Source organism: Sphaerodactylus townsendi, linkage group LG14 (genome assembly GCF_021028975.2).
Source record: "Sphaerodactylus townsendi isolate TG3544 linkage group LG14, MPM_Stown_v2.3, whole genome shotgun sequence".
In the NCBI taxonomy this organism is placed as follows: domain Eukaryota; kingdom Metazoa; phylum Chordata; class Lepidosauria; order Squamata; family Sphaerodactylidae; genus Sphaerodactylus; species Sphaerodactylus townsendi.
This window is the reverse complement of record NC_059438.1, coordinates 26,813,724-26,916,058: the sequence shown is the minus strand read 5'-3', so window position 1 is coordinate 26,916,058 and position 102,335 is coordinate 26,813,724. Positions and strand designations below refer to the sequence as shown.

At 46.4% G+C, this 102,335-nt stretch overlaps 2 protein-coding genes across 3 annotated transcripts; both read left to right on the top strand.

Annotated features, from left to right (window-relative positions):
• Positions 1–2,109: 2,109 nt before the first annotated feature.
• On the top strand, positions 2,110–20,078 carry UBA2 (ubiquitin like modifier activating enzyme 2). Its single transcript, XM_048515930.1, has 17 exons — positions 2,110–2,346; positions 8,097–8,180; positions 8,473–8,543; positions 9,720–9,784; positions 10,334–10,434; positions 10,533–10,654; positions 12,389–12,456; positions 12,979–13,100; positions 13,464–13,563; positions 14,274–14,434; positions 14,890–14,983; positions 15,077–15,189; positions 15,277–15,432; positions 15,859–15,955; positions 16,985–17,090; positions 17,689–17,819; positions 18,702–20,078. Exons 1-17 carry the CDS (start codon positions 2,218–2,220, stop codon positions 18,881–18,883), a joined length of 1,902 nt encoding a protein of 633 aa, XP_048371887.1. The 5' UTR covers positions 2,110–2,217; the 3' UTR covers positions 18,884–20,078.
• Positions 20,079–35,034: 14,956 nt separating this feature from the next.
• Positions 35,035–99,223, top strand: LOC125443562 (WT1 interacting protein). Of its 2 annotated transcripts, XM_048515774.1 has the most exons (9): positions 35,035–36,267; positions 40,123–40,127; positions 60,669–60,770; positions 77,172–77,239; positions 91,505–91,567; positions 93,328–93,458; positions 94,775–94,826; positions 95,697–95,765; positions 97,046–99,223. In XM_048515774.1, the coding sequence occupies exons 1-9, from the start codon at positions 35,168–35,170 to the stop codon at positions 97,196–97,198; spliced, it is 1,743 nt and encodes a 580-aa protein (XP_048371731.1). In that variant the 5' UTR covers positions 35,035–35,167; the 3' UTR covers positions 97,199–99,223. The 2 variants fall into 2 exon arrangements, with proteins under 2 accessions (XP_048371731.1, XP_048371730.1); XM_048515773.1 differs by lacking the exon at positions 40,123–40,127 and having other exon boundaries at positions 36,140–36,276.
• Positions 99,224–102,335: the final 3,112 nt, after the last annotated feature.

Genomic DNA, 102,335 nt, shown 5'->3' with positions numbered 1-102,335 from the left:
ACAAGTGCATGTAATTTTAGTCACACACTCTTCATGTGCCTGCATAGACAGCATGAAGGGTAGTCAAATAGGAGACTGGAGGGAAAAGTAGTGAATGGCTGAGCTTGGAGAGCATACAGATTTTTTATCAAAATTTACAAAGTCTGTGTAGTCGTACCCACGAGATCCCAGGGAAGAGACGACACGCGGAGATTTCATCTGGTGGAGAGAGCCAGCGAGCAGGAAGTGCGGGATCCCGTGATCCTGGCAACTCTGCCAGGCGCCAGCCCCATCACCACCTTTTTTTTATTAGGGTTTCAATGGGGGCGGTGCTGGGCTGGCAGGCGGGAGAACGGGAGGTCGGGAGAGCGTGTGAGATCATCATGTGATGCATGATCTCATCGGCCGCTGGCTACGCATGGGAGGAAGCATCCATGTCTGGGCCTAATCTTCACCTGAGGGCAGGAGCCTTTGTGTCCCTTTGTGTGGGACACCTGGTGACCACGGGTCAGGCAGTTCCTCACGCACTCTGCGTGACTCCATGGGGAGCAGGGGTTGGGGAGCCGGGGCGCCCGAAGGCCGTGAGCCGGCACCGCATACCTTAGCGCCCTTCTCTAATGGCGGTTCTGCCAGGTTCACGGGCTCACCCCTACAGGAAGGATATGCAGTGGTATGGCGTGTGCGTGCCATGTTTCCTGTCTCTGTCTTCAGACGGAGAAGATGATCAGAATGGCAAGTATTTAAGTGAGTTGGTGGTGAACAGGATTCCTTCATTGCTCTGATCCATGGCTTATTTCTTGCTATAGTAGTCTGGCAATGCTCAGCTTTCTTGGGCCCCAGCTCTTGATTGGCTGCTTATGACCCAGTTTTAACAACAGAGAGCCAGTTTGGTGTTGGGTTAAAAGTGTCACACTTTTATGGCCTTGAGCAGCTGGGATCTTTGTATCTTCAAAACTGCATCGCCCTATACTGCCCACAGAGGACTCTGTTTCTTCAGTAGTCATCTGGTGGTCCTGGCCCCAAAGACATTTGGCTGGCCTCAACCAGAACCAGGCTGGCCTGGTGGAATTCCTTGCCATCTGATAATAGGGCTCTGCAGGATTTTAATCAGCTCTGTAGGGCCTGCAAAATGGAAATGTTCCGCCGGGCCTTTGGTTGAGAAAGTCATGAGTCCATCCCATCTTGCTGGCCTTTATTCCCCCTCCTCCCGCCCCCATCCAAATAGTGATTTGATTTATGACAGGACTGGGTTGGATAGTTTTTAGGTTGTTTTAGGGTCTGCTGTGATTACCTAATTAGTCACTATCTGAAGGGTTCATATTAATATTTTAATGGTTAATTGTTATTGAACTGGTGTTATGATGATTGCCACTGGGCTTTTGTTTTGCAACTGATTCAGGCAACCCTAAAGCATCAACATTTTAAAGCATTGATAGTCCACCTAACACAGTGGTGGCGAACCTATGGCACGGGTGCCAGAGGTGGAACTCAGAGCCCTCTCTGTGGGCACGCACAGAGTCACCCCCCCCCACACATCTAGGCTGGCCTGGGCTGCTGGCTCAATTATTAGCGTTAATCCTAAAACCTATTTATGGGGAAGCAGTGTAGGTAACTCTGTTAAGCGCTGTTAAACCCCACTGATTTTCATGCAAAGAACTAAAGCATGATCCTTTACCTGGGATTAAGCTCAGTTGCTGGCAATGGGGCTTGTTCTGAGTGAACCCTCCTAGGGTCATGATTCACCCGTTGGAAGAGTTGCATGGTTGCTTCAAAACCGACTACCACCAAGCTTACTCCCGAGTAACGCACTCCTCGGACCCAACCTTTTTTTTTCTAAACGAAAACCTCAGTATTCTGGTTAAATTGCCATGTTGGCACTTTGCGATAAATAAGTGGGTTTTGGGTTGCAATTTGGGCACTCGGTCTCAAAAAGGTTCGCCATCACTGACCTAACATATTAATAAGTCTCAGACTTAAGGTCGGAATCCTGACAGTTATAACTGCCCCCATGCAGTAGATTTCTTCGCATGCAGATCCCTTCCGCGCCGCGAGATGGCGCGCCACTTGAACCACGAGGCCACGCTGGGCCGCCTCTATGGCCCCGCGCGATGGAGGAGCGCATGCGCGGCGCCTCGCCCCACCTCTCCGCTCCTCATTCTCTTTCTGTCTCTCCGGCCCCCCTTTTTCCCCCTTTTCCCGCCCGCTTCGCTGTTCCTGCAGGCGGCCTCCGTGCTGGCGATGGCGCCTGTACAAGCGGAGCTGGCCGAGGCCGTAGCCGGCGCGCGGCTCCTGGTGGTGGGTGCCGGAGGCATCGGCTGCGAGCTCCTCAAGGACTTGGTGCTCACCGGCTTCGTCAACATCGACGTGGTGAGCGAGGGGGGGGGGGGGCTCGCGCGTTCGTTTTCCCTCCCCTCGCCCCGACTCGGGGGTGTGGGCGTGACCGGTGACGTCGCTTCGGGAAAAGGCGCGAATTCGGGGCCGGCATGGTGGAGCTTCCACGTGCAGGGGAAGTCTACCTGGGAACTTAGGCTGCCTGTTGAGAGTCGCCTCCTTCTTCAAGTCCTGTTTAAGGCTTCTCAGAGGTCCTGTTGAGTGTAGGTGGGCAAAGGTTTATCTGTGATGCTAAATGAAGACAGGAGCAGTATACCTGAAAGCCAGTACGGGGAAATGTGCTCCCTGAATCTGCCCTCTTGCTTGGGAGCTTCTGGCTGGTCACCGTTGGAGGAAGGATAGTGGGCCAGGTGGATGCTCTCTCGCCCTTATGTGGGCAGAATGCTCCTCTCATCTTTCAGAGAGTGGCTCCATCTCTTTCTGTTTACGTCACTGGTCGTTTTTTATAAAGCTTCTGCTTGTTTTTATTTGGGGAGCTTGCCTTTGGAAAGGCGTCCAATTGGAGCTTTCTGCACAAAGTAATAATAAACAATATTTTTACCTCTTATTTGAGATGGAGCCTCTGCGTGCAGGGGACGACTTGATCAGCAGAAGCTTGTTCTGAGCCAGCAAGGCAGCACCTTTAGCACCATATGTATTACAGAGAAATTTTCTTAGAGTGGAACCTACCTGTGCAAAGGCAGAATGTCAGATTGTTGGGGAACTGTAACAGGGTGACACAGTAATTAGAGGGACAGACTAGATCTGAGGGACTCAGGTTTGAATCCCCACTCTGAGATGTGACCTTGTGCCACACCAGTCACACACTGCTTAACTAACACTCATAGGATTGTTGCAAGGATGAAGTGGATGAAATGTACATTACTTTGTGTCCCCATGAGGAGAAATCTGGGGCATAAATGAAGTCAGCACATAGTCCTTTTGAATCTCAGGTGCTGGTTACAATCTGCAGAAGATACCCATCACTTTAATTGTGAGGTACTCAAGAGCATCTCATCAGGTAATTTAAACATTTCCCACCAGACTGGGTGGTCTGACTAGCAAGGCAATTTTCTGGTATATTTGGGGTTAACTGTCCCCTATTGGTATGGGACTGGGTTTAATCTATTTTAATTGCTCGACATGTTGGCTATCACCTGGATGAGGGAGGTCAAGACGGTTGACCTAAGGCCCTAAAAGAACTTGCTCCCTGTCAGGGATGCACCTGGGGAGACATCCCCAGCCAATCGCAATTGTTACAGAATGTATTACTGGGGATTGTATCTAGTTGATTGAAATGCATTCCTGGCTCACAATGATTGCATTTGATATATGTAATCTGCTTGCTATCTGTTACTATTCCTGTAAAGGAGCATTCTTTCCTTGATCTTTCACGGCTTCAACCATTGAGTAGATAACTAGACGTACCCTGACACTTTAGATCCCGTTACACGGAGGGCAGGTGGCTGTATCTATCGCTGACCTGACCTTGGAGCGCCTGGGCTCCGCGATACTTCTTTATTTCTCACATTCTTTGGGGGAAAGGGAGGGGGGATGATTTGCAGATAAAGAGGATGGCAAAAACCAGGTCCTGCAGAACTGGCTTTTTCCAGGCTGGGTGCTACGTTGCCTGTCAATAAACACTACTGATCAAGAAGACAGAGTCCGTTTATTGTTTTAAGGTTTGAGACTCCGCTAGGATTCTCAGTCCTTCATCAGTCATGGATTGCGAAGGAGTGGTGGCAAAGGTCATGCAGGAGGCTTTCTCCCTCAGGGCAGGTATTGAATGTGGGGGCCTGGTGTGGCATGCTGAGGAAAGTGGCAATGTGGCTCATGTACCATCTGCCTAATGCAGAAGTGTCCAACTCTGGCTTAATGCACTGGTGGATTCCCTGTTGAAACTGCTGGAAGCTGTGTCAGGCTGGGCCTTGCAGTTCCCCAGGGTTATAGTTTGGGGGGACTTCAACAGCCATGTCGATGACGCCTCCTCCAGACAGGCTTCAGACCTGGTGTTATCCATGGCTGCCCTGGGACTCTCCCAGTTTGTTTCAAGTTCCATGCATGGAGCTGGCTCACCCTGGATTTAATTTTGGGGGTAGGGGTGGACCCAGTTTTTCAGATTCAAGTGTTGTGGTTGTACCCTGAAGACTTGCATGACCATACCACACCATCCTCGTCTAGGGGGCGAGCTGATTTATGCTCGCCCGTGGAGGCAACAGTCCCTTGTCAATTTCCTCCTGCAAAAGTAGCTTCTCTTGTCAATTTCATACACAATGTATCTTCTGCTTAGTGTGACATCACTGTTTGGGATGAAATTGACAAAGCTGATCCAATCAACCTTGCATCTTTGCCCTTATGTTACATAACTAATAGAGAATTTTTTAAAAAAAAATTCCTTTCAAAAACAGAGGACGAGGGGAAAGAAAAATTATGGGGGAAATTGAGGTCTGCGGAATAATTTCATAGAAAATGTTTGACCCCTGGGGAAATGTGTGGAAAGCCTTAAATGCCCTTTAGTCATCAGAACTGTGAGCTTGAAAAGAAGCTAACATATTCTTCTTTGCTTACATTCTGCTTCAAGTTATTGAATCCAGTGGGATTCCACAATGTCCTGCAGGATATGCTGATAAGAGGACTGGGGTGACCAGCTCTGATATCATCAATGAGGTCGCACCCAAATGCCCTCTGTGCCCTCGCTCCAGAAGCTCCATGGTATTCGTGAGAGAACAAGTGAGAACTCAGACAGCTAGAGTGGATGCGGTGGAAGACTTGTGACCAAGCAGTAAGAACATCTTATAGGATGCTTATGAAAGCCTATGAGATGGTGGGGAAGGCCGTGGAAAAAGATTATTTTGCAACCAACATCGCTTCCACTAGCTCATGTCCAGTTCATTTGTTTAGGGTGGTTTTGCAGTTAACAGCCGTATAAGATAGGCCCCAAAATAATAGTGAAATGGCTCTCAGTTGTGACAATTTTGTTACCTATGTTGCGGACAAAATATGATTTGCTCCGCCAGGACCTTCCAGCCAGACTTGATTGCAGATAGTGAATTAGAGGCCCCTCGCCCGCCTTCTGGTCACATTTTGGACCATTTTAGACGATTCTCCCAGAATGATGCGGACAAAATGCTTGGAGCCACAACACCCACCTCTTGGATCCGTGTCCATCCTGGTTGGTGGAGACCAGTAGGGAGGCAGTACGAATTCCCTTAGGGAACATAATCAATCTGTCCCTAAGTTTAGGGACTTTCCCCGTGAGACTGAAAGAGGCTGTAGTGAGACCGCTCTTAAAAAAGCCATCTTTGGATCCTTGGTAGCCATCCAATCACCGCCCAGTCTTGAACCTTCTGTTCCTGGATAAGGTAATTGAGAGAGCGGTTGCAAAGCAACTCCAACTTTTCTGGATGAAACAGCCCTGAATCTGTTCCTATTCATCTTCCATACTGGCCATAGGGTGGAGATGGCTCTGGCCACCTTCACAGACGACCTCTGGAGATACCTGGACTGAGGCAGGTCAGTGTTGTTGATCTTTTAGCAGTGTAAGGCTTCTATCAGTTATGACATCTTGACCAACTACCTTGTTGGCATGGGGGTACAGGTGACTCCCTTGCAACGGCTGTGCTCCTTTCTCCAAAGCTGCAGGCAAAGGGTACCAATCAGCAGGAGAACTTCCACACACCATTCTTTGGTCTGTGGCATCCTGCAAGGGAAAGCTCTCTTGCTGATATTAACTATATGCAACCTCTCGCTGGCTTAATCCAGAGGTTTGGACTGGGTTGCCGTCAGTCATTGATGACACCCAGTTGTTTCTCGGATGGCCACCTGAAAGCTGCCCTGGAAGTTCTGGCCAGTTGTTTTGGGGGCCGTGATGGAATGAATGACGGGAGCTGGTTGAAGCTGAATCCAGCAAAGACAGAGGTCATGTGGCTGGATTGGAGGGGATTGATTGGTCAGTGCTGGTTCTCGACCCTGGACAGCCTGCAGCTGACAGCTGCATAAACTGTCAAGAACTTGGGTGTGCTGCTGGACGCCTCCTTGTCTGTGGAGGCCCAGGTAGAGCATACCACTCAAGTGGCATTTTTCCATCTTTGCCAGGCAAAGCAGCTGGCACCCTGTCTTTCCCAGACTGATCTAGCCACTGTGATCCATGCGACGATCACCTCTAGGCTAGACTGCTGCAATTTGCTCTACACAGAGCTGCCCTTGGGTCTGCTCTGGCAACTCCAGTTTGTCCAGAATACAGCAGTGAGGGTCTTTGTGGGGTCCTCGTGGCAGATGCATATGCAACCTGGGCTCTGTCAGCTGCACTGGTGACTTCGGAGGCTCCAGGTAGTTCAGGGTTTTATACTTCAGATTCAGCAACTTGAGCAGAGCATGGGTGGTATATATGAAGTCAGTGCCAATTCTTATGCCCTGGTGATTTGTGAATCTGATTACTGTCCCCATGAGCTATGATATGTACCATTGGAGGCTTCCAATACATCTTTCAAGATATCCTCATAATATAGGGCATCTAGCTTGGACTTTATAAAGGCATGAACTGGGGCAGGCAATCAAAATGGTAGAGTGGCCAATATTTCTCTGAGTACATATGGACAGTACATGTTAAAGCACTCCTCTTTAGAGAAATCAAAGTCTGAAACTCATCATTTCCCGATGCCTGTGCGTTTTTCAAAACTTTGTCAAGATCAAAGAATTCTTTCTGCAGTTGTTTTAGATGCACATTTCAATGCAGCAGGTGTGAAACATTTTCTTTTTGTCATGTTTTTATTTGAGCTAGCATGATTCTGTAATTGAACTAGCTTAGGACGCACTAATTCAGCACTGCCACCTACCTCTGATTATCATGTCAACACATGACTCATTTATTTTTAAATATGCAAATAAAACCAGTTAGATTGCCATCTGCTTCTTGTGAGATAAAGGCTAGAAAATCATAGTTCATTGGAAAAGTAGGATAGTAGTTGAGCATAAATATCAGATTTCTTGGAGCTGTTTTTGAATTGTCGCTGCTGTTATGTCTTAACTTTCTGTGTATGCAGAATGTCTCATTTTCAGATAGTTCTAAAACTGCTAAAGCCAGAACTCTGTTGGCAATGTGACTTCCTGGGTTATACCTCAGTATAATATAATCAGAATTAGGTTGACTGGGTACTTCAGTATACTTTACACTGAAAAGATGTGTAGTTATAGAAGCAATAATCCAGCTGTTCTCAGCTGGATCAGAATGTGGTCCTGATGTTGCATCATGTCTCTTTGGATTAAATGCATAGTGGTTTGGGTAAGTTAGTTTAGGCCTGCATTTGTAGGTTTGGCTCAAATGCAGGCAGATGAAAGCCTATTCTGAATTTGACATACAAGATACTCTTCTAAATCGTATAACTATATGCTGCCTTTTCCCATATGAAGTTGTAGAGACATAAGCTTGATTCAGAACAATTGGAAACATTTGCTTTACCATTTCAGAATTCAAGGAAAGAATCGTGTAAATGGTATTTCACGTCAAAACTCCCGCAGGCTTCTTCAGTGCAGTGGGTTTAGCTTTGCACCTGCAAGGAATATTTTAACTGGAAGAGTACTTTAGCATACCGTTCTCCTCTTGTTCTCTTAACTGGGACAGTTTCAGGAGAACTTGGTATGAAAGCTATTTCTGAAAACTACTTCTGAATGGTGGTGGCAGCTGATAACAGTGTCCTTGTGCATTAAATTTAACAAATCTGAAATATTTGCCATGTGTGTATTTCTAGATTGATCTGGATACCATTGATGTCAGTAATCTCAACCGGCAGTTTTTGTTTCAAAAGAAACATGTTGGAAGATCGAAAGCGCAGGTGAGAGGAATCCAGAATTTCATCCTCGTCCAACAAGTTCTCAAGATAATTTTCTGTATAGTCTTAGAAAAAAGTGCACCGGTTAGACGCCAGCTGAAAGAACATTCCAGATTACTTCTACAAATAGTTCAGCTTCTAATATAGCTTATAAAATTATTGAAACAGCCTAAATGTTGACAGATGGTCACAGATTCTTAAAATCTGTGGGCCTGTCTCTGTATGAAATGTAAAGATATGTGTTACTTGAATGAAATAAGTGGAAAACTAGGCCTGTGTTCTTGCTCTTTTACAGGTTGCCAAGGAAAGTGTTTTACGATTCCATCCAGAAGCAAATATTACAGCTTATCATGACAGCGTTATGAAGTATGTCCAGTTATTTTCTGAAACACTTGCAGATAAGTCCATAAAAGTTACATATTCATGAGCATTTTCCCTAGCTGTGTGTGCCCATGATACCTTTGTTGGTAACTGGTGGTATGATGTGGTTTGAAGTAGCAAGAATAAACTGTCCCCACTAATAAAAGCTTTACTGCCTGAGTGTTATTATTTCTGCAGGCAGCAAAGCAATTGACTACTGTTACTCTAAATTATTTTTTAAAAGAACAGCTGTTGATTAAGTAGGTTACACATGCTTAATTTGGGAAATTATGTCCTGTTTGGTATGAAATTGTATAATCTGAATATGCAGGAATTGTAAGAAGGTTTATGTAGGATCATTATGTATAAATTACTGGGTGTTTTTTTTTCTGTAATGTTCAGAGGTGGTTTGCCATTGCCCGCCTTCCTCATCGTGCCGCTGCATCTCCCATCCAAGGGAAAGGATGAGACTAAGTGACTGGCCAAGATCACCCAGCATGTTTCTATGGCAGAGTACAGATTCAAACCTGGGTTTCCCAGATCCCAGTGCAACACCTTAACAACGGCACTGTGTTGGTTCCCATATAAATTACTGTACATGCATGAAATTTCATATGCTAGGCTACATGCTGTGTATAGTAGATGCTTAAGGCTTTTGAAAGGGTGAGTGTATCCATCAACCATTAGTACTCAAAGGAAAACACACACACACACACACCCAGCTAGACGTTCTGCCTGGAAATGTAGCAAACAGATCAGAGTTGAAAACAACAAGTAGTTTGGGGAAATGGCCAAAAAAGTAGTAGAAATAGTCTTTTTTTTTTGCATCAACTTCTCAGCTGTGGAAGGAGCATACAAGACAGATGTTTTTAACTAGTTGTGGTGGGTTTTCCGGGCTGTGTGGCCGTGGTCTGGTGGGTCTTGTTCCTACCGTTTCGCCTACATCTGTGGCTGGCATCTTCTGAGGATGCCAGCCATAGATGCAGGCAAAACGTTAGGAACAAGATCCACCAGACCACAGCCCGGAAAACCCACCACAACTAGTTTAATCCGACTGTGAAAGCCTTCGACAATAAAATGTTTTTAAATTAACTGAGTCTGCAGCTCTTCTCTTCTTTATGGTGAGCTGTAAACCAGTACCCCTACAAAACATTCAGCATGGGTATATGTTCTTTTTTGCAGCCCTGACTATAATGTGGAGTTTTTCCGACAGTTTACTCTGGTTATGAATGCCTTGGATAACAGAGGTGAGAATTTTGCATTCTAGTATGAGACACGTGAGATCCAAAACTTTGAAATGAGAAGTGCTGATTTCTTCTGACCCGTGTACTTGCTGCCTCATTCAAGTTTTTCAATCACAACAATAATCGTTGCATTGGAGAAGCAGATTTTTTAGACCCGACCTCGAGCGAGACAGCAGGACTGCATCATCAGTGTAGAGAAGAGTTGGATAGAGACACCATTCAGATAAGGACAGCGTGAGTTAGTGCTGTCCAAGGTGGAAGCAAAATCATGCAAAAAAAGATTGAACAGCACAGGTGCCAACATACAGCCCTGTAAGTTTTTCAATCTTTGTCAGCCTTCCCATTTCAAAAATCATCTAGTACTCCAGGAGAGCTATCAAGAACAATGGTTGTTTCTCCTGCATGTCTGGATTGCTTGGAAAAAGTTGAACTGTCAACATTATCCTTTCTTTCTAAGCAGTTAACCACTGTTGAAATGGGTGGCGGGCCAGGTTTTATGCCAAAAGACTGTATTGGAAAGCACCGACTGTTCTCTAATTCTTCTACATCCAGCTGCACGAAATCATGTCAACCGAATGTGTCTGGCTGCTGATGTGCCCCTTATAGAGAGCGGAACTGCCGGCTACCTTGGGCAAGTGACTGTTATAAAAAAGGTGAGATCAATATCATTCTCTTTGTCAGTTGCTGGGGCACGATGGTCTCGGGTTACTGCTTCCCACTAACTTCATGGGAAAAAACATGTGTCTTTTAGGGAGTGACTGAGTGCTACGAATGCCATCCTAAACCAACCCAGAAAACCTTTCCAGGCTGTACAATCCGCAACACTCCGTCTGAACCCATCCATTGTATTGTGTGGGCAAAGTATTTATTCAAGTAAGCCTTGCTTTCTTTGGAAAAAATGCCATCTTTCAGCTTTCTCTTTCCAACTTTCTATCTAAAAGCACTGCTGTCCCATTCTGTCTTGCTTTCTGTGCTTGGTGTACCTAAGCCCTTCTCTGGGTGGAGCTTCCATTTATTGGCTTTTATTGGTCCATTATCACTCGCGGGCACCACTTTAAGGCATCCGTGCCTCCCTTCTTCAGTTGAAAAGGAGAGATCTGGTTAAGTATCATCCAAATCAGTGATCCCTTAGTCCAGTACTCCAGATTACTCTGCCAGCAGTAACACGGGGAACACCACAGCGCTCTGCAGGACCATATTTTAAGTACTATAGGAGTGAGCAGGTTTTTCCCAGCAGCTATTTTGGCACTCAGTCCACCATGTCGTAGCCAAATCCACCAGAGCGTGGTGCCTGTAATACCTGCCTGATCTAACTGGACCAGAGGGGGATACCATAGGGGGATGATAGTAAAAACCTCTGAGAGAGGTTCAGGAAAACCAACAGGGTCACCCTGCCCGTATCTTATCTTCTAGCAGTGATCATCAGTCAAGGCAAGCATGATAGTTTGTCTCAGAAGCCAGCCTGAAAAGGGCCCAGTAATCCTTTTTTTGTCCATGAATGTCTTGAGTTGTGTGGCCACTGCTCATTGCAGCATCTGTCCAATTAAGAGAATATTTTGTACTAGCTGATAGTTTGGGATCTAAGAAATGGGGTCTCACAGTCACCCTTTTCAGGGCAGCTGGAGTGATGACCTTTTCTGGAAAACCACCCCAGCTAGTTACAATGGCCAAAGATTGGCATGGGTCAAGCTAGAAGTGTGGCTCAGAGCGCCCGCTTTGCATGCAGAAGTTCCCAGATTGAATTCCCAATATCGCCAGTTTAAAATGATTAGGCAGTAGTGAAGTGAAAAACATCTGCCTGTGCAGATGGAAAACCTCTGGAAAACCTCTGCCAGTCCAGACCTAAGTAGACTGAGACTGATTCAAAACAGTTTTGCCTGATCTAGCCTGTAGAGTTTAAGATTCATTTGTTAAGATTGTGTGCAGAATCTGGCTATAAGGCAGATTTTTGTTCTGTCTCTTAACATGTCTCACATTAGCCTGCTTCTAGAAAAGTTACTTCACTTTTCTGTTTTACTTGGAGGAAGTGTGCAAGTATGTACCAGAGAGCCTGTCAAAAATAAGCAAAAGGAGCACAGACTTCAGAGCTAGCAAACTGATGCCTAGTAAGTGCTCCCATTCAGGCACTGCTTAGACCAGAACTAGCTTAATTTCAGCAGAGTTATTGTAATCGTGTACCTGCCAACCATCCCTCAGGAATGTGTTCCTTACAGACAGAACACTTAGTACATCGATCTCTTGCTTTTAACAATATCTGTGTTGCTAGCCAGGAAATAAATAAATAGACACACACACACACACTCTCTCTCTAGTAGTAAAGCCCGCTGTAGAGTAAGAAATGTAGTGGGCCTAGATGGGGCCGGAGGGGGGGGAGGGCAGGTAGGGGCTGGGAGGATGTGGTGGTGGGGAGGGCGAGGGGGCTTTTGGAGCTCCAGAGCAGTGGCAGCAAGGCACCGCTGCTCCACGACAGGAACGGAATGTCCAGAAAACTCTCCACCAATAAGGCTTCATGAGTCCTGCTCTCTTATTGGTGGAGGGTTTATCGTCGAACATTGCATCCCTTAGTGCTGTATTATTGGTAAGATACCTTGTGTTTTTCATGTGCAGTCAGTTATTTGGAGAAGAAGATGCTGATCAGGAGGTGTCCCCTGACAGAGCTGATCCTGAAGCTGCTTGTAAGTGTAACATTATCTGTTCATTTCCAACTGTGGAGCCATTTCATGCATCTGATGAAGGAAGTTCTAGTTCATAGAAACTGATGCCTGAATAAAAATGTGTTCTCCTTTATGATACCACAAGACTCCTGCTTGTTCATTTCAAGCTTGTGTCAGAGTCTCTCTCAGAAATTACTGCTGGAGTCCATTCAGCTGGGGACTTGCTTCTCCAGTTGGGGAAATCATCTTGTTCCTAGAAGACTGGCTGCCACTCAAAAATGCTTTCTTTGTCCCCACAGTTTTTTTGTGGAAGTTCCTCTGAACTTTAGTTCTTGCTGTTTGGGAATATGGCTTTGAATTCCCAGCTTCAGTCACTGAAATGTAACATTTGAAATAGAATTCTGAATTTTTAGTAGGCAAATTTTTACAGAAGGGCCAGAAATCATGTAAAGGTTTTTGTGGCAAAATGCCAATACAGTGTGCTCCAGATGCAATGAGTGTCAGGTGAGTGACCTTAATAGTAAATAAACTGTTATTTGATAGGGGAACCGGCGGAAGCAGAGGCCAGGGCAAGAGCGTCTAATGAAGATGGTGATATTAAACGTGTCTCAACCAAGGAATGGGCAAAATCAACAGGATATGATCCAGTAAAACTCTTCACAAAGGTACTGGCCAAAAAGCATTAGCAATGAAATAGAGAGGAACTGCACAGTGTCATGTTCGCAAGGAAATAATGTTGTGTGTTCTGAATTCAAAATCTGATTCCATACCCAAGTTGGTCCTTCGGGATAAATTGGTGGTTATATTTCAAGGACCTGTGGCTGTATGTAGATACTTCACTGGTTGACAGGTATTATTTATGGTGCTTCTAGAAGAGGTTTAGTGACAGAAGCAAAGCAAGAAATTCAGTTGTTCTTAGCCTAATGCTGCATTTTCCTATGCTATTGTAGTAACTTGGCAAGTTTGAGAAATAAAAAAATACATAGATCATGTCTTATTAGATTTGCTTTCCAAATCTTGTTTTTAAGCTTTTCAAAGACGACATACGGTATCTACTAACGATGGATAAACTCTGGAGGAAACGAAAACCCCCGCTGCCTCTGGACTGGAATGAAATACAAAAACAGGGTAAGTGTTTCTTGTACTTAAGTGATTTTTTTTTTAAGCCAGGCTGTCAGGTGAGGAAGGGGTTGGCCTTGTGAGAGTTTGCCAAGGTTGGGGTGTCTCCTCCAAGGAGTACTCTCTGATCCCCAGCAGCCCTGCTGCAGTCAAGGGCCTTCTCTGCCACCTATGTTTTAGACTAGAGGGAGCCCAGCTAGGGTGGGCCCAGAACAATCCCTCCCCTCATCCTTTCAAGCCGCACTCCTCTACCAGCGGGGCATTGCCAGGCATCAAACTGAGCTTGAAGCATGAGGTCCCAGTCAACTGTTTTATTGCTTAATAAGTAAAATGAGGAAATATGACAGGTGAAGAAAAGTAGGTGTGAAATGAGCAGCAAGTTTTACACTAGATATGTTCCCAGCCAGTGTAGTGATTAAGGGTGGCGGACTCTAATCTAGTGAATGGAGTTTGATTCCCCACTCCTCTACATGAATTGGGTGATTTTTCCACCACCAACGTGTTCCCCGCAAGTTGAGCAAAGTATGACAGTTAAAAGAATTAGCAAACAATATTGAAGCCTCCCTAACATGACTACCTCACTGGTTCCAAACCATACTTCCACACCTGGCCTTTCCAGGGTCAGTCCTATACTTCCACACCTGGCCTATGGTTTTAAAAACCAATTTTCTCCATTACCTGCCAACTTAATGTTTGTCTTTGTTTTTTTCTCCGTGAAGAGAACAATGCATCCAACCAACAGAACGAGCCATCTTCAGGCCTGAAAGATCAACAGGTTCTAGATGTCAAGAGCTATGCACGGCTTTTTTCCAAAAGTGTTGAGACCTTGAGAACTCAACTGGCAGGCAAAGGCGATGGAGCAGAACTAACATGGGATAAGGTTAGTTTGGCAAATGTTTATGGGCTTGTTGTGTGCAAAGGAGAGGTTGTGGCTGGGTTATGAACTGGGCCTTGAGCTTTTAATACATGACAATGATACATACTAGCCTGTATTGCAGGGTTTTGTAAGTAAAGTTTCCCCTTCAGTCGTGTCCGACCTTGAGGTATCACTGTGAGCAGTGATTTTATAGGCAAGCCGTTTTTGTGGGGTAGTTTGCCATTGCTTTCCCCAGCTATTCTTTACCCCCTAGCTATGAGCTAGGTATTCATTTACCGACCAAGAAAGGGATGGATGGCTGAGTTGACCATGAGCCAGCTGCCAGGATATCTGACTCACAGGGGGCTCGAACTCCTGACGGTGTGAGTGGCAGTGCAAGCACTTAACCACTAGACCACATGGCTCCTATTGTAAGTAGTACTGTCTGAAACCATTTAAATGGGTCTCTGTGTTGACAGGATGACCCTCCGGCGCTGGACTTCGTCACTTCTGCTGCAAACCTCAGGATGCATATTTTTAGTATGAATATGAAGAGCCGGTTTGATATCAAATGTAAGAACAAAACATTTCCCTTGACCTCTTCCAGTATTTTTCTCTCTCCTTTTTCATGTGCAAGAGAAACCTCTCTTTCTGCTTTTTCTGCAGCGATGGCAGGAAACATCATCCCTGCCATAGCTACCACTAATGCTATCATAGCTGGCCTGATAGTCCTGGAGGGTTTAAAGATTCTCTCAGGAAAGATAGATCAGTGCAGAGCGGTAAGTCTGGTTATTTCTCTTTCCCTTTCTCTTTTCTGTGCTTGTACATGCTGGATCTTTATTGTTCCTTTTCCCTCCTCTTTGAAGATATTTCTTAATAAGCAGCCAAACCCCAGAAAAAAACTGCTGGTCCCTTGTGCTTTGGATCCCCCAAATCCTAACTGCTATGTGTGTGCAAGCAAGCCAGAAGTGACAGTGAAACTGAATGTCCACAAAGTGACGGTGTTGACGCTGCAAGATAAGGCAAGTCAGCTTCTTCCATTACCAGGCTCCTGCATTTTCAACTTTACCTCGTGTTCATAAATTTCTCATCGACAACATCTGAGCCTACCATAGGCAGCAGCCTTTTCAGCAGTCTTTCGTTTTGGAGTAAGCCTTCAGCAGCAGCCTTGCAGAGAACACATGGTTGTCATCTAAGGTGGAGGTGATCAAAGCCTTGATGGTGGCAAGGGTTTTATATCAAAACACATTTTATACTTGAGGGCTTGATTTTTGAAATCACTCTTCAAGATATAATTGTTTCCAGCAATAGCAATGTACAGATATCTCGTAAAACAGCTGGGGCTGGTGCAAATGTTTTCTAAGTTTCCATCACATGTTCTAGGTAGTGAGTCTGTCTCTTGGGGGTGCTTGTAATGCTTTTCCAGTTAACTTTTTTTGCCCTTCCAGATAGTGAAAGAAAAGTTTAATATGGTAGCCCCAGATGTTCAGATAGAAGATGGCAAAGGAACTATTCTCATCTCTTCAGAAGAAGGAGAGACTGAAGGTATGGAATGAAAATACCTGACCCACCCTGAACTGAGTATCCGAAGCCAGCCTGGCACTTGGAGAAGTTTTGACCTTGAGGACTTGTGTTGCCCAGGCACTGGGGACTCCAACATCAGACACACAAGTGACAACTGCCGTATGTCATGTGTGTATATGAGAGACTCCCTGGTCACGTAGACATGTGTTGGCCAAGCTGCAGGTAGAATCTCCCCATATTACCTGCTGTGGGGGGATGTGTGTGTGTCAGTTTATATTATTGACACTGGGAAGCATTTAGGGTGCTGAATGTAATAGTGGAATCCCAAAAGTACACGATTCTACCAACTGCTTGTGTCAGTCAAAGGACCTTGTGGTCCAGCCCTTCTGTGTTTGCTTAATTTGACCAAGCCTGTGGACCCCTTTGGCCAAGCACATGCTGTTCTTTGACACTAGCAGAAAAGCCCCACTTCTGGCATCTGACATAGCCAGATAGAGAAAGGAGTCGCTAGGTGTCATGTTCCTTGCATCGCTGTAAGAAGAAGAGCCTGGCCAAATCAGACCTGTGGCCCATCTCATCTAGTCTCATCCTGTCTCACCCAGCAGCCAACCAGTTACTCTGGAGGCTCAACAACCAGGTGTAGTGGTTAAGAGCAGGTGCACTGTAATCTGGAGAACCGGGTTGGATTCCCCGCTCTGCCACTTGAGCTGTGGAGGCTTATCCGGGGAACCAGATTAGCTTGGGCACTCCAACACATGCCAGCTGGGTGACCTTGGGCTAGTGACAGCTCTGCGGAGCTCTCTGAGCCCTACCCACCTCACAGGGTATTTGTTGGGGGAGGGGGGAAAGGAGACTGTAAGCCCCTTTGAGTCTCCTACAGGAGAGAAAGGGGGATATAAATCCAAATTCTTCTTCTTAGTCACCATGGCTAGTAGCCACTGATACACCTGTCCTCCATGAATCTGAGTCCTCTTTTAAAGCTATCTGTGCTTGTGACTGTATAATTGTTAGCATGACAGGGTTCACTTGCTTTTTTATTATTATTCCCAGCCAATAACCATAGAAAGTTATCAGACTTTGGGATCAGAAATGGCACCCGGTTGCAAGCAGATGACTTTCTTCAGGACTACACCCTGCTGATCAACATCCTCCACAGGTGAGATCCTTGGGGGTTCAGGTAGTACCAGGAGACAGTGGGAGAGCTTCCCATGGAAGAGTGCATTCTTCTCACCTGGAGACCAGCTCTGTGAGAAACACAGAATGAAGCTGAGAAACTAGGGGCCCTTCTGCACAATGCGTTTTCAAACCACTTTCACAACTGTTTGCAAGTGGATTTTGCTATTCCACATAGCTTCAAAGAGCATTGAAAGCAGTTTGAAAGTGCATTATTCTGCATGTGCGGAAAGAGCTTAGGATTTCTCTTCCTTCGTGGAGGGAGAATTTCCCAGGTCAGCAGCTAGAGCAGTGTCCGCGTTGGGGCACAGCAGGCAGCTTGGGTAAGTGATGGGGGAAAAAATCATGTAAAGTATTGGAAACTCCGCTGGTGAATCTCTACCCCTTTCCTGCCTCTCCACTGAGCAAAATTAGTTTTATTCATTAAAATAGTAATGTGTTGACTCAAGTTTCAAGTTTTCCTCCAGTCTGAGGAGGCTTCCTGCAGCTTCAATGGTTCTTCTGTTGGAGGCGGGCTTTTTAGAGGATGTTTGACCAAGATTGGGTGTGTACTCAAGTGTGTGTGCTTTTATTTTTTTCAGTGAAGAGCTTGGGAAAGATGTGGAGTTTGAAGTTGTTGGAGATGAAGTGGTTGGTCCCAAATCGTCAGAACAGCCTGCTAAGAACATCACCAATGGGAGTGACGATGGGGCACAGCCGTCAACATCCACAGGTAAGTACCTGCTGTGTGGTGGGGAAAGGGTGGCTAGAGGTGACCATTTAGACCATAGATATCAAACTCAGGCCTTCCAGATGTCATGGACTACAATTCCCAGCAGCCCCTGCTAGCATGGCCAATTGGCCCTGCTGGCATGGGCTGATGGGAATCGTAGTCCATGAACACCTGGAGGACCTGAGTTTGACACCTATGATTTAGAGACTCACTGCCTTCTGGCGATACTGGCAGCCTCAGCATTGGGTGACAGGGAAGAAGTTAAAGGGATACAGCATTACGGTTCATAGCGCAACAATCCAACTATTCTCCTGGGAGCCAGCATGGTGTAGTGGTTAAGAGCAGGTGTGCTCTAATCTGGAGAACTGGGTTTGATTCCCTTCTCTGCCACTTGAGCTGGTGGACTAGATTAGCTTGGGCACTCCAACACATGCCAGCTGGGTGACCTTGGGCTAGTCACAGTGCTTTGGAGCTCTCTCAGCCCCACCTACCTCTTAGGGTGTTGTGAGGGGGGGAGGGAAAGGAGTTTGTAAGCCCCTTTGAGTCTCCTTACAGGAGAGAAAGGGGGGATATAAATCTTCTGAGTCCTTTCAAAGTTTAAATTTTTCAGTCTTCTCTTCAACTTGTAATTGTTAAACTTTAGACATGCTGACAGATACTTGTTTAGTTTAAAAAAACAACTTCAGCTGATTTTTGCAAAATGGCCATTTACTTCCTGAACAAATCAGTGCCAGTCACTTCATAGAGTAGTCTTGAAGTGCCTAATCCTGTGGCGTAAGCGCACAGTTCATTATCTGCACCTTTGCGTTAAGCTGGTATCCGCTCCCTTACCAGTGGGGAGGAAAATCTGGCTGCCTACTCCAGCAAGTCTGTCTTTTCCAGCTCAAGATGAAGATGATGATGTCTTGATTGTTGAAACTGAAGAAGGTCCTTCTGACAGTTCCGACAATATGGAGAATAAAGGCCAGAAGAGGAAGCTGGATGATAAGGAGCAGGCCAGCACCAAAAGGATGCGCTCGGATACGCCAGCCGAAGAGCATGATGATGTGATTGCAATAGATTGAGCGCTGCAGCGTTCCCAGCCGGAGGGATGTGCCAAGAGAACAGAGGATGGGGTGTGGGAAATGTCCAGAACTAGAGTCTGCCAAGGACCTTTGCTCCAAAAGGTGGAATTCACAGTGGCGTATTTGCCTAGGGACAGGGGGTACCCTGTGTTCCTGGGCGCAACTGATCTGATCACTTGGGGGCGCAAAATCATCCCCCCACGTGACCAGGAAGACCGCAACTTCTGGTGCCCTTGGCCCTGCCCATGTTGTCATTGACATGGGCAGGGCCAAGGAAGCCAGAGGACCCCCCCCCCAGCCTCGCCCCTATCCCAGCTGCTGGCTTCCCCCCCAAGCCCTGCCCCCCTCCCGACTGCTAGCTCCCAGCCAGCAGCTGGCAGTCCCTTCTGCCCTCCCTTCTGGAGTTGGCAGCTGTGGGGGGGGGGCGCCTGGAAAATGGATGTCTCTGGGCCCCATTTTCCCCTAGTACGCCTCTGGAAATTCACCAACAATGCTTCTGGCTTGCAGATTCTTTACCCATTCAGTAGCGTTTAGAACTCCTCAAGTATGATATACTAAATATAGTAGATCTTTCTAGTTTCTTTAAAAAGAAAACCTTGAACAGTCACAAAAACGTAGCATGTTTTGTGTATATAATGTTTTGAAGGATCAATCAGGATCAAGAAGTCAAGGCAAATTCTGGTTCAGTGAAATTGCTTTATCCCTAGAAAAATCGAGAGGTTTTCATTCTGACTACAGAAAAAAAAACACCCTAGCTCTAGCCATTTTTCACACCCTCAAAGCAAAAAACAAACTTGAAAATAAACATTTATCATGTTTCAAAGGTTCAGCTGGCACAAATGTACATTACTGTAAAACAATGTTAATTTGCTCTTTCAGCTCATACTGCCAGGATGTTCTATGTCAGGAGCAGACTTTGGTGTACTGTTACAGTTTCAGGTTATTTATATGGGGTGTTTTGTAAAACTCAGATACCGCTACTTTACCAGTCATCCGATGGACCAAATAAACATCTGAATGACTTGCTATTCATTTGTCTGCTCAGCCCACCTCTTGTGCTGATCTGAGGATTGGTGCAGTGTCTTCAAGCTTAATACTTATACTGGTTTGCCTTTAAATGCCTTGCAAGCGTAAGACAGGACATCCTTTCGAGTTGAAAAGGGAGTGGTTTTTTTAAATAAAATTTTGTTGCTGATTTGGTTGGATCTTTCTTGATCGTTGCACGTGTCTGCGGCTCACCTTCCTTTATTAAGCTCTTCAGAATGTCTCATTGCTTTACAGCTGCACAGCTAGGTCAGAGGTGACGGAAGTATACAAGGAATTGAATTTGTACACTCTGATATTTTGCTATAGCAGTTGTTTGCAACTGGATTTGTGTGTGTGGACAAAGCATTCCCATTGGGAATTATTGCTACCTTAATAATGTGTGGGAGCAACCAGAGGGAGAGACCCCAGGTCACAGCTGGTAGTTCCTGTCTCCCACTGACTGCTTCCTTGCTCAGCCCTGGAACAGTTCCAGGACTCCCCCAAAGTCTGGTGGCGAAGGGAAGCATATAATATTACATCTTCCTAGAGTGGTAATATAATTGCATAGGAGCAGCAGTGGTGTAGTGGGTTTAGAGCAGGTGTACTCTAATCTGGAGGGACCGAGTTTGATTCCCCGCTCTGTGGCCTGAGCTGTGGAGGCTTATCTGAGAGATTCAGATTAGCCTGTACGCTCCCAACACACGCCAGCTGGGTGACCTTGGGCTAGTCACATTCTTCAGAGCTCTCTCAGCCCCACCTACCTCACAGGGTGTTTGCTGTGAGGGGGGAAGGGTAAGGAGTTTGTAAGCCCCTTTGAGTCTCCTATAGGAGAGAAAAGGGGATATAAATCCAACTCTTCTTCTAATTTGTGTTTGTTTTCAAAGGAGTTATTCTGGATAGCACTATGGTTGGTCAAGGTGGCATGTGAACTGCTTTCCCTTCTAGACCCTAAGGATTCTCTCATGGATCTCTTCAAGCAACTGGTGCAGGCTGGGTACTGTTTTTTTCTGGAGATGCTCCAGTTTCCATGAGTCTCTCTTGCACAGTCCAGCTCATTCCAGACCAACCAGAACATACCTTAATTGCCTTAAACCTTAAGAATTTGTAGTACAAGAAATATGCAGTGTGCTTGTTTTTGAGATGAAAGGAATACCGACTAAAGAACCTTATTACATTGGGGTAGTATTTAAAGAGTGTCAGACTAGGAACTGGAAAGCCCTAGTTCAAATTTCACACATTCTCACCCTAATGTTGTGAGGATGGAAATGGAGAAGTGTGTAAGTTCTTTTGAGAAATACAGTCCTCTGTATACTACAGTACAAAGGTGGCGAACCTATGGCATCCAGATGTTCATGGACTACCATTCCCATCAGCCCCTGCCAGCATGGCCTCTTGTCTTCAACCTGCCTTGTATAATGGAATGAAGACAAAATCTTTTTGTTTGGCCCATTCCGGGCCAGGACAACTGAAGACAGCCTGGAAGGAATTAGACTCCAGTTTGTTTAAAATGCTTCCCACCGAGAGAGAACTTTTATCCCTGTCATTCCATCGTCCATTAGCAACATTTGGTCATGTTCTCATGAGTCCAAGTAACAAAATGGCGATGGGATCAAAACAAGATGTAATTTGCAGCGTGGCCTTTGGTCGCTCCATGTCTCAGGAGCTCCCTCCTCACAGCTAGTCTTTGGGTACCAAGTCTATTGAGCATTGAAGACTGAGTGAAACCTTTTTTTTGGCTTCTCAGCTTTGATGGATTGTGAATTCTGCTATCAGTTCTTAAGCTTGATCCTCGCTGTGCTGCCACATTTGATTTTAATTGCTCTGGTGGCATTTTATTACTTTCCTGAATCTGAAACATGTGGTAGCGTTTCACTGTTAGCTTCTGCTGTTATTTTTCTATCTTTCCTCCCTCCTTTTACTGTTGAAATGTCTGCTTACTGTAAAAGAAATTATACCTATTATTACATATAAAATTATGGGAAGAAAGGTGATTGGATATTAGGAATTCATATTTTTCCATTAAGAGTTGTGCAACAGTGGAATTAGCGGCTTAGGGAGGTGATGAGCTCCCCTTGCTGGCAGTCATTAAGCAGCGGCTGGACAAATGCTTGTCTGGGATGCTCTATGGCATTGGTGGCGAACCTATGGCACGGGTGCCAGAGGTGGCATTCAGAGCCCTCTTTGGACACGTGCTCCATCGCCCCAGTTTGGGCACTCGACAGTGGCAAAGTGTCAAGGGGGCGAGGGGTGCGCAACGCACTGGGGGCATGACCCTGCGGGGGCGTGGCAAGGGCATTCCAGGGGTGTTTTGGGGCATTGCAGGGCAGGGGCGCGGGGCGCACACATGCCCAGGATGCAGTTTTCCCTTGCTCCGCCCCTGGCATTGTCTCTAAAAGGTTTGCCATCACTGCTCTATGCTGATCCTGCATTGAGCAGGCAGTTGGACTAGATCAGGGGTCTGCAACCTGCGGCTCTACAATGGGATTTGTAGTCTATGAACATCTGGAGAGCCGCAGGTTGCAGACCCCTGGACTAGATGGTCCCTTCCAACACTATGATCCTATGGATTCTTTTATATACATAAATTCTGAACTGGTGGCAGAGCAACGATTTTGCAATAGGCTCCCTGCTGACGCGTGGAAATCATAATATAGCTTTGTAGGTTTGTAATTCCAATAGTATTTTTGTATGTTCTATCACATTTTGTAATTTTGAATTTTACATGCGTGCCTTTTGATATTTGGATGTCTCTATAATCATTTTTCAGACCACTGGTACTTTGTATCCCTTGTTCTCGTCCTTCAGCTGTTTCCGCCCCTCTTTTTCATTTCCCATCTCCATGCAGCCAGATGCCTCCTCGAACAGTCTGGAGGGATTTTCTTTTAGGATCCTGGAATGCGGAGCTGCATTTCTGTATTTGTTTTCCTACATAAGCAGCGCTGAAAGCCCCCAATCCCCAGGGAAGCTTTTGTCTATGTATCTAATCTGAGGAATTTATGAAGCGTCAATCTTGGCTGTATCATTTACCAATTTGTGGGGCTGAGGGCTTTGCCATATCGTTGTTCAAATACTGAAAGAATTGTAGGAATGTAAATTGTATCAATGGTTGGCGGTTAATGGAAAAAATGGATTCAATTTATCACTGTGTGCTCAGCAGAAAATGTGTTTTAAGTGGTTTTGGGACCAGTGACAATTTTAGATCTATCTTGAGGATGAAAAGTTGGGTGATAGTTAAGCACCTTCCTGGGTCCTTGGTTTGGCACACTGTAGTGTGGGAGACCCTCTTGGCAAAAAGGGGTTGTGCAGGACATGCTTGCATGGAGACATAAAGCCAGCCATGGCTGCATGGCAGTGCAGGTCCCCGCACTGGTTCCAGTATGATGTACAAACTGGGAGAAGCTGTGTGAGCAGAAATACCTGGCCCTAAGCTGTGTGGGTTCAGATGAACCTCGCATGCATGCGGAACACCTTTCAAAGTTCTCCTTCTGTATGTACCCAGGATATAGATGTCAGCCACTGTCTGAGAAAAAAAAGGTAGCTGTTCAAACAGTAGGCTGGCACAATCTGCAGCAGCCATGCCGAACAAAAAGCTCGACAGATCACCTGCTTGTGCTGCCTGGAACTGCTAACACATGAGCTGGGCAACTACCATCGTTGGCAGGATCTTCCCATATGGCCAGTGGGCTGTATCTGGCTAGTTAGTTGTGGGTTCGGCAAGACTGCCAATAAGCTGGCATGGAAAGCGCTGGTGCAGATGGTGTTCCTGGTATACCGGCTTGCTCCTTTAAATGGATCCAAGAGTTTTGCAATTGCTTTCTGAGCTTTTAAACAGAGGGGGATTTAAAATGTGCTTTTTAAAATCAACGCCTTTGTGCGGCATAAGAGGCACAAGGCTATTCTGAAACTTGCCTTGTGGAAGTGGTTGACTATGTGGGGGAAATACAAGATGAGCCGTAGCTGGTTGCATGATTACCTCCACATGGCCCCATTCATTCTTGGTCACTGATTCCCAGGGTTACTATCTTTGCCTCTTGTTCCTCAGTCTGAGCTGAGTTGGTTGCTAGGCGTGCCAAAAGGTATGAGAAGAGGGTGGAATTGCTTTAACAGCTGCCGGGGTCACGTAGAAATTAATGGAGAAAACTGGTATTCTGCGGTGATATTGTGGAGAAAATCGCCCAAACTCAGTCTTTCCCCCCTTTCAGAATATTCCCCACTTTAGCAAACTAGGAAGAGAAATCTTTCTAGTTGCAGTCATACCCTGCCAAGAGAAGTTCAGGAGATGTAATGCGCCCAACTTTCCAGAAGAGGGCTGTCTAGAATGGGCCCAGTAATCATGCAGATTTAACAGCAACAGCCGCTGCAGACAAATTTAGATTTCCAAATCTTTTTAATAACTATTTTTCCTCTTGAGTCACAGAATGACTAAGTGCAGCACTGGTGACACTTGAATTTCGAACAGCTTGATCCTTCCTAAGCCACTGTGGTACTACCAGGTGAAACACGTCAGTATCTTACTCTTCCTCTAGAAAAGAACCCACCACTCAAACATCCAGCTCCAAGGAACTGAGCACACAGCAGCTTTGTCCTCGAGTCCATCTAAGAAGAAGTCCTTGCATGTACACCTGCAGGTTGATGCTTTGTGCTTTGGGTGGAGGAGATAAGCGCGGAAGTTCTAAGCAGAGCAATGTTAGTCTGCAACCCGGTTTACTGTCTGCCGTGGCTGCTTGTATAAAATGATGGAAAAAATTGTTTCTTTAAGTACTTTGAGCAGGCCATTGGACCTTTCTTAGCACAGCAGTAGCACAGTGGACCATTCTTAGCACAGCAATAGCCCCCCGACACACACACACACACACACACACCATTTAGGCTTTCAGAAAATCCAGGCTGCAATCCTACGCCAAATTTCAGGACGCCTCCTTGCTCTTAAATTCCTTCTAGTTAAACTTAATAATTCAATTATTTTGCTAAGCATATATATAATAGGCATATTTAGGGTGCTTTGGGAAATCCTTACTATTGCTGTTCCTCAGTATTGAGCAAAGGGATGGGGGATCGTCTTACCCTCAATATTACCCTCAATAGGGTTGTATATCGTACAGATGGTAGCCGTAAATGTACATTTAAAACATGGCTTATTTTTTCTCCCCTTAGGAAAGCCCAGCTTTGCCCCAACCTTTGTAGTGCCTCTTACATACTTACTAGTGATTCTGCTGCTAATTTTGTAGTCCAGCGTCTCGTGTCTCTCCCTTATGTCAGACAGTGAGTCAATCTGTGAACACATACAATTTTAACAAGAAACAAGGAGTCTTTTTTTAATGCAGTGCAGGGATGCTGTGGCTCTTTTTGATGGCATGGGCACTGGCCAGTCAGCCCTATGACCAGGTAGCTTCAGCTACAAAAACACAAAAACTATTTTTTCACTCACTGGGATCCCAACAAGAAAGTGGTGTCTTCCTGACGCTCTGGGAGTGCAGCAACTCATCATCTGACAGATATTTTCCAGTGTCAGGAAGTTAAGCAGTAGTTAGGCCAGATTTCCTTGTCTTTAAATATTTCTCTCCTTGTCTTTCTCTACACTTTCTAGAAAATTTAAGTCCAGCTGAAATTGGTTCCAAGTGGACATGCTTTGAATTGAGCTGCTGGTCAGCCAATGATCATAACATTAACTAAAAAGTTACCAATTCAAAGTTACACGCCCAGCTTCACTTCTCTATAGTTCATCTTGGAGAACCGACAGCAGAAAGGCAGGCCATTAATATTTTAAATTAATAAAATACATTTGGACCCAAATGTTGCTGACTCAAATTATTCTGACTTTTATGTTCTTTATTCTTTTGCTGCTGGTGTGTGTGTGATAATCGGGATCTATGAGAATAGCTGGGGAGGGGGGAAACTCCACAGCATTCTTTCATGCTTGCTTGATTGCTGGGGCCCCCAACTTGTTCCCATGGGACAGGAGGAATCTTGAACCCTTCAACTTCACCTGCCTGCCCCCCCCCCCCCTTCGCAACACCTTTATATTGTATGAATGAGTGCAGACAACATTCTTCTTTTTAAAAAAATCTTTTAAAATATGTTTTTAACTTTTTTCTGTAAAACCTGGCCGGGGGTGGGGGGGAGCGTCTGTAGAAAAATGCTTTCTATTTGTACTTGATGTATTCACTTTTTAGTCCACCTTACCTACTGGGTTTGAGAGGCAGATTATATACAGTGTCACTCAACGTAATCAGGATCAGATATCTAATAAGCATTGTAATGGAAGTGTGATAATACACGACCCCAGTCTCTGGATTTTGTGGTCCGCAACCGAGGTCTTGTTGAGAGTTAGATATAATAAAATTATAAGGTCTACCTATGTTTGCTTTTTCAGAAGTGTTTCACCTCTCTCTCTCTCTCTCTCTCTCTCTCCCGCCCCCTCCCAGTTAATGATACTCATGGCATTTGATTTGTTCATCTTCCAGTGGTGAAGGGACCTGTTGGGGTCACTCTAAATGTCCATCTGAGAAGGAGGAGCAATTTCTCCCTTCTGTAATTGTTCTATTTGCTTCTTCCCTCCCTACTGGGCCAGTCTGTAAGCTCCTCAGGGTAAGGACCACAGCAGATGCATTTGGCTCCTAGATCCACACAAATAGCCTTTCCTCCTTTGCAATATGTGTTGAAAGCCATTGGGCGCACTGGCATCCCTGGGTAACTCCTGTGATTGTTCGAGGCCAGAGATGGACTGTGCCTTTTCTAGCACACCCTAGGGAATGCTGGCATTGCCCCTTCAATAGTCTGCCTCACAAGTTTGGATGGGAACATGGGCATAGAACCCAGAAGAGGGCAAAGGCAGCTGAACCATTTGGTAAAACTGCTGCTACTGCTTGCCAACTCCCCCTGTGTTTATCACACACCCCAAGCAGCTGGTTTCCAGCTAGAAATTAAAGAGTATTGTTAATAAACTGAAGATCAAATTATTATAAAACATGTGTACAGATAGATCAATAAATAGAAGAAGAGGAAGAAGAAGAGGAGGAGGAGGAGAGGGGGGAGGGGGTTGGGGTGTTTGTTGTTGCTGCTTGGATTTATACCCCCACTTTGGCTTACAAACTCCTTTTCCTTCCTCTCCCCACAACAGACACCTTGTGAGGCTGAGAGAGTTCCGAAGAACTGTGACCAGCCCAAGGTCACCCAGCAGGAATGTCGGAGTGCGGAAACACACCTGGTTCACCAGATAAGCCTCTGTCACTCAGGTGGAGCAGTGGGTATTAAACCTGGTTCTCCAGATTAGAATCCATCTGTGCCACACTGGATAGGATGTTTTGGAGGACATTGATTCACTAGGTCATCAGGAGTTGAAAGGGCCTTGATGGCACTTAACACATCCAATACAGCCAATAAAAAAGAACTCTGATCCTGGAATCTTGGAGAAGCAGCCCTGGCCTTGGGTTCAGACTGAAGCAGCAAAAACCATTGCGAGTCCTGCAGACAGACGGGTGTTTTGCTTGTCAGATGTTGTCAAATGCCCCCTTTGCCTTCAAGGGAAGCTATGCCAGTTCTGCCATTCTGCTGCCGGAGGTTCAGTTGCTTGCTATCAGGAGCAACCATAGCATGCCAGGGCCTCATGCGATGCCAAGAACATGTTATCATTCTTAATTAAACATTGAAGGCCGTTGCGCTTTTGAAGTGCGTAGGATCATCCCTCCCCCTTCCCAAAGGACATGGACAAATGTCAAAAGCCGAGTTCAGAAAGAGGCAAAGGCATCTGACCTTCCAGGGACTTAGGCAGGGGAACAGTTTCAAAACAGTAAAAAAAAAAATAGGATGCCCCAATTCAAGAGCACTTTTGGGAAGACAATGTGGTATGGCCTGATCTCGTCAGATCTTGGAAGCTAAGCAGGGTCGGTCCTTGGAAGGGAGACCACCGAGGGAGAATCTGCAGAGGAAGGCAATGGCAAACCATCTCAGCTTAATATTAGCCTTGACAACCCCTTGAAGGGATCCTATCCCAGCCAGTGGTTATAACTCATGGAAAAGTTTTGCTTTGCTGGAAAACATGGGTGTGAAACGGAAACCCAGGCCGGAAACCTCCCTTCAGAAAAGGAAACTGTAATGTGTTGGAATCTTTGGGGAATTCCTCGAAGAGACGGAAATGGTTCTCTTGGGGAGGGTACTCTAAAAATGAGCTATTCGTGAATAAAGCCACCCCTGCTCCTGGTCATGACTACTACCTCTTCTGGAAGTGATTTCTACTCATTGAGCAAAGGGGTATTTCCTTTTGACTGTCCTGAATATATTGCCCATCAATGTCGTACAGGTGCCTGCAAGTTCTAGTATTATGGAAGAGGGGGGAAAATTCTCTTTATCTACTTTCTCCACCTGGTGCACAGTTTTATCAACATGTAAAACCCTCCTTTTTAGCAATTTTTTAAAGCAAAAAACTCATAGAATCTTCAGCCTGTCCTCGGAGGGAAAATACCTCCACCACTTGATCGTTTGGGCCCTCCTTTGCATTTTCCCCAGCTCCGCAATATCCTTTTTCAGATACAGCAACCAGAACCACACATGGTATTCCAGGAGAAGGCCATGCTATGGCTTCCTAGAAGAGCATTTGCAAATATTTGCTGGTTTATTTCCATTCCTTTCCATAATAATTCCAAAATGTGCACTCAACTGTTGCATCGGAAGGTAAAGGAAAAGCGAGGAAGACTTTTACGGTTTCAGACGGCACAGCCTGGCCTGAATCTGGTCCAATATTTTGCTACACCAGGGGCCCACATTGTGCAATCTGAGTGCTATGCCACAGGCTGTCTTGCGATGTCACGGGAGAACCTGTGGCACAACTTTGTCCCGGGCCGTGTGCTGTTTTTCTGGTGCCCCTACATTGCTAGCATTGCTTGTGCACCTGGGCCATCTTGACCTGACTTGCAGTATACACAAAGGCATGTGCAGATTTGATGGATTGAAATATTTATATCACATTTTTCTCCCCATTGGAGAGGGTTCTGAGGAGGTTCCGGATGCCTTGTAGGGACTCTTCACTCCCAGGCACTGGCAGCATGCCAAAGACCAGCATTCCTTAAGAACATACAAAAGAGCCTGCTGGATCAGACCAGAGTCCATCTAGTCCAGCACTCAGCTACTCGCAGTGGCCCACCAGGTGCCTTTGGGAGCTCACAGGCAGGATGTGAAAGCAATGGCCTGCTGCTGCTGCTGCTGCTGCTGCTGCTGCTCCCGAGCACCTGGTCTGCTGAGGCATTTGCAATCTCAGATCAAGGAGGATCAAGGATGGTAGCCATAGATCGACTTCTCCTCCATAAATCTGTCCAAGTCCCTTTTAAAGCTATCCAGGTTAGGGGTCATGACCACATCCTGTGCTGATATTCCAAACATATTCCAAACACCAATCACGCTTGGGTGAAGAAATGTTTCCTTTTATTAGTCCTAATTCTTCCCCCCAGCACTTTCAATGTATGCCCCCTGGTTTTAGTATTGCGTGAGAGAGAAATTTCTCTCTGCCCACATTTTCTACCCCATGCACAATTTTATAGACTACAATCATATGCTCCCTCAGACGTCTCCTCTCCAAACTAAAGAGTTCCTTCCCGGTCCTGAGCTTCCACCAGCTGGGTACTGGAGAGAATGGCTGTATCCCTTGCTCGGGTGACAAAATACTTTTAAGCCAGTCCTTGGGAGACAGTTCCCCTCCTCCTCTGCTACTCATCCAAGTATGTACAACTGATCACGAAGTGACACAGGAACTGCTATAGCATGTCAGGTTTTGTCATGATTTAGATCTGGGGACTTTCCCCAGAGCCAGAGCAGTTGCAGGGAGCAGCATTTTAAAAGTCCGCAGGGGCCTTTGGACACTTTGGCGTGGGCGACGAAGAGGCCACTGTCTTCCTTCTGTGCTGTTTTCCTGAGCCAAAACAGCCTGGGAGAATGGAGTTATTTTTCCTCGTTTTGGAACTGCATATTCACAGAGTACAAAACTTCATGTGCAGTTTGGCCCTAAGAGAAGATTTGTGGGTTCAAACCATATTTTTACTCCAATTCCCTTGGTGGTTTTATCGCACAAGGTTGGTTGGAGCCTTACAGTGCAATCTTGGCAGGGGGCGGGTAGTTATGGTGTGGCCAGGGGCAGCACAGCTATGCCTTCTCCTAAGAGGCTTGCTGTGCTTTGGCCAGTAAGTGAAAAATGCAGCACAATGGGATGCACCACTGAGTTTGCTGGGGTAAGTGTGCACTGGCTAAAGCTGGCTCTGCCTCCAGAAACGCCCCTTTGGAGTGGACACCTGCACTGGAGCAGCACTGGCGCTGCAGCTGTGATAGAGCCCAGGTGTCACACTGATGCATGGCTCCCCAGAAACACCATTAAGTGCCCTGTGCTGGTGTAAATGCCCCTTAGTGCCCCATTAGTGACCTTTATGCTGGCACAGGGTCACACTCCTTAGTGTTTTCTCCCTTTGGATTGCACTGTTATTCTCCCAGTACTGGTCTACCTTCCAAGAGCAGCAGTGGTGTAGTAGTTAAGAGCAGATGCACTCTAATCTGGAGAACCGGGTTTGATTCCCTGCTCTGCCACTTAAGCTGTGGAGGCTTATCTGGGGAACTAGATTAGTCTAGACATGCCAGCTGGGTGCCCTTGGACTAGTCACAGCTCTACGGAGCTCTCTCAGCCCCACCTACCTCACAGGGTGTTTGTTGTGGGAGGAGAGAAGGGAAAGGAGATGGTAAGCCCCTTTGAATCTCCTATAGGAGAGAAAGGGAGGTATAAATTCAAACCTCCTTCTTCTTAATATGCATAAATTATGCATATTAAGCAAAATTATGGATCTGGATTTCCACAACGAATTAATGCAGGGGACCTCCGTGGCCCTGTGAACACATCTGGAATTCTGACACAGCATGGCGGTGCAGCAACAAAATGGCTGCTGCAGCAGGTGAAGCCAGGCACAAAATGATGGCTGTAGCTTAACTTCAGTAACACAGTGTGGCTCCTGGTAAGCCGGCATGGTGTAGTGGTTAAGAGCAGGTGGATTCTAATCTGGAGAACCGGGTTTGATTCCCCACTCCTCCACCTGAGTGGCAGAGGCTTAACTGGTGAACCAGATGTGCACTCCTGCATTCCTGCTGGGTGACCTTGGGCCAGTCACAGTTCTCTCAGAACTCTCTCAGCCCCACCAACCTCACAAGGTGTTTGTTGTGGGGAGGGGAAGGGGAAGGAGCTTGTAGGTCACAAGATAGGAGAGAAAGGTGGGGTATAAATCCAAATTCTTCTTCTTCTTCTAGGTTTGCTTTGGACACGAAAGGTGCCAAACACACGCTAGGTAAGGCTACCTGCAAACCCTTCCCCTTGGAGAGGCCGCAGGTCTCACAACAAGGATGCCACCTGAGCTCAGCAGCTACACAAGAACATTCCAGCGTAAGGGTTGGCGTCGGGATCATCGAGGCCTGACTTCTAATTGGGGAGCAGCAGTTCCAAGCAGCCGTTTAATTTGTAGTCTCCTCTGCTAGACAATTAAGTATACGTCCTATGGAGACAAAAAGTCCCACTGCAGCTCCACTGGTGTGCATTTGTTTAGTGCAATTTTGTCGTACAGTGCACACTGTTCCCCCATTTTTCCCCACTCAATCCTATGAGGTAGGTTACGGGGAGAATGTGTGACTGACTGGTCCCAAACCACCCAACAAGTTTTCATGGTAGATTTGGGATTCCAACTTGGCTCTCCACTATATTAGGGGTGTCCAAATGTACCCCTCCAGATGTTCATGGACTATGATTCCCCTGCTGGCAGGGGCTGATGGGAATTGTAGTCCATGAACATCTGGAGGGCAGTCTCAGACACCCCTGCACTACACCATGCTTTGTCAGCTGTTATCTTGCTACTTTTTCATTTCCTCTTGGATTGATTGAGCTTTCAGGCTCCACAGAGCAGGCCCCAAATCTCAAGGAAATGGGGACTGATAAGGGCTGGCTTATTCCGGATCCTGGGCAGAGGAGGTTGTGTGGTTGCGCAATCTTGCCTCTCTTCTTTGTTTTGACTGTGCTTCGCAGGGACTAGGGGGAGATGCTCCAGGAAAGCACAACCCACCATAAAGGATGCCCCCGGAATATCCGTCTTGCCTCTGGGGTTCAATCTGTCCTTTGCTTCTCAGGAGTCCCTTGACCAGAGATGAAAATCAGCTTTTCAGTCACTGAAGATGTGACCCTACAAAGTGCAATTGAGGCAAGCAACGGGGCCAGTCCCAGGGAAATCTCTGTAGGGGACAACAGCTAGCCCTCCAAGGCCGTACCTGTGCCTGACCAAGCGTCCCCCCCATAGTGACGAGTGACTACAGTGGAATTCACTGCCAGAGAATGTAGTGAGAGCCGCAAGCATAATACAGCTTTAAGAAGGGAATAGACAGATTAATGGAGGACTGTTCTGTCAGTGGCTACTACCCATGGGGATTAAAGAAAGCCTCCATCTCCAGAGGCAGTTAACCTCAGTGAAATGCAGTAGCCAATTTCCAGGTTTAAGTTGGCAGCTCCAGATTGGGAAACAGCTGGATATCTTGGATATGGAGCCTGAGGTGGGCAGAGTTTGGAGAGAAACGCCAGAGAATCCACCTTCCAAAGCAGCCTGGAGATCAGTTATAATAGCAGGAGATCTCCAGCCATCACCTGGAGGTTGGCAGGCCTGCTCCAAGCAGTGCATGGCGATCTCCTGGAATTACAACTGGTTAGTAGCCAATGAAGAAGAGGAGTTTGGATTCATATCCCCCTTTCTCTCCTGTAAGGAGACTCAAAGGGGCTGACAAGCTCCTTCCCCTTCCCCCCCCCCCAAACAAACACCCTGTCAGCAGCCATGCTGATGACGCCTCCTCCAGACAGGCTTCGGACCTGGTGTTATCCATGGCTGTCCTGGGGCATAGTTTGTTTCAGGTTCCATGCATGGAGCTGGCACATCCTGGATTTAATTTTGGGGGTAGGGGTGGACCCAGTTATTCAGATCCAAGTGTCGTGGTGGGGCCACCGTACCCTGAAGACTTGCATGACCATACCACACCATCCTCCTCTAGGGGGTGAACTGATTTATGCTCGCCCATGGAGGAAGTCCTTTGTCAATGTCATCCTGCATAAGTAGCTTCTCTTGTCAATTTCCTACACAATGTATCTTCGGTTTAATGTGACAACACTGTTTGCGATGAAATCGACAAAGTTCCCCAGATCAGCCTCCACAGCTCAAGTGGCAGAGCAGGGAATCAAGCCCGGTTCTCCAGATTAGTGACCCTGCTCTTAACCACTACGCCACTGCTGTATCCCTGGAGAAAGTGGTTACTTTGGAAGGGGGACTGTATGGGGTTATAACAGTGACGGTGAACCTTTTCGAGACCGAGTGCCCAAATTGCAACCCAAAACCCACTTATTTATCGCAAAGTGCCAACCTGGCAATTTAACCTGAATACTAAGGTTTTAGTTTAGAAAAAACGGTTGGCTCCAAGGCACGCATTACTCAGGAGTAAGCTTGGTGAAGCGACGTGCAATGCTTCGAATGGGTGAATCACGACCCTAGGAGGGTTTATTCAGAAGCAAGCCCCATTGCCAGCAACCGGGCTTACTCCCAGGTAAAGGATCGTGCCCAGGCCAGCCTAGATGTGTGTGCTGGGGGGTGATTTTCCGCCCTCCCCCATGACGAACTCTGTGCTCACCTGCCCACCGAAAGGGCTCTGAGTGCCACCTCTGGCACCCGCGCTATAGGTTCGCCACCACTGGGTTATAACCTGCTGAGGCCTCTCCTCTCTCCAAACCCCTCCGTCCCTCCACAGGATCCTCCCCCCCAAAAAATCTCCAGGTAGTTCCCAACCCAGACCTGACAACCCTGGGGAAGGCCCTCGTCCTCTAATCTCTGTTGTTGACCCTCCATAGTGGTATAAAACAGGATGCTGGACTAGAAGGAACAGAGCGGATCCTCCACCCAGCAGAGCTCTTCTGTCACCGGGGCTGGGTGGGTTCTGTGGCAGGTCCTGGGGCAGAGGAGTGCCACCAGAACCCCTGTGGCCCAGCAAGGAAACCACTCTTCTTGGTCTCTAGGGCCGAGGGGGGTCCAATTATGACAATTGTCCATGCCAGCAGGGGCTGATGGGAATTGTAGTCCACGAACAGCTGAAGCCCCAGAGTTGGACACCCCCTAGTCTAGAAGACCCTGCACTGCCCCGTTCCTCCAGGCAGCCAAGTCAAAAGGCACCGCCTGACATCGCACGCCTTGGCTTGCCCTTCTGCAGCCCTCTTGACGGGGCACCCGTCCCAGGCAGTGCAAGGGTCATCGCGTCCTGGTCTCCGGGAGGCACCCCAGAGGGGAGACCAGCACCTTCCTGAAGGGGCAGAGACTCTGCTCCCTCCCGTCACCTTCCTGGAAGGGCAGTGTGGGACTTACGCTAATAAAGGATCAGTAACTCTTCCTGGTCGCTGCTTTTATGCGACCCCCCGGATGCATGCAGAAAAGAGAAACTGAAGCAAAAAGTCACGCAGAGCGAGTGCGGCTCCGGAGCCGTCCCTGCACCCGGGCGCGGGCGACAAGGCACAAAGGGACCGCACCTCCGGGAGCCGCTGCTTTAAGTGACCCCCCCGGATGCAGAAAAGAGGAACCGAAGCAAAGTCACATGCAGAGAAGGGGGAGTTTGCCGCCGCGGTTCCAGCTGCCCTCTGCCTCGCTTGCTGGTTAAAAGTCAGTTCGCCGTTTGGCTTCAGCATTAACCACATTCCAGAGGGACGCAGCGCCCCGTCTCCTTCCTCCTCGCATTCCTGCCCCACACAAAGAAGTCCCTCCCCGTCCCGCGCCTCTCCCCGGCCGCACAAAGGCTCCCTCCCTCGCTCCAGGCCGGGCTTCCTCCTGGCCGTGCCTTTCCTGCTCCACTCCTCCGCCCCCCGGATGCGCATTGCATTGCCAGGCATCGCCCCCTTGCAGAGGGTCTCGGTGCCAGACCGGTGGGGGGTGGGAAGGAGGAGAGGGGGGGAGAGAGAGAAGGAGGCAGGGAAAGCTCGAAGTGCAAATTCCTCCGCGCAGCGCGCCATTGACTGGCCCGCACAAGTTAGTTGGGAGGGCTGCTGCGGCGGGAGGGGGGGAGCGCTCCCCGCGGCAACCCCCGGGTCTCGCTGCTCCTCCCGGGCCGGGCGGGATGCCTCGGGGGTGAGCGGTCCGTCCAGGCCAGCGTGCGCCGGCTCCCCCGGGCTGCAAACTTGGCCGGCTGCAAGACAGGCAGGCAGGCAGGCAGGCAGGCACCGAGGCCGGCATGGAGAAGTCCGACGAGAGCGTCCTGAGAGCCGGCAAGCTGCTGGCCGAGCTGGCTCTGTCCGAGGACGGGCTCGGCCGGCGGCGTCGGGGCGAGCAGGCGGCGTCGGGCCTGGAGCAGGACACTCGGGCCAAGAGGCAGCTCAACGGCGGCGGCGGCGGCGGCGGCTCGCTAGGTCCCCCGCCGCCTTACCCGGCGCTGCCGTCGGGGGAGGCTGCCGCGCTGGCGCTGCGCTCGCTGAACGGCGGCGGCGGCTGCGAGGACGGCCCGTGCCCGCGCTCCGAGGTGGCGCTGCCCTGCTACAAGCGCTACTCGGCCGAGGGCTACCCGCGGGGCTCGACGTGCGTCGGCGGCGCCGAGGCGGGCGGCCGCTTCCCGGGCCCTCTGGCCAGCCCTCGGGGCAGCCTGGTGGCACCGGGCGGCGTCGAGGCGGCGCTGAGCCCGCGCTCCAGCTACGCCAGCACGGCCAGCGACACCAGCAAGCACTCCAGCCCCCGCGCCAGCCTCACCGGCTCGTCCGACGGCGGCGGCGGCGGCGGCGGCAGCAAGCCCAGCAGCAACCGCACCAGCGGCATCAGCATGGGCTACGACCAGCGCCACAGCAGCCCGCGCTCCTCGTCGTCCGGCACCGGCGAGCTGGAGGCGGCGGCGGCGGCGGGGACCTCTCGGCACGGGCCCGCGGTGTCGTCGGGGGGCGGCGGCGGCGGCGGCGCGTCCCTGGCCAGCCCCCGCTCCAGCATCTCCAGCCACAGCTCGCGCTCCTCGCGCAGCTCCCGCGGCTCGACGGGCGCCTACCCGGAGCTGCAGCTGCCCTCGCCCAGGGCGTCGATGCTGCCCGAGGAGAGCCTGATGCTGCTCTTGCCGCCCCCCGAGCAAGCGCCCCCGGACGCCTACCCGCGGTTGCACGCCCAGACGCCGGCGGCCCCCGGCCCCGAGCCCGTCGCCGTGCCCTACGGCTCCAAGGGGGCGGCCGCCAAGTTCCTGATCCCGTACCAGGTCACGCCGTCGAGGGTGAGCGGGCCCAGCCCGGCGGAGAGGCGGCTGGAGGCGCTCACCTTGGAGCTGGAGAAAGAGCTGGAGATGCACATTGCAAAAAAGGAGTACCCTCGGTGAGTAATATTGGGGGCTGGTGGGGAAGACCCTCTTTGGACTTACAAAAGGATCCAAGTGTGGGCTTTGGCTAGGAAAGAGGGGGAGCGGGGAAGAAGGTGCCCCGGGGTTTTGACGGATGGTCAGGTGGTGTTAACAAAACACCAAGGTGGTGAATCTAAAGATAGGGAGGTATTTTCATTTCTGGTTCCTGGAGATCCCATCTAGGACAAACCAAAGATGAATAAGTTCAATGATGCTATAACAACAGCAGAAAAGAGAAAGTCTGCCTTGAGGTGGGAGAAAAGGGGCAGGAGGTTTTGGGGGGGGGGGGGGCGGGGTGAGGCAGGCAGGCAAGTTCTGAAATCCAGACACGTTTGTCCTAGGTTGCTGGAAGCCAGGGCCCCCAAATCGCCTCCCTCCACCTTGCGTTAACCTTAGGCTCTGCCCTTAGGGTGGCCATGAGAAATTATTGTTCAGTTTTCAGGTGTGTCTGTGGCCGTGGAACATTAGGAACAAGATCTACCAGACCACGGCCACGCAGCCAGGAAAACCCACAACAACCAGTTGAATCCGGCAGAGGAAGCCTTTGCCAATACATTGAGCAGTCTTCTTTGCAAGGCAGCCATAAGCAGCTAAATTTTAAGTGCTTCTGGTCACCTGCTCAGGCAGAGAAGGCCTTGCTGAGGCCTGGACAGATTTTGGGCCTTGAGATGCAAGGCAGAGCGAGCGGAAGGGACGCTCCCCTCCTTGAGGGACGGTGCCTTTGTCCGTTTCGCACATGAGTGCTGTTCGCCTCAGTTTGAGGCACCTTCTGATGTGGTGAGTCTCAGTGCTTGCTAAGCACCGAAAGGGCTTAATGTCTAGACAGGGAGAACAGCTTCATCTGAGAGAGAGAGAGAGAGAGAGAGAGAGAGAGAGAGGAGCAGCTCGCGCAAGAGACGGCAGGATGGGAGGTCCGGCTGTGTGGCTGGGCTCCCGCTGCTGCTGCTCTGGTCAAGCCAACATGGCCTAGACACCAATACAAAATATCACCCTGCAGGGCCTTTAGGAGGGACTTACAGTATATCAGGGCCCCATGTGGAGAGCTCCTCTGTTTCAGCAGAAGCACCTGTGAGCAGATGGTCCCGCCTTGGGCGTTCAACGGTTGGCAGCCTTTGTTAGCTTCCATGTTCAACGGCAGCTTGTGTACCTGACTCCCAGCTCCTTGGTCGGGGTTTGCTTGGAAGCGTGTCGCCCAGCTGTCGTTGGAGTCTGGAGTAGGCGGGCCGTTTGGCCTGATGCAGCCGGACCGTTGTGGTGTTCACAGAGTTTGCACTGGGAGCCTGGTGCAGGATACCTGGGGAAATGCTCCGTCTGCAGCCACCTTGAGAATTTAAGGCCTCAATGGCTGCCTTTGTCTCTGCCGCTTAAGGCGCAAGACCTACGGCAGCCGTAGTCCAAGCAGGGATGCTCAGGTGGACAAAGTGAGTAAAGAAGAAGAAGAGTTGGATTTATGTCCTCCCTTTCTCTCCTGTAAGGAGACTCAAAGGGGCTTAAAATCTCCTTCCCCCCCCCCCACAACAAACACCCTTTGAGGTGGGTAGAGCTGAGAGAGCTCCGAAGAACTGTGACTAGCCCAAGGTCACCCAGTTCAGTTGGCATGTGTTGGAGTGCACAAGCTAATCTGGTTCACCAGAAAAGCCTCCACAGTTCAAGTGGCAGCCTGGGGAATCAAACCCGGTTCTCCTGATTAGAGTGCACCTGCTCTTTACCACTATAGCACGCTGGAGCTTTTTTCTCCTTGTCCCATAACACTACAACTCTGGGACACCCAGTGCTGTTGATGGACAATGGATTCTGGACAGACAGAAAGGAAATACTTGTTTACTCAACAAGTAATTAAATGGTGGAATTTACTGTGGTAATGATGGCCACAGGCGTAGCTTGCTTTGAAGGGGTGACAGATCCATGAAGGGGAGATCCAACCATGGCTTCTCAGTGTGGCGAGTGAAGGGAACCTCCACATTCTGTGGCAGTAAACCTCTGAAACCCAGTGCTAGAAGGCAATATTTGGGGAGGGCCTTGGCTCTTGTGGTCTGTTGACCTCCAGGTCAATTGGCTGGGCACTGTCTGAAACAGGATGCTGGATTTATGTTTCTGTAGCCATCCACACTGTAAATGGTACAGGCCTGTTCTCTACGCTGTCACAAGTATTTGTCTATGGGAGCATGAAAGATGTTCAAAAAGCTGAATGGAGAGGATGGAAGTCCCCCCCCCCCCCCAATAGCTGGGGTGTTCTGTGAAACTGGTTGAGGGGAGGTTTGAAGGCCAAGAAAAGGAACTTTACACAGCACATGGCCAGATTTTTTTAGCCCTGTCCTTCTTTCAGAAAGGCACCCAAGCAGTTCACAGAATTAAAGCAATTTGTCATAATTGATCACACAAATAATAGTAGTAATGAGAAGCTACAAAAGGAGTACGCAGAAGCCAAACATATTATAAATATTAGAAAGCGGCGAAAATAGTCAACAGCTGAGAATATTTTTTTAATTGCTACTATTAAAAACTTCCCCAATCCCTTTTGAACCTAAATCTAGCTGTTCCCAGTATAAAACAGGGATAGGAGAAGGCATACACTAGCAGGGCAAAACCTTGAAAACAGTTTTCAGCAACTTTCTATTAAAAGCCCGCTGGAGCCTGAATTTTATCAAAGTATGTGTAGCTGGCCTGGATCCACTGCAGTGGGAAGATAGGCACTAACTGGAAAAGAAAGGCTCATTCCGCACACGCAGAATAATGCACTTTCAAACTGCTTTCAGTGCTCTTTGAAGCTGTGCAGAATGGCAAAATCCACCTGCAAACAGTTGTGAAAGTGGTTTGAAAATGCATTATTTTGCGTGTGCGGAAGGGGCCAAAAAAACCCCTCTGATGCTTTTGTTGCGATTTCTCAAGCCAGTATAGTTGTGTTCTCTGTGTTCTGTTGACAGGGATTTCATGTAGATTGGTTGTCAGCCAGTGCGATGTAGTGGTTAGAGTCAGCCTAGAATCTGGAATATCTAGATTTAGATGCCTCCTATGACATGAAGCACTCTTAAGTGATCTTGGGCCTGCTACACGTTTTCAACCTAATCTGATTCACAAGCTGTTGGAGAAAACGGGTAAGACAGAACCATATACTCTGCCCTGGGAAGAAGGGCATGAAACAGTGGACTGGGTAGCAAGATGTTAAAAGGCTTGGAAGCAGGTGGTACCAAGAGGCTAGTGGCAGAAACAGTAACTTCTTAGCACCACTTTCTGGGATTATCTTCCAGAGAACGACAGTGTTGTGGTGTAGCTGGAGAGTGCCCGTCAAGTTGCAGCAGATTTATAGTGACCCTGTAGGGTTTTCAAGGCAAGAAACTAAAAGAGGTGATTTGCCAATGCCTACCTCTAAGTAGCAAGTGGATTTCCTTGGTGGTCTCCCATCCAAGTATGCACCGCCAACTTTGCTTAGCTTCCAAGATCTGACAAGATTAGGCTAGCCTGGGCTGTAAAATAGTGTCCTCTAAGCCTATCCTAGTCAGACAGCCTGGAATGGCACCATGGCTAATAATTCTGAAAGCTACTGAGACCTGTCAGAGGAGTACATTCCTGTACTGCCCAGTGAAGGTCACCTAGCGAGGTGTCCAAGGCAGTTTCTGCCCCATAGACAGACTGAAAACAGTCCAGATGATCAGTTTTATTCAGAAACTCGTTCAGATGTTTTTTTCACAAGATTAGACAGAATCATGAAGGACAGATTTTATTAGCCACTGTATCCAGATAGAGTATCTAGGTAATAGAGAAAGGCAGACCTAAGATGAGCCCCTTGGGCACTTGTGTCTCCCAGCTGTTCGGTCTCAGAGTTTTGGTTAGAGTAAAATGGGAACTATAAATGTTAGATGCCATGTGCTCTTTGGAGAAGCATGGGATACTGCCACAAAGAATCCCAAATGAATTGTCAGTGGCTTCCATAACTGGAATCGACTGGCTGTTGTGGGTTTTCTAGGCTATGTGGCCAAGGTGTGGTAGTTTTTGCCCCTAGCATCTTCAGATGCAAGCCATAGATGTGGACAAAACGTTAGGAACAAAAAACTACCAGACCATGGCCACACAGTCCAGAAAACCCACAACAGCCAATCCCAAATGTGTTTTTTTTAATTTGATAAATTGAGATGTATAAAGCAATCATAGGTGACAGGCATTTCCAAGGTATTACCCATATGATCTTCCAGGGCATGTGTTACATCCAGACATATCTTTAGTAAATTATGCTACGCTTAATTAGTGTAGAACTTAGGTGCCATTTACATCTCAGCAGCCACCAAGAGAGATGTTGGTGCCCAAATTGATCTAGTTCAGGGGTCTGCAACCTGCTGTTCTCCAGATGTTCATGGACTACAATTCCCATCAGCACCTGCCACCATTGGCCATGGTGGCAGGGGCTGATGGGAATTGTAGTCCATGAACACCTGGAGAGCCGCAGGTTGCCGCCCCTGACTAGTTGCTTCACTTGTAGTCTGTCTTTCTTGCTGAGACTCAAGGCCAAGTACAGCTTAAAATAGTTCAGTAAGGACAGTACAATGCATGTGTTTTGTGATGCCGAGTCACTTCTGACTTTGGACGATCCTATGAATGAATGACCTTCAGAATGTCCTATCAGAGTGAAGGCTGTGACTTCCTTGATGGGATCAATCCACCTCATGTTGAGTCTTCCTCTTTTTCTGCTACCCTTGACCTTTCCAAAAATTGTCTTTCTCCGTGAGTCTTATGATGTGACCCAAGCGCCTCAGTTTAATAATTTTTAATATGGCTTATAAAGCCCCCAAATTGGAGAACACGCTGCTAATGCAAAGCAGCATTATGGAAAATAAAGTAGCATTGCAAGATTGGGAGTGTCAGTCTTTTAGGTGTGTGGGTACTAGGCCTTGAAGAATGATCATCAGGACTTTGGAACGTGCCCAGAAACTTAATCAGTAGCCAGTATAGTGACTGCAGAACTGACATAATAGGAATACTCTGCCTGGCTCTGAGTAGTAATGGAGCTACAGCATTCTAGGCAACCTGGAGTCTCTGAACAGTCTTCAAGGGCAGTCCCATGCATAACAGTAAGGGAATAAGCAATAACATAGAACTTTTATAGCAGGTTGAAAGGTGTTCGTTACAGAGGCCCCGTTACCAAATATGAGTACTGTATGAACCTGAGTGGTGAGAGTTTTCGCTTCCAGCACATGGTTGTTTTGGCAAACGAATCTCCCGTGTTATTGAGGAACACCATTTTCTGGAAAAACTGTGAAGTCCTCCATTTTCAGGCATAAGGGTATATTTTTAGAGACCTCTGGCTATGGCTTAATACTAGTGAGGATTTGTATGTATCACATTTATAGGCAAGGTGTACTGTTAGCACAGAGGTCCTATACACTTGGAAATTGTGGTATGTCCAGACGTCCTGTTGTGACCTCCTCATTCGGTTACATAGCATCCCATTACCTCTTCAGTTCACGATGTGTTCAGGACATCCATTTCTTTTCTGCAGAAGTGACCTCAGATTCAGTGACTGTGTGAATCGAGCATGGGACGAACACTTCATGCTTCATGCTGAGTCAGTTGTATTAAGGCAGAATTGCCTACTCTGGTTGTCAGCAGCTGTCAGGCAGAGGACTTTTACATTATCTTTTACCTGAACCTTTTAAGAAGAGATGCCAAGGCATGGCGCCTTTCTGCATGCAAAATACATACTGTGCCACTGAGCTGCAGTGGCATTTTATAAATTGTGGATTAAAAATCATGGGTTTAGTCCAGGGGTCTGCAACCTGCGGCTCTCCATATGTTCATGGACTACAAATCCCATCAGCCCCTGCCAGCACTGCCAATTTGCTGTGCTGGCAGGGGCTGATGGGAACTGTAGTCCACGAACATCTGGAGAGCCGCAGGTTGCAGACCCCTGGTTTAGTCACTGCTCTTAGGCCCGCACACGCAAAATAATGCGTTTTCAAACCACTTTCACAACTGTTTGCAAGTGGATTTTGCCATTCCACACAGCTTAAAAGAGCACTGAAAGCAGGTTGAAAGTGCATTATTTTGCATGTGCGGAATGAGCCTTAGCAAGTTTTCTACCCTTGCCAAATGAGGTTTTTCTTTGATTTGTATTTCAAAAATGTCTGGAAATGCTCTAGAATCTATTTTTAAATGCCAAATAAAGGTTGTTGTTGTTGTTGTTAAGTTTTCTTTCAACCCCATAAAGTGATTACCCAGAGATGAATAAGGAGGTCAGCCCAGAAGGCTGCTTTGGACATCACAGAAGCAGGAAAGAGACAGTTACTAGTATGTGTGTGTTCCTGCATCTACTATAATTTTGGAAGTGATCTGATAGGGTTTGAGGATTCCAGAAGTCTCAGATCCCCCCAAGCTGCACTCTGCGTGCCCAAGAGAAGTAGCAGTGGCAGTATTTCATGCTTCTGCTGTCCTCTTCAGACTGTTTGTACCAATCTTGGAATGCCTTGTTCATTTGGAACGGGTGTGTGCGCCCTCTGTAATTTGGCAGGAATGAGAGAGAGAGAGGGAGAGAGAGCAAGCACAGGATGTGGCGTTGGGTGCCAAATCCAGCTTCCTTTTGAATCTCTGCTTTTGGTTAAAAATAGCAAGTTGCCAGCCCTTATGGTTGCAAAGATGTCATTTGGAAACGTATGGGTGGGCGCCTGATTGAATCTCGCAAATGCTGCTCCTCTCCAGGACTAAAGCCAAGATAAATTATGCAGAATAGGAGGCTGTGCAGATTTTATCCCTTTTCATAATTTGTACAAGGTTCAGAACCGGGAGACTCTGTGTGCATTTTCCCCTCTTTTCTTTTTTGCACACACAGCCTTGGGCATAGGTTGGGTGACTAACTGGTGTCTGATAGCAGCTCTTCTGATGGAGGCTTGACAGTTATGACTTGTAGAGAACTGAAAATGGGAATGCTCTGATGCTGTGCAACGCAGCCTGAAACACGCTCACAACTTCTGAAGCTTGCAATGCCATCCAAAGCCGAGTTACACCCGTCTAAGCCTGTTGAAGTCAATGGGATTTAGAGGGTGTGATTTTGCTCAGGATTGTCTTGTTGGGTACTTAAACCCCCTTAACTGTGAATATCTCATCTGCTGTATCCCGTCCTGCATACCATCCTTCAAGATGGTTGTTGGCAAGCTGGATTCAAAGGAGAGCTACAGAGACGATAAACCCCTTCGAAAAACAACAAACCCAAGACTTCTGGCACACTTAAAATTCTCAGCAGATTTGTCTGTTACTTGGGAGCTCCCCATGGAATGTGTGCTCCACACCTTCCAAGGCAATCCTTTCATGTTGTTCATTCCCCTCCCCTTCTCTCCTCAAAGTCCTGTGTATTCATTAGATTTTGCTCTGTTTGTTTCCAGGCATGCCCTGGCAATTTAAGAAGGTGCTATCAAAGGGTGTTTGATCGATGCTGGATTTCCCCAGTCTTTGCCGCTGTCCAGAGTTAACGCTGTGCTTTGTTTGCAGTCCTTAGCATGGCTTAACTTGTGTTGTTGAAGATGGACTCGATCCAGCCCATTTGTGGGCACAGCATCTGCTTGTGTTAGAGTGTTGGTCTAGGATCTAGGACAGTGATGGCGAACCTATGGCACGGGTGCCAGAGGTGGCACTCAGAGCCCTCTCTGTGGGCACGCACAAACAGAGTTCATCATGTGGGGGGTGGAAAATCACTCCCCCACACACACACACATCTAGGCTGGCCTCGGCTGCTGGGCTCAATTGTTAGCATTAAACCTAAGACCTAGTTTTGGGGAAGCAGTGTAGGTAACCCTGTTAAGCGCTGTTAAACCCCACTGATTTTCATGCAAAGAACTAAAGCGCGATCCTTTACCTGGGAGTAATCTTGGTTGCTGGCAATGGGGCTTGCTCCTGAGTAAACCCTCCTAGGGTTGGGCGGTATAGGGGATGGGGCGGTATAAAAGTTTAAAAAATAAATAAATAAATAAAATAAATTCACCCGTTTGAAGAGTTGCATGGTTGCTTCAAAGCAAAGCCAACAACTACCACCAAGCTTACTCCCGAGTAACGCACGCCTCAGAGCCAACCATTTTTTCTTAACGAAAACCTCAGTATTCAGGTTAAATTGCTGTGTTGGCACTTTGCAATAAATAAGTGGGCTTTGGGTTGCAGTTTGGGCACTCGGTCTCAAAAAGGTTCGCCATCACTGATCTAGGAGATCCAGGTTCGAATCCTTGCTTTGCTGTAGAAGCTTGCTGGGTGACCAAACTGGATGGATCCCATCCTGCATACACGATGCTTCATCCCATTGAAACCTCATCCTACTGAAGGCACATTCTGTCCTGCTTCGGAATGGTTTTATTTTATGTTTAATGATGAGACAGGGAGGGAGACCAAGACCGTGGCGTTTTAAAGACCAACAAAGTTTAAGAGTCAGAGCTTGCTTCTTTAGGTACAATAGGAGAAAGAAACTCCTTTACCTCCGTTTTGCAGGAAATATCACAAATGGGAGGATGGAAGCGGCAGGAATTGAACAGAGACTTCTAGTAAAATAAACCTTGCGACATCCTTAGTGTGGGGAGCTGCAAACTCTAGGAAAAGCTGCTATCATTCATGAGGACATTTAATTGGGGGGAGAGAAACACCCTCTTACCCCAAATATCATTTGGTTTCAAATTAGCAGTTGGCTTAAAGCTATTATGTTTTCTTTGTGATCAGCATTACTTGGGATATTTCAGGCATTTGGATGTTCTGCCATAAAACAGGAGCATCTCTCAGTTGGGGCTTTGTTTATTTTATTTTTTAAAAGCAGTTTGTTTTTCTTGACCAGAACCCGGACATATTTCTGTCTCTTGGGAACAAGAAATGGAGAAAATATCTCTCAGTTGGAACCCTGTTTCAGGAAACAGGATCGCTGCCAAAAAAAGGATTTTAGAACGGCAGAATTTATGTGGGAACTGAGGCACGATCGTGCAGATAGAGTTGAACCGAGGACCTTGAAGCTCAAATCCCAGCCTGCTTGCAGAGCTGGGAGCATTCTTAAGCTGTGAACTGGGAAATGGTGCCTGGTTTCCTGCTCTGTGGTTGTTTGAAGTTTCTGGAAGATTTCTTTATTCCAGATCATGCGTGAGGCTGGAAGGGCCAGGCTGCAGTGGCTGGTGGGACATCTTGTTGGCCTGTCTGGTGTTAGAATGAAAAACCTTTGTGTGTTTTTTAATGAAGCCTCATCTCCTGGTGTGTTCTGAAGGTGTTACTAAATGCTACACTTTGAAGGCAAAACCTGCTTGGATTAGTGAGTTCTGGAGTCTGACTATTACCTTGTCTGTGTTCCTTCCAACTTCCAGTGCCAGTAGTAGAATGTCAGATTGGCTTCTGGGAGACCCAGGTTCGACTCGATCCTGTGCTGTGGAAGCTTGCTGAGTAACCTTGGGCCTGACCTACCTCACAGGGCTGTTGTTGTGAGGATAAAATGGAAAAGGGAGAATGTTTTAAGTGATTTAAATGCAGTAAATAAAATTTCCCAACCCCGCAATACCAAAATGCTGTGACTTATAGACAGTCCTATGCAGAGTTATTCCAATCTAAGCCCATTGAATGAAGAAGAGGAGGAATTTGGATTTATACCCCGCCTTTGTCTCTTGTGAGAGAATCAAAGGGGCTTACAAGCTCCTTTCCCTTCCTCTCCCCACAACAGGCACCTTGTGAGGTAGGTGAGGCTGAGAGAGTTATGAGAGAACTATGACTCGCTAGCCCAAGGTCACCCAGCAGACTTCACGTATAGGAGTGAGGATCCAAATCTAGTTCACTAGCTAAGAGGAGTGGAGAATCCGGTTCTCCAGATTAGAATTTACTGCTCTTGACCACATTGGCGTTCTTTATGTGAAAGACCACCCATGAGAGTATATTAAAACCTCCATGTTTATAGGCAATCTATCTTAGTATATTTTTTCTGGGGCAAACAGGGGCGTTGTTTTGCAGGATCTTTTATTTGTGGTCTTCCTATAGGCATCTGCTTGACCTCTGTCGGAAGTAGAATGCTGAATTAGTAGGGTTGTAAGCCTCCAGGTGGGGTTTGAATTTCTGCCAGAATTACAGCTGCTCTCCAGTCCAGATACAGAGATTTGTCCCCTTGAAGAAATAGCAGCTCTGGGGGTTGGAATTTATAGCATCACATCCCTGAGTCCTTTCTTAGACTCCTCTCTCTCTCTCTCTAGATTCCACTCCCAAATCTCCAGGAATTTTCCAACTTGAAGTTGGCAACCCAATTCATCAGATCCATTTTGTCTGATGTAGCAAGGCCACTCTGATGTCCTTTCGTTGGAGTTGGTACTGGGTGGCTGACTGACATAAGGGAGTTGGAAATTAAGCCGACAGTTTTCATCTTGCTCAATTGGTCTGCGTGGTGTTCTTTTAAAATGCTTGCAGTATCTGCAGTTTCCTCTTCTCTCAGTGTGCGAGCAAGCGGCTTTCAGAAAAACCTCTGTGTTCTCGCAACCAAGACAGCCACCAGTTCAGCACGGGGGAAACAATGACTCGCTATATGCTCTGCACAAATGTTATCCAAAAGCACGAACCCTAAGCGTCATCTTTTCTCCACAAGGCTGGCAAACAGCGTAGCAGAATGTTCTTCTGTTGACTCAGCAAATGCTTGTTCGGTGGCTTTATGTATTGAGGAGTCCCTTCGTGCTGCCTGCTAAAAGTTTCCAGATTCAGGGCTCGAAAAGTTAAGGCAGCTTCCTTCTTCTTTAGTCATCTCTCTCCCAGAATCTGGTTGTTCCCCCTATGGAACCTGGAAGCATGTTTTCACTCTGCTTCTGCCAGACTGGCAGGGCTGATTCTGAAAGGCTTGACTGGGGACTGGGGACTGACTCTTTGGTGAAGGCTGTGGAGCTGTGGGAAAGAGGCCAGGGATCAGCTGCACTGTCCTTCAGCCCCCTTCTGAGGTCCTTGCTGGGACTTAAAGGTCTGCTTGAGTCATGTGGATTGGTGCCTTCTCACAGAAACTCGGCTGTGGATTTTATTTATTTAAAACGCTTGGAAGTTCAGAATGTGGGGCAGCAAATCTGAGAAAAATATTTCTACATTCTGTGAAAAGGCAGTCCTTGACAGTGGATGTTCCCTAAGAGATTTAGACAACTTAAGAGTTGCAAATGCCCCTTCCAAGTGCTTGGTTTTGCATTCTGGTCTGAATGTTCAAAGGGAGGAAGGGGAGTCCTTCCTGCGTTCGAGGCAGTCCCTTGAACATGTAGGCTCTCCAGTAGAAAAGAATGAGAGTGTTCCGCCGCTGGCCTCAGCTTTCTGCAAGAAGAGGTAAAAAAAGAGAGGTGAAAATAGCTGCTATTCAGAAGAATAGAGATATGGCACAGGTTTATGTTGGCAGAGGCAGTCCTTGACATGTGTTGAATGTGAAGGGCTTCGAAGGTCGTCATCCTCACCTTGAACTGAAGTCGGAAATGGAGAGGCACCACTGCAAAGATCTTAATATTAGCAAAAGATGCGTGCCATGATGGATGATTAAGGTGGTCTTGTCCAAAGAGGCAGGTGGATGGACTTACAGTAGCCCTGGACTTTTTAGCTGGTGGCTTCCAACTTATGGTAACCCTATGAATCACTGTCCTACAAAATGTCCTTTCATTGACATTCTTCCTCAGGTCTTGCAGACTGAGGGTGTAGCTTCCTTGATTGAGTCAATCCATCTCATACTTAGGTCTTCCTCTTATCCTACTGCCTTCAACTTTTCCTATGTTATTGTCTTTTCCAGTAACTCTTCTCTTCTCATAGTGTGATCGATTTAGTCATTTTAGCTTCTAAGGAGAATTCAGGCTTTATTATTATTATTATTATTATTATTATTTATTATATTTATAAACCGCCCTCCCCCGAAGGGCTCTAGAATCCACTGATTGTCTTTTTGAAGGTTCATGAAACTCTCACCCAATACCACATTTTGACTGGTGCTCCTCACAAAGCCCTATATGTTTTTGGAGGTACCTTGTAGGTTGACACAGTGACTCTTAGGTATCTTTAGTAATTCCCTCAAGCCTGTTTTTGTTGGTTGAGTTGCCAAAGAGTTGGGCATTTGTGACACTTGTGGGGAGCTTTGGTCAGAATGCCAGCTGTAACTCCTTTCACAAGGTGTGTGATTTGGCCATTGTTATCAATGCTGTGGCTCAGTGATTCTCAACCAGGGTTCCGTGGTACCCTGGGGTACCATGAGCACATCCCATGGGTACCATGACAATGCTACCGCCTGCCCCCCCAATGGAATCAAATGGATTTTGAAGGGGGGGGGGGTTGGAAGCCTCATGGGCTCCCTTTAAACAACACTGAAAAACAGCATTGTTTTATTTGTCTAAATTCGGTGTGGATTGGGAGGGTAGATTTAAAGGGAGCTCTCCCTTTAAATCCCCCTAATCCAGTGATGACGAACCTATGGCACAGGTGCCAGAGGTGGCACTCAGAGCCCTATCTGTGGGCACACACAAACAGAGTCACCCCCACACATACATCTAGGCTGGCCTGGGCCGCTGGGCTCGGTTAGCATTAAACCCAAGGCCTAGTTTTGGGGAAGCAGTGTAGGTAACCTTGTTAGGCGCTGCTAAATCCCACTGATTTTCATGCGAAGAACTAAAGTGCAATCCTTTACCTGGGAGTAAGCTCGGTTGCTGGCAATGGGGCTTGCTTCTGAGTAAACCCTCCTAGGGTCGTGATTCACCCGTTGGAAGAGTTGCACGGTTGCTTCAAAGCAAAGTCACCAACTACCACCAAGCTTACTCCTGAGTAATGCATGCCTCGGAGCCAACCGTTTTTTCTCAACTTAAACCTCAGTATCCACGTTAAATTGCTGTGTTGGCACTTTGCGATAAATAAGAGGGTTTTGGGTTGCAATCTGGGCACTCAGTCTTGAAAAGGTTCGCCATCACTGCCCTAATCCATGCTGAATTTAGGCAAACAGACAACGCAGCTGTCAACGCTGCTTTCCCTCCCCCTGCTTGCCACTCCCCCCACCTACAGGCCAAAAACGAAAAAACCCTAAAAAATGCAATAAAAAAAATTCAAACGAACCTCAAGGGTACCCTGAGATATGAGGAGCAAGGTCAAGGGTACCGCGACGTTGAAAAGGTTGGGAAACACTGCTGAGGCTAAATCCACACTAGACTACTGCTTTGTGCATATGCAGGAGGCTGCAGACTCTCCAGAACCTTCAGTGATACAAAATGCAGCCTCAACATGATTTGGTGTAAGTGTTGGGGTGTAAGTGTTGGGGATTGCATCTTGCTGGTTTTACAAGGTTGGTGCCAACCACCAGTTATCTTTTAGGCAGGATTCAAAGTGCCAGCCGTCACTTGCCAATAACCTTAATGGTCTATGATGGGGGCATTTGAAGAACTACCTTCTTTTCCATGAACTCGCCTGAGGTCACGCTCAGAAGCCTGCTCTGTATGCTATCAAAAGGGAGGTGCCCGAGCCCAGGCACAGGACTTTCTTTGTTGCCATGCCAAGACTTTGGAACGCTTCCCCCACGGACGTTCTCCTGGCACCCACTTCGTTGTCTTGCTGGCATTCAGGGAAAAGAATGTTTTTTTTTTTAAAAAAAAAATTTCTCAAGCCTTTTGTTAAGTGATTCTCTCTCTTTTGGTATTTCCGTCTTTGCTGTTCCTTCCGTCGTTGGGGGTTGTTGAACTTAATCTCAAGTTTTGCCCTAGTAATTGTTGCTGGTTTCAAAATCAGAGTATTGTCACTTCTGTTTATTTTAACCTGTCTTTTCTCACCCTTCTGCCCTGCTGCCTGTTTTCTTTCTTTTTATCAATGATCTCCGTGCTGCGCTTACTAAGTTGTATCTTGTCACGATTTTGTTGTCTTTAGTGCCATTGGCCATCCCAGAAGCATTTTTTTACTGAGAATGCTGGGAATAAATAAGTGCTATTCCTAGAGGGGCTGCTGGCAGAAATAAGGGGTGGGCAGGAGGCTTCCCCCTGGTGAAGTGGCACAAACAGTTGCTTGCTCTGCACTATAGCTGCCGAATTCTTTGGGTTGCCTTTGTCGTAGATACCACTGCCCTGGAGTTCCAAGAGGGACAGTGGCCCTTCAGTGGGCCCTCTAAGCTTGGTGCAGCCTACTCAAAAATTTCAGTAAAGCTGAACTTCCCATACCCAGGATCCCACGATTGTCTTGCCTGAGCAAGCGGCAACTGCAACAACTTCGAAGAATGGTTGTTTGTTTTTGCACCTGTGACGTTTCTGATGTAGTAGAATATAAACTCTCTCCTAGGGTTGCCAACTCCAGGTCGAAAAATACCTGGAGATTTGGGGAACAGTGGAATTTGGGTGAGGAGGGACCTCAGCAGGGTATAATGCTCAGCTGGAATGTGATGCCATAAAGTTTACTGCCAAAAGCAGCCATCTTCTCCAAGTTGTAATTCTGGGAGATCTCCAGGCCCTACCTGGAGGCTGGCAACCATACTCTCTCTGCAGACCTCCAACAACATTGATCAATGATTGAAGTTATAATATCATGATCCAATATCATCACCCAGCTGCACTCACTTAATTAATTAAAGGGTTTCGTTGGTATAGCAATACCACCCTTGCAGGGATTTTAGAAGCTACCGTGTTTCCCCGAATATAAGACAGTGTCTTATATTAATTTTTGCTCCCAAAGATGCGCTATGTCTTATTTTCAGGGGAAGTCATATTTTTCTGTGTTCTGTTCGTCGGGCATGCTTCCAAACAAAAACTTTGCTATGTCTTACTTTCGGGGGATGCCTTATATTTCGCGCTTCAGCAAAACCTCTACTATGTCTTATTTTTAGGGGATGTCTTATATTCGGGGAAACAGGGTATTATAGCCTTGAGGATAGAGCACTTCCACTCAGTAGATATTTATTTATTTTTTTTATTTATTTATTAGATTTTTATACCGCCCCATCCCCGAAGGGCTCTGGGCGGTGTACAACATTTAAAACACAATATAATTAAATAAACATTTAAAAGCAGCGATAAAATTTCCCAATATAATTGGCTACTGGAAATATGTTCTCAAGTTCAGATTTGGAAGTTTTTAAATTCAAGATGTAGGTGGCGGTCCAGCCGCTCCAAAATATAAAGTCCCCTCCCTCCCACGGTAAAGGGAGGCATGGCGAAGTCTCATTAGGGTGGTTAGCGCCCAGATGTTAAGGGCGCAAGCCGAAGGGCACCTATTAGCGCTGGTTCCTCCAGTCCGTGGGAACAGCTCCATCTTTGGCAGGCTTTCCCGCGGAACTCCCCTGGGTATCCCGCAGAGGCCCGGACAGCTGGTGGAAGCAGCTGCTCCACCAGGCCGGGCCAGGGCTGCAAAGGTCCTGGCCCGTAAGGTGTGAGCCAGCCGCGCATTTCGCCGAGGGGCCAGGGACCACCAGGTAGATTGGCCTCCGCCGATCGGGAGAATACACGCCAGGGACGCATGGGGTGATGCGGTCTCAAGGTACGATGGCCCCAGGCCGCCAATGGCCTTTAAAGGTCAGCACCAAACACCTTTGAAGAAGATGATCCGAACTCTACTGGAAGCCAATGCAGCTGCCGCAGCATTGCAGGCTGAATGGTGTTCTCAAAGCCGCTGCTGCTGTAAGCAGATCGGAAGACGCTGCTGCATGGTTCGAACCAGTTTTAATCGGCGGGTCAAAAGCGCCAAGGGAAGGTGCTACCCGCGTAGAGCGAAGCGGTTAAGCAATATTAGTCTAATCTGGAGATGAATCGCCGCAAGTGGATCACAGGAGGCTAGATCCGCTTTGAGAGGAAAGGGGCCAGTCTGCCGCCTGGACGAAGGTGGAAAAAAAGTAAGCGGTTCGGGTTGTATGGGCCACCTGGGTCAATCGCATTGAGAGAGCATTAAATCCAGGTGGGACCCCCCGCCAGGCGGACGGAGGGGTCGGGCGCCAATGTGACCCCTCCCACACCGGGCGTTGGAAAGTCCCTCCCCCACGCCAGCCAGATGACCGTCAGCGATGAATCGGCTCTTAACCGCTCTTGCCGCAGTCCAACCCGCTGCACCGCCACCAAACAGTGCTGTAGGAGCCGCGAGGGAGCGCAAGCGGCTGCTCCCTCCATCAAATAACAGAATGAGCTGTGCGTGTCATCAGCGCACTGATGGCAAATCAGCCCAAAACTCCTGCACTCCAGCTGAGCAAGAGGTCGCATGGACAAAGAACAACAGCGGGACAGTAATGTTCCCCTGGGTACACCGTGATTGGAGCCGGCACTCCGGGAGGCCTGGTCCCCGCGACTTCACTCTTGTTGATTCCCGCCCCGGAGAAACGTAGGTTATCCACTGAAGGACAGTGCCCAGACCGGAGGGCGCTGCCAGGCGGTGGCCAAAGCATCGTGGTTTCGACTCACATCAAACGCCATGTGAGATCTAATAACACCAGCAGCCGATCCGCCTTTGGTCAAGCTGAATATCGGAGGTGGTCTGTGGACGGGCGACGAGAACAGTCTCCGTCCCATGCCCAGCACGGAAGCCGGACTGGAAGGGGTCAAATATTGGGACACATCCTAGCTTATAATGAAAGGCTGATTGTAAGTAAAGGAATAATCGTGATAAAATGTTTTTATATGTTGCCACTTAATTGTTATACATATATTTGTACAATATGCTTGTAAAATATTTTTATGTAAAATACTTTTATGCATAGTAGCACATATATGTATTTTTCTAATTATATTTATAGTTTGAAAGTAACATATTTACTGAAATCTCTAGACTTTTTAGTACTGTTTTTAGTTGAGCATGACAGACTAAACACAAGACAGGAATCCCTAATTACCAGTGAGCAAAGACCACCACATTGCCGAATAAGTGGGTATTACCCCATGAAATAGGAGAACACCGGGAAACCTGTCTGGCAAGATATTTACCTGTCCGTGGACTGATTTGTCTTCAGTGAGGACTATGAAAGTGCAGTTGCAATTTGGACTTTAAATTTGCATTGTTTAAGAATTTCTGCAAATGAGTTTTATGCTTCATTGGCATTTGGTGTTTAAGGATTGTAGGTTGCACTTAGCATTAAACTGTGCACGTGGCTTATGCTAATATACAATTTAGGCTAATATACAACTTGTGCTTTTGTGTTATGTTTTAGTAGCCTGGATATAGTTCTTTGGGATTTGTCTCTCTATTTTGTGTGTCTAGCAAGCTATACCTACCTGTTATTTGTGTCCCATTTCTGACTGTCATGTTTGTATATGATATGGAGCCTCTACAAATGCACAAAGAGAAACCTGTAGCCAGAATGTGTGCATCCACAGGGCTTCAGGTGACATGACTTAGGAAGAGGCTGTGGCTCAGTGGAGGAGCGTCTAGTTGGGGCGCAGAACCTGGGCATAGCGAGGGGGCATGGTGGTGGTGGGGCTAAGAGCACATGTGACTGGCCCAAGGTCATCCAGTGAACTTCCATGGCAGAACGGGGATTCAAACCTGGGTCTCCCAGATCCTAATCTGACATTTTACTCACTATAGAAGAAGAAGAGTTGGATTTATATCCCCCCTTTCTCTCCTATAGGAGAGGCTTGGAGCATACAGGCTAATCTGAATTCCCCAGATAAGCCTCCACAGGTCAGGCGGCAGAGCAGGGAATCAAACCCGGTTCCTCCAGATTAGAGTACACCTGCTCTTAACCACGTCGCCACTGCTGCTCCTCACCACACTGACTGTAAATCCAGAGCTGAGGACTGACATACAGAGGGGTTCCAAGGCTGTAAATGGGGTCTTTTGTAATGTATAACCAAACAGGGTTAAGTGACATTGTCTCTGTGTCTGGCTGTCTCAAGATTTTATGTAACTCCAGATAGGGACTTTTTTTTTTTTGGTGGGAAGGCAAAACCTGGGTCACTTCTAGGATAAGGTTGTCTGTTTAAACAGCAATCTGTTTAAAATACCTCACGAAGGGCAGCTGCCACAGCTGACCTTTTCCCTGTCATATGGTAAAATGTTGACTTGGATATGAGATGAGGAAGGAATGCAACGCAGATCCCGGCCAAGGTGCTGAAGGAAAATGCTGCACTTGTCTGGTGGTGCTTAACGCAAAAGGTATTTGGGAGCTTGCTAATGAATGCCTGACTCTGTTCACCGGAGGTTTTGCTTTGGAAAAAATTCTGATAGTTCAGAAGGAGGGGAACAAGTTAAAGAAACATACGGCTCTCCTGGGCGCCTTGAAGAGTTTGTGCCCCTCTTACGAAATGGATTGTTGACATGGGCTCGTGTCCAGTGTGGGGAACTTTCCTGTGTTTGTGTCTGTTCCTGCTGATTCTCTGACCCACAGAAAGCGTATCCCTGGGGTTGTGGAACCTTTGTGGAAGGAACATCTGCTTTGGTCCGGGCGGGAGGGGACTGCAGTAAAAAGGAGGAAAGGGTAAAATCACCCCTCAGAGGGGGCAATCTCGTCACACACAGCCCACACAATTGCTACCCCAGGAATGACTTTCCCAGATGCTGAAAAAGCCTATGGGGTTGAGAATGAGGGGAAAATAATCCTTCAGTTGAAGCTTTGTCACATACAAAACCTGCAAAATTAAACTTTGATCTTTTCCCCTGAAGAACCCAATCTCTGGGTTTCCATTTTGTCATGGGAGTAGGAGGCAACCGCTCTTTTTATTGTTGATCAAATTAAGTGATGTACCCAGCCCTGGTTTATATGTGCTGGAGAATGCGCTGGTGAAAAGGAGAGTTGGTTTTTATACCCCACTTTTTTCTATTGTAAGGAGTCTCAAGGTGGCTTTCAGTCACCTTCTTTTTCCCTCCCCACAACAAGACACTTTGTGAGGTAGGTGGGGCTGGGAGAGCTCAGAGAGAACTGTGACTAGCCCAAGGTCACCCAGCAGGCTTCATGTTGAAGAGTAGGGAATCAAACCTGGTATGAAGTAAATAAATGAGATGTTTACTTTGCTGTTTCTCAATCTGTGATTTGCTGCTACCCCAACAATTTTGATAATGCCAGGAAGTGAACATGCAAACCACATATGCAGTTTTTACTGTGCTTCCTCCCGCTGCTGTTTGCCACCTGGGCAGGCTGGCCTTGGAAGAAAGAAACCAGAGGGCATCTGCGCCAAGATTATGCTTGAAAGCTTGATTCACACCTGCATTGGTGAGGTGGTACAGTCCTTACAGGTAGGAAACAGTACCTCTTCTGTTTCCAGAATTTCCACTTGAAGCAAATCTCCCACGCTTGCCATGCTAGAGACAAGAATGTCATCACATGCTTGAGTGGAGGGGAAATATATTTCACTTGAGAGGAGATGTCTGAGAATCTCAACAATTTTCATTATCTTTTTAATATTATCAACATTGAACAGCCCTCCCTCCAAATATCAAGGTTCCTTTCTAATGGGAAAAGATGCTTCTAAAAACACAGGCTCCCCACAGTGTCCTGGCTAAGAACATGGACTTGGGAATTAGATGGGGCAATGATCAACATTCTTCCATTGAAAAAGTTCCCATGGGAGGGCTGTGCCCGCCGCACATGCATTCTATCAGTTAATCTTCAGTTTTAATAAAGAATGTCCAAGGCATTCTCAAAATCCTTTTCATAGAAGAAGAGAAGAGTTTGAATTTATATTTCCCCTTTCTCTCCTGCAAGGAGACTCAAAATCTTAAAATCTCCTTTCCCTTGACCTCCCCCCCCCTCTCCACAACAAACACCCGAGGTGGGTGGGACTGAGAGAACTCCAAAGAACTGTGACTAGCCCAAGGTCACCCAACTGGCATGTGTTGGAGTGCACAAGCTAATCGGGTTCCTCAGATAACCTTCCACAGCTCAAGTGGCAGAGTGGGGAATCAAACCCGCTTCTCCAGATTAGAGTGCACCTGCTCTTAACCACTACACCACTCTGGCTCTCAGTCTCAGTCATTCTGTCTGACATTTATGATTTATATTTAAATATTGACTACTGAAGTTCTCCATTCTTTCCCCTTGTGTCATTAAGAGGAAACTTCTCCATTCCGAAGTCCTTTCCTGGTTTATCAGCTGACTTTTACCATATCAGTGATAGGAATGTGATATTGGTCCTCGGTCTAGGATGAAAGGTTTTCCTTTGAGTACTTGTGCAGTGAAGTTGTTTCCATTTATTGCGTGTGCTGGATCATATTCCTCAGGACATGCCAAGAATTAGACTTTTACACACTAGCAATAAAATGATTATTTATGTAGTGTTATTCTTCTCTTGTGTCTTACAGAATAACACAGATAACAGAGTCAAGCTGAGGTTGCAAAACGCTTTCTGTTAAAATGTTGCCAGTGGGGGAGATAGTAGTGCACTGTGGACATTTGTGAAATGGACAGAGGAAGTCATGGGAGTCACTACAGATTGGCTGCCATATTGCTTACTGTGGGAATTGGGCTGCTCACAGAATGGTTGGGACAAAATTGGCTATGTTTTAGAGAAGAGATGTGGTTTGGTTTCAGTTTCCGAAGAAAGGAGATTTACTCCCTGTACGATCGCCGAGAGAGGTTGCTAACAGAGCGACTCAGTAACCCTGGATGATTTGGTTTGCAAGTTGTCAAATGTTTGATGAACTGCTTGCACATGTTCACAGTGGTGCAAAAAAAGCTGTCCGCACATGTGCTGTCTCGTACTGGTTGTCTGAAGGTTTCCCCTTTCCCTGTCTGCTGTAGGGCACATTCTTCTTCTTTTGAAGGTTTATGAAACATTTACACTTCGCACAGAACCATTTACAGATGTGAGGAGTTTCCCTTGTCCTGCCAAAGCTGGCAGTCATAATAGAAGAGCCAGGCAAACTAGAATAATGTGGGTATGCTCCTGGTTGCAATACTTCACCTCTGTTATTCCTTCCTCAGAGCTATTTTCTTCTCAGCCCATCCAGTTTACAAAACAGGTTGTCTTTCTGTTAAGGATAAGCTCTCCACCTGCAAAGTTTGAAAGAAAGCCTTTTGCCAATATTGGATGTTGGTGGTGATTTTTGCAAAATTCTTGGCATCCCTGATTACTAAGCCCAGAGATGTAAATGTCTGTGTATCTGGCCAAACCGAAGGTGCCTGAGGTATCTTCATCGCTTCAGTCAGCGGGTATAGATAGATGTGCAACTAATTGCTTTTTCTGTTCAAGACCCTTTTCACTTTATCCCCAAGATTCAGAAGGTAAGTTCACTGCTGGAAACACATCAGTAAGCACAGTTATTTGGGGGGTGGGGAGAGACGGGGCGGGCGGAGGGGCTGTCGCTGCTATACAGGCTTTTGAATTTGCAGATCAGAAATCAAATCTCCTACATAGAACAAAGCAATCCAGACTGGTTTCCATATAGATACAGTGTAGTTTTCTATTGTTTATGTGGCTGTTGATATAATGCAGCGGCTACAAGGCTTCCATATAGCTGTTTCCCCATAGTTTATTGCTCCAGATCTCCAGCAGCAGCCAATACCCCATGCCCCCAGAGCTTTTTAAAAAGAGGCAGATGAATATCATTATACTATAACGTTATAACAATCTGTGTACCATTTTCTATTAAATCTAATTTTTTAAATAAAGTAAGTCTGTAACCTCTTTCCTTATGGAGATATAATGGGAAAGGCATAGCTCTGCAGTGAAAGGGGCTGTGGAAGCTGGGAATTCAAATACCAGATGGTTCTAACAGTGTGTTGGTATAATAGCACTTATTTGCCAATTTTAAAAAGTCCAAAAAGTCCCCTGGTGGCAGGGGGAGAAATAGCTGTCATTGGGAAGAGACAGGAAAAATGGCTATTATGTGGGCCAGAAAATGCAAATAGCAATGTTAACTTATGAATATGAAGAGCTGTTCTTTTTGCAGAGTAGGTGCGAACAGGCCTTAAAATCATGGCTTGAAACATCCTCTCTTCCCCTGTGTCTTTTATTTTGTAACCTCTGACCTGGTGAAGAGTTCTGGTGAGCTCGAAGACTTGCGTGCTGCCTGGTGCTTTTTGAGTTGGCCATAATAAAAAAGGTATTATACGGTTTGTACTTTGTTTTGGGATTTTGTATCTGGACCAGCAAGGCGACTAACAGCTTTTGCCTACTTTGGGGATGGTCTAACCAGCGGTCTGTTTTTGTTGGCCTGATGGCTCAGGAGCAGAGAAAACAGCGGCAGATGCCTCTGTGTTTCCCAGGAGAGTCCACGGCAGGAGAGGCAGCATCTAGTTGTGTTTGTGAATGAGATCTCAAAAGATAGGACGTTTCATCAGGAAATGGACTTTTGCCATCCTTGGAATGGAAATGGGGCAAGTGAAAAGAGGCTGCTGCTACTGGCTTGAAATATCAGCGGCAGCTAGCCAGGGGCTGATGCACTTGGCTTCTGGAGGAAGGCAGATGGTTTCGTGAGTGCCAGAGGACTCTGAAAGAATTGTTTGCATTTCCCAAAATAAACTCGGTGAATGGGGCAAAAGCTTTAACCGAGGCAGGGCTGAGCAGAAACTTTAGCATGGAAGGATCTTGACATCTTGACAAAGATGTGGCAACGTTTCCTCGGCGGTTTGAGTGGAGGGAAGGCATCTGCTTTCCTAAGGACATGTTCTTGGGAGTAAGTGCCACTATATAAAATGGGACTTGCTTCTGAGTAGACCTGCTTAGGGTCGCTCGGTTCCACGATCACATATTCACCCTTGAGAACGAAGCACACATTTGAGAAGTCTGCTTTTGTAAGGGTGATCTGTGGAAACCACCTGCTCTCTCTCTCTCTCTCTGCCAGTTTCTCCTTGTGATACTTTCATCCAAAGCCTTTAGTTATCTCCTTCCAGGTGTCTCACATCTGTACCCCCCCCCATATTTTTCTGCCTTGTTTCCCTGCCTCTGCTGAAATGCCCGCAAAGGTCTCCCTTTTGGGCTCTTGTCTCTTACCGCCTCTCTCTACTCAGGACTTGTTGTTAAAACAAGTGACTCCAATGTTAGGGGAGAGGCTGTGGCTCAGGGGTAGAATATTCACTTGGCATGCAGAAGGTTCCTGGTTCAATCCCTGGCATCTCCAGGTAACGACCAGGTAGCAGCTGATGTAAAGACTACTTGGGACCCTGAAGAGCTGTTGTCAGACTGACTTGTAGATGAAATTGACCATGAATGGTTCAACAGAAGACAGCGTTATACATTCAGTGTGGCTTCATGCTCTCCTCAACTCCCTCCTGAAAACCACCAGGAAATCTGTGGTATCATCCATTGCTTTGATTGAAATGAAGACTGAGTACATGTTTGTGCGCTTCCGCAGTTTCACCCTGTCCCACTTGCCTCCCCTCCCCTCAATCCACCCCTCTGCTGCTTTACCTGCTATTGAAACATAAGCTCTTCCTATGTGGACTTTCCCCCATCTTGGCTTCAAGCTGGACTACCATTTTTGGGAGCATCTGCATAATAACATTCCACTTTACAGGTTTTCCCTATCCCAGACATGCTCGTTCTCAAACCTGATTTTCCTGTGGTGGTTCCTGAAGGAACTCAGTCTTTACTATACTGTGTGGAATGGCAGCTGGGTGATTTCAGAGGTGCATCCCATACTGCTGCCGTTCGTCTTCTGTTAGTCCTTCTCAGCCATGACACCTCTACCACTGTGCCACCACAGAGCTTTTTGAGAGGTTTTGAAAAAACAGCAGTAATTCCTATGATTATTACCAATGGGAGCTCCCGCAAAACAGGGAAAACGGCAGCTGATGGAGGAAAGTGTGTAGAAAACTCTCATAGGAAAAAGTTTGATTTCAGGGGCTCTTTTAAGACCAACAAAGTGGTCTCTGGGTCTGTTTTCACTTGGGTTAGATAGGCGCAAGAAGGACCCAAAGGACTCACACAGACTGCAATTTAAGAAATTCTGCTTTAGCTTAAACTAGGGGTCTGAAACCTTTTTGAGCCTGTGAGCACCTTTGGACTTGTGACACGGGGTGGTGGTGGTGGTGGTGGTGGTGGTGAAACTACAAAATGGCTGCTGTAGGAGATGTAGCAAACCACAGGAAGTGGAGCCACACACACACAAGATATCCAGGTGTAAGGGAGAAGAGGGTAATTTTAAAAATACATTGGGAAAGAGAGAGAAAAAAACCAACACTGTGGTGGCAGTTTTAACTGGAACATTATTTTCACATGTACAGTCAGTCAAATCACGAGTGGCCAGTCGGCAGCTCTGCTGGGCAAGTACCCCACAGCACCCCACCTGCTTCTAAAAACATTTTCTGGGCACCGTTGTGCCCATAGGCACTGCCATATTGGCAACTCTAAACTCTAATGCTAACCTTTCTTTTCTGTGATTTGCAAGTTACATTTTGAGTAGATATACAGATGCAGAAGTGATTCTTTTTTTTAATGTCTGCTAAAGTAAGGAACTGAATTATTGGCCACTATGTGTGCCTGCAGGTTAGGACTTGATAGCTGCTTGGTGAAACACTGGGAGGCTCTAACGTTCCTTCTCTCTCTCTTCCCTGTAGGCATTTGTATCAAGTGTGGAAAGGGGGTCTATGGGGCCAGCCAAGCTTGCCAAGCAATGGGGAACCTTTATCACACCAACTGCTTTACATGCTGCTCTTGTGGTAAGTTGCAAGCCATTACAGCCCTGCGTTTTTGTGGGGCGGGGACCTGCCTTTTAGAAGAACTTGCTGGGTAGAGAACAAGGGTTACTTGGTTTGTTATCTGCCTCTCTTTGCATTCATACTGTTTGTTAAAGCCGGACAGTGGAGGTAAGGGGTCTACATAGTGGCCCCAGGGTTGAAGGCCACTGTTCTGTTGAGGGAGCAGCAGTGGCGTAGTGGTTAAGAGCAGGTGTACTCTAATCTGGAGGAACCGGGTTTGATTCCTTGCTCTGCCACTTGAACTGTGGAGGCTTATCTGGGGAATTCAGATTAGCCTGTGCGCTCCACCATACGCCAGCTTGGTGACCTTGGTTTAGTCACAGTTCTTCTGAGCTGTCTCAGCCTCACCTACCTCACAGGGTGTTTGTTGTGAGGGGGGGAGGGAAAGGAGTTTGTAAGCCCCTTTGAGTCTCCTATAGGAGAGATGGGTCATATAAATCCAACGTTTCTTCCTTCCTCTTCTTCAAAGACAACATAGAGGAGGCAGCTCCCAGGCCTCTTCCGCATGTGCAGAATAATGCACTCTCAATCCACTTTCACAATTGTTTGCAAGTGGATTTTGCTATTCCGCACAGTAAAATCCATCAGCAAAGTGCATTGAAAGTGCATTATTCTGTATGTGCAGAAGCGGCCCCAGACTTTAAAAGTCCTGTATCTTCCGTTACAAGTCCTGTATCTTCCATCCCAACTACCTGCTGCTTTATTACAAGACTGTATCTCCAGAGTTTGCCACGGTGGAGTAGCAAAAGGTCTTGGGTGAGATGGGAAAAGAGCTGGACAGGACAGCAATTGACTGCCTAATGTCTGAGGACCCAGGTTTCATTCTAGTTGAAGGGCTGCAGGCTCCAGGGCTGGGAAAACAATCACTATAAGGGTAGCTTTGTGTATTTTTATGTAATTATTCTCTGCTGGTTAGATACCATAAGGGAAGAGAGCATAAGAGTAAAGGGGGGATGGTGGTGATGCTTGCATGGATCTTGGTTGTGGTGGTCTCAGCAGGCAGCAGATTTGGGCACATTTAGTGGCAGTCTAGAATGAAGTAGACCAGGAGTCTGCAACCTGCAGCTCTCCAGAAGTTGATGGACTACAAATCTCATCAGCCCCTGCCAGCATGGGATTTGTAGTCCATGAACATCTGGAGAGCCGCAGGTTGCAGACCCCTGAAGTAGACACACTGGGCTCAAGCCCCTCCTCTCCTGTGACCTAAAATGAACAACTGTGTGTTTGAACAGCTCTGATTTGTTTCACCAAGGCTTGTGCAAGAGAGCTGCTAGGTCCATGATCTGCTACGTCCATGCTATGTCCACAGGGCCGGGGGGTGCAGTTTGGGTCCTTGGCATCTGGTACCAAAAGTGACTTGGGCCAATCTTAGTTGCTCAGTTGAGACAAAACTTGCTCCCACTGCTAGGGTTGTCCAGTCTGGCATTTCTGGAGCTGTGAAGGAGAGAGGTGCCGGGGGAGGCAGAGTTTTGGGGGCGGGGGGTGGGGATGGGGGGTGGAATTCAGCAGGGATGTGATGCTATAGAGTCCACCCTTCAAAGATGCCATTTCCTCCAGGGGAATTGATCTCTGTAGTCTGGAGAATCCTGAGCCCTACCTGCAAGTTGGCAACCTGAATCACTGCCCTGCTGCTTCTGGCTCCAAGCGAAACCCAGACAGATCTCTCTGACACCCACTCTGTACCAACAGTGGGCAGGTGTTTCATCACTGCATGATGTGAAGAAGAAACACCAGGAGTTTGACAGCATGTAGGTCGCAGCCGAGAGAGATGGACTGCGTGAAGCTGAATTCTTTGCACGTCCCTGATCAGGAGCACAGTCTCAGGGTGCGACAGTGTCTGGGGCGTGCCTCCTCGGCCCCCAAGCAACCCCAAAAGTTCTGCCACAGGTTCAACCCAGCCTCTTCTTTTTCTTCAGCCTTTTGAGGAAGCTCTTATCACCAGGCTGTGTGCCGGAGAGATCAGCTAACCAACAAATTTCTTTGTCTGAAGTGGTCAGAAGCCTCCTTGAAATCTTGTATTTATGAAAAACCACCTGAGGTTTGGGTTTAGTCCATTAGGGACCTTGCGTCAGGGTTTTGCACAAGTTTGTTGGCAGGAGAATCTCCAAACTGCTTGGTTTCTGCCCTTCCCATTGTAAACTGTCCCTCCTGAGTATACACACATTCTTTATTGGTGGGGACTGGGGGACAGATTTTCCCTCACTCCCTTCCCTCACTCCCTTGGCAGTTCAGGCACACTGGTTGGTGAGCCATGCCCTCCAGGACATTTGCTTTCATCACACGGGGAGCTCTGAACTCTTGTTCTGTACACATTTTCTGACTGATTTTGCTCTGGCCAAGGCACACACGGAGAGAGGGAGACCCTTGTACTGTCCCTCGTATTGTTACAAACCCTACAGTTTTCCTTGCAAAAACTAAAACCTGTTGCAAAAAAAGAAAGGTATGAACAGTGCATGTGCCCCCTTCTATGTCCTTATGGTTGTCCTTATGTCCTTATGATTGAGGATGCTGGGAAAGGCCTGGCAGACCAATGAGGTAGATCCTGGCTGCTCTCTGGGCATGAAAAGAAGGTGGGATTCTGCAGATTGAATGCCTCTGTTCTGTGATATATACTTCTTTCAGAGTTGGTGCTTGACAAACTATTTCCCTTCTTCCAGCAAGGAGCCCATCCCACTGCCTACCAGCCTGCATTGTTTCTTCCTCACTCTCTGCATCATGCCATGGCTGTTGTCTTTCTCCCCTGTCTTAGCTCCAGTGGGGTCTTTGAGGCTGGTTGGCTGGCATGCATCTTCACAGAAGTCTGGCCTGGCAACTCTGGAGGTTCCCTAGACTCCTTTCCGCCTGGCTTCCTAAATAGTGTAGTGGTAGTTTTGCCGCTAGCTGTGCAACTCTGTTGGCTCCAGTAATAATATTAGACGTGTGTTTGGGGTTCCCAACATTCTCTTGGCAAATGTTGGGAAATAGGGGAGCAGTGCCTGGATAGGGTGGAATGTGGAGAGAATGTAATATTACTTCAAACGACACTCTTAAGCTGCCTATCTTAGTCTCTGTGGTTTTACCGTAGAGACAAGGAGACCTCCCAAGAGCAGCATCACTAAATGGAGGCCAATTCTTTTTCTCCTGCTCCTCAGTTCCTCTGGCATGGGAAATTGGTGCTTGGAGCAGGTAAACAGGAGACTTTACCCTGGCTTTTGTGTGCTCAGCTGCCTTGATGAAGACTCCTTTGCTTCCAGTGGTTGCAGCCCATGGGAGCAGGCCAGCCCAAAGAAGGCACTCGGCAATATCAGTGTTTCTAAGATCTTTACTGATCCCACTTACATTATCTACCCAGTATCCTGCCATGGATGATAACGTGGTGTGTTGCACTGTTGGGTCTTTTCCCTATGTGCTTCCAGGATGTCGAGGGGTCATTGCCTTCCTGTTTATGGCTATGGTGTGAGGCTTCATATCTGCCTTCCCAGTTCCCCTTGGTTTCTCAGTATGCTTCTGGAATATGAATTGGGCAGAGCTGTTGTTTCTTGCCCAGTTTCATCTCATGAGTTGTGCAGTAAAAAAAGTTACAAAATTGAAACCCAACCCTTGGATCCCTAACTCAGCCATCCACTGTGGTTTTGGAGACTCAGGAAACATTGATTGCTCATCCAATTCCAAGCATATCTTCGCCTCTGTGAGGACTAGACGTGTTGAAATGAACCTTGCACGAATCTGTACTTTGCGCCCAGTGGAATGTGACATGCACAAATCCTGCTTAGTCGTGTTTGTGAGAACTTGGAGCAAGACAGGCCTTCTTTCAAGAGAAATCCGTAAATACTCAGTTCTGCTGGGACCATGTTCTGTGAATACAGCTCAGATAGTATTTGAAATACTCGATATGCAGATGCATGCACATTTCTACACTCTTCATCAATTTTAATTTGAAAACCTCCTTTCTTTCTCTTGTTCAGTGGTATTGCTGCGCAAGGCTCAAGAGCTATGATTATTTTCATAACCTATTTATGACCAAATCCTGCATCCTGTCTTCCTAGGATACCACTTTAGTTTTGTTTTTTTAAAAAAAACACCTTTTCAAATAGGATTTAATTTCAAATAAAAATTCTGTGCATTCTTTGGTGTGTGGCGTGGGGGTGGCGAGGGCTGTTCTCCTGTGCTTAAATGGTCAAATCCCAGACTGGGGTGAAACAGAACAGAAGCAAGTCAGTGACCTCAGCTCCGAAGAATGTTGCTTATTTTACTGATGAGAGAGCTCCAGCTATTTTAGTGAAAGCAAGTTTCCTTTTTTATTCAACGGGGACAAATGTTCTGCTTCGGTTTTGTATTACGCTATGACCCACAGCAGAAGGGCTGGTACATTTTAGGTAGATGTTTCCGCATCCCTAATAGGTTCCAGGTAACAAAAGTACATGCAACCACCTCCAAAAAAAAGAAGAAGAAAAAAGCCCTGGGAATTTTTTTTGTTTTGATTCAATTAACTTTGTGCACCTCTACTTTTAAAAGATCTATTGCAAATTTGAAGTGTATTATTCAGCAGGAGGAACTTCAGGGGAATTGTGTGTACTTCTTTCCTGCGATGCCTTTTCACGTAGGGAGAATAAAAACCTTGGTGGATTGTGCCCAACAATTGTAAAATTATTCCTGGGATTCAGCTGCTCGGGGGCTTTTCTTTGTCTTTGGTTTTAAACAGACTCTTTGCCTTCAGTTCTGTCTTTATTGGACAGCAACGGAGGCTTCTAAAATGCTCTTGCATCTTTTGATGCGCTGAGCGACTGGAATGTGGACAATTTTAGCCCAGAAAATGCGAGTGTGTTTGTATAACTTATACGCCAGAAGTTCTTGCCCTCTATAACAAAAGATCTTTTCAGACTCCCCAGCCTATCAGATGAGTCTGCAGCCAAAGGGGGGGGGGTGTTATGTTTTTAAATAGCGTGTGTGCGCGCTCTCACTGGAGTGCAACCTCAGGAGTCTTTGCATAAAGCGAAGTGCATGTTTGGGGTCTGATCCTGCATCCCTGCAAGTTGGGGGGAGAATCCAGCTGTGGAAGGAATGCAGCATTTGGGATCCCAGGGTTGGGCATAGAACTTAAAAAAAAAAAGACAGAGCTCTGCGTATCCACAGTAGTCAGTTTGCTGTGATTTTGGATTTCGAACAACTGCTGCGGCTTGTGAATAGCATCTCCTGCCAAGATGCAGGATCTTCTTTTCAGTGGAATTTTGGCACCAATTTTTCCCCTCTCTCTTTCCCTCTCCCCCTCCCCTTCTAAAACTGTCCCTCTCTGTTCAATGCCCAAACCGCCAACCTTTGTCTCTGTGGAAGGAGATTAGCAGAAGTGTTGGCAAATGGGGAATGCTAAGGGGGTGTTGGTTTGCTGCAGACGCCTCATTTTGTGGGGCAGCTCTACCCTCTGGCTTTTCTTTCAGTGGAAAGTGGTGGAACCCCCCCCCCCCCTTTCTGTCTTCTGCCACAGGATCCCATGTGGTGTACAGGATTCTGGGTCCTATTGAAAGATACTTAGTTGGGGGTGGCTTCAGGGCTGCATATGTTCTGCACTTCTGCAGGATTGTAGTAAACTACCAGATGTGATAGTCCGTGCAGAATTAAGCTGTCATTTTCAGAAATTGAGCAAATGTCTGGATCTCCCCCACCCCCCCGCCCCCCCAAAAAGTGGTTACAAGACAGGCATAAAGGGTTGTTCAGTGATTCCAGCCAAAAAACCTCATAAGCAAAGTTGGCTGAATAAGATCTCCAGGTGCTGGTGGCAGAATTACAGCACTGCTCTTTACCCTCCTGCTAGCGAAATCAGAATAATATGTGTGTGCCAAAACAATGCAAATTTATCAATTTGCATAATTTATGCGGATAGCAGCATTCCACTCTGCTTGGCACAGAGTTGAGACTGTCTGGGCCCAGATGCTCCCCCCATCTTCTTCAAGTACACCCCATTGTTAACTTATGTGAACTGAGAATGTATCCAGAACACACCCACCCTACAGCCATGAATGGCAAGGAAAGACACATCAGTCAGAGGCAAACTATTTTTCAGGGAAACGTAGTCTAATGGATTGTCTAATGGAGAGACTCTGTTTAAATTCCTTGGGAAGCCTCGGATTTGCTGATATCCTGTTTGCAAACCACCAGAAACCACCAGAATGGCAAATTCTACTTTGTGGCTTTCCTTTGCTAAAATCTGTGGGCCCATCTAATTCCCTCCTCCCCAGTCTGATGGCTCATGGCCATTAATCTTTTTCATCAAAGTCCTGGCTTTAAACCTCAGGCTTAATCCAGGCTTAAATAGCTAGTCTCAAAGAGTGAGAACTGAGGGAGCTGGAAAGGCATATTGCTCAGCTTTACATCTGCCACAGGGTAGATCTGGGCAAGAGGCTGTTCTCTGCAGTGTGACTGCCGATGTAGGTGACACATTGTCATAGCCTTGAGCTATGTCAGTCGCTGTTTTCAAGTTCTTGGGGAGACCGAGAAATGGCTGGGGGGGGGGGCATCTGAAAAAATGTGCACCTTCCTGTCCCACGGTATCAATACATGCTCTGATGGCTGTCTTTATCAAAATATGATACCAAACTAGGTTTACAAAAGATCACAGAGAAGCAGGGAGTGCGCAAACAGAAAACAATTGATGGGGGTGGGCGACATGTGGATGACACAAAACTTCTGTGTACTGGCAGTCCTTGAGGATGCTCACATTGAGGATGCCTACAGGACGGCTCTTCAGATAACTGGGATGTTGATACTATACAAAGCACACTGGGTACTCTTAGATGGTACTGTGCAAGTTCTGAGTCTTCCTAGCAAACGGTGGTGGTTGGTGGAAAGTGCCATCAGGTCACAGCTGATATTTATAGTGACCCTGTAGTGTTATCCAGGATGGAGACACAGTCTCTCAAAAATGTGGGGAAAATTAGCTCAGATCAGACTGCTTATTAATATTACAAGAGGCTGAGTAGGGAATCTTTAATACCAACGTATACGAAGATCAACTCTTGGAAGACAATTCACAGACAGAATATAATGCAAATTTGACAGTCTTTATTGCAGGGATAAATGGTTCGCAAGCACTTGATTCAATGCAACACACACACACACACACACACACACACACACACAGAGAGAGAGAGAGAGAGAGAGAGTTCCTAAGATATAAGTTGGAAAATAGGTTTGGAATAGAAAGGGGTATAGGAGCATGAGAACAGAAAGAAAAAAATGTCCTGGAGGTTCCTTGTAGGTAGACCTGGCTATTGCCAGAGAATGGGATCCCCATCTCTGCAACACCAGCATTACCCTTTAGGCTGGCATGCAAGCAGGGATACCTGTGAATAAGCACCCACCCCTCTATGCCAGGGCGGTATGGTAACAGTAGGGTTAAGGGTTTACAAGGTAAGAGATGTTCAGAGATGGTTTGCTATTCCCTACTTTTGCTTGGCTTTCATTGGTAGTCTCCTATCCAGATACTAACCAGGGCTGACTTTGCTTAGTGTCCAAGATCTGATTAAATTAGGCAGATGAGATTAGCAGATAGTGTCCGGAAAACTTCTTGCCCCCTTTCAATCCTTTCCCTCTGTGTTTCCTTGTGAGTAGCACTGAAAGATTGCTGTCCAGTAGCACTTCCTGATGGTGGTTCTCTGGTACATCTTTTTGTCTGCCAACCCCTGAGCAATATAAAGCACAAGCAGGCAGGAAAGATTCTTGGGACAACTGCAAAAATGATCAAATAAGTGTACGAAGTGCCATCACTTCTGCAAAAACTGTAACACAAGAGACCCTGACAGAGGATCTGGAGATCCGTACAGTTGAGGTCTTGCACAATTTAGAACACGTTTTTTTACATGTGAAAAATGAAGAACAACTTCCTAGATACCCATCCTGTATTCCTCCCCCTGGACTGCAGGTGAGATTGGTTTGGTTTTAATTAACACCGCCCACCCACTCACCCAACTAGCCAGCTGTAACAAGCCTGGGAGGAGAATCTTGGTTTAATATTCTCTGCTTGCTCATCTTATAAAGTCTGTTTCCTGTGTGAGGTCACCTTGGAAGATCAGACAAAAGAATCTGCTTACATTTTTCCCACAGGCCCAAAAAAAAAAGTTACTGCCTTGTCTGGAGGTTGCAATCTGGGAATAGTTGTCTTTTTATAAGGCATTTTCTAAATGCTCCAAATTCTGACATTCTGAAAGGCTGACTCAGACCAGCTGAAGGAAGTTTAAAAATGTATGATACATTAAATATACAATATATAATATTGGAAGGGGAGCAAAATTTGCTTGGTTCCTTCTGCCATTTTTGAACCTAAACCACAGGGATGTGGAGAGAAGGAAGAGATAGGCAATGACTCGAGATCCAAATTCAGAACATATTTCTAAAAATCCAGTTTAGTGTTCATGGAAACATGACTCTTCACAGGATATGTCTTCCTATGAACTCGAGAGAGGGTCTGTGTGACTTTTAGGCTTAGTTCTCACTACAGGTGAGATGATGCCAACCTGTGTGGCGTACTGGTTAAAGTGTAGGACTGGAATTTGGGAGACACAAGTTCTAATCCCCACTCCCCACAACTGAATCTTGCTGGGTGACCAGTCCCTCACTCTCAATCTTGCCTGTCTCACACAGTTGTCATGGAAGAGGAGAGAACAATGCTGGAAACCGTTGTGGAACAAACTGGAGTGTGTGTGTGTGTGTGTGTGTGTGTGTGTGTGTGTGTGTGTGTGTTCAGAGATGGTTTGCTGTTCCCTACTGTTCCCTACTTTTGCATATATACACATACATTTCTTGTTTGTGTTACTTCAGACAGCTCTGCATGGCAGAATCTTTTTTTCATATGTAAAATAATATTTGTTCGTGGAAAGCTAGCATGTCATGGGAGAAGGGCTCTGCACTAGTTTTCTCTGTGCAGGGAGTGTTTCCAATGAGAGAGCATTCCACCAGCAACCCAAAAATAAGCTGACATTGTTGTTGTTTATTCCTCAATCTCCTCCCTTGAGCTCCTTCGGTTTCATCGACTAGCCTCCTTCCACTTCTCCCTATCCATTGCCAGAGCTGACCTTTGTTTGGTGTGCCACGCATTCAGCCAGCAAATCTCCAGACGTCGGCGAGTACAGGTGTGGGGATGAGCGGCTGAGACCATCCCAGGGGAAGCGGTAACCGTAGCCCAGTATCTAATATCTAGCCAGTACTTACCATCTTTTGCCCTTTGCTGAGGAGCTGTGGGCAGCAAGCATTTGAAGTATTGGCTATATAATGGAAGGGAAATTGAACCTTCCTTAATTGTCCTGGAAGGATTCCTCTCTTTGTGTGCCGTTCTGCAAGGAAATTCTCTAGTCTGGCTTTGCAAAGGGAGCTATTGTTCTTCAGATACCTAGGCAGGTGTGAAACGGAGAGCTACATCCTGTGCGCTTCTGAAAACTAGTCTGACAAGATTGCTGTGCCAGGATTTGCAAATCCATAGAAGGAAGGAAGCCAGACATATGGGAAGCGGGCCTGAGGTGAGGGCACATAGAGCCCAGGAGCAGTGAAGAACTGGGCAAGGCAAACTCTGTGAAATCTTTCAGTGGGAAGTTGTGCTGCTTTTGTGTGTGTTCTGATGATCAGTGCCAAGACCCTTCCAAGATATTCAGATCAATAGTTCAGGCTGAATGTCTGGGCACCCGAACGCCAGCTGTTGGTTGGTGGTGGGTAATTTGTTCTGTTGAAAGTAGTTACTTTGAGATCACAGGATCGTCCAGGCATATTAAGGGCCACTGTAGCAAGAAAGACGAAAATAATAACAGATACTTTTTGCTTTTTGAAGAGAGTTGGTCTCCTCACTGATTCAACTCTCAGTGATCTACGAATAGCCAATACAACTACAAGTAAGAGTTTTTCAGTTCTAAAGATAAAAGCAGACAAAGATAGAAAGTAAGAAAAACAAAAAGATGAGCCCTGATTGGCTTCCCGCTTTCTAGAACATTGGTTTGCGTTCTAAATGGGATATATCAACCTAATTCATCTCACTTAATTACTAAATCTACCACTTTTCTATGAAGAAACGCTTAACAAACATTATGTTCTTATGTATGCAATCGAATTTAAAAACCAATGTATAATCTTTTAAGCTTTATTTTGTCAATATGATTCCCCACTCTGCCACTTGAGCTGTGGAGGCTTATCTGGGGAATTCAGATTAGCTTGTGCACTCCAACACATGCCAGCTGGGTGGCCTTGGGCTAGTCTCAGTTCTTCTGAGCTCTCTCAGCCCCACCTACCTCACAGGGTGTTTGTTGTGAGCGGGGGGGGGGGGGAGGGAAAGGAGTTTGTAAGCCCCTTTGAGTCTCCTTACGGGTGGGAAAGGGGGATATAAATCCAACTCTTCTTCTCCTTCTCCTCCTCCTCCTCCTCCTCCTTCTTCAAAAATAATTTTTCAGTTCTGTCAACTTGTATAGACATATTTCTGAGGCTGCTTCATGTTGAAGACATATTTGCTTTGAAATTATTGAAAAATCACATTGAGAGTCCTGAAATGTGGTGCTAAATATTCCCAGTTCTACAATTCAAAGAAGTTAAGCAGGTTAAGAAAATCTACACAAAGCCCCCTTGTTGTGGTTCCTATAGTATTGGAGGGGAGGGATCAGTTTAATGCAAAAATTGAAATTTTATTTTGAGCTCGGGGCGGCTCACAACATAGTTTAAAATACAATAAATAAAGCATCTACCAATATTAAAACATGCTAACAACTCAGTCATTTCAGTAAATTCAAGAGGTGATTAAAACATTCCTTTGGGCAGAAACATACATCAGCATCCCAGTAGGCAGGGAAATTCTTGTAAAAGCAAAGGAAACTGTTGGGTCATATCAAACTTCCACACGGAAGGTCGTCACATGCTGGGAACAAGGGGGAGAGATGTAGCTGTGCTAAAAGAAACTCTTTCATGTTTGACCACAAGGATCCCCCCTCCCTGTTTTTCTCTTGAAGCTCCCCCATCCTTCTTTAAAAACCATGAACACATTTTCGGATTTCTCAGTGAAACTGTGTAGTGATGGTACTTGGGCTGTAAAAATGAAAAGTGAGAACTCTGAATTCGGTCTGAGCTGCTGTCTTTTCCAGGAGATAGCATACTTCTTGGGTTTACTGTACAGTCGTGGCCCTAAAAGTTTCCAAATCCTTTAATCATGACCAAGCTGTAGTGAAGGTGGGGCAAAGGAGGGTTCTTGCTCCGGGAGCCAGTAGCCTGGGGGTGCCCTAGCTGTCATCCCCTTGCCCCCCTCCACGGTTGCAGCCCAAAAAAGTCCTGCGTTGCTTTAGAATTAAGCTTAATTTACTTTTAGATGAGTGGCGCTGCAGCTGGGAGGAGACAGGGAAAGGGCACTGTACATACCAAGTCAGCTGCCACTTGCCTAGAAGTAAATTCAGCTCAATTTTAAAGCAACTGCAGGCTTTCCTGTGGCAGTGGGGGCAGCTACGGAGGGAAGGTGGGCAAGGTTCCCCCCACCCACACTACTGAAGCTCTCTCTCCCCTCTTTATTTTTCCCCATGTCTCTCCCCTCCCCCCAGTTTTTCTCTCTTGGCCATTTGCTCCTTCCCCCCCCCTCTTTTCCCCTCCTTTCTCTCTGGACGGAGGTTATACTTCTGAGTCAGCCATTCTCAACCAGGGTTCCCTGGTACCCTGGGGTGCCGTGAGCATGTCCCAGGGGTACCGCGGCAACACTACCACCCCCCCTCATTTTTGTGGTGTCTCCCACCGGCGCCAGCAAGGAAATGGAGCTGGCCCATGGGGCAGAGCCAGCCACAAGGTCAGCAGCCACCCCCCCCCCAGTGCTACCCTTCTCCCTGGGAGGGGAAGGTGGGGTGTGTGGCAAGCAAGGGCAATGGGAGGGGAAGGTGGAGGGTGACGGCAGGGGTACCGTGAGATATGAAGAGTGAGGTCAAGGGTACCCTGACCTCAAAAAGATTGGGAAACACTGTTCTGAGTAGTAGTCTGAGAACAAAATCTTGGGGTATAGGTGGACAGTAAGTTAAACGTGAGCAGTCAGTGGGATGCCGCAACAAGAAAGGCTAATGCAGTCTTGGAGCATACCAATAGACACCTCGCATCCAGATTGCAAGAGATTGGTGGGGCGCAGTTTGAGAACTTGCCCGGAGTGCCATTTTCCGTAGATAGTCCCCTGATCATGACCGTCCTTCCCTTTTGGTTTCAGTCACAGAGGTAGCATCAGCCCTATCAGTGTCATCATTAAATTTAATCCCCCCCCCCCCCCCACATTGCAGAGCTGTAGCAAATTGACGTACAATGAACAGGGCTGTGTGTCTGTGGCTTCAGTTCAGAAATGTTGAAAGCTGAACTTCACTGGCTGAAATGCTTGTTCCGTCTTGTTGGAGAACTGCCTGTGTTCCGGGGAGTGTAGCCTTTATCTGCTGGCCAAAAGATTGTTTGGGACTGGTGCACAGAGTCCCTCAATTTCCCCTGTGTTTGGCTTCATTATTTTCTGGGTCAAGAGATGGTAGCTTTCTAAGGGAAAATGTTCTATCCATTCGTCCGCCCCCCCACCCCAGCATAAGAACATAAGAATGAGCCTGCTGGATCAGACCAGAGTCCATCTAGTCCAGCACTCTGCTACTCGCAGTGGCCCACCTGGTGCCTTTGGGAGCTCATGTGCAGGCTGGGAAAGCAATGGCCTTCTGCTGCTGCTGCTGCTCCCGAGCACCTGGTCTGCTAAGGCATTTGCAATCTCAGATCAAGGAGGATCAAGATTGGTAGCCATAGATCGACTTCTCCTCCATAAATCTGTCCAAGCCCCTTTTAAAGCTATCCAGGTTAGTGGCCATCACCACCTCCTGTGGCAGCATATTCCAAACACCAATCACACGTTGCGTTAAGAAGTGTTTCCTTTTATTAGTCATGCCCCCTGGCACAATATAAGAGCACCATGGGGTTTGGGGTTTCTTCTTCTTTTTGGTGAGCTCTTGATGTCATAGAAAGGAGGAATTCAGAGATTCACTTGGATATTGAATATTTGTCCCTAGATATCTTAAAGGGTGTCTGGGAAGATAATGCTCTGGATGTGCTGCTGTATATGCAGGGCTGGATCAACATTTTTTTGAAGGGGGGCAAGAGGACAAAATAATGCCCCCACATATCATATTTTTCTTCATATCTATATCTATATATTTCTTTATATACACACATATATAATCAATGTATATAATATATGTACAGTTCTCCCTTCCACATCATGACTTTCCCCATCACGGTTTTTAAATGTCAGCATATGAAATTAAATGGGAAATTCTGGGGAGTTTTGTGGAAGTTTTAAGATGACAAGTGAAGGCCAATAGACGACCCAGAAAAAGTTTATAATGTATAGAATATATGTTTAGCATTGCATACTATTAACATATGTTACATTTTAATAGCACAAATATACACCTTTTTTTAAAAAAATGTTAAAAGAAAAGACAGAAATCAGACTTATTCTTTTGTTCTCACACAAGAATGCACAAAATTTCCATTTTGTGACTGGGGTGCCCGAGGCAGATTTGAAGGTGCATGAATAAACTACACCTAATCATACCCCCATCCTCTCCCCATCCTCTCTCAGACTCCATGGCACATCTGCAATAAAACATCAGTAGGTAAGATTTTCAAAAAAGTTTACTTCCGATATACCAGTGATGGTCAACCTTTTAGAGACCGAGTGCCAGGGGCGGAGCAAGGGGAAACTGCACCTGGGGGACACCTGCGCCCTGCACCCTTGCCACGCCCCTGTTTGCCCCCACCCTGTTCTAGAACGCTCCCAGAACGCCCTTAAACACCCCTGGAAAGTCCTCGCCTTGCCCCCACAGGGGCACGCACGTGGTGCATCGTGCCCCCTTTGCCCCCTTGGCGCTATGCCACTGCCAAATGCCCAAATTGGGACGACGATGCACATGCCCACAAAGAGGGCTCTGAGTGCCACCTCTGGCATGCATGCCATAGGTTCGCCACCACTGCTGGATATATCCTCTCTCTCACTAGAAAAGGCAGTAATGTTAGGAAAAGTGGAAGGCAGCAGGTGAAGAGGGAGACCTAACAAGAGATGAATTGACTCCATCAAGGAAGCCATGGGCTCAGTCTGTAGCACATGAACAAGGCTGTTAACAGCAGGATGCTTTGGAGGTCATTAACTCATAGGGTTGCTATAAGTTGGAAGTGACTTGGCAGCACATGTTTGCTGAGAATTACTTAGGTTGTTGTTCTTTTCCTTTTGACGTCTGTTTACACGTCATGCCCGTCGATGATTTATGCAGCCCATGATCAGAGTTTTGTAAAATATGTTTCTCTCTCTGTGAGGAATGACTTAATGCTGCTTACCCTTCCCACCGCTTGGCAAACGAGCCAAACGGTGGTGTAGTGGTTAGAGAGTTGGACTAGGGTCGTGGTGGCGAACCTTTGGCACTCCAGATGTTATGGACTACAATTCCCATCAGCCCCTGCCAGCATAGCCAAATATGTTGATATTATACAATACTATACATATATTTGTTAGTTTCTAAACCTTGTTAGTTTCTAAATTTGTCATCTTCTGGCATTCGTGTGTTGTCTGTGACTTCTGCAAAACTCCCCCCAAATTCCCATTTAATTTCTGATGCCTCTCAGAAGCGTGATGTGGGAAGTCGCAATGTGGAAAGGATGACTGTAATTGTTGTAATGGCCTGGTCCTGTTTGGTTTTTTAAGAATTTATGTATATTTTCAATCTGTTAGCTATCATGGAGGCCCTGATGAGGGCAGGAAGGTGGGGAATAAGTTCTGTAAATAAAACCAGTAAAGAAATGTATCTCCAAAACATCCTCATGGCTGTACCTGTGTGCTGCGAGACATGCCTTCAGACCTCCGCCTTCATCAGACTTGCACAAGTCTTTTTGGCAGATGAATGGATGTAAACAGGGTGCCCCAAGGATTGGAAGTTTGAAAAGACAGGTCTCTGTCCTTCTCCCCAAGAAGCTTACATTCTGGCTTTCAGGATGTGGGTAAAATATTTTCTTAGCAGATTGAGTTGCTCTGGCTGCTGAAACTTTTGGCTAGGATCCTGAGCAGGCCAAGTGTAGCCAGCCATCTTCCCTGCTTCTCCCCAAAGCCTTCTATGCTCCCTGAAATGAGACTCCTGTGGGTCAGAGGACAGCTCAGGAGCAGTGTGTGTGGGGTCAAAGTGAAGGTCTGTGGTGGTAGAGGAGAATAGTCAGAGATTGCCCTCCCTTCTGCTGCCAGTGGAAATCCTGCTCTGTTGGCAGAACTGCTCTTAGGGTGACAAAAGAGGAAATGAGCGCCCAAGCCCTTGTCCTTGATGACTGTCTAAAATGGTCTGTTGCTTGAGAATGTAAAACCAAGGAGTGGTGCGTGTGCTTTAAATTACTTCATACAGCATGCCGTTTTTTTTTTCCTCTTTTGCCTACTCCTTCCCATCAGCTGCAGGTTAGGTCTTGCTTGATGCCGGTTGTCTCCTGGGTGTAGATTCAAAACAAGTTAGAGCAAGCCATACGTGCGCTTTGGGGCACAGCGAAGCCTGGGAAAAGAAACTTTTAAAGTGAGCCGGAGGGATGCCTAAGCCAACCTTCTGTCTCTTCCTCCCACAAGAGAACAGTGTTTGTAGCCTGGATTCCAGTGGTGTCTATGACCATTGGCAGAGGAATGAAGTGTACAGGCAAAGTTGCCCTCAGAAGCAAAAATTGGGGCTTCTGTGTCATCAAAGGGGAAGACACTCTCTCCTCTCTTCCCCTCTCTTGCCCCAAATCAATCGTGGATATTGTGGGACTGTCTGTCGTGGTCTGATAGTATCCAGTGTCTTGCTGAAGTTTTGATTGGTGGAGATGGGCACTGTATAAGTTGGTGGCAGTTTTAGCGGGAAGGGGGAGATGGTTGAGGGGCGTGCCACACACTGTTTGCTTTGTGGATGTAGGAGAGGGAGTCGGGCAGTGATGAAGAGAACCTTCCACACACCTCTGCACAACTCCCTATGCCTGTATCACACCCAGATTAGTTGTAGCCCACAAAAGTGATTTGCTAGTACTCATTTGTGATCAGGATCTCCTGGAATTACGGCTCCTTCCTGGGTTTCGGAGATTGGTTCCCCTGGAGAAAACGACCGCTTTGCAAGCGGACAGTATGCCATTATACCTCACTGAGGTCCCACTCTTCCCCAAACCCTACCCTCCGTCCTGAAATCTCCAGATATTCCTCAACCCGGAGCTGGCAACCCTATTCATGATCTGACAGCAGCCTGAAAGCTGAGAGGCGCCTTCCAATACAAACAGGATAAATGACTATTACATCGTATATTTCCCATACATCATTAAAAGCCTCTTTGTTACTAAGTGAAGTATTAATAGACGGTACAATGTTTTTGACAGGGAGAAGATTACGAGGGAAAGCCTTCTACAATGTCAATGGAAAAGTCTACTGTGAAGAAGACTTCCTAGTAAGTAAGACTTTAGGGCTTTCTGTGTCTTCTGGGGGATTTCTGTGTGTTCTGTGGAAATCGTTTATATTTATAGGCATGGCCAGATCATGGCCAACTAATAAATTAATTACAGTTTTTGATCCATTGCTTCCCAGCAACTGATATAAAGAAGCATACTACCTCTGGTAATGAAGGAAAGAGGTATCTATCATGACTAGTAGCCATTGTGACGAGTAGTCATTGGTAGCCTTTGAACAGAAAACATTTCCAGTGGGCATATTCTGTTGTAGGTATCTGAACTTGCATATTTGAAATGTATTGAATAGACTAACAGACACAGGCACATGTATGTGGAAGTGGCAAATGGGGTCAAGTTGTGGCCAATTTATGGAGACTGGGCATAGATGTCAAACTCACGACCCTATGGTCTTATGGACTACAGTTCCCATATGGCATTATGGACTACAGTTCCCATCATCCCCTGCCAGCATCATGCTGTGCCATAGAGTTTCCATGGTCAAAAAACATGCAGAGGTGGTTTGCCATTGCCTGCCTCTGCGTAACAACCCTGGACCAACCCTGGACCCTGGATCATACTCTGGTCTGATCCAGCAGGCTAGTTCTTATGTTCTTATGGTGGTCTCCCATCCAAGAACTAACCAGGGCTGACACCTGCTTAGCTTCTGAGGTCTGACAAGCTCAAGATGGATAGATAGATTGTGTGTGTGATTATACTGTCCAGTCACAGCTGATTTTTGGTGACCCCCGCAGCTTTTCAAGGCAAGAGATGTTCAGAAGTGGTTTGCCATTGCCTGAGTCCACGTGGGCTGTTAGAGTTTTGAGAGAACTGTGAGTGGCGATAGGTCACACAGCAGGCTTCACGTGGAGGAGTGGGGAACTGAACATGGTTTTCCAGATTAGAGTCCACTGTTCTTAACCATGCTGGGTGGATGGAAGATGGATAAATATTTTGAATATTTTAAATGATTTTAAACCCGCAGCTCAATAGCATATTTACTCAGGCATGACTGTCTAAAATCCCCAAACAAAAGCCACGTCATACCTCATAACACAATGCAATGTGCACACTTTTGAAGTCTCTAAAATGCTTCATCAGGCTGGGTGTTTTTAAAAATGCACACAAAAAGGAACCTGGCAGAAGTGACAAAACTTTGTCTTTCAGGGGTGGTATTAAAACCTCTTTGTCTGCACCAGGTGGGCTGTTTAGTTTCAAAGGGGAAAAAGAAGGTGTGGAATTTTAGCACATCTCAAGACAATGAGGTAGATCCAGCCACCCTCCCAGGAGCCTTCTTCCAACTTAGGTGGCTCTTCTCCTGGCTGTGATTGGAGGAAGGCTTCAAACTTGAGCCAGTAGGAAAGGTGGGCTTTTCTACTGAATACATAAATACATACAGTTTGCTCAGTTGAGTAGCAGGATCTATCTCTGTAATGACATGCCAGTGGTGCCCTCCACTGCAGATAAGAATTTAACTTTCACTGGAATGCTCATTTCACTTTTCACGGTCATTGTAGACACAGTTACACGGCTTAACTCTTTCCAGTGCAGACTGGATCATGGGATTCAGGACTGCATCCTGGTTGGCTAGAAGACAGGTCTCTGAACAAGTAGTCATGATTCATCCTCTATTCTAGTTCTGGTTGATATGGAATGGTGAGACAGTAGGGGACACCTGTCTAGCAAGCCAGATCAGCCCAGGTATCAAGTGGGATGACAGATGTTGCAGCCAGTTCGCCCTCACATCCTAGGGCCGTGGTGGTGAACCTATGGCACTCCAGATGTTCAATTCCCATCAGCCCCTGCCAGCATGGCCAATTGACATGTTTTAATCATTACATGCACATTTTGTGACAATCCTTTTATATAAATGTGAAGAAATACACATACGTAATAATTATTCATGTATGTATTTTTTTAAATTAACATCAGATTAGACTACCAACAATAAAAACTAAATGATAGTTACTGGCTATTACTGCTAATGATAGTTACTAGCTATTATTGCTAGTAGAAATTTTGTGAGGCTGTATCTTTGCTGTGAGTTGTTAAAATCTGGCTGATATGTTGTCAAGGCTGTACAAATTATAGGGGCTACGGTGCCTTGAGCACTTCTGCCGCCCAAGCTCTTCTGTGCCCAAGCTCTTACCGCCCTTCCAGCCTCTTTGCCCCGTAGCATAGGGCAGCTGTGTGGCCAGGAGGAAGGACTTGCACAGCAGAAGACAAGCCAGAAGATGGGGAGAACAACTGCACCAACTAGGCCATGAGCCACATATTATGTGGCAAAGAACCCTATGTGGTTCATAAACCACAGTTTGGCCACCCCTGGTATAAACCACGGTTAGCTCAGAGTAGCAGTGACTGAAAAATAGCAAAACAGAAACAGCAACCCTCATCCCTTGGATGACACAGGACTTCCCAAGTAGTTCTAGATCCGTGGTGGTGAACCTTTGGCACTCCAGATGTTATGAACTACAATTCCCAACAGCCCCTGCCAGCATGGCCAATTGGCCATGCTGGCAGGGGCTGATGGGAATTGTAGTCCATAACATCTGGAGTGCCAAAGGTTCGCCACCACTGTTCTAGATTGATTGTTGCCCAGCACAACTGAGTCTCTCACGGATGGTTAATTCTTAGTGTTAAATCTGGGGAATAGTTCTGTCAGTAGCAACCCGGAAATATCCACTGCCTTCCGTGAACTTAAACCATCCCAACCAGATGTTCATGCCCCATCTTGATGATCTATTTCAGCACAGTTAGAAGCAAAGGAAAATACAGCTTTCTATTTTTAATCAGAAAAAGGTTGGGTTTTCTCCACCCCTTTGTTTTTAAATATCATGTTAAAGAAAAGCCACAGTTGTTGCTACCAGCCAAAGATTCAGAAGACATTGCCCATCATTTGAGCATGGAAGCACCGTATATCTGGCAGAGGGGGAAACACAATTTTAAGCTAATTGAGTTTGTTATTGAAAATCTGACAGTTTGCATTTACCTTGCATGCAACCCGGGAGCATCCCTAATGTCGTTGTCTGTCTTCATTTGTGTGTGATTGTCTTACTCTGAACTGTCAATACTGTTTGAGAGAGTTGAAGTCAGCCTCTTACAAAAATACAGGAATCTGACCTTTAAGAGACTTCTTCTCTGTCATTCTTATTGACCTGCTTTCATGATTTTGTATTACTCTGGAATTATTGGCCTTTGGATCAGATCTAGCAGAAGAAGTTGGCAAAACAGATCTTTTCTTGGATTCCCATTCCTGCCGTTTGTCCCAAAAACTCTGGGTGAGAAAAGAGAGTTTTGCAAGCAAAATGCACTCAGTAGGCACAAAATAGGATTCGGCCACCCCTCTTCTAATAAAAGGAAATTTGTGTGTTGGTCTTTGTGGTTCTGTTTGGCTGTGCTGCTGTCTCTTTGTGCAGCAAGATCTAAACTGAGATGGATAATTTGCTGTATGCCCTGGGATGTAGGCTAATGGTCTTCAGAACATGTCTTCAGAACATGGGATGGAAGCCCTAAGGTGGTTTGCAAAGTCTTGCATCTTTCTAGGCTCCATCATATCTCATGACCTAAAATGGTCACCTAACATCAAAAATGTCATCAAAAAAGCACAACAAAGAATGTTCTTTCTGCGCCAACTCAGGAAGCTCAAACTGCCCAAGGAGCTGCTGATACAGTTCTACAGAGGAATCATTGGGACCTTCCGCACTTACTGTGTTGTACCGGTTTCTACTCAGGTTCAACTCAGTGTATCCGCACTACAACCGAGCTCGACGTTGTCTTGTCGCTGTTCCCCCCGCTCGGAACCGCGACATCCCTGTCGCAGTTATGAACTGCGACTCGCTGGTGGAACAAGGTCGATATCGCTTCGAAGCTTCGAAATGCGGACGCATCGAAACGACACCGCATCCATTCAACCAATCAGGAGCCGCTTCGTTCGCATGCGCAGAACGGGAGAGTCGTGACGGGTAGAGAGTGCGGCTTTTTAAATACAGTTTCCCTCACGTTTCAAAGCTACGATATCGAGATCGTTTCAAAGTGACGAGGAGAAATCACTGACTGGAAAAATTTTGGCGCCAAAGCTTCGTAGCTCCGACTACGCCGGAAGTAGTTCAGCGTGTCAATGCTACGTAGCTGCGACATACGGAAACTGTAAAAAAAAAACAAAGAACGTTCCCGTTTCCCTCCATAACACAAGCGCCAATCACGATTGAGGAGCGAAACAGGTACCCGCCCACTTAGCTCGGTTCCAGGGGGCCAAGGAAGTTGCTGTGCGGACAGCCAGGAATCGCCCCCCATTGAAGGGAACTGAGTCGACCTTCACTCCCTTTTGTAGTGCGGAAACACCCATTGAGTCTGTCATCTGCACCTCTATAACTGTGTGGTTTGGTTCTGCAACCCAACAAGATCGACACAGACTTCAGAGAATAATCAGAACTGCAGAAAAAAACAATTGCTGCTAACCTGCCTTCCATTGAGGACCTGTATACTGCACGGGTCAAAAAAAGGGCTGTGAAAATATTTACTGACCCCTCGCATCCTGGACATAAACTGTTTCAACTCTTACCCTCTAAACGTCGCTACAGAGCACTGCACACCAAGACAACTAGACATAAGAACAGTTTTTTCCCGAATGCCATCACTCTGTTAAACAAATAATTCCCTCGATAATGTTAAACTATTTATTATATACTTATTATATAATTACTGCACTACTTTTTTCATCATTCCTATTACCCATCTCCTCCCACTTATGACTGTATGACTATAGCCTGTGCTGGCATTTCATTTTATTTTACATTTTATTTTATTTTATTTTATGATTTTACATTTTATGTTTTCATTACTACTGATTGTTTCCTGATTGCTTACTAGACCTATATGACAATCATTAAGTGCTGTACCTTATGATTCTTGACAAATGTATTTTTCTTTTATGTACACTGAGAGCATATGCACCGGAGACAAATTCCTTGTGTGTCCAATCACACTTGGCCAATAAAGATTCTATTCTATTCTATTCTATTCTATTCTATTCTATTCTATTGTAGACCCCCCATTTTTTTTGCTGCCTTTTGGGAGGATGTCACATTGATGTGCAAATGCAGACAACAAGATTCCTAAATCTCTTGATTCTTTTTGTACATACAACTGGCACAGTAAGGAAAATCCATGCAGTGTTTGGAGAAGGTTTCTCCATGGCTATGCAAGGAATGAGAGATGCTGTTTGTAATCACAGTTTGAAAAGTACAATGTTTATAAGGAACTGGAGAATCTCCTAAGAAAATCTGGTATATTTCCACAGGCCAGTGAAGTCTGGTTGAGATCTGGCTATTACCAGAAGTTGATCAGCCCAGTGGTTAAAATTATAGTTGAGTTATTCATGGTGTTGTAATTTGAGCCAGAATCCTAAAAGACTCAGAGCCCCATCTTGTGGGAGTGACTACGCAGCCATGGCGGCAGATTTGCCCTACCGAGAGCATTTACCCCAGCGGAGGGGTGATTCTGCTGGCATGTGGCCACCATGCCCCTCCCCCCATGCTGGGATGTGACACTAGGTGCTGCCGGTGTAGTGAGGGTGGGCTGGGGATGTATTCAGGAGAGAAGCTGACTTTAGTGTACTCTCTCCTGGCCTTTGCCGGCATAACAATGGGAGTATCTAATACACAACATTTTTGCTTTGTGAGCGAGGAAGTGTAAGGTGGTTGCTAAAACTTGTGTTATACCAGCTCCATATAGTTTTGCATAAAGGTGAATTTTCCCACTTGTGAATGATAAACCCATGCCCTAGACCTCAATCCCACACCCTCAAGAAATTGAAGAGCAGCAGGTAAAATGAACAGAAAATAACCTTCTAGGATTTTCCTCATGTCTCTGTGGTCTTTTTTGTAATGATTTGGGGGAATTCTTAAATCCTCCCCAAATTCCACCCTCCTCAGGCACCACCCTCAAAATATTTGTAGAAGCAGTGCTGGGAACTCCCAGCTCCTTGGTATGTTTCTCACCTGGTGCTTGGCTTTTATATCCTGAACCTGTCTCTTTTGGGCTGCTGTCTTGATACCAGCAAGGTCATAACTTCGGGTGGGGTGATTCCCCCTTTTCATCTCCTGATGTCACAGGTCAGGAAGAATTGAAGACCACTACTATTAAGATGACCACCCGCTGCTATCCATGGCTCTGGGGATGGTTTGAGGCTATTTCAGCATTGGGGGTTCAGACGAAGCAAGATGTACGTAGCCTTGTTAGTGTTGACTTCTTGGGGAGGGGACACGACTGCGTGGGTGCAAGTGTTCTGGGCAGTCTTAAGAATGTGGCATGAGAGGCCTGTACTTGTTCTGGACAAAAGGCCAACATTTTTGTCTGGTTAGTTCAAATTGATGACATGAAATTCTGTTGCTACTTTAGGGGTGTCACATCACAATATTTATTTATTTACTGCATTTATTCCCAACATTTCTCCCCAGAGGGGACCCAAACTGCTTTATATCGTTCTCTCCTTTCTCCATGTTGTCTTGCTTTAGTGCCAGCGGGCGGAAGTCAGTGGGCGGAATCCCTTGGTCGATATACACCTAGCAATCTCTTTCTTGACCACCTGATCTTTATCAGCCTCCTTATTTCCACCATCTTCACCTTTCCATAGCATACAGCTCTTCCTGACCCTCAGGACGATGACATTTCTTCACAATCAGTGCAACACTTACTCAGTTTCTTGCCCCAGTTCCTCTCTCCAGTGCTTTTCCCACCCAGCAACCTATTCCCAACTCCTCTTTGATGGTTTTTCAATCTCATCTGGTGAACCAAATTAGCTTGTGCACTCCAACACACGCCAGCTGGTTGACCTTGGGCTAGTCACAGTTCTTCGGAGCTCTCTCCACCCCACCCACCTCACAGGGTGTTTGTTATTGGAGGGGGGGAAGGGAAAGGAGATTGTAAGCCCTTTTGAATCTCCTTACAGGAGAGAAATGGGGGGATATAAATCCAAAATAATCTCCTCCTCCTCCTCCTAAGTTCTTCATTCCATTTCATACGTGGCACCTGCCCTTCAGCCTCTTGCTCTTGGCCCTCTGTCCTTCTGCTTCCCAAATTCTGTCACTTCCTGCCTCAGCTTGCCCCCAGAGTGAAGGCCAACCAAGTTGACAATTCTTCCTTCCTTCACAGAAACATGAACTGCAAACAGATTTGTTTTCTGAGCAGTCCATGGCACCATTTCATCTCAGCCGAAAGGCCAGACTGCTATGAGCCCAATGAAGTAGAGAAGCTGCAGAGGAGTTGCCCCTCTGTGTAGCTGCACTACCACATTCCTGTGGTCACCGGTCCCATGGGATCTCAGTACTCTTTCTTGCTTCACCAGAGTGGTATGGTGTGCAACCACAAGGATGTGGCAGACTGGGAATCTGCCTTCGCGCATTGCAGTTCATCCTTCCTTAGAGTCTCTTGACATAAATCAGTTAACATGGACTGACTGGAATCCCTGAACTCATTTTCACCTTTTGATCTGTTAACGTGTTTATGGCATGAATCAGAGGCTGAAATACAGCACTGGCATCTCCTGGGATGATTGTGGGCTTTCGAGTCTCCTTTTTTTCATTCTTGGGTTCAGATAAAGTAGAAATTAATCAGATAGTTATCCTGTGACAGGAGTCTGCACCTAATGGCTTCAGATCCTAATGTGGTATGGAAGCAAATGTGTCTCTTAAGATGTCTTTAAAAAAAAAAGACAGAAGATATGCTAATGGAATGGCAAGAAAAGTTTTGGAGGACCTGATGGCTCCAGATCCTAATGTGGCATGGAAGCAAATGTGTCTCTTAAGATGTCATTTTTTTTTTTAAAGACAGAAGAGATGCTAATGGAATGGCAAGAAACGTTTTGGAGGGGGATCAAAAGAGCTTCTTAGAGATGCTTTACAGAAATGGGAAATGGTGGAGGTGAATAGCTGCCAGGAATCCAAGTACAACCCAATTACAGATTTATGCTGGTGCACTAAAACAATCACGTAAGGTGCTCTTCTCATCTGATGCCTGTAGCACTGTGTTCATTTGACAGATACATATGTATACAATGCTACAGACAAAAGAAGGACATGGTAGAGGTGGGGAATTATGACCAAGAGAGGCCCAGGTGCATCTTACACTTTTGGTGATTTTAGGTACGGCTGGGTCCTTACTTACATTGGATACAGAGGTTCACTTACTCATTTATTAGCCATTTTCATCTGTATAACATGACTTGAAGTGAACCATCATGCAAGTTATATACATTTTACAAATTCTGGCTATAACATCTGGCAAGCTTTTGCCCTCACTGTGTCTGCCGGCGTACCCTGAGGGCAGACTAATCAATCGTATAAAATCTCCAGCCTCTTCATCACCCTTCCAGTTCTCAATTTTCATATGATATTTGTACGAAGGCAACATCCCGATAGATATATGTGTCAGATTTCTGATCTTTGCCACAGAAGACAGTTCCACATTTCACGATTGAAAAGGGATGACACAAGGAATAAAGTTTCTCTCTCCTGTGTTTGATAAGTATAGTGCCTAGCAAATTGGCATTTCCTCTGAAGGGACAACCCTTTTTTAAAATAAGGACTATATGGCTGAAATCTAATATAATAAGATGAGAACTGTAGGATCCACAATTTATTTTGCTTTGTCTCACATTCCTCCCTGATTCCTTACTTTCTTGCTCTCCATTTTAATTGCGCTTGTATATGACACATTTGGATTGGTTTTAATGGTGTTTAAGATGTGTTTCTATTATATTTGTTTTTCATCTGTTTGCTGCCTTGGCGGCCTTGATGAGTGCAGAAAGGCAGGCAGCAAATTTTTGTAAATAAAACATAAATAATTAAACTATCACTTAACCTAGCAACAGTTCTTTCTCTTCTAGATTCAGTTGCACATATTTTTAGGCTATTATTTGGATTCCCTGTTTAGTTCTATATTCCCTATGGAATTTTGTGAATAGATTAAAAAAAACAGATGTATCAGTGAAGGATTTTAAAGCATGCTTTCATGATATAAATTTTGGGGAGTTTTATTTTGGTTCAGTTTTGTGTGTGTGTGTGGGTCTAATGAGACATAGCAACCTATTCTTTTACTTAACGCTGCTAAGTAGGAAACTTTGGATACTTTATCAAATATGTTCTCTTTCTGGATGGGGATGAACAGATGTCTAAAAAAGTACAGGATGGAACTGTAGAATGAGCAAAAGGGTAGAAGGAAAAATGTAGCAGTCATTTCCTTTTGCTTTTGGTTCAGGGGATTTGCAACATGTAGCTGCAGCGCCTAATGTAGCTCCATACTGGGTCCAGTGCTGCTCTTTAAAAAAGAGAATATATTGTTTGTTGAAATGCATATGGAAATCGTGTTGTGGGTTTTCTGGGGAGGGTAGCTATAGTCTGGAAATGTTTGCTCCTAACATTTTTCCTGCATTTATGACTGTAGAGGCCCCCCATAGTAAAATGCACCTTACATAAAAACTGTGAGAAGGCTGCTTTGTTGAAGGGAGGATATGGTAATATTAAGGGCTTCCACTGTTCAATTAATTTAATCTATATATATATAAAAAGTTAACCGTGTATTTGTTAGTGGTAGTATAACTCAGTAACTGCTGGGCCAATTCCTCTGAAAATTCCCAGCCACTATAGTCAGCCAGGCGAGAGTGTTTTTAGATGTTCACATACCTGAAATTTCACACCTGGCCCAGGTAAAACGCCTTTTCCTGGCGCTCCATGGTGAAGGACATGCAGCTGCCTGTGTGTAACTGTCACCCTTAGAATGTTCGTGCAGCTTAGAATGTTCGCTCAGATGGCCAGATATGAGCAGTGGAAACAGTACATAGGCAGTAACTCGAGTGGAAGTGAAACACATACACACAGATACACACAAGGGAGAGGGAAGGGAGGGAGAGGGAAGGGTGGCATGCAAGGGAAGAGAGGGAGGGAGAGGGAAGGGACAGAGGGGGAGGCATGCAAGGGAAGAGAAGTGAGAGAGGGGAGAGAGTGAGGGGTGGCATGCAAGGGAGGGGAGGCAGGGGCCCAGCATCTTGATATGACCCACCCACCCTAGCGGAGGGGACGGGAAGGGAAGGAGGGGGAGGGGTGGCATGATGCAAGGGAAGAGAAGTGATGGAGGGAAGAGAGTGAGGGGGCGACATGCAAGGGACAGGAGGGAGGGGCCAGGCAACCTAGATTCCCTGAATACTGTGGTTACAGTTAAGAAAACCAGGCACGCATTACTCAGGAGTAAGCTCAGTACAGCAACCGTGACATACTTTGAATGGCTGCATTGTACCCCTCCGAGGGTTTCCTCAGGACCAACACGCATTGCCACCAACCAAACTTACTCCCAGGTAAAGGATCATGACCAGCCAGCCTAGATGTGTGGGAGGGGTGCCTTTCCATTCCCCCACCCTCCAAGGAGTGCGGGCACACACATCAATGACATTGCACAGTATCAGGCTGCGTGTTTGCATGAGCTCGTACTGCTGGCCTCTGTAATTGATTTGCTGCTACTTTTCCTTTCCCATTTCACCACAATAAGCCACAGCAATGCGTGGCCGGGCCCCACTAGTTTAATTTAAATCTATACCTAAACAAGCATTCAAAGTAAAAAGAAGACCATGAAAGGGCTTCAAGCCTCTCTAGATCAATAAAATGATCAAGAAGGAGCACAGATGCTGCATCTAGGCTGCGGGTTGTAGATGTGTGTCACTTTGAACAGCCTGTGAAATATTTCTCTTCTATTATTGAAAAATTGCGGTTCTGCAGCATTTTCTTAAACTGGAAAATCCAATGGTTGTCTGCTTCTTTTGTTCAAACCAAACACAATTCTCCTATTTAAGTACAAAGTTTAATTGGTCACAGGAAAAAAAAATCTGTGTCAACTTGTCTGTTATGCCTAATAAGTAGCATTCTTTCCAGCAATCCAGCGAGCCATAAATTACTTAAACCTGCCCATGAGGCCATTCACCTCTTCAGGAGTTCTGTCCCCTGTTAATCAATAAATGGCCCTTTGCTTTCCTTATCAAACGACAGCCAGATGGTTCAATTAAATTCATGGCAGCAGGGATGGAGAATTAGCTGAGCTTATGCTGCTGATAGTCCTTTGCAGTCTGCTCTGCCAGAAGCTTCCCACCTGTTGCTGCCCCAACCCCTGAGGTCATGACCTTCTGAAATGCTGGCCAGCTGGTCACAGGAGCCATTTTGTTTTCCAGATGGAATCCATTTTAGTAGCTGCTGCTGCTTCTACTTCTGTCAACTTGCAGCCAATGGATGGCGACCCCATAGGGCTTACTAGGCGAGAGATGTCCAGACATGGTTTGCCATTGCTTGCCTCTGTGTAGCTTAGGTGATGAGATCAGGCTAGCCTGGGCTGTCCAGGTTAGGGCCAATCTTGGCTGCTCCCCTTAAAAGTGGACAACTCTACATCAAACGATTTCCTACTGGGTCTTCAGGAAATGCTCTCTATAAGCTCTGTCTGTGGGAGGAGCCCCAAAGGATTATGGGGCTTGCTATGTGAAGTAATGGACAGAGCTTCTGAGAACTGAGCGAGGACATACTGAGGAGGAGTCCCTGATAGTCTTCCAAGAAACAACAATCCCAAAGCATTACATTCTGTGTTTCAACTCAATAGTAATATTTTGTGCACAAAGAGCTGGATTCAGATCCCATAGCAACTTAAAGACAAAGATTTCCAGGGTATAAGGTTCCTTTTTCAATATTAAAAGTATTTATTAGGAGATTTTTTACAAAATCCAGGAGAGTTGGTACAGATATTTTGAACAAAAAAATCCAACTGGGGATCTATCACTTTGTCTGATACTTCCCTTCATATCTGATGAAAGGAACTTTGACTCTTGAAAGTTTATACCCTACAGATCTTATTAGTCTTTACGGTGCTGCTAGACTCAAATCTATCTTTTCTACTGCGGACCAACACAGCTATCCACTTGACCTTGCGGGGTGGCGAACCTGTGGCACTCCATATGTTCAAGGACTACAATTCCCATCAGCCCCTGCCAGCACAGCCAATTGGCCATGCTGGCAGGGGCTGATGGGAATTGTAGTCCTTGAACATATGGAGTGCCACACTGCACTAGACCTTGCGGGGTGAGCATCGGGTAACAGCAGTGGTGGGATTCAGCCAGTTCGCACTGGTTTGGTAGAACCGGTAGCTAATTTTTTTGTCTAGTTCAGCGAACCGGTTGTAATCCCATCACTGTGCCCCCCCCCCCCGGTGGCTCACTTGAGCTGGGGGGCACAGCAGCTGGCAGGCCGGTAGCTTGGCTGCCAGTCCCCAACTGGAACTGGTTGTTGAATTATTTGAATCCCACCACTGGTAACAGCTATGCATAGTCAAATATGTGATACTGATGGTTAAGGGCTGCAACATGAATCTGCTTTTTACCAAGCCTGATCCCTGACCTTAGGACAGTGGTGGGAAACCTATGGCACTCCAGATGTTCATGGACTACAATTCCCATCAGCCCCTGCCAGCATGGCCAATTGGCTGATGGGAATTGTAGTCCATGAACATCTGGAGTGTCATAGGTTCGCCACCACAGCCTTAGGATGTGCCCCAACTGGCTCTCTCAGGACTCTTTTGGAAATAAGACTGCCAACCTCCAGACGATAGGGCCTGGAGTTCTCCTGTATTTACAACTGATTTCCAAACTAGAGAAATCAGTTTCCCTGGAGAAAAGATATGCTTTGGAGAATGAACTCTATGCTGTATATTCAGGCCAAACCACCAGATCTCCAGGAATTTCCCACCCCAAACTGGCAACTTAAAATAGATAGGATCCATAACTTCGTGATGCAGAAAAAAAATGCCTTGGAGTGAGTTAACAATTTGTAGAAATGCAAAAGCTTGCAAGCTTTGTGAAAGTAAACTCAGGATTACTGGCTTGTAGCCTGCTTCTAAATTTAGGGCGATTCCCTTGACCTAAAAGAAAATGGACCTAGAGAGAAATAAGAACATAAGAAAGATCCTTGCTGGAACAGACCAGAGTCCATCTAGTCCAGCCTTCTGCTACTCACAGTGGCCCACCAGATGCCTTGGGGAGGATGTGAAAGCAATGGCCTGCTGCTGCTGCTGCTGCTGCTGCTGCTGCTGCTGCTGCTCCCGAGCACCTGGTCTGCTAAGGCATTTGCAACCTCAGATCAAGGAGGATCAAGATTGGTAGCCATAGAGCGACTTCTCCTCCATAAATCTGTCCAAGCCCCTTTTAAAGCTATCCAGGTTAGTGGCCATCACCACCTCTTATGGCTATGAATGATTGGCTATGAAGATCCCTCACCCCATCCACCGCTTTTTCAAGGCCCTCTTTCTCTGGCCTTTTCCAATGGATAACAACGGTATAGATCTCTTGAGTGCTGTGTCCTAAGTCACTTCCAGGTGTCCCCTTTGAAAAGTTCTTATCTCCGCAATAGACCAAATTGTTCAAATTATCAAGGCCATCCCATATCGGCAGCTAAGCGTGCCTCCAGCAGGCCAAAAGAGGGAAAGGCGTGTGGCTCACTGTTGATATTGGACTGAAACAAGGTGAGGTAAAGTCCATCTTACAACAAATAAGCATTTAAACATTAGCTGACTGGACTTCTGCAAGGGTGGTGGCGAGCAGGCCGGCCAGTTTTGGGGCTCAAGGAATCCCCTTGACAGGCTGAGTACAAATGGATGCCTGACTGTGGCGCTGTCCAGAAGAAACACAAACTATATTTTTTAGCCAGCTTCAGATTTAGCTATGAGATATCAACATGTTTGCAAGTAGTGCCAAAATATCACAAAGAAGGCCTTTTCCTCACTGCCGGAAAAGAGATAGTAGTTTTGGCTTCATTCTCATTTTTTGAGAAGAGATATAGATGCTGTATGTTTATTACACAGTACCCAGGTCAGGTCTGGTCTCTACCCTTTGTCGCAGTCAGATGTGAGAGTGGGGTTTTTTTTTGGGGGGGGGGGGAGTGTTCTCTTCAATTCCCTAGTGGCCCATTCAGATTGTGACTATGACATTTGTGAGGAAGGGGTTTCATTTTCTTATGGGCTAAAGTGGAAGTATCCTGAGGATGGCTGGAAGTGAAAGAGCTGATACATATCATGCCCTTGAGTCTTTCGTAAATGATGTTGCCAGAGTTAAGAAACTGGCAATTTAAATAGTTAAATAAGTTTATTAATTTGAGGGGCAGCAATATTTGAATGCCAACACACAGCTCTAAAGGGATATCAAGTGACTAATAACCCCCTCTTTTTTCCTTCTTCTTCTTGAACAGTATTCAGGTTTCCAACAAACGGCAGACAAGTGCTTCATTTGTGGACACCTCATAATGGAAATGGTAAGACCACAGAGCTCCTAGGTGTCAAACTCGCGGCCCTCCAGATGTTATGGACTACAGTTCCCATCATCCCCTGCCAGCATCATGCCTGACAGTATCATGCCTCCATGCTAAGCAAAAGGGGAAGGTACACACCAAAGTGAAAATGAAGAAAACTTGTACCAACAGGCCACAATGATGACTTCAAAAAATTAGTTCTCCCACTGGAGTAGCAATTTACTTTCAAGTAACCAAAATAATTTTATAATTTTACAAACAGTAACCAAATGTTTTGGAAAAAATTGTTTACATTCTCCCATTGGAGTAATATATATAAACACAAGTTAGAATGGCATGGCAATGGTCCTACATTTCGAGAGGCATAAAAATAAACCAATTGCAGAGCATTGTCCCCCCTGATTGTAACCATTATTGTACTTTGAAAAACTCTGACCTGCCTTTAACAGCCTTGAAGTTTAACGAGGCCAGTTGGTTAATTATCTAGAATCTGGCTAGGCTGTTATATTCATATTTAGATTACATTGCCGTGCCGTTCTAACTTGTGTTTATATATATTACTCCAATGGGAGAATGTAAACAATTTTTTCCAAAACATTTGGTTACTGTTAGTAAAATTATAAAATTATTTTGGTTACTTGAAAGTAAATTGCTACTCCAGTGGGAGAACTGATTTTTTGAAGTCATCATTGTGGCCTGTTGGTACAAGTTTTCTTCATTTTCACTGACTGTATCATGCCAGCATCATCCTGGCAGGGGATGATGGGAACTATAGTCCATAACATCTGGAGGGCCGCGAGTTTGACACCTGTAGGTATAGAATATATGGGGGCTGTATTCTTTCATGCACGCTGACCTGCATAACATTGGTCTTTGTTGAGGTGCAATTCCTCCCCATCCTCAACCTTCCGGTTTCCTCCTTGGAACCCCAACTCTTTCACATAATATAAAATTGGACTTCTTTGTTGGACTGCTGTTGATCTGAAAAGCGCTGAAAGCCTTCTGAGACCGTTTTGTCCCGCAGATGCTGTCTGATGAAACGTTCTCTCTTTACAGCCACACAGAATGGTCCTATAGAGGATCTTCCTTTGCCTGTTTAATATCTTTCCTGCCTGAAAGTGGCTGCTCTTTGATACCAGCAATGATGCAGAAAAGGTTTCGTGGCAGTCGAACAAAGAGTAGGGGAGGAGGATGCTGGGTGGGCAGGTGTATGAGTGCTGATCCTGACCAGGATTCCACCCGTCTCAGCCTGTTGACTTCGATGGACGTAACTCTGCTTAGATTGGTGCTGTAAGCCTCTGACACATCCATTTTAAGCCGGTTTTCCCACAGGGAGGAGGGCAGGGCAGGAAGTTGATTTTAGATTTTAGAAAAATTATTTTCTCTCCCCCCCACCCTCCCCACATAAATAGTCGGGGTCTAGAGCATGCTACTCTTCCTCCATTCTTGCTCACTAGCAGAAAAGGATTGTGGGAGAATTTTGTGTACTCATCACACTCAAAAGACAGACGTGGGAGATTGAATTACAAACCCCTCTTCCTCTCCCTGCTGATCTGGTTCCCCTGGGCCTTGCAGCCCACTGGCAACGAAGTTACAGTACAATTTTAAGTCTCAACCCTCAGTTGAAGATCCAGCCATTTAGCAGTCCCTCTCCCAAGTGCCTTAGAATTTTCCATTTTGAAAAGTACTCACTTTTTAAGGGATAGACCTAATGAGAGAGAGAGAGAAAGCATTCTATGAACCCTTTGAATGTCTGTTTGCAGATCCTTCAGGCTCTTGGGAAGTCGTACCATCCGGGCTGTTTCCGCTGTGTGGTGTGTAACGAATGTCTGGACGGCGTTCCTTTTACTGTAGATGTGGAGAATAATATTTACTGTGTCAAAGACTATCACACGTGAGTACGGGAAGCGGTTTTTTGTCTTGCTTTGGGAGAGGGAAGACGTTTCTGTCTTAGTGGAGAAAGGGCTGGCTTGGTCTTGTTGGGCCACACTTAAGAGCAAGGGAATATCCGTTGTTCAGCCCAGTTTTAAACTGTCTAGAACGGACACCGGTATTCACTTACCCAACACGTCTGTGTTCTGCCTTTCTTCCATCGTGGAATTCAAGGCAGGGTTGATCAGGTTCCTAGCCAGTTCCCCATCACACTAGTGACAAGACCAAGACCAGCTGAGAACCATCCAGGTTGCTGTGCATGTGTCCAGAACTATATACTCCTGAGGTTCTCAGAAAGTGGTCTTGTATGCCAGTCTGGAATTATACAGGGGGCCAGTCTCAACTAATGTATCCATCAAGTCTCTGTTTGCCCCAATTCAACATGTGTGTGCATTGATATGGCTAGATCAGTTTCAATTCCATGCGGCTTTCTCTTCAGGGATAGCCTTCATGAAATACAATTGCTCACGTTCAGTTCTCACCAGTGTTATGGGCCAATTGGCCATGCTGGCAGGAGCTGATGGGAATTGTAGTTCATGAACATCTGGAGAGCCGCAGGTTGCAGATCCCTGGGCTAGATGTAAGCTTCCCCAACAGAGCAAATAATGACTCCCTGGGTGGTTCTGGGTCAGAAACGAAGTGAGGAGGCCTAATCCTCTTGTGCAATCCAGTCCCCATCCAAATTTGGTCCCTGCACACCAGGAAAGTATGGAGCTCCCAGATCATATCTTGGTGACATTCCTGGGGAAATAAAAATTATCTGTCCTTACACCTTGTGCACAACATCCTACTGAGGGCTCAAACCAGCCTCTTGCTTGTACTGCTTTCCCAGTGAAAGGGATTATCATGCTTCTGGCAGGCTACGTGGTGTGGTAACTGGTGGGCTTCATTCGGCCCTGCTGCACTACACAGGTCTGCATTCTGTGGGGAAAAGCCAGATAGGCAAGGATGTGTGATTGAATTTCAACTGAACTCAGACTTTCAAGGACTGCCTTTACTCCCCTAGGCCTTCAGTACTTCCTTGGCATTTGGAATTTCAGTCCCACCTCTAAAGACTGAGAAACGTTGCTTGTTTCTTTAGTCCTAGGGCTAATTTACATGGATTTTATTAATAAGTAGAAGGATGCCTTCTAAACAGGATCCTGGGAGATGCCTAAGAGTGAGGGACCTTCAAGCCACCTCCCACATTACCGTTCGAAAATGTAGCTGTTATTAACATGCTGGCTTTTGACAAAACTGTCTCAAGTGTGTCTTAATTTCTCTCTCTTTTAATCCTAGGGTTTTTGCGCCTAAGTGTGCTTCCTGTAACCAGCCAATATTACCAGCACAGGTATGGTTCTTCATTCATTGTCCAGTTTTCGGAGCTTTACTGCTCCACTTGTGCCCCACTCATCCTATAGCAGTTAGTGCTCCTGAATTCCTATTAGTCCACACAAATACACAAACATATATACATGGAGAGAGAGAGAGAGAGAGAGAGAGAGAGAATGAATTCTATGTGTGAGCAGAAAAAGGGCCCCTCAAGTGTCACAGGTGGAGGGGTACTCATAGTTGTAGAGCTGACGGAAGCTTGCCAGGATCTCCACCGCTGACCCTGTGCATGTGCAGTCCTGTGTGTGCCTACACAGAAGACCACTCGATGAAAAACGCTTAAGTGCAACATGGCTTTTCATCAGCACAGGGCCAACACATGCAGGAAGTGTCCACCTATAATATATGTTCCCTTCATGTGATCAGGGACATTTGGACAGCAGGATCCCTGATCATGGAGGGAGACCACATACACATCTTTCTCCCTGCATAGGCACAATGTTGATGAGCTGGTAAAAAGGGGGCAGAGTTGGCAGGATGGGGCCAGCACGCTTATACCTGCTTCTCCCTCTCTACTGGCTAAATAAGTGGAAAGGTCAAGCGCTCAGGGCTAGAGTGGGTTCCTCAATTGTGCAGAACAGTTGCTTTTTAAAAATCATTTTTTACTTCATGCACTGCTTCTCACAAGGAAAGTTACCCTTTTGACAAAAGAGTAGAATGAAAGAGGGGGATGATGCATCCCCTGAAACTGGTTTCCAAGTTTTGCTAGAAGCACAGAATGTGCAAAAGGCCGGGCAAAACAGGGTTCCGCCATTTTGGGGTGAGGAGGGGGGAAAAGACACAAGGTTGCCAAATCTTCCAACTTAATCTGCTCTCTACCTCAAACCAGGGTTCCGAAGAGACCATCCGGGTGGTGTCAATGGACAGAGATTACCATGTGGAATGTTACCACTGTGAGGTAAATTTTAGATCTTCTTAGCAGCATTCCTGTACTGGGAAGTCACTGCCTTCTCTTGCTGAGTCAGAGTGACTTTTCCCCGTGGTTGATTCAAAGCCAGAGCTGTAGTTTTAGCCTTGGCTTCCTCCCATGGGGAAGGAGACCAAAGGCATCTATAGACCCAAGGATAGTCAATGCAATACAATAACCTTTATTAGGCATAAATTACGATCTGACCAGACAAATTGACAAAAGTAAAACTGATTGTCAGAAAGAAATAGAAGTTAAAACTTCTATAAAATATATAAAAAAGAAAAAATGGATAAAAGCATAAATTTACAATGTTAAAAATATAAATACGTATTAAAAGGCCCATGGTTATAGCTCTTTTGAAGAATGTGCAGATACCTGTAAAAGAAACTTTGCAACTTCTTCAGGAATCTCAGCATCACTACTATTGAGAAAGAAATCCAAGTTAGATGCCACTATGACCCCAGATTTGTCAGCGGATACACTGCAAAGCAAGGGGCTTCTAACTTTTTTGTATTTTGGGCAAACAAATAGAATATGGCTGATTGATTCCAGCTGATTCAGGCAGAGATCACAGACCCAAGAATAGTCAGTCCACCGGTCACCTTTGGTCATGATGATCCAAGTCATAGAGTTGCCTCTTGGAGCATATCCATGCTGAATGCTCACTCGAAGAAGGATGCTCTTCGCTTTTAAAACTGTATGTCACCTTTATGCCCCCAAAGGGGATTCAGAGTTAGCATTATACTAGGTGCCCTTCCCATGTTTTATTCCATGTTTTATCCTCCTGGAACTCAGGATAGCATGCATAGTGTAGTGGTTAAGAGCAGGTAAATTCTAATCTGGAGAACCGGGTTTGATTCCCCCCTCCGCCACCTGAGTGGCAGGGGCTAATCTGGTGAACCAGATGTGTTTCCATACTCCTACATTCCTGCTGGGTGACCTTGGGCTAGTCACAGTTCTTCGTAACTCTCTCAGCCCCACCTACCTCACAAGGTGTCTGTTTTGGGGAGAGGAAGGGAAAGGAGCTTGTAAGCCATCTTGAGTCTCCTTACAGGAGAGAAAGGTGGGGTTTAAATCCAAACTCTTCTCCTCCTCCTCTTCTTCTTCTCCCTATTTATCCTCACAACTGAGAAATAATGAGTGTAGCAAACAGACTTCATGGGATAGTGATGTACTGAACCCAGGCCCAGCCAAATACTTTAGCCGCCATGCTGCACCAAGTCATCAGCTAAGATGTGTGCATTTGTGTGTGCTCCTCTTTCTCGTAGGTCTGTGGGCTGCAGCTCAATGACGAAGAAGGCCGCCGATGCTATCCTTTGGAGGGACACCTGCTTTGCCACACCTGTCACATCCGGCGCCTTGGCCTTAAAGTGCCACCTCCCCCACTTCCAGGGTATCCGATGCACATCCCAGAATTCTGAGCCCTGTCCAGAAGGATGCTCCCCTGGGGGAGGAGCTCGACACTTACAACTTTTCCCTTTTTTTAAAAAAAAAAAAGACGAAGCAGATGAGTTATTTATTACATCAAAGACAGAGAAGAGGAGAGCGCCTCTCTAAGGGTACTGTCTGCGTGCAGGCCTGAGGATGCATCCATGTTCCATTTACTTAAATAATTCCTCGTCAGACTCTGGGTACTTGAAAAGAAAAAGGAACAAAAGGTGCACCACTCAGATGTGAATGTAAAACATTTTTGAATGCTGCAGTACAAAAAGGGCCACCTTTGACCTTGGGACTGGGATGATTTGGGTCCCAACAGAGCATCTTTACCCCTTTAAGCAGAGCAGCAAGCAAGGCAAGAGGAGTGCTGGCCCAGGCCTTGTTTTGCAGCCCGGACTAAGGAATTAAAAACCTACCCTTGCTGTCAAGGAGGCTGAGAGGCTTTGCTGGAAGTTGAGTTACTCCGTTTATAATGGCTTTCCAATTCACACATGGTTTTAAAAGAAGGAAGGTATTCTGTACTGTTTTTCTACCTAGGGTCGATTCCGCACAGCATAATTATACTGGGTTACATTTGGGTATTTTAAAAACCGCGTCAGTTTTATCCTGGTTTCTCCCTTCGCATGGGTGCCTGTTTCCATGAAGGAATCGAGTTAAGACCAGGAGGAAATACTCCGATTTGTTTTGCACAAGCCCAGGTTTTTTGTATTTACACCGCAAGCGGCCCAAGCGCGCATCTTCCTAGCTACACGCTCTGAGCAACCAGTACATGTGCAGAAAAGAAAACAGGGACATTTTTGAGACTAGACTCCTGATTAACTCCTAATTAACCCAAGCAAAATGGCACTTGATCAATACCATGAGCAGAAAACGAGCTTGGGGGAACATTTCAGGAAGGGCGGGCTGCCACGCCGGCTGGCAGCTCAGCAAAGATGAAACTGACATGACATTAGGTGGGGAGATCAGGTGGGGTTAGGAAAATAAACCAGTTTTGCTCCCGTGGTGTTTGCACAGAAGCAGACTCAATGCAGGGTCTTGTAAAAAGATCGCGATTTTAGCGGTTTTTGAAAAACGGGATAAGGGAAATATCGCGGGACTAACCCACTTTAGGACTGGGTTCTGTTCCAACTTCTTGGCCGAACCGGGATATTTCCCTGCCTCAGCCCAGGATATTTGGACCGTGCGGAATTGACCTATGTAGTTTTATTTCCCTGTGTTCCCACACCTTTCCATCAATAGAGATATGGAGTGCTTGTTGTATAGTAAGGATGGTACACATGTGGCTACAAAATGTATCCTTTCAGGCTTCCAACACATAAAAGTTACATCAGAGGAATTCTAGGATGCATGGGACCACCCCCCGCCCCCTGCCCCTACACACGAAGGAAAAGAAAAGAAGTTCCAGTGGCAGGACAGAGGTGGCAGATGGCTGAGGCTGCCACTCCACGTAGGAGATCACTGGTGACTCACAGCTGCTTTAGCTGGCTGTCGCGATGAGTGCAGTGACTTAGGATAGCCTGTCTGGGAGCTGAGATGTTGCAGAGCAATGTTCATTTGCTGATTGCAGATCCAGTGCTTAATAGAGAGGTGGTAACGGAAAGATGTCCCGAGGCAAGGCAGTACTTTGCAACTTTGCCTGGTGCTGTTTGTGGTGTCTGTCGGGCATCCGCCCTAGCAACGTGACTTTTGCCGTCTGGCTGTCACTGCATCCTATTCAGCAGTAGGTGATTGGCTACTCATTCCCAAGTAATGGCCGTAGTTTGTCAGATGCAAATAGAGCAAAGTCCCATCACCCCTTCTGTTCAGATATGAAGTTGGGAGGGGTGTTGCAAATATGAAGGTCAGTTGGAGTCAGAATGCAGTGATACAATGCAATGGCACAAAGCAAAACAGTAAGGGCTGTTTGACAGTGGAATTGCTGTCTCAAAGTGTGGTGAGGAGCAGCAGTGGCGTAGTGGTTAAGAGCAGGTGTACTCTAATCTGGAGAAACCGAGTTTGATTCCCCGCTCTGCCGCCTGAGCTGTAGAGGCTTATCTGTGGAGGTGACCTTGGGCTAGTCACAGCTCTAGCTCTCTCAGCCCAGGGGACATATGGGGTCAAATGTCCCTGGGCTGTGGCCATTCAGTCATGTGGAGGGGGGGTTGGAAAATGTTCAGCCCCCCACACCCTTCCTCTTTCCCCCCAGGTCCATACACTGACTTCAAGACCTGGTGCAAAAAAAGTAGTTTCGTCCTGGTGGGGGAGGGCTGCCGCTCATATGGGGGACGGGGGGACGGGGGGGGGAAGAAAACTCAGATTTTGCACTGGGTTGCATTTCCCCTAGATATGCCTCTGGTTGGACTTGATGGCCCCTGAAATCCCTTCCAACTCTATGATTCTGTGATTATATAATTAGCTTTATTAAAGCTGGGAGATTTGTATACAGTGACTGGGAGACCACCATGGAAGACTCTGCCGAGGAAGGCAATGGCAAACTACCTCACTTGCCTTGCAAGCCCCTTGCTGGAGTTGCCATGATGTTGTATGTGCATGTACATAAAGAGAGCAGAATTCCATGTCCCTATTCAGTCTGGGGGACCGGTATGTTTACTGTCCTGAACTTGTTGATGAGTTCCCTCTCAGCAGTCTTCTCCATTGTACCTCTGCATTTTTAATTGAACTGGTCCTTCCTGGCAACACTCTTGAAACTTTCTGGTCTGGATAGAAGGGCTGATGTTTCTTCATTCCTATTTGCATCTGATGAAGAGCACTTTGACTCACAAAAGCTTATACTGTGGAAAACTATGTTGGTCTTTGAGGAGCTACTGGACTCAAATTTTACTCTACTAGTACAAACTGACATGAATATCCACCTGACACTTAAGTGATTAATCTTTTCATTCCCTTCCTGCTAATTCCTTTAGTAGCCTTTCTGCCTGTGTAAACCTCCCCTTCTTTGCCATCATTAGGTTTATAGGGTTGGATCCAGCCAGTTTTTTCACTCACTGTCACTCAGTTCTCCTTCATACTTCAGCCCACAACCCATGTGACTTTTGTCTTTGTGATCCTCAGCATTGCCTTTTTGAGTGGCCAAAGAGGAGGACTCCTTCCTGTTTTCACTAGCAAAAGAAGCTGGTTGGATCCAACCAATGTTTTGTTCTTAAAACGCAGCAGATTTATGTTGTGGTTTCAGCTGCAGGCGTGCTTTTCCCCACAAAGGTATTTAGAGCTGGTTCTATAGTGAATCCTCACATGCCCCAAGCCCAGCTCCGGAGAAGCCTGTGGCTTGTGGCTGCATTAATAACACTGAACTCCATTGCACTATTTGCACAGCTACTCTGATAAGATGATTTTATAACACGAAGGGAACAAGGGACCCTTCCACAAGCCCAGAGCCATTTCCCAGTGGGCCTTTAACAGTTTCACCTTCCCCCCCACCTTCCCCCCAGCATAGCAGCTCAGGAAGAATAGAAATTAGTCCTGCTGTGTTTAACAAGGGGGATGTGCATTTAAGACATCAAGAAACTATCTCCACTATCTAGCAAGAGAGCAGCTCATTTAGTACCACTTGGGAAGAGGAGCAGGTAAGCCCTGGGAAGCAGATGGGTGGATGGTAAAGTTGGTAACAAGTATCCACTGTCCACTGGTTTATCAGCCTGGCATGCCAATTTTTGACAAATGCCAATTTTTGACAAATTCAGCCTTGGAGTCTCTGCTCTGGGCCTATCCAATCTTGTAGCTTGTGAACACACTGGCATATTTCCTAGAGAATGTCCATAGAGGGCACATTTTCCTATTTTGCCTGATCTTTTACCAAAACCTCAGAACTCTGGGGCAATATGTTTCTTCCATATAGGAAGGTCAGGTCTGTCTTGGTTTCTGTCTGTTCTTAATATGTCAAGTTATCTACTGTACATTGGGAAGCACACATGACAATTGCTGTTTTATCACACCTCTTTGCCATCTTGTAAGGATGAACTGACCCTTTCAGTCTTAATCACGTATTGCTGTCTTCCTCAAATAGTGTTTGCATTTTCTGCTGCTAGATATGTTGGGCCGGATTTCCCATCTGTGTAAACTGAAAGTCCTCCAGTTGCTTCAGAAGAACCCAGATGGCCAAGTTGGAATCAAATGCTTCCACTTTCTTGTTGTCAAGGGAGAAGAACCCAGTGACTAAAAGGCTGATGGAATTCTATTTTTGGAATTATATGGGGGAAAACGAAAGAGCGCTAGAGAGGTGTCAAGTTCATTCATGAAAAAGATGATTGACTGGGACTCCTTTTTTCAACTCCAAACACTATAAAAGGACTGGGAAGAATGTACCTGCACTTACTATGGTGAGAGGGAATGCTATAGGTCAGGGACAGCTTCTGCACATGTGCAGAGAAATGTTGGGGGCCCTTGGTGCTGCCTCAATGCAACAGATCCCGGCTTCCTCCCCCACGCCACCATGACTGCAGTACTGCGGTTTCGGAGTGGGATGATCAACACATCTTGCAAGTGGTTGTAATTCATGCCTCACTCTGTAAGAATTCCTTGTGTGGCACACGCTTTTCCCCCCTCTGAGCCTTTACCATGACGTGCACAAGTTTTTGATCATGGATTGGGACCTAGCCCATCGAAAACAGAAGGGAATTAAAATCCATTTCTCACACAAACATTTCCGGCTGGGGGATCTAAAGATGGGAACAGAAGCTCGTTTCACCTGCACCCTCTTGTCCAACATCTTGATCGTTTTTAGTGGCAAATATGTCAATTCGAGTTCCTGCCTTAATTCTCAGCAGGTAGCACGCTATCGAAAATATGTACATAACACTACTGTGTTCATCCGCTAGACCGGAGTAATGTTTAATTTCACTTTATGAAAATGTTTCAGTTTTGTTCCTAGCCGTTCTCCATGGCTCCGTGTTTTTGTGTAAATGCTGAACATTTTATTTCTTGCAGTCTGTCCCCACCAGAATGGAGCTGTTGTCATTCCGTTGTGTGGTTCTGCCTGCAGCAGAATGGGGTGGCTTGCGTTGCTTGCTTCTTTAGTTTATCTTTTAAAAAAAAAAAGAGAGTGAGCAATCTTGCTTGGACTTCTTGGATTTTACTACAGCAAACAAAGAGCTCCATCAGCAAATGGTGTACTGTATATGAAAT

Coding starts and splice junctions, on each gene's coding strand:
- UBA2 (XM_048515930.1), top strand. CDS start 2,218: ATGGCGCCTGTACAAGCGGAGCTGGCCGAGGCCGTAGCCGGCGCGCGG. Junction 13,101..13,463: donor CAGTAAAACTCTTCACAAAG/GTACTGGCCAAA, acceptor CTTGTTTTTAAG/CTTTTCAAAGACGACATACG. Junction 17,820..18,701: donor ACAGCCGTCAACATCCACAG/GTAAGTACCTGC, acceptor TGTCTTTTCCAG/CTCAAGATGAAGATGATGAT.
- LOC125443562 (XM_048515774.1), top strand. CDS start 35,168: ATGGAGAAGTCCGACGAGAGCGTCCTGAGAGCCGGCAAGCTGCTGGCC. Junction 60,771..77,171: donor CTTTACATGCTGCTCTTGTG/GTAAGTTGCAAG, acceptor TGTTTTTGACAG/GGAGAAGATTACGAGGGAAA. Junction 93,459..94,774: donor TGTGTCAAAGACTATCACAC/GTGAGTACGGGA, acceptor TTTTAATCCTAG/GGTTTTTGCGCCTAAGTGTG.